General features: G+C 43.3%; 3 protein-coding genes and 2 long non-coding RNA genes across 26 annotated transcripts; 2 read left to right on the top strand and 3 right to left on the bottom strand.

The window, feature by feature from the left end:
- Positions 1-302: 302 nt before the first annotated feature.
- Positions 303-27,390, bottom strand: TRMT61A (tRNA methyltransferase 61A). Of its 6 annotated transcripts, none has more exons than XM_053945188.1 (5): positions 27,125-27,390; positions 24,009-24,078; positions 19,995-20,359; positions 9,995-10,261; positions 303-1,708 (listed from the first exon to the last, which is right to left on the bottom strand). In XM_053945188.1, the coding sequence occupies exons 3-5, from the start codon at positions 20,323-20,325 to the stop codon at positions 1,380-1,382; spliced, it is 927 nt and encodes a 308-aa protein (XP_053801163.1). In that variant the 5' UTR covers positions 20,326-20,359; positions 24,009-24,078; positions 27,125-27,390; the 3' UTR covers positions 303-1,379. The 6 variants fall into 6 exon arrangements, with proteins under 6 accessions (XP_053801163.1, XP_053801160.1, XP_053801162.1 ...); XM_053945185.1 differs by having other exon boundaries at positions 26,724-27,390; XM_053945187.1 differs by lacking the exon at positions 27,125-27,390 and having other exon boundaries at positions 24,009-24,485.
- Positions 22,414-25,852, top strand: LOC128789339 (uncharacterized). 2 transcript variants are annotated; one of them, XR_008431384.1, is made up of 4 exons: positions 22,414-22,817; positions 23,067-23,175; positions 23,843-24,021; positions 24,574-25,852. It is a non-coding gene; the product is annotated as an uncharacterized LOC128789339 (long non-coding RNA). The 2 variants fall into 2 exon arrangements; XR_008431383.1 differs by lacking the exon at positions 22,414-22,817 and having other exon boundaries at positions 23,088-23,175; positions 24,574-24,652; positions 25,535-25,852.
- A 97-nt stretch (positions 27,391-27,487) lies between the features above and the next one.
- Positions 27,488-36,978, top strand: CKB (creatine kinase B). Of its 2 annotated transcripts, none has more exons than XM_053945183.1 (8): positions 27,488-27,584; positions 28,446-28,658; positions 29,769-29,923; positions 30,835-30,967; positions 31,866-32,037; positions 33,482-33,605; positions 34,301-34,490; positions 35,005-36,978. In XM_053945183.1, exons 2-8 carry the CDS (start codon positions 28,466-28,468, stop codon positions 35,181-35,183), a joined length of 1,146 nt encoding a protein of 381 aa, XP_053801158.1. In that variant the 5' UTR covers positions 27,488-27,584; positions 28,446-28,465; the 3' UTR covers positions 35,184-36,978. The 2 variants fall into 2 exon arrangements, with proteins under 2 accessions (XP_053801158.1, XP_053801159.1); XM_053945184.1 differs by lacking the exon at positions 28,446-28,658 and adding an exon at positions 29,112-29,299 and having other exon boundaries at positions 27,506-27,584.
- A 15,747-nt stretch (positions 36,979-52,725) lies between these two features.
- On the bottom strand, positions 52,726-118,260 carry MARK3 (microtubule affinity regulating kinase 3). Of its 15 annotated transcripts, none has more exons than XM_053944477.1 (20): positions 117,661-118,260; positions 109,479-109,517; positions 104,969-105,160; positions 99,063-99,116; positions 92,110-92,158; positions 91,341-91,406; positions 88,782-88,852; positions 83,447-83,503; positions 82,306-82,542; positions 82,090-82,209; positions 81,288-81,387; positions 80,913-81,025; positions 80,018-80,171; positions 78,318-78,535; positions 72,966-73,069; positions 68,343-68,507; positions 67,356-67,529; positions 64,978-65,004; positions 60,305-60,349; positions 52,726-58,177 (listed from the first exon to the last, which is right to left on the bottom strand). In XM_053944477.1, exons 1-20 carry the CDS (start codon positions 117,709-117,711, stop codon positions 57,832-57,834), a joined length of 2,382 nt encoding a protein of 793 aa, XP_053800452.1. In that variant the 5' UTR covers positions 117,712-118,260; the 3' UTR covers positions 52,726-57,831. The 15 variants fall into 15 exon arrangements, with proteins under 15 accessions (XP_053800452.1, XP_053800446.1, XP_053800450.1 ...); XM_053944471.1 differs by having other exon boundaries at positions 67,356-67,613; XM_053944475.1 differs by lacking the exon at positions 60,305-60,349 and having other exon boundaries at positions 67,356-67,613.
- Positions 114,277-117,591, bottom strand: LOC128789038 (uncharacterized). The gene is made up of 2 exons (XR_008431288.1): positions 117,380-117,591; positions 114,277-115,063 (listed from the first exon to the last, which is right to left on the bottom strand). It is a non-coding gene; the product is annotated as an uncharacterized LOC128789038 (long non-coding RNA).
- Positions 118,261-144,179: the final 25,919 nt, after the last annotated feature.

The raw sequence follows: 144,179 nt of genomic DNA on the forward strand, positions 1-144,179 counted from the left end.
ACAGTTTATCTTTGCAGTCGTGATCGGTTGAGCTCTCTTTAAACCGTTATGGATTAGCGTTCTGCTGAAACACGTTAAAAGCTTAGCTTTGTTTATTTTTGTCCGGAATGGGGGAGGGATATCAGGTTAAATGTTCGGGCAGCAGTTTATGAATGGCTGTTTCTCTTGCACAGCAATCAATATGCTCAGGTACCAAATGCAAGGCACAGCTAAACGCTTTGAGTGGCAGCACTAGTTGCTGGAATAGGAATATTTGTGAATTTATTATTAAAAATAAAATAAGAAAAAAAGAGGGAACTTAATTAATTTGCATTATTATTTTAATCTATAAATACAAAATGTAATCCAGCATTCAAACAGTTCATCACACCCACCAGCTCTGTATGGAAGACCAAAGAGTAAATGATCTGAAAACTTAATTAATAAGGCTGGTTGAGGATTTTACTAAGTGTGCATTATTAATGTAATTTGGAGACAGAAATCCTGCCAAAAGCAATCTTTCTGTCATTCAGCTGCAGAAAAACAATACACCATAATGGAAATAAACCACCAAACAACTGGAACCTCATCCACACCACTTACAAAGAGGTGCTCAGATAATATTAGCCAGCTGTTCAGTTAATTTTCACAGTGGATTCATTAACTATGCAAGTGGTTGTTCTATTAGAACATGACTGTATGGATCTAGGTTCAAATTTCTACTACAAACTGATGAGGACAATATACCAATTTAAATTAAATCCAACAATTACTACACTTCTTTGACCTCTGTGTAGTCAAAATGATTTGCAGATGCCAGCCTGGAATGGAGTAAGAGGTTGTGTGTTGCCAATAATCCTCTGCAACACTATTCCATGGAAACACTGATTCTATGAACAGTTGTGCTGGCAACCCTATAATCTTGGAACTTTCTTATCTAAAATGGAGGAAGTAGGCACTTGCACATTCTTCAGAGCAACACAGACACTAGAGAAGTTAAAAAAATAGTGTCCAGTGGTGCTAGGAAAAAAAATAAAAACATAAACCTGGGAAAGTAATTCAGGAAAAAAGGAGGAAAAAATCCAACTTATTTGTAATTTGTCCATTGTTTGTTTTGCTTTCTTGTGAGAGATCTTAATTCTGTACATTCCAGTGAATGGCTATTCGCTATTCATTTATCTTCTTTCTGACAGCAAGTGGAGCACCATTCCAGAGTTCCAACATTCCCTTGATGCTGCTCTGCTTAATGCCTGTGTGCTATTTAAACAAAGCATATTCCAACCAAATCTAACTATATATGGAATTCCCTGACAAGTAAAACTTTGGATGCCATACAAAAAAGAGCCATGAAAACAGAATACACACAAACTCCACTCCAGACTGCACAAACTGGGCATGTACTACACCAGGCTCTTGGTGGCAAAGGTCAGGTACCCAGTGTGCCCAACCACCTCCCTCAGTGGCACACCACTCTTGAACTGCACAGTCCCTTGCTGCAGATTAGCACACAGGCTGTCTTGATGTGATGGGTTGCTGCTGTCAAAGCCAGTGCTAGAATTATCCTCAGCTGCTTTTCCAAGGTCAGGGATTTGCAAGCTAACTGTCCTTACATTGTACACTCGGAGCAGAATTTCCAAGGTGTTAATCTCTGTAAAACCATATTCTTCCATCGCTAGGCAGGTTCTTTGAACTTGTTCAATGCAGGGGGAGAAAGAGCAGATGCGGCCACCTGCAAAATAAGACAGGTAGTGGAAAAGAGGGCAAAAGCCAAAATGAAGCGCTTTTAATATTTTTTCAAATTCTCCCAGATTCCCACAGAATTACAATTATACAGACAAAGTGAAAACATTCTTCAAGAAAATCTTCACATGGTAACTTTGTTGGTTTAAAGTGTCAATACAGACATCTCCACAGGATGCTTCAGACCCTTTAAAAACGACAACAGCAACTTCGTTCATCTCCCACATCCAATGTTGCCCTCGACATTTGTTCACAGCAAAATTGTTAAAATTGATCCCTTCAGAGCAGCGACTCTTTTGGAATCACTCTCCACTGTTCTGGACTGAGGCACCAAACTGCAGCTGGCACGTACACAAAGCCAGAAGTCATTCTCCACACACTGCGCAGCGCTGGAGCCCCAGCGCGCGTGCACGCGCCCCTGACAAAAGCGGCTGTGTTTAGCTGAGGACGATGGTATGCGTGGACAGAATAAAGGGAGCTCTCCAGGCCATAGATGGAGTGCTGTTAAGGCTTTACCCTTTTAGTCAAGCTCACTAGTATGTCTCCTGAGCATTGAAGTTTACTGGATATCACATTGTGCAGGCTTACAGTAGATGTTGTAAAACTCTAGGACAGGACTTTTAGTTATAAACTAACACTTGTCTCCTTGTCTATGCACAGTTCTGATTTTTGATTTTTAATACAGACTATTAATAGGCCCCCTACACCTTTTTAAGTGCTACAATGTCACCTTAACAGCTGAGAATAGAATGATTCAGATTTACTCTGAAAAGCCACAGCCAAATCAGATCAAAGAATTATAAGGACACTGTCTACCATAAGGCCAGGGCATGTGCTTTCACCCAGGACACAGTGTCCCCCAAGGCAACTGTCCTTCCTGAAAAGCTTTTGTGCAGGAGGAAGGAACACTGGGCAATGCAGCTTCAGCTATTGTTTCATTTATAACAATTAGATGAAAATGCCTGCTGTCCTGATTTGCATTCCCCCCCAGTCCTCTCCTGGGCTCCAGTCAAACCTTCCAATACCAGTCATCTAAGTAGTTAAAGAACCTGTGTAAGCCAGAGCAAAGCATCCTGCTAAAAATAGAGGCAATGCTGGGACTACATGAAGCCTGCTTTATCTCAAACTCCCCTTTTTTTTTATCTTTTTCATTTCTAAAGTCAGATCTCTAAAAAAAGAAAGCATCAGGTCTGAAAGCGTCACTGTAGCACTCTAGTTACTGTGCAGCAATGATGTGCTGCGTACTGCCTGGGGAAGAACACTTTCCACAACCATTAATCCACCATACGCTAAGTAGGATTTAATTTTAGTTCTCAAACAGTGTCTCCACACCAAGGGGTTCTTATCATGAATCTTCAGAATAAAGTACCCTGGACAAATAATTCCCTGGAGTGACAATTAAAACCCAAATCTAATAATCACCTGCAAAACTAATGCCGGTATGTGTCTTTATGAACCAAGTCTGTTGATGCTGATTTAATTGCACGCCCAGTCCATTAACTCCCATGAAATTAGATTTTTATGTTCATTAAGATGGCCAGCACTACAAAATGTTCCTGAATCTGACAGCTAATCTTTTCTGCCCAAAGAACTTACACACTCTTCCATGGTTGCAGATGCAAAACAGAAAAGCTCAGGAAAAAAATTCTGTTACATAATAAGAAAGCTACTATGATGCACACATGTTACAAAGAAAGAATTTATATTCTTATTGTGTAGGGAACTGAACAAATGTCTGACTTAACTAAATGTCAGTTCACAATAACTCTTTGTCTGCAAAGCAAGAATCTGAGAGACCAGAGACTACTACTTCATTCAGGCTTTTTGGTTTTGAGGTTTTATATTGCAATAAAAAAAGCAAAATATATTTACATTTACAGTAAGCCTGTTCTTATTTATTCTGACTCTAAGGGCTTGAAGATACGTTTAGGCTTTTGAATTCACACGCTCTGGATTTACAGTCAGAAACTCAAAGCCTGCACACAGCTGTTGCCATACAAGCTGCAAAGCCACCTACGGTTCTTGTCAAGCCTTCAATTAAAGGCAGAGCACCCTTCCTCTTGCCTGGGGCTGGTCAGCTGAGCACAGCACGTCAACACCAAACTTGGTGAAGATTTATCAGACTGCCTCCTCACAACTGCTGGGGGAAGTAGGGTTACAGAAAACAGGCTTTCAAGCCGTTTGGTAAGAAAGAAAGCTCTTGCTTGCAGTAGCAAATATCCAGAAGGCAAGCACAAAAAATAATGTTACTTCCTGCACTGCTGGAAGTTTCTCAGGGTGTGACAGATAAGAAAACAGTGAACTGATGGTATTCCATCTACCTGAGACCATCCAATGGGTTTTAATAGTTCTGTCAATTTTGTTTTCCCCTTTCATGCCTATAGTTCTCCTTATTTTTATACATCCCTCCCAAATAAATATACCTACAAAGGGCTTAGAAGCAAATCCATCAAGCATCTGTCCTTACAGATCCCAACAAGTGGGAGAGGAGTCCCCTCTGCTTTTTCCTGTACCATCAGGCAGGCCAGATCTGACTTGCAGTTACAGGCTGGAATTACGTGATTAAGCAGATATTAGAAGCGAAGATTGGAAAGCTACAATTAGCAGAAGGCTGGAAGACAAAAACGAAATTGCGGTTCCAGACTGTGAGAGGCTGTCTAAAATAGAAATATTTGGGAAGTTTCAATTCCTATGATGTGTTTAGACCAGCAAAAAAGAAGTAGAAAACCAGCACTCAGAAGGACATGCTCATCTGTCCCAGGAGCAGAGACACTGTCATATTTAACAGAGCAGATGCTTCTGAATTCTGCACACTGTGGGCTGCCCTCTGTACCCGTCTGGATTACCAGCTAGGCAACACCCCTTGTCACAATCACCAAACAGATAGAAATCTAGATTTCAGCATTCACAGTTCTCAGACTCTTTGAGAGCCCTCTTGTCTTTTAGACACCAAGAGGCTTCTAGGGCTTCAAGGACTTGAATACGCATTGCTTTGTCTTGCAATGCCAAGTGAATGAAGACATGAATCCCTCCCTCTCCTCCCTGGGGCACATTGCTCTGTCTGTGGATCACAAAGGGATGGACTAGACTAGAGTGCAGTGAAAACATCTAAATGGAAACTTTTTTGTACTAATTGGGTTTGTATTCTTTCAGAGCTCTCCTTTTAGGAAAGCTACCGTTCCTAAATTTGGTTAATGAGATCTGTGTGTCATCATAAATTGATATAGTAATTAAGAGAGATTAATCCTGTTCACATTGGGAAGCTGTGTGAGCTTTTTGATCTCAAGACCTGTCTAAAAATGTGTTTATTCATGTATAATGCATTTGACAAGTGCTACAGTTGAGAAGAGAATAATGAGACTGTATGCAAGACTCAAGTTTTTTTCTACCTTCAGTTTTACAGGGAGTGAGTTAGTTTGAGGCATTAATGGAGAGGTTAAATGTCCAGAATCCATAGCCACTATGTGGAACAAGCCCACATAGTCCTGGCAGTCACTGTAACCAGCAACAGGGTCGAGAGGACATGAAAACAGAAGTACAATTCAGACTGGAATGATTAGAAAAGTGAGCTTAAGGGAAGAGGGAAGTAGATTTTCATCCACACAGTACTGTACATTTCAACAGACTGTATCTAATTGGTAATTGAGGGACCCACTGTTGCATCTCTACAAGAAGCCAGTACCTCAAAATTTGCCAGAATGTTCCTGTGCAACTCTAACAAACAATTTTGTTTGTGGTTTGTCTGAGCAAGGACTAACATCTCTACCAGTTCTGTTTAGATATTAAGAGCATTAGGTTTCAAGTGTGGAAAATCTCAGTGCTTCAATTGACAAGAACTCCAGTGGGTGCTTATGATACAGAAAACATATCCAGGAAATATGCTCTTTCTTTTGTAGGTTATTGTATGTGTTACAAGTGCTCTGACAGGTTCTTTCATCATTCCAGTATTATTCAGATGATGCACATGTAGTGCAGCACCATTAAGTTTTAGGGAAAAGGGCCAGTAATTTTAGAATAATTCTGTGACATAAAGAATACAGCACAACATTTTTACCTCTGGCAAAAGAACACAGCTTGGGTTTTGGGACTTCAATGCATTGTCCTAATTGGAAGATTACATTACAAAGATCTCAAGGAAGAAAAAAAAAAACACACATGCATTATCATTGTGTAGGGGTGAGGCAGGAGAGTCACTGAACAGCATAATTGTGGCATTTACTCTGTGCTAGTAGGACACTAAAAATATTGTCTCTGCAAAAGGGGACAGAATGTCCTTTAAGTGCGTGTGCTCGTGGGCGATTTGATGTAGCTTCCCTGACAAGTGAAATTAGAGGATTTGGCTGTTGCAAGAAATTAAAGGATGTTTCTTGATTCAGAAAAGAGAATTTTCTCCAAATCACTTGCCAGCTCATTAATAGAAGTTTGATGTGATTTTCTGCAAATGTGACCTTAACCTCTGCACTTGTAGGTGCATCATTCAAAAGGAATTTATTCCTGCTCATTATTATGGGCTGGTAACAAGGAAATCAAAGAATCAGTTGGTGCCATACTGGGGAAGAAAACCTAACAACTTTCCTTAGGGATCCTTTCATCCCAAACTATTTCCTTCAAACAGCGTAAAAGCCAGTAGCTTTGGTTGGCCTTCCACAGTGAGGATTTTGATGCAGGAATCCTTCTGCTTGACTCTCTACGTGTGAAAGAATCACTTGTACTTCAGGCAGGCCCACTGTGTGCACCTGACCTACCAAGCCCTGGCAGACCCAAGCTAGGGATGAATTAATAGTCCAAGTACTTCACATGGTGAGGGACAGAAGCTGCACCTCAAAGCCACACCTGGGCGGTTTAAAACTGGGACCATGAATAACCTCTGGAGCTGAAAAAAATAGTTAGTGAGGCTTCCTACATGGACATGGAAGTGCAGAGGCCCAAAGAGGGAGATGTTCAAAGTGAACTTTACCTGCAGAGTTTTGGGGGCGAATTGACAGCACCATGTTACCTGATTCAGTTGTTTCCAAGGATCACAATTTGATAACTCAAAATTTAGAGGTTTTACAATGCTCCAGAGGGAATGGAAAATCTGAATGTAAGAGTAAAATCTTTAAAGAAAGAAAGGAAATAAAAGAGAGCTGGTTTTAACAATTTTGTGACTCAGACTGTTAAACACCACAAGGAGCAACTTAAAATACAAGAGGCTAATCCACCCTAATACATGGCTGTAATTTTCCATCCCCCTACCTGAAAATTTTAAATCTGTATGAAAATTATTGTACCAGTGGGTTTCTCCCTCATCTTCCACAGCTTTGGAAGAAATAGACAGTATTTATGAGAGTAGAGTAGGTGGGTGCAGAATTATATTCAAAGCACTACAGTATTCAGCTGTGAAATGACTGTGAGTCAAAGTTTCAGGGCATTTAAGAACTGTAGAATATTGAGGATATTTTTGTTACCTCACAATCTTCTCATTTTCCTAATTTTTAGAAGTTTAGCCTTAAGGGGTTAATGTCAACTTTGCAAAAACCACCAAGGTCAAATATTGGGAACAGCAGCTATGACAATAGAAAAGCATTAATCAGCAGATGCTGCAGAAGAAAAACAGTGCAGGTCTGGAAATGAAAGGAAGTTCTGCAGTGCAGCAGTGCCTCAGAGATGCTACAAGCGGCTTTTCTGCTGGAAGTGTGACTGGTGACATCAGCACAAAAGGATGCAGCTGAGATGCAAACCTGAACGTCGGCAGAGAGCATCACCAGAGAACAAAAACCTTCTAGTCACAAATGTACTGTGCCATTTTCTTCATTCAGCTCTTCAGAGGCTGGCAGTGCTTTAAATGGGAGGTCAAACTGCTCTAAGTAGGGTATTTACAGCATCCTGCAAGGCATAACGTGAGTGATAATTGCACTCTGTAAAGAGGATCATTAACACTCAGCCTCGTAGGAAAGGCAACTATTCAGGACCTTGAGCTGAAGTGGAAGAGAAAACACTGATCTGATGTTTTGATCTGAGGTTTTGTTAGGGTTGAGAACTCTCCCATATTGTCTCAGCTGAACTCTCTATTGCGAGTATTGAGGTTTTAAGGAAGAGAGTAGCTAATGCTATATATTGAATTTGCTTAGTTCTCATTTAATTCAAAATACATTAAGACTTTAGGGACTAAATTACCAGTATCTGGCAGTACAGCTGTGATATTTGCATGGCACATCACAACAAAACCCACAGTGTGAATGGTTCAAATGTGACCCTGTCCAGATTTGAGAGAGAGGGCGTGGACAGAAAAGAGTGGAACTCATTTCCTGCAGTGATGCTTCATCACTACACAAACCCTGGAACGGGGTTCAGTAACAGCAGAATGTGCACAGGCTGTACTGCAGAAGAGGTTTAGCTCTTTGAAAACCAAACAAAGGAGCACTGCTAAATTATCTGCCTGTGGTAGGGAAAGGGAAGCAGTCACAGATAACCTTCTGCCATATTTTATATTTAACAGCAGTAGGAAAACCACAACAAAACTACCCGCACGAGTCAGGATAAAACAGGAAAGTGTGTAAGTTTTTACATATTACTACTACAATCAATTATATTTTATATGAAAACCGGTTTTTGTTTATATGCAAAATAGCAAAATTTTAAAAATGCACCCAGTTAGTCAGGTACAAAGTTGCCCAAAAGAGGAGCCTTAGACCAGTACCAGATCTCAGACATGGGAGACTGGTTGCAGCAAAAACTGCAGCAAGGATCAGCAACTTCCTCTTTTGAGTGGTTCATAAAGTGAATGATGCCACTTCAAAAACATAAAAATGTGGGATTTTGAAGTATTATTTATATTGCCTTAGCAGATGTAACCTTGTAGCATAGCACAGAAAAGCATAGCCAGATGGTATGGCCGGTTTGGGACTATATTACATTTTCTAGGATTTCAAATGCTGGAGTGAGACAAGGATTCAAAACTTGGAACTGTTCAAGCAGCCCTGCTTAGTATTCTAAGCATGCACCACTTAAATAATTCAAATTGGACTGCGCAATGCAGCGCCTTCTAAGCTGGGAAGTCAGCTGAGTGTTGTGCTCACTAGATTAGATAATTTGAGCATGGGAAGGGCATTGTACAGTGCAGTGATTTTCTTTCCCCCCAGGACACACTGGAAAGCTGCTACAAATTGAGCTGTAACCATTGCAGGTACAGAGTGATAACAAGGCTCACTCTATTTAGTCACTTTTTAAAGAAAGTGTGTTACGTGGGTATCACAAAGCTTTCTAGAAAATTTTCAGTAGTAGCTGAGGTAGCCTAACAGTGGGGCTGGTCCTGACTCAGCAAGGCAGTGCACATTCAGTGACCTTTAAGAACGAGCTTCAATCTTGTGATTTCAGGAAGACTTAGGAATTCACTTGAAGTCCAGCCTGTGATTACATATTTTAACAAAGAACTGGGCCTTGGCACATAATCAAGTTTTTTTAGACTCATGTCCCAGCATGGACACTGTTCAGCACTCCTTGCTCTCTTTATTAGAGAATTCACTTTTGTAGATGGAAGTAATTTGCCAAAAGTGAATTCAGATCCACAGAATTATGAAATTAATTAAAACTTATTCGAGGATAAAAGAATTATTTATTCAATTAAGCTTATTTTTTGATAGGGAAAAGAAGGATACTAAAGTGATGAAATCTGTGCAAAATCTCAAGATCAGTTCTCACTTGCTGTCACAATCCCAGAGTATCTGGCATAAGCTAGAACATCCTTTATGTTCCATTCCCACTGCATCCAATGGCAAACTTCTCACTAGCTCCAACCACAAAGATTTAGGACATAAACTGGCAAGCATATTTCAGTGTAACCACATTTCTTTTAACATTACCATTGGGGTGCTCTGTTAAATGGGTACAAATCTGCAATGATTGATGTGAACTGTGGCTGAACACCTTTTATACAAACACCTTTCCACTGAATTGCCAAAGAAATTTGCTTTCAGCATTTATTGTTACTTCTGCTTCCCACACACCTCATATCTTGCAAAATGCACTTGAGAATGGTTCAAAGGAGTTTTTATAAACTGCTCATGCTAATTGTAGCAGCTCTCACGGGCCTGCAGGAAAAAATTGTTCTTCTCCTTTCAAATCTTCCACTGTAAATTGAAGATGCCTTTTGAAGGTTTTATAGCCTTGGAAATGCCTGGAGACTGATATTTGAGAAGAGTGATCACACAAGGGAAGGGAGCAGATCTAGTGTATGGCTCAAAGGCAGAAATATGTGCACTGTGCTTTCTGAACAGAAAGAGAAAAATCCAGTTACCTTCAGCTTTTAATGCTGACTTGGCATGTCCTATGGCTTCCCATGGAGATGGAATATCTAGGAACACAGCATCTGCAATGTTTGAGACCCCAAAGCCATTTTTGCAGACATCCTGGTTGGTCACAGTGACCAGGTGCTCCACCCCGTGCTCCCGAAACTCCTCCCGCGCCTTCTCAGCCCTTTGCTGGTGGAACTCCACTGTGTACAGGTGCCCGGTGGGAGCCACTGTCCGGATGAGAGCATGGGAGAGGGACCCACTGCCTGTACCTAGGAAAGACAAACAAGTCATGAAATTGAGTTTGTCAGAGCCAAACATCAGAACCAAAGCCTTCTCCATTCATCTTCCTGCTTGGAACACTTGTTCAAAACTCAAATGAGCACAAACCACTGGCTCAGCTCCTGAAAGAGAAAAGTCCTTCCTTCACAAGGAGGGAGGGACTAGGTGTCCTAGGAAACAGTCTTCCGGGTCCTCAAAGCATTCATTAAAAAATCTGGCAAACCCAGGATCTGTCCTATCTCCCTGGAGTAGGAAACTAATGCCAAGGGTCAGCTATAGCTCTAACAACTGCCACTAGAGAACCTGAGGAAGTAAACGTAACAGGAAAAATTCAGCAAAATTAACTGAGGTTTTTTTCAAAGTGTCAGACTCTTCTAGGGTGAAAAGAGATTAAGGCAAATTTTAACGGATTTTCAAAACCTCACACTTCACTAAACAAAGAAAAGATGTTGGCATGGGTCCGTGCTTGAAAATCCTATTAATATCCATGCAAACAAATGGCCTTCAGGATACAGTTTGCTTTGCACAGATCTCTTAAGAGACATCCTCAACTCCCACTGGAATTATCCCTTGGCTCCTTGCAGCCACACTGATCAAACATCTGTTTTCACAGGTCACTTACACACATACACGCCTACACAAACTTAACTTAGTCTAACAAAATCTATCACAAAACTGTAGGTAACTACAATTACCACATACAAACAGGGACTGACAAGACAAAGATTTTTTTTCCCTTGTTTTAGTTTGATAATTTAGGAAACTTACTTTAAATGATCCATTGGCATATTAAATAGATGGATGACTAATAACAAAGATTTTCACTTAAGAAAACACCCATATACCAATTCCCATTGCAAATTAGTCACTCAAGTGGCATTTAATGGAGTAATCCCCCAAATTCAAAACCGCACAGCAACCCCAAATTCTCTGTGTTTATTGATTCATAATTCTGTGCTTGTAACACATTTCTCCTGTAGAAATAAAATCTATTTCTAGTTATTTTCAATGGCTGTTCAGCCTGAGGCAAGTTCTTTCAGCTAGCATAAATCTTAAAAAACTTATAAAGGACAGAATCTGAAGTACAGCAGCTCAGAAACAAGTAGAAAGGAAATTAATTAGGGGGCACAGGGGCTGGTACAGCCGCTTAATTGGTGCAGTACTTTCCATAATCATAGAGGAAGTCTGAGTTCACTGGCAGATCCCAGGTTCTTGCCCTCTAGTCACGTAAGGGGAGGAACACTGCTGTGGCACTGTATTTAATCCAACAGCTCTGAAAGGGGAGACATTCAGACTGTAAACAGAGCTCAGGGCCCATGTTTGCCACCGGATCAAGCGGCTGCACCGCGGAATCCGCACTGCTCCTCTGCTTCCCTCTGAGAGGGCTCTGACCCCAGCAGGCAGACTGGCACCCCGCCGCAGCTTCAGCAGGGCAGATTAGAGAGGGAGGGAGAGAGGCCCTACAGATTTTAGCAAAAACTGCCCTGTCACAGCACTTAAAGGATCTAAATGTCAAAGTGAACTTTTCCCTGGTCAAAGGAGTAACAGTAGCACAGCAGCCATGTGGTTGTGAAAACTGAATTATGTATGTACATAACAAAGAAATAATATTCCATTGATATGTTTTTAATGACAAAAGCAGGGAACTATTGCTCCCAGATGCTAAAGAATGAAATTCTGCCTTTGCATTTCATGCCAAAAGGGAGGATTACACAACTGAGAACTACTGTAAAACGAGGGAATTTTATTATTTTACCTCTCAAATGTGTAGTGCTGCACACTTTCTGCATCTCTCTCTGCTAATCTAAAGGAGTGAACAAGCCTGGGCTGTAAGCAGAAGAGCGAGGCAGCTTGTGCATGTATCCAGTTTCCTTGTTCATATTCTTTTACATTTTTAATCACTTTCCTTTTAAATCTGCTCTTAAAAACACCACAGAAGATACCATTTGTCTCCTCCATAGGAAAACCCATTAAGATTTTTTTGGCTTCTTTTCTAAAACTCTTCTTTTATTCACAAACACTCCAAGCCAAACCCTGAACTAAAACCAAGATGTTAGAAGTCACCACTTGCAGGTGTATTACAGACAGAGCTTTTGTTAAACAAGGTTGCCAGGAATTATTTATTGTTGACTGGCTACCACAAACATCAGAACAATACATATGTATCACATTTTAACATATCAAATTCTGTCACATTAATATTATTAATAAGAGTATTTCTGAAGATGCTGCCTGCCTTCTCTGTGACAACACTCTCAAAGCTGCAGGAAACAAGGAACAAGATGGTTATGAATCACCCACTGTTGTAAAATCTCTCCTAGAAAATATATTCTGAACCCAGACATGTGACATGATGATGACCCTTAACTCTCATGTGCCCAATAGATCAGCACATTTGATGTGATCCATTAATATGAGTCTGGCATGAGTCCATACCTGCCACAAGCCCTAAAGCCCAATCAGCACTGTCTGCACAAGGCAGGGGTTTAACCCTCTGTTTTTGTGATGTTGTAGAAGGGGCAATTAATGTTTATATTCACCTTTTTTCCTGCAAATCTGCAATATTCGACATTTTTGTCCTCCTGCAACCATCTCAATTTCTCTTTGTCCTTATTTCAAAATCACTTCTGATAAAGAGCAAAATATGACTCTAGGAGTCTTAGGCACCAGTTTGGAGCAAGTTCTAGTCAGATACAGGTTTCCTTGGGAAATGAAAGGTATCCTTAGCATGATACAGAATCAGTCAGGACAGCAGCAAAACCCAAGGAGTACTACTGCAGACATACTAGAATGCTACCAAACCAGAAATAACGTACCTGAATTACCTGTATACAAATGAACCAAAACCTGCATACTCAAAAATTAATATTTTATATCAGAAGAGGCAAGATCAGACCTGGAAGAATTTCAGTGGGTTTTCTTTCTCATAGAGGTGCAGTGAAATGTCTGTGTTCCTGATATGACCTAGAAAGCAGAAGGTAAGACAACTAGAACAACTAATTTATAATTTTTACAGCAGGATGCTCCCTTTCTGACAACCTGCACAATAAATAGCCTTAGAAACTGTTTGCTCTCTACCACAGGACAATGCCCACTTGACTACCATGTTTTAATGAATGGACTCTACAGAAGAGAAGTAAAACAACAATAATTCAAACTGTACTGAAGACAACCTTAACAGCACAGCTGCTGCTTTAGAGCTCACTTAGGTGAGCACTTATGTCATTGGTAATTTTCACTTGGAAAATGTGATGCTCTTTTACATTGACTGTTCTGTGATCTCAAACATCTTAGTCAAAAAGCAGACATCTGCATTGCAGGCATTTAATGAGACACCACAGGGACCCCAATATGCCACACTCAAAGCTCAACATCTGAGGAGGCAGCACTGTGCAGGGGATCAGCACAGTGTAACCCAGGAATGGGCTCCACTTCAGTCCAAAGGCAGGAATTAAGCTCCTGTGTTACACCCACGATTTAGGTGGCTAATGGCCTTGCACACTGATGCAGTATCCTTTCCTTCTTCTTGGGCTCAGGCACATGACATTCTCCTTCTCTGATATATATAAGCTCTTAGGGGAGTGTTTTTGCCCCTCTCCCAAAACAAGCAGAACACTGCAGTTTTAGGATTTCTGTCCTAACAAGCGGACATCTATATAAAACACTCTAGCTCAGCACCTACTGATATTTCCTTCTGATTTGCAGACAAGAAAGTATTTATCAGACAAACTTCTCAACTGCCCTGACCTCCAACAGATCTGTTCTTCTCACTCTCTGCTTATTCAAGTGATAGGTTTTCCACAGAGCCTCTACACACCTCAGCCATCTTGAAACAATGACCATGTTAAAATAAATTCTCACCTTCTCAAAAGTTGCAGTGGACAGTAACAGTGAGCTGTTAAAAAATAAAGCATGTTATTTCAGCACAGAATACTGCCAAGACTGAGTGTCACCACGGCATTGAGCACAGCGCTTAACTGATATAGGATACAAAGTACATTTTACACTGCTTTCTGTTAGTCTGGTTTCCTTATTGCAAAGGATATTTGTCTCATCTCCTGGAATCCTACCCAAGCCATAAATATAAGTGACCTGATTCTGTGTTCCACTACATTTTCTCTTTGCAGGCTATTGCTTGGCTTGTCTTCCCTAGAAGTTTCTCATCGTGGTGCTTCTTTTTAAAAAAGGAATTACAAATTGTCATTTAGGATTTATAGATGTGTACAGCTGTGTGTAAGCAAAAGCATTTTGGAATAAAGCTGAATAAGCTCTTAAGCGCATAAAAAGGTTCATATTGCATGGAAACAGGAATAAAAGAAAACTGTGTAAAGTGTTATTTAATACTGGGTCTCTAAAATATCTAGTAACATTTTAGGAGAACTTAAGCTTCTGATGCAAAATTTGGGTACCTAAGATATTCTGAAATGTGTAAATACAATAAAACAATGACAGTGTTGCTCTATTTGTCTCCTAGCTACACCACTTAGTCCTAACAAATAGTAAGATAGGTCATGAATCAGCCATGAGAACGGAAGGAGCCTTAAAATCAAGGGAAAATTAATCTTGAGACAGAGCTAACAACTCCACAGCTAAAATCTGTCAAGAAACACTGAACAGACAGACTGCTCACTCTACATGACAAGTTTGTGTAATGACTTGTATAATGAATACATGAAAAGATATTAAGCATTTGATGGAAATTAACTCAAATATCTTCCTGGGAAGATAGTCAAGGGTCCAAATCATGGTAACAGAGGTAAGACACAGGAGGAGCAGGACAGAGAGAAGGAAGAGAGGGAGGGACAGAATTTCAAGGAATTGGACAGATGGATGAAAGAGAAAACACCTAATCAAAAAAGTTCACTTTGCAGTCAAGAAGTTCCCATGACAGAAAATTAGCTTATCTGCCTATCTGTCATGGACACCATGCTGAAGCAGGCATTTTAATTTTAGGCAACAGGCTGGAGGTCAGAGAGGACCACTGCTCACTAACCAGACTGAGAAGCTGAGTGAAGGATAATAGGGAGGTTTTCAAGGCTGGCACTGCCTACAAAATAATATGAAGAATTAATTTTTCTTTAGAGATTCAAGTGAAGAAATACATTTTCCTTATAGATTCAAAGGTCTGAATTTTTTAGGAAGGAATCTTCTACAGAATGGACATAATATGGTTAACAACAGGGTTAGGTTCAGAGCTGCACGAGAAGTGTACTTGGTGGTCAGGTGAAATTACAAGATCAAAGTGAGTCCAGAAAGTCTGGAAACAAGTGCTTTAGGGTATGAACAGCATTCCTCATCAGCTCTGCGACAGCCACAAGTCTGAATACATTACAGTGATGCCTCACATGGTCAGAGGTTTGGTCCATAGAATCATCACAAACTCACAGAATGTTTTGGGCTTTAAGATGTTTAAAGATTCTTTAGTTCCAACACACCTGTCTGGGGCAGAGACACCTTTCCACCAGACCAGGTTGCTCAAAACCCATCCAGTCTGGGCTTCAACACCTCCAGGGATGGGGTATCCACAGCTTTTCTGGGCAGGGTGCCAGGGCTTCAGCACCTTCACAGTAACGGGTTTCCTCCTAACATATCTTTCAGTTTAAACCTATTACCCCTTGTCCTGTCACCCAATGCCCTTGTAAAATTCCCTCTCCCCAGCTCTCTTGCAGCTCCTTTAGGTAATGGAAGGTGCTATAAGATCTCACTGGAGCCTCCTCTTCTCCAGGCTGAACAAGTCCAGCTCCCTCAGCCTGTCTCCATAGGGAAAGTGCCCAGTCTCCTGCTCATCTTCATGGCCTCCTTTGGACTTGCTCCAATAGATCCACATCTTTTCTACTGCCCCTTTGTTGGGGGCCCAGCACCAGTTCAGTGCTTTGGTGTGGCAAGAGAACGTTGTGGTTTATGACATTTCTACTGATGAGGCCTTCCTAATACTTCAAGAGGTGCTATACAAAGATCAGGTTTTCTAATTCTTCTCTCACTCTAACCTGAACAGCAGCTAAGAGGCACATAAGGGAGACATTATAAAACACAGACATAATTAGTTTGGGCACATTCCAGAATCAAATTAACTTTGATCTGTACTTTACACTAAAAACAGAGGTGCAAACAATTTAGGTGTACTTTTAACACAAAAATAATAACGACATGAGCAGTGTTTGTCAAAAAGTCTACAAGCACTTCAGAAGAGTCATAAGCATAGAGGTGACTTGCTGGGACTCCACAATAAACTCTTAATCATTTATTAAGTATCCATTAATCATTAAGTCCTCATTAATGTTTTAGGTGTGTACTCTTTAACAAAATCTATGCCTAGGCTGTGAGTTTGAAAATTTCATAATTGTTTTTGAGAAGCTCTAGCATAAGGCTCGGTGGCAGCTCCTATTAGTCCCTCTCTGAGAAACCATGAGAACCCAGAACACTGCTCTCAGCCTTCAGAAATCCAGTCCCTCAGCTCAGAAACCCAGTGCTGTGTAGCAATGAATAGGGTTTAGCAATTTTTAATTTGGGATTTAGCTGAAGGGAAACAAAAAATCCAATTAATGTTTTTCTCACGAGCCTGATTTTGTGAATGCTGAAGGATCACTGGGATGGTGGTTAAAGTACTTTTGACTAAATTACATTTTGTCTAAATACTACGCTCCATCGAAGCCAAAATATTTCTGAGATTTATCAGATTAAATGAGATTTCACATGCTGTACTATCAAGACAGCCACTCATTTACATCTCACCATGGAGAGAGGACAGTAAAAAAAGCCTTCATGTGTGGAGACTGGAAAGAAGGGGATTTTGCTTGGAAAAAATATTTGAAAGGTTTCATATTGGTTCCAGTATAGTATTAAAAATAAATGTGAACCCTTCAAAATCAGTTGTCAAATGGAATTATCCTAGAGAGAGCCTCGCCTGGGAAGTTGACGATTTGGAGAGTGGGGTGAGACAAAAGAGAAAGATTTATCCTTTTCATTTATCTAGGCATTGCTGCACATGCAATAAACACAAATGGGATTCTTAGAGTTACCTGACAAGAATGAAACTTTCATACTATTGGGCCACTCACAGCAGATATTTAAACAGCTATTTTGAGTATCAAAATTTTGGAAAGATAGGGCTGTTAAAAACTGTATCCAAGTGCAGAATTTCTTAGAGTAGGGACCAATATTTTAAAAATATATTAGCTCTAGTAACAGTGCTAAGAGTTTTAAAACTCAACATACCTTTATAAATTAGAAATTAGCAGAAGACAGAAAAAGGATCATATTCCTACACCTCTGTCATGAAACATCAGGTAGATGCAGAGTCTCCTCATAGCCTCCTCAACAGAGTATGCCTGGGTCATTTTAATTATGCATGTGCTGCTGACAAGCTTGCTCTTTATGTGTTTATTAAAGATGATTAAACATAGTAAAAACTGTATTAATATGTTTGTTTGTATATTTTAGGACAAATCACAACTAATCAATTTAAACTATATAATTAAAGTGACATGAAATGAATCCCTCTGGTTATTCTACTCCATTTTTATAATCACATGCAGAAAATCATTTATATTCACAGCACTTCAACATGACACAGAGGGTATTTCCTCTTACTTTTTCAATCATTTCTTCTCACAGTTGAGGAGACCAATACAAAATTCTGCTAGCTTACAATGGCTAAATACAGGACACATTTCTACAGTTGAGTTAGTAAGACAAGAGGAAAAGAGCCCAGCATTTTTTACAGAGCCTGCTTTGCCAGTCCATACAGCAACTGTACATCTAAGTTCAAACAATAAAAAAGACAGACCTTTGTGCTAATTAATGTTTAAAATACACCTAAACTCGGCACCAGCAGGAAGCAGATTCAAGTTTTACTATACCAGATTTCCTGTCTTGTTTCTACTATCACCATTGGGCTGGCTCTGTCTAGCCCACACAAGGCTAATCTAGAGCTAATGATTTTGGATCACCAAACACATCGAATTTAGGATGGCACCAAAGCAGGCTACATCACCACACTGGAGGCTCCAGTTGTCAATACCTGTCAAGTTTTTAATTCAAAGTAAATCTGCACTAAAGTGTCTTGCTTCAAGGTTAGCCAGATGGATTTATCATAGTATTCTTTCTTCTTTCCTTTCTTTTTGAACAGTGAACCTTGCAAGCAATACAAGCATAACTATAGCTGTAAAACTGTTCACTTTGCCTGGAAAGCTGAAGTTGCAATATATTGTCAGTACAAGCATTAAAAGGAACCTGGGGACAATTTCCCCTTAGCAAAAAGGTTTGATTTGTGGCTATGACTTTTGACTCACAACATTTTTGGAAATCAAGTGTTTCCATTTCTTAGCTGTTTAGATAAGCAACAGATTAAACATTTTCATCCTCTCTAGGGACCTTTGACATTATTGAAAATATTTTATATAGAGCTCTGTACATTTCACTAGTCTGAATGAGACAGGACATGGAAGAATTCCAATCTCTTCCCCCTGCCCCCCAAATAATTTGTTGTTTATTTTTCCCATCCTGTCTAAACATAGCAGGGAGGGGAAGAGCTAATGAATACAGAAACTTCCCATGACAAAACTAAAAATGTCTGATCGTCCAACAAACCAAATGACAAACTCACAGGACCCTGCTATTTTCACAGTACCAGAGGCTTTAGCACAGGGCTTTGCCTGCTTCGAGTGCTGCTGTACAGCAACGAGCCAAACACACTGCCCGGTCCTTAACGGGTGGAACTGGGTGTAGAGATAAGTGCTGCCTCAGTTGTGTTGGAAAGTGGTCATTATGCCTGAAAAGCTGCCCAAAATTATGCATGAGTGGGAACAGGAAATGGTAAATGTAAGAAAGCACAGTGCATCACAGTCCTATCATGCTGATCCTTTGCCATATCTACGCTTGAGAGGGAGGTGTATGAAACTGCTTCAAAAAATGCTCACAGCCAGAAAGACAAGAGCAAACTACTTCAGTTGCTATCTCTCCAAACTACAGAGATTCACTCAAATCAAGCAAGCCTCATACTGCCTGTAGTAATAAAGTTATGAAGACATTATTATAAACTCTATGTAACCAAGAAAAGATTTATATCCATTTTCACTCCTTACTTCCAAATTAAGCAAAATCATGAAAGCTGTAATAAGTTAAACCAAGTTTAGAAATAAAACACAGCCCTGGTGATGAACACATCATCCATTGTATTTCATCAGTGATTTTGCATGAGGTTGTGGTGCTACAAGTAGATCACACCTGGGAAGAAGAATGAAATTTATGTACTTACATGGTACCATATATAAATACTGCCAATTTATTTCTCTTGTTAGTTCAACACCCTATCACCAGAGTCTCTTTCACCAGGTTATCTCAACTACATCCTCTGAAACTGCAAATTCAAAGCCTGAATCTTGATTTAAATCATGTATTTACAAACATTTTTAAGTACTTAACAACAGTTATAGAAAAGGGAAATGAAGATGTTTACATATTTGGCCTAAGAAGATGAATTAACCAAACACATGCTCGGAGGTATACCCACATAAATGAGTCTGCACACCAAGGCAGCACCAATTTTTGAAGAAACAGCAGTTGATAACATGCGCACAATACAGAATTCTTCAACATATGGGCAGAGAAAATTATATCATAGTGGAAAATGCAACTTTTTGCAAAATTTAAAGAAAACCCTGTTTTTTCATCAAAGTGTTGGAGTTAGTTGCTAACAAAGGATTTCAACATAGTAATTATTACCTGATTCACATACTATGGAGCCTGGCTTCAGTTCCAACATCATGGTGATTATGGAGATATCAGTGGAATACAGAATTTGCGTCCTGTGTGGGAGATTCATGGTCCACAGTTCTGGAGTTGGATGAAGAATGAACACCCATCCTCCTTTACTGCAGGTCACTTTGGAGCCATACTTCTTGCCTATGAGGTCTGTGGAATGCCTGATGACCCCATACTTAGTCTGTGTTACAGAGCCATGCTGCACTTTCACAGGAAACATGGACTCGTGGCCCAGGAACACAATAGCCGTGTCACCATCCTTTATCGTATCTCCATATTCAACAAAACTCATGGTGATAAGCTTGTAGTTGGCTGATGATTGTCACCTAGAGAAAAATAAATATGTCAGGAGAGTTTCACAGGACCACAGTGGAGCTGAACCTACAGATATAAAACCAAGTAATTTTATTTTCTCCAATACAGAACAAAACCACACTGTGCAAATAAGATGCTAGCAAGAGAGCTCCAGGAAGTTCAGGGAGCTGCTCTCCACTGTACTCTTGATCCAATTGCAATCAATGGAAGAATCCCACAGATTTGAAAATAACACATGTTTTTCTTTATGATACATTTTAAAGAAAAATCGGGAAATACATTATAATTTATTCAGCCTGCTCCAAAATGCTACTGCATTTGGAGTAGCATTTCCACACCCTGTTCAATTACAGTTCCTGAGCACTCAGAGCATGTTATTAACTTTTATTCCCATCTTCTTGCTTTTTTTTTGATGATTTATAACATAAAGACATTGTGCTACTTGCCTGGACCTCAATCACCAGCTATTAGGACCACTAACAAAAGTATACTTGAATGTTTTCCAAATGAACATTTAGAGATAGGCTAAGGGCATAAACTTGACTAACTACAAAAGAAAAGAATATTGTGGCCTTTAATTTGCCATTGGGGGTGCAAAGTAATTGTCTGGGAAGTGATCTCTGCTCTAGCTAAATGTAAACAACCACTTGCAAGCTAATGCCAACAGTCGAATCACTTCAGCCCCATGGTCTCAGAGCTGCTTTAGAGAATTACAATTAAATTTTGATGGCTTTGAGAAGACAATCTAGAAATCAGAAGGCGGCTTACAATAAAACCTGACATTGCCTTTCAAATAAAGCAGCTAACTGTCTAAGCTGCAGGTTGATCAGTTCATGCAAGAACTGTTTAATGAAATAAGAGGGATTCCAAACTTAGAAATTAAAGCCTATGACAGAAGGCTTTGAAAGTCAGATTTCTGGTACACCATCCCTGGCAGAATAAAAAGCAGTGTTACTTTTAGTTTCAGAATAATTACTGAATTCCAGCACTTTTGTGTTGAATGTTTAGGAGTTTGGTCCTGCTTCATCATTTCAATTAAAAACCTTCAGTTCTCAAAGTGTAGTCTGGTGTCCTTAGACTGGTTCCTGCCTGGAACTCCATGTAGCTCAATTTGCTGTTTAAACAGTTAGATTTATAATTTTTCCACTGCAGTCACTGAGGTTGATAAACAGATGTGCTTGTGGCTGAAACTTCCAAAGCTTACAACATGCTTATTGCATAAGGTGTTCAGATGCCAAGGCAGAAGAGGCTTGTCTGAACATCTGGTGAAATAGTAAGAAGGGCATCCCATGAATTCAGAAATGTATACATAAAGGACTTTGTGAGATAGAACAAATGTTGTCTTTTATAGCTTGCACCCTATGATTATGTCCATGTCTTAATCTTTCATAAATGACACTTAAGAGTTCTCATTCCAGATACTTTTAATGCAGTGCAGTTTTCAGCTCTCACAAGTGTCATCTGAAAGGACCTTGAATGGAATCAGTTTCTTTCACAGTATTTACTGCAGCAACACCCAAGAATCCTGTAGCAAGCCTGCAGGAACACTGAGCGAACTCCTCTCCCTTTGATTACACCAACTGGCTCCCAGCTTCCTTGCCTTCCTTCGAGCCACTACACTTACCACAGCTAATAGTCACAGCAGTGAATCAGAATCAAGGCTAGAAGGGATCTTTAAGATCATCAAGTCCAGCAAGTCCATTTGTATCAGTGCATGCTGACATCCCAAGCGACACATCTCCTAGGCTCAGACCTCACCTGCCACATTATATTCATACATTTGGGGTGGTAAAATTGGCATCTGTGAGGAATTTTGGAAGTTTCTTTGCCTCGCCCCCTTGTCAAGGAGCACAGTGAGCTACCACCACTTCCAGTATTCCCCCCTGCCTGGCAGTGCAGAGGCTCCCGCACTGTTACATTTCCCCCCGGGCAGCAGGCAGGGATTGCTGCAGCAGCGCTGTCACCACACGGTGTGGGGGGAATGGCGGTGGGGGGATGGCAGTGGCGGGAAACTGAGGCGGGGCCCCCTGACACGGGGTCAGGACTTATCTCTGGGTTTCCCATGACTGCAGCGACCTAAACCCAACGCCCCAGGCGATCCCTCGCAGCCTCACAAATAAAACCACTAACTACCATGATTCTGTGTTCCCTTCAATCATACCCCAGGCACACATCTCTCTTCCCTGACCAGCTCCCACAGGGACCTGGCAGGCTGCCCCTTCTCCCTCCTGAAGCCTGGCTGCTTGGCACGGTGGCAGGGGAACCTCCCGCAGACGAGGCAGGCACAGCCCCCTCCCCGCCCAGACACACGCAAGCTGGGGAGTCGCTCCGTGCCCCCGCTCAGAGGTGACCCCGGTGCCAGGGCTCCCCTCAGCCCCTTTCCGTAGCCCGAGGGCGGTAATGCGGCTCCTGCACCCCAGCAGCGCATCGGCCCGTGCCGGCGGACCCGGGAACCTCAACTGCGGGCAGGTGAGAAGCACGGACTGGAACGGGAAGGGCTGAGAGGCGGCATTCGCCTGCGGGAGAGCAGCGTTAACCCGTAACAGCCCCGGGCGGCCGCTCCGCGGGGGAAGAACGCCCTCACCCCAGCACCCCGCATTCCCGCGGGGATGGTTCTCCCCGTGCCCCAAGCCCTTTACCTCCCCAAGCCCGGCCCGGCCCGGCCCGGCTCTCCTCACACGCGGAGCCGCCCAGCGCCTCTTTCCGCCTCGGTCGCAGGCTGCTGACGCTCCCGCCGCCTCCGCCCACGCCAGCCCTGCCTGCAGCCGGGGAGTCGCCGCGGCTTGTGCCCGACGCGATGAGACCCAGCTCCTGCAGCCCTCCTGAGGTGCCCGTTTCTCTCAGCCCGTCATGCCTACACCTCCATCAAGGCTGCCGTTCCCCTGAGCCCGTCATGCCCACAGTCCCATCGAAGCATCCACCCCCCTGAGCACACCCATCCCCTCAGCCCCTTCGAGGCGCCTGTCCCCCGCAGTCCCCTGCTGACCGCCCCGGCCCCGTCTTCTCAGTGCTCCTTGCTGGGTCCTGAGGAGTGGGGACGGTCACTGACCACCCTCAGCAGCCCCCCAGGCACCCCGGCTGCCTCGGGCAGCTGCCCTGTTCTGTGAAGTTTGAAGCGTCCCAGTGGGTCACTAAAAAAGCTGCAATGGGGACTGATAGCCCCAGTGGGAACTCGGCGTTCATCACCTGTTGAACGTGTAGGGTGTCTCGAGGGCCACCGCCAGCAGGGCTGAAGCCCCTTCCCCAGGGAACGACTTTGCCATTGGCAGACCTCGGCCTTGCCTCCATGGCCCCCACGCACACAGTTTCCAGAAAATTCTGCATGCCCTTCCCCCAGGGCAGCCTCAGGGAAAGGCAGCTCCAGGCCAATCAGGCTCTTCACAGGGATTTCATAAGGCTGCAGGAGAAACCACACTGTGGGCTCAGAAGCAGCAGAATTGTTATCTAACCCCCTAACAGCATGGTACTAACTCCTACTTCTGTCTCGTGTTTAGGATTGAAGTGATGTGGAGAGCCCTGCCTGCCCTGGTGGTACGGGGGCTGTAGTCAGGAGGCAAGGTGGAGCAAAGGAGGAGAATATTTCCTCATCTTCTGCTCACAACAAGCCCAGGCCACCTGGCATGGGAGCGGTATGGGCATAGCAGGGAGCATGTGAATCACCTTGGACGTGCAGGTAGTGTTCCCAGCTAAATCAGATAACCCTCTGTACTGCGTGGCATTCACCAGTAACCTGTAATACACAATAATGGAGAAAAAGTCATCCTTTCACAATCATAAACCCAGTAACGGAGAGCTGTTTAGATGATGATCTGTGATTTTTTAAATTAATGTGGTTCCACCAAGAACAAGGGATTTTTTTCCCACTACCTTCGGTGAGAACATATTTTTGTTATGGTGTTGACCTGCCCATAACATAATTGCAGTAGTCTTTGTTAGTTATGAAACTCGTCTCCATCTAATCTAAACATAATGTATGCAGTTTCAGAGGTTTCTTAAACTGCAAACTCCTACTCAGCTGTTTTTCTGACTGGCAATCATGGCTCTAGTGTGCCTTTATATTTGCACCCACTTTGTTTAATTTTCTGTCATTTTTAGTGTCATTGGTTATATTTGTCATTGTTTATGTTCTCATGTCCTTTCTTTCCCATGATGGGCTGCTGTTTAGATCACTGTGGGGCTGACTGTGTGCAAGATTGAGACACTCAGCAACTCCTCATTTCCATAGGTACTCAGCTTACTGGAAACAATCAGTAATTTTCAACAGCCTACCTAAGCAGTGAGAAAAAATGCACCAAGGATAATAAGTAAGCAAATACATTTTAAGTGATAAATGGGAAGAGAAATTTCATTTGACAAGTTAAGCAGATGGAGCTACGGCCAATTTCTGCAATCTACTGGTACATGAGTGTTATGCTTAATTTTCAAGTGGTGTTTAGTTGTAGATTAGGAACTGGAAACAATTCAGTTGTTCACAGCAAACCACTTTCTCTTGCTGCTTCCTAATTTGGAATATTGTTCTGTGTTTCCAAGATGATATTTATCCCCTAATTCTTCAGGTTTGTATTATGTTCACACAAGTAATTTCAGAAGACACATTCACTAGCTAACACCCATCTCCTCTTGCACTTGCACACCACACAACATTTATAATTAAGCCTCTTAGGAAGTTAGCTGCATGGCCCTTGATTAACTTCCCTTAATTCTTCATTGTTAAAGCTCAGTGCAAAGATCTCTGGAGTAATCAGGCCACCTTTCCAACTGGAAATGTAGCATATAAATCAGTATTCACTAGGATACCATCCCAGCATGGAAAGTGAGTATTGGTGCCTTTATCACAGTCTAACAGGCTGTACAGGCTTATCCAAAGCCAGTGTTTCCCAGCAGATGAGGCAGATAAAGGGGGTGACCAGAGGCTGTTGACACAGGGCACAGCATCTGTAATTAAGTCACTAGGGAAGCTGGCACAGAATGCTGTGACAAAGATAGGATCCAATTTACACACAGCTTTCAGCAAATCTTAAAATGCTGTCTGAGTAAAACCCAGCCCCTCCTGACTTACTGCGTGCTAGAAATTTGTCAAATAGTGGTGAGAAGAGGGGCGTACAGGGTGCACTGTTTGTCAAACATGTAAATTGGATATATTTTAGTGATTTTATGTTCCTGACTCTCCTTCCATGTCACCCAAGTTCTGTGAAGAAGAGGTGTGTGTTTGTGTTGGAAGTGCTGTAATGTTTGGCACACTGGGACTTCTACCTGCTCACCATGACTGGTATTCCCTGGTCTGCAAGACTGGGAGAAAAAGAGCATATGCAATGAAACGGATCCTTGGATTTTGGATCTTGAGGTGACCTTGACTCCACAACTCTCCTGAACAATTAAACTACAGAACAGTTGATTGCTTCTTTGTTTGTGTGGCAGTAGATTATGGAATAAGATAAAAGGAGCCCTCAGAACCTACCCTGATTGGTTTTTTTTTCTTTTTGTAGAGAACACCACCACAAAAATATGCCATAATGTAAGAAAATGGTTTTAGTATATTTCTATTTCAAATTAAGAATAAAATATTAGTGTTTTACATAAAAAAAATCCACATCAGAATTATGTTTGCAGCTGAGGCAAGCCAGTAATATTACATTTATATTGTAATTTACTGAGGACTCTAGGTACAACTTTACACTTATTTAATACTTGTATAGCCATGCATTATTTGCAATTCACACTATTCTGAAGCATGAGCATTGTGTGAAACTATTAGTGTGTAGGGGAAGACTTTGTGAGGTTAAAAGTGCAGAGGAGACCAAGAGAGAGGATTTGTTCTTTGATCCGGAAGCTAAGAGACTGGACTTGCACAGATGCCGAGCCCTTGGCTTCTCCTGGAGATCTGTATACTCAGCATCTCAGTCTACCAGACCTGGAATAACTCGGAAATCTGGATGGCAGCCAAACATAGCACATTTTTATTTGAAGCAGTCTAGGCTTTTTATTTTGCAATGATTTCCTCTATATGTATGTTATTATTTTTAAGTCCTATGCAGTTCTGTAAGGTGCACGTGCTTCTTGTTGTTGGGGTGAGGGTACTGGTCATGGTGCTGAAAGGGCTGTGATGGGGAGAGAGTTTCAGGTGATGTCTCCTGACATTAACAGCTCATGTCAAGGAAAGCAACTTGAACTCAGATCTGCACTCTCATGGGTAAGTACACTTTCTTTGGACAGGAGGATAAACAGGGGTTCTGCTGTGAGAAACATGCCAGAGAAAGATAAAGATACTATTATGTAAAGGTGAAAGTCAAATCAAGATACTCATTCACATTGTTAAAATATTGTAATTTCTGCAAACAGCAGAATTCTCAGCTGCATCTTAGCTTTGGGACAAACCTGCTTATTCCTACAAAAAGACCAGTGGAAGTCACTATTTTCGTGAATTTCAGGTGAGCTTTAGATGGGTCAGATCCCAGAGTTCCTGTGCCTGTCTTTAGCAGGAAATCACCCTCTCTCCAATAAAAGCTGAAGATTTTTTTTTTTTTTTTTTTTTGGCACACGACAAGAGCAGAGGATTCACTGTGATTTACACAATCACCCTACTTCCTTTCAAAATGAACTGTAAAACGAGCCCACGGTTTCGCAGGTGCTGGAGGCGAGGTGCAGGTCCTCCCTCTGCAGAACCAGGCTGCCGGGGGCTGGGCGCCACATCCGCAGCCGCCTCAGGGCTTTCTGCCAGCTCGGGGCACTCGCCACTCGCCAGGCTCACAGCACGGCCAGCCCGCACACTACGTAACTCTCACTCTGGGATGATGCATTATCAGACCCGTGTTTGAACCCTCGACCAAGGTGTTGGCAAAGGTGTGAAGCCTGTAACCAGTGACATTGGTGTGCGGCGGCACGCCTTGGCCGGTGGCACACGAGATGGATTCCTGCCCTCACGCTCGCAGTAACGGGCGGCGCTGGGGCCGCCTCAGCGCCGCGGGAGCGGCCCGGGGGGTCCCGCCACCCCCAACCGACCTCCCCGACGCCGAGCAAAATGGCGGCGAGCGCGGGCCCGGCCGGCGGCGCAACGCCCGCCCCGCCCGCCGCTGCGCGGCCCAATGGAATGAATGGGCTATAAATAACGGCCAATGGGGCGCGGGCTTGCGCTCTATATAAAAGACGCGCGGCGGGGTCGCTGGAGCTTCACTTGGACTCGGGTGGTGCAGTAAGCGGGGCGGCGCGGAGGTTTTTGCTGTAGCTGCGAAGCCCGCGGTAAGTCCCAGGGCAGCCGAGCCGTTCTGCAGCCTTAAAACAAAGGATTTTAATTTTTTTTCTTTTCTTTTTTTTTTTTTTTTTGCTTCTTTTCTTTTTTTTTTTTTTTCCCCCTCTCCCGCCGTGTGGGGTGGAGCCGGTCCGGCTGAGGAGGGGCGGCACGGGGCAGGGGCGCAGCCGGGGCGGGGGGCGCGGGGAGCGGCGCAGGTGCTCGCCGGGCTGGTTGGGCTCTAAAACCAGATTAACCCGGTATTTAGCAGGGTAGTTACATACGCTCGCCCCGTCCAGGTCCCCTGAGGGACCTGTCTGTTGTGTAAGGGCTTGTTGGATGCTGCCCTCCCCTCCCCGGTCGGGGAGCAGCCGGTTGTCGGCGGACGCGGAGGGCGCCGTCGCTCCTCCGGCTCCCCTCGCCCTTCAGCGGCGAGAGGAGGCGCGGCCGCGCGCTGAGGGTGCCGCGGTGCCGCCCCGCTCACCTGCCGGCTCGCGGCGGGGCCGAGCACCCCCCGGCTCGCGGCGGCCCGGCCGCTCCCCCTGCCCCGGAGCCGCGCGCGGGGTCTGCCCGGTGCTGCAGCGGCTGCTCCGCGCGACCTTGGGCGCGTCCCCTCACCCGGGCGGTGCCCCGGGAGGCGGGAGGACCTCTGCCCCTGCCGCCGGGGCGGTGGGGACGGGACAAGGCTAGTGGAGGTGAAGAACTTTTTCTTTCCTCTTCCTTGGCGCTTGTGGAAGGCGATGTAGCGGCAGAGGTGTGAAAGGCGCGGGTGGAACGTGAGCCAAGGTGACCTTTTGGGTGCCTGGCGTTCCCCCGGGCGGTCCGGAGGTTGCCAAACGCCCAGTGATAGGCTTCCCGTCTTTCTCCCCTAGTGACTGCGGTAGGGTCAGCCATGCCCTTCTCAAACAGCCACAACCTCCTGAAGATGAAGTACAAGCCTGAGGAGGAGTACCCTGACCTGAAAGTTCACAACAATCACATGGCTAAGGTGCTGACCCCGGACCTGTACAAGAAATTGAGGGATAAACAGACTCCCAGTGGATTTACCCTGGATGATTGCATCCAGACTGGGGTTGACAACCCAGGTAATGGGATCGTTAGGTCTGCATAATGATCTGTTCTCCCTCCTGACTGGAAGTGCTTCTTGACAATGCTACCCAAAGTTCTCAAGCTACTGAGGGACAAATCTAAAGCACTGAGAGACTGCTCTAAAGGCATGGCTCTGTTGGGAGGCCATGTTTCCATCAAGCTGTGTTTCATGCTGTGATCTGACATATCAATTCCCAGACACTTCAATTATGTAACTGCTCTGCTAAATACTTTCAATCTGAAGAGGGGAAAAAAAAAAAAAAACAAAACCCAAATGCATTCTAATTATAACTCATCTGGTGTGGGGTGGGGAAAAAAAAAAGTCAGTTTACCTGGCTGTCTTGGTCTCTTCTTCCAGACTGGTTATGTGATGTTTTCTAGCACTTCTATGAAAAAGGGGGAGCAGATGTGCTTACATGTTAACATTACAGTATTTATTTTTACTCTAGCAATATCAAAATGGCCCAACTAAATAATCAGAGACTGCCTCCTGATGAGGAGTATCCGGACCTGAGCACCCACAACAACCACATGGCCAAAGTTCTAACCCTGGATTTATACAAGAAACTGAGAGACAGAGTCACGCCCAGTGGCTTCACCCTGGATGATGTCATTCAGACTGGGGTTGATAATCCTGGTAAAATGCATTGAGAATATTCCGTGTGAACCAGCTGAAGTAACTGGTGCTTTTGAATATGCTGACTTAAAACTAATCTTGTGGAGGTGGTATTTATGAACAGACTACAGAAATGTAGCAGAAGGAGCAAAAAGCAAAGCATGCTTGCAGCAAAGTGTGATTGTTTAGACGTAAAGTTCTATGCAGTGATCTAAATTAGCTAGTCAAATTAGATGTGCTGTGCAAATTTGTCCTAAACCAAGCTTGACAAATGAGCATGGTTTAATGACAATAGCTATGGGTTTCCATAGCACTGCATTTGACTAACTGGATGAAATGTAAAATGTAGGGTCTCTCCAAATGTTTCTCTGTAAGAATGAAGTTCTAAGTGACTACACTTGCCACTAAAGAACTTGCCTGGTTAGTGCTGCACTGGAGTACAGCCAAATATCACCCAAACTTAGCTCTTCTGACTTTATTACCACTCCAGGCCATCCCTTCATAATGACAGTAGGATGCGTGGCTGGTGATGAAGAATCCTATGAAGTCTTCAAGGAGCTCTTTGATCCAGTTATTGAAGACAGGCATGGTGGCTACAAACCAAGTGATCAGCACAAGACTGACCTGAATGCTGATAACCTGCAGGTATAAAGTTTTGATCAATTACAGATTATTGGTCTAAGGACTGTAAAGTTGTTGGCAGCTACCTAAACTGATTGCTCAGGCTCTGTCCCCTTGCTTCCACCAAGCATGGACACTTGGGCTGTGAGTCTGGTGCAATCAGCCTGAAGAGCTTGCTGCTGTGGGATGTCAGTGGCTGGGCAGTTTGTGTGCAGCAGGAGCTTTTTTCAGGTGCTGCTGCAGCGTGGGTTATACCAAACACCTTCAGTGTGTATTTCCTGGGCAGTGGGCTCTAGCAGTCAATCTAAACAACACTGTCCTGGATGTCACAGACTGTCATAAAATTTAAACTTTCTTCTGTCTGATCTTGGATCTTAATTAGCAGCTGATGGTGTCGTGCTGTTGAAGAAATATTTTTATGGCTATGAGTAAGGATTCTTAATCATTTTATGGATTTTAAATGTTACTGTAAACTAAACTCTGTGAGTTCCTAACTTCATATTGATTTGCTAGCCATAAATCATATTGAAAATAAGAGACTTGGGAGAATAGTAATGAATAATTTTCATATGCAAGAGTAAACATGTACCTAAAGAAAGTTTTGCCTCATGTTGATATCTCTAGATTGCAAATCTATAAGGGGTAACAGAAGCCCAGTCCACAGTCTGAAATGGACATGGAACTGATGTTCTGGTGATATCCCTGTATTCTAGGACTACTTAGTAGCTGTAGCCTTGACCTCAGAGCAAGATTTGTGTTACATAGATACTTTATGTGATGCAGAAGAAAGTAGCCCTGAAGTGAGGCACTGGCTTACAGGCCAGGGAGTCAATGCCTCAGGTGTAAAGTGCATTCTTAAGTGCATGGGGACTACATGTGTTTAGGGGAGGTATCTTGGTAACAAGGTTGTACTTGCTGATTTCCTAATCTTGTAGGGAGGTGATGACCTGGATCCCAATTACGTGCTGAGTTCCCGTGTCAGAACTGGCAGAAGCATCCGTGGATTCTGCCTTCCCCCACACTGCAGTCGAGGAGAGAGGCGGGCTATTGAGAAGCTCTCTGTTGAAGGTAAAGTGAGAACTGGGTGCCTCAGGGACACCATTCTGTCCTTTGCACAAGAGGTGTTCTTGGCAGTTTGAAAATGGAGGCACTTGGCAAAAGCCACCTCCCTGGAGACTTAGTCTGAACATGGAGCTTTCCCTGGAAAAGGCTCATTGCATTAGATCTGCCTCAGCATTGCAGCTTGTAGCTGAAAGCAAGAGCGCATGGCAGAGGGAAGTTGGACTGTATTAAAGTTGACCTCTGCTGATCTCAAAAGTTTGTGTCTCTGTGTGGGGAGAGAGGTTGGTTCATCAGGGCTCAAACCTGAAATGTAACAGGTATGTAGCAACTACAGGGCTTGAGTCATGGGGTGCAGTGTTTTGTGGCTGCATTTAATTGACTTTCATTAACGTTCAGCTTACTTAGAGATGTAGTCTTGTTCCAAATCTGCAGCTGACTAGAATAAGCCCTGGTTTTCAGTGAAGCTCTTCAGCTTTTTTTTTTTTTTTTTTTCTCCTGTTGCCTTCCAGTGCTCAAGGTGCAGTTCTGGAGGCTGAGAGTGTAGTTGTTTCAAAACCTCTCAAGGGCAGGGTAACAGTCCTTGACTAGAATAATACCAATTGTTACATCCATAACCTTGGTTCTCCTTGGAAGAAAAGCAGTCTCCATTTGTACAGTTCAGCAGCAGTAATGATTCTATACTGCATGTAAGGGAACAAAGGCTAGTTGTATAAGTCTAGAAGGTGCAGACAAATCATCTGATACTGCCTCAGGTTCTGCCAAAAGGGCATTGCCATTGCAGATGAAAGCAAGGGAGGAACCAGACCCAGCAGATCAAACATTGCCATACTTTGTGTGTGGTCTCCAAAGTGCTAGGAAAGTGTAGAACCTTTAGCCCCATTCTAAAAGAGTCTCTCTCTTTCAGCTCTGGGTAGCCTGGATGGTGATCTCAAGGGGAAGTACTATGCTCTGAGGAACATGACTGATGCAGAGCAGCAGCAGCTGATTGATGACCACTTCTTGTTTGACAAGCCAGTTTCTCCTCTTCTGTTAGCATCTGGGATGGCACGAGACTGGCCTGATGCCAGGGGTATCTGGTGAGTATGTCTGTGGGGAGGCAGTCATAGAAGTTAAAGTCTTGCTGTTTCAGTGGTGACTTGTACCATTGCGCAAAATAGTAACTTCTCACCTTGTATTACTGTATTTGATGAGAAACTTCTATGGAGAACTTGCAGTTAACCAGCGAAATTTGGACAAGTGCTCTTATGCTGGTAAGAACAAGCCAGCTTGGTCAATAGCCCAGAACCAGAGCCTGCATGGGTTAGTGAACTACCATGCAAAAACTGAATCAGCTTATGGAAGTATATCACTTGTAAAGGAGCAGATGTGCCACTGCAGTTGGCTCTTCCACCCAGAGTTGAGAGTAACTTGTGGTACAAACCGTAGCATTGTCTTAGCTCAGGGTTGATCTTGGATCATAGTTACTCCCCTGTAGTGTCTTCACTTCTGCTTGCAGAAACTCACTGGGGCTGACCTAGTATGGCTAGTGATGAGATCTTCCCCCTGTCCTCAGAGACTTGGTGACAGGAATTGACTGATGCAGAGGTGTGGAATAGAAGTGCTTGTTTTAAATGTAGGTCACCTACATAAAACTGCATCTCAGGAGCTTCTGCAGCATAATTAACTTGCTCCCTTGTAAGCTAAGGGCTAGGTTTTTATCAACAGAAATGCTCCAATCTTACTACTGCAGCTGTTTCGGTACAACCCAGAGGAAGCACACTTTGTTTCTGTAGGTCACCTTTAAGATTGCATCATCTACCTGCAGATTGCCAGCACCAGATAGCGCTGTCATCTGAGCATGACTAATCTACAGACTTGAAGTGTGTAATGTCTTAGTGTTGTCTGCATAAATAACTTTCCTCGGGTACTAGCTGATTCTTGATCCTAATCAAGTTCAGAAATTACTAGCAAGATAAACATGGATGATAGTACTTGCTGTCAGCTGCAAGCTGGGGCAGGAAGAGCCCATTGTTCAGAGGATTTTTATATAGCATCTCTGAAGAGCCCTGATCTAAAATTCATAGTGAAAGTAAGGTACAAAGTGCAGTTTGTCATAGTCTGACAAAATACTGCTAAAAAGGCTTGTTACACATGGTGTCATTATGAACATCATTGTACAGGATGCCCTCAAAGTCTACTGATCACCTTTCTGCAAATTGCTGAGCAGAAATACCTTAATTTGTGAAGTGGAGGCACAAGGGAGCTAGGGGGATGAGGGGGTTTTAGGTTTTGATACTGTAAGACTAGGTAATGCCTTGCTATTACTCACTCTGTAAAGGCCAATTCAAATTGCCTCTTGAAAAGGGCAGGGTAACAACTACCAGCTTAACTCAGGTGCTGCGTGGGCAAAAGAAAGAAGATCAATCTTGTTGAAGCAGCTAAGTGAGCATCTTGAACTAAAAACTGCAGTGATGAGCAATTTGGGGCCATCTTCAAAGTGTGAGGTGGGCAAGACAGCAAACTGATTGCTTTGTCTCCTAGGCACAATGATAACAAGACTTTCCTTGTTTGGATCAATGAGGAGGATCACCTTAGAGTTATTTCCATGCAGAAAGGTGGCAACATGAAGGAAGTATTTAACCGCTTCTGTACTGGACTAACAAAGGTAAATCGCTGTTGTTGGGGCTTCAGTTTCAAATGGCACAAGGTTCTCCGGTTAGATCTGAAAATGCAGTTTTCAAGCCCCCTCTGGAGTCCTCCATGGTTGTGCTTCATAGTCTGGATCTCTGGGAATACCCTGATGAGATCCAGGGCTGTGAGGGCTCCAAAACAGGTGTTTTGGCAAAAAGCCTTGTAGCTGTGTAATCTAGAATGTTTGCTTGATGTGGTGGCACCCTTATCCAAATATCTCAACTGTATTTTAAAGAAATTCTACATAGTTCTCTAAAGCTTTGAGACACCTTGGGGAGGAGGAGAAATTCCCTGAATGTGCATGGGCAATGCTGGACTCAAGTTCTCTACTTCTAGTCTTGATATGAGCTTGAACTTTACCAGCCCCTTTCCTGATCCTAGAGATGTGCTAGCTTGACATGTATTCAATCCAGCTTCCCAACAAATAGTGACATGAGAAGCCTAGCTTTTAGACTTAGCCACTCTCACTGCTAGGAGCAAGATGAAGGCCTTAAAAGCTCCTTGTTGGTGGCCATTTTTTCCATAGGGTGGGGGCTTATGTGGCTAAAATATCTGTTCTGAGTGTTGTGGCTGTTGCTGAGTGACTGAAGCTGCAAGTGAGCACTAATGGATGTCCTATAATCTTGAGGCAGAGAACAATCTCTAAACATTTATTCTTTCTATTTATAGATAGAAAGTCTCTTCAAGGCCAAAAACTATGAGTTCATGTGGAATCCACACTTGGGCTACATCCTGACCTGCCCATCCAACCTTGGAACTGGGCTTCGTGCTGGTGTGCACATCAAGATCCCACACCTTGGGAAACATGAGAAATTTGGAGAAGTCCTCAAGAGACTTCGGCTGCAGAAACGAGGCACAGGTGAGAACGGATAACACTGATGGGCTGCCCTAAGACACCAGCAAAAGCCTGGTTATGGCCAGAGCCATCTCTTGGTTCACACTGTCAGTGCCTGTCACTGGAGGAGTTGAGGATGGCAGTGGTCTACTTAGTAAGTACTTTGGCTGTCTAGTTCATGTCCTGGGTGTCATTTTGAGCACCAAATAAGGGGGACCTGGTGGCAGCTTTTCCTGTTCATAAGCAAGGGTGGGAATTGTGGGTTAAGCTATGGCTAGGAGATGGCTCCAGCGGGTACTTGTGACCTCAGGTTGGATTGCCCATGGGTCAGAGAAATAAAGAGCTGGCCTAATTGCATGTTCTGTGGTTCATGTTGGCAGTCACACATGGCTTTATCTTCCTGCATGTAGGATGAGGCACCAGTGGCAGCTTGTAGAGAATGGTCCTGCTGTGTCCCTGCCTCAAGCTAGCGAGGGAAGAAAGGCAGACTCACCTGCTCTGGCTGAGGTCAATGTTGTAACTGAATCTCTTGCTGCAGGTGGTGTGGACACAGCTGCTGTTGGCGGAGTGTTTGATGTCTCCAATGCTGATCGTCTGGGCTTCTCTGAGGTGGAGCTGGTGCAGATGGTGGTGGATGGAGTGAAGCTTCTCATTGAAATGGAGAAACGCCTTGAAAAAGGCCAGTCCATTGATGACCTCATGCCAGACCAGAAATAAAGCACTTTATTCTCATGCTTTCCTAACTTATTGGATGAATAATAAAATGTCACTCCAATTCAAACCCTTGGGGTCAGAGCCCACTTAGTTACACTGTAGAGAAGTCTTCCATCCATCTGTGTTAGAGTTTATTTTTTTGATGGTTGAGATGTTGCTGAAAATGAAATGAAATAAACTATTGTTTGGCCTGAGATGTCTTAGATATGTTAACTGAATGTCTTTGAGATTTAAGTGACTTGGTTTTCATAGTTATGCTAGGTGGTCTGGTTTTGTGTGCAAGCACATCTTCCTAGGTGTGCTGCTGCAGACCAGCTGAGTTGAAATGTTAAAGCAGTTTCAGAAGTTGAACCTCTTAACTTGATTGTAGTTGCTGTAAATTTGAGAACTAATGTTAAACATGAGTCACTGCAAACATGCCCTACCTCCAAGGCTTTGACTTGTGCATCTGCTCATGCCAACTGTAAACTGTCATTATCCTGAGTACTGCAAGCCAGGCTGGCTCCTGTAAGGGAGGGGAGACTGGGCTGGGTACAGAGGGCTGCTGCTCTTTGCAGAGCAGGGGTGCACCTCATGGCGTGCAGGGCAAGGCTCTGTGGTTAGACTGCAGCCCATGGTATTAGTGACCCTCAGCTGCTTTGTGGGGAGAAGCTTGTCTTCAACCTAGCTAGTGTAACAACCAGTTGCTCTTTTGAGGGTAAAGGGTAAGGTGAAATCTAGCTTAATTCAGCCCCTGCTTCTCAAGTAATTTCAGGTCAGCCAAGGCAGAGATGGGGGCTGGAAGCTGCCACTTACAGGAAAATACCAGCTTATGAGCTTTAGTCAGCTGACTCTTCTTGGCCCCTGCACCAGTTGCCCCCCATGAACCTAAACTTGCAGAATAGTCAAAACATGCTAAATAGTTTTTCTGAACTGGGCCTGGCTTGCAAGCTCAGGTAGTTCTCTGGATATGAGCTCAAGGGTGTATCAAGTAGGTCTGTTCTCCAGAATGGCTGTACATGTGTGCTTGCTGTGTGGAAGCATCACATTATTAATATACAGGAGCAGCATTTTCCACAAGTATTGCTAACTGGGAGCATCAGACCCTTGGGAAGAGCAGCCTTTGCAGCTCATGCAGATGCACCTGCTCAACAGCTCTACCCACTGCTAAAACACAGCTTTGATGGAGGGAGCGTGACGAGAGGTTGATGCAGACCTCCTTGGCGTGCAGCTTTATATAGGTTTGTGTAGATAACTGAAGCTTTCTTTTGTAAAGGCTGTGATATTTCTAAGGCTGTGATTGCAAGCTGTCACTTAACTGAAGAGATGATTCCAGCTGGGGTAAGCTAATTTAATTTTGGTGAGAAAAGGCTGAGTGAACGTTTCAGATAAGATTTTTTTTTTTTTTCTTTTAATACTGCTTTGTATGTGTTTCAGAGTTAATTGGGTGGGGGAGAGGAGATCATATGTAAGAGTTTTGTTCTGTACTGGCTGTTCCTGTATTTGAGTTAATCAGCACGGGAGTTTTCTGTACGAAGCTTGTGAGAGCAGGGAAGAGAAAATGGTGCAAGAGACAACCGGTTGGTTCTGTATATTCTTTAGATCCCCCATGCTGTGCTTCATGTCACTGTTCACAGACGCTTGGCAAATAGCTGGTTTTGCTTCTTGTAATCAGAGAGTGTTCATTTAGTGGTGCCTCTCCTCAACACAGCGTCGTTACTGCGCTCACAGCAATTACCTAATGGAAGGAGTTGCCTGAAAACTTGTCTATTTTTTTCTAGCTATATCAGCTGGACTAATAAAAACATTTCTCTCTCTATGCATCTTGTTTCTCCTATGTTCTTAACCCAACTGAGCTGTTATATTTGTCTGCTTTCAGCCCCTGAGTCTCTGCAGTCTGAGACAGCACCTGTAGCTGGCTAAACAATTGTGCTCAAAGCAGCAAGCCAGTCTTTAATGCCTGCATCCAACTAGAAAATACTTCTTTTTAATTGGTTTTCTTTCCCACGCACTACCTTTGCTGTGTTCCCTCGTGTTGCTGCCATGCGACCGTGCTTTTGTTTCAGCTTGTACAAAGCAATTGCAAATATTTCAGAGAAAGAATGTGTCCTGGCAAAAGGTGGATAGTGTGACCAACCCCAGGTGGGACTTTCTAAAAACCTCTGATGAAGAAAGAGATTAAAGCTCCTGCCCTCTCGCCTTAAAAGCTTTGGTTTGGTCTTTGGCATTACTGACCCTTGTTCCCTGGGTGCCCATCATGGATGGTATGGAGCAGCCACTTGCATGTGCTCTGGGCACTCAGAATGGTGCCAGGTGCTGGCAGTCTGCCCTGGGACAGGAGAGGAGAGGAAGGTTATTTATTGGTCAGTGCTGTGCTTTATCCAGGGAGCCTGCATTAACCACCTGTGTCCCACAGCTTTTGGAAAGGAGCTGTGTGGCTCCTGCTCTCATCACACCCATGGTGATGGCAGTGTCCTCACCAGGCCTGGAGCGGGGACTGCTCTGTTGGTCCCAGCAGTGCTGGGGGTGTGGGTTGGGGGAGGAGCGGGGCCAGGAGCCTTTTGGGCCATCTTTGGGCTTTCCTGTGACATTTCAGCTGAGCTTTTCTCCCCCATAGACTGGGGAGTAGGGATGGTTGCTGTCATCCCGCTGCTGTGAGGCAGCCCCTTGTGTTGTCCTGTTTCACTGTCCCTGCTCCTACAGGCTGGCATGTTGTCCCATGGATGCTGTGAGACATGCACCACTTTTATAATGTTCTAAAGAGAAATTTCTGTTTGTCATTACATTTTCCTCCTAACTGTTTCTGCTTCCCTCAGGGAGCAGCTGCCAGCCCTGGCTGGTGTGGTGCCAAGCCTTGCCTCTGGACACCCCAAGGTCCTTGCTCAAGAAACGAATCTGTTTGGGAAACCATTTGCCTCTCGTGTTACACTCACTGGCAGCATAAATGCTCCTTCTCCCACTTCTGTGCTATCTACTGGAAAATGATTCATGGTGTCTCACCCTGTTGTGGACTCAGCACCACAGCACCGGCCCTGGCGTGGGAGGCTCCCAGCCCTCAACGAAGCGGTCAAGCTCCCCGCACGCTCCCTTGTGCCTCTGGCCAGGCCAGGGGACAGCACGGCTGCTTCCCGAGCAGCTCCAGCTGCTCCAGGGAGGCTCCTGCTTCCTGGGACAAGGTGGCCAAATCGTGTGCCTCCTCTCTCACAAAATGAGGGATGGAGCAAGGAGGTTTTACCTGCTGGATGCCTGGTGAGTGCTCTGCCTGGGGCACAGGAGGCTCCTGCTCCAGTCCGGCTCTCCGCAGAGGATTCTTGCTCAGCTCCAACCACAGCCTAGGGCAGGGCAATGCTTTCTTCCAGCTTTCCATTTTGCTCAGCATCCATTGCTAGGCCAAGAAGGAAAAGGAAGGTGCTATTGCCTAATGTCTCCAGCACTCACCTGGGAAGGTTTAGGCTCCAGCCTGTCCTCAGATGAACATTACCATATTTTTACGCAACATGGAATAACTTCAGCAGAAGACTTTGAGTGATCTTTGTTCTTTTCTCCACCCACCCACCCACACACAAAAAATGTGGTAGTGTGGTAGGCAAGGCACTCTTCTGAGGATGGAGATGGCATCACAGGCTTTTCATCTCCTGTTTGCTTTGCTTTTCCCCTGGGGAAGCAGCAGGCCAGCAGGCTCCTTTGGCTGCTCCACATTCCTCTGGCTAGTCTGCCTTCCCTCCTCCTAAATAAAACATATTTACAAAGCTGGAAATAGCTTGGGTGGCATTTTCTCCAGCTCTCCCTGAGTGGGGCAGGACACTTCCCCACCATCATAGGGCTTTGCTGGGCTTTTTTTGTCTGCAGTGGATGGGAGCCCAGCCCAGCAATGGAGAACACCCCACAGCACAAGATGAGAAGCTAATCACAATGGGGCCTCTTGCATTGCTTGACCCTCTTCCCCTGGTTATAACACGTTAGATTTATTTTCTTACACAGAAATCACACAAACCCCAGACCAGCTGCTGTTCAAGGCCCATATGGGCCACCTGCCCTGGACTCCCAGCCCCCGAGCACCTCACTGGCCACGAGCCACTGGCAGAGGTGAGGGCTGCCCGAGGTGTCAGTACTGAACCACTGGGCTTTTGAAAACACCTTTTGAAACACCATGTGTGTGGGTGTTTTTGGTCCAAATGCTGCACAGAGCCAGGCTGAGTGTGCCAGGTGAGGAGTAGTACCTGCTACACCCACAGTGTGAGTCTAGTGTTCAAATTGGCAGCGTGAGCGCAGCCTGGGATTGACAATTAACATGGAAATTCTGCAGTATCAGACAGAGGTAAAAATAAACTCAGATGCATCCAAACCTACGAAAGATTTTTGTTTTTCTCCTTCAGCTGGTGAGTAAGATTCTGAGAAACCATTTTATATATATATGAATTAAACTTTTGAAAGGGCAAAATGCCTCATGCTCAACACCCAGGAAAATGGGTAGAAAAATGTTAATGTTGAAGTTTTTAATGAATGTGAAAAGTTCACCTAAAAATATACAAGAATGGGCAGCCCTGAGCTTTCTTCAATGCAATTTCAGAATAAAACTAAAACTGAAGTTTAATTTACCAAATACATGCAAGCTCCAGATCTTTGCAAAGATCTCAGCTTTTCCCTGTGTTTCGTGCAGGTGGGTTTGGCTGACAGCTGCAGTCTGGTTGCTTTTTCCACCTCCATTATTGATGACCAGCAAGTGAAACTAAGAATAACCTGGAAGACCTTGGAAGTGTCAGCTTATGTATTTGCACTGCCTTATTGTGATGGTGTTTGATGGTAGCGCTCAAGCACAGCAAAGCTTTCCTGGATTAACTGAGAAAGAGTGAGACTGGAAATTACTGAATTAACTCACCTGAAACCCCATGCCTGGTCCAGCAGAGCAGTGAGCACGTACACCAAGGACAGGTTTGCTGGGGTGTGAATAGTGTCTGTCTGCAGTTCAAATGCTGCTGCACATCCAAACTGCAGCAAAGCTGGAGGGTTCTGCTCTAGTGCCAGCTCTGGCCATGGGAGCTGATGGAGGTTGGGCACTGTCTTTGGCACAGAGGTGACTTCTCCTGCTGCGCTGTCCCAGCTGGCCAGGGATGGGCTGGAGGCAGTGAGGTGCAAACGAGGTGGCTTTGGGGCACGGCTGGTGAAGCCATTTCGGGCAGGGAGCCTGGTGTTTCACGGAGGCCTTGCAGTTTGCCCACAGAAACTGGCCAGTCTCCCTGCAGGCTGTGGTGAAATCCCCTGAATCATCACTAATCCCTGCTGGGGCTGCCAGCGTTCCCAGGCTGCCGGGCACAGGGTGCCTGCCATTACCGGGAGCTGGCACAGCCGTGCCGGGCTGGCACTGCCGATCCAGGGGCCGTGCTGGAGCCGGTGACTGAACATGTCCAGGTGGGCAGGAGAGGAGAGGTCTCCAGGGGGAATGGACACAGGAGGGCCCTGGAAGCACTCTGGGCTCAGCAGAGGACATGGAGATGGCTTTGTCTTGGATTGTTGCTGTAACAGCCTCCAAGCTGGAACTTGTCTGGGGAGAAATGGCTCCAGAAATACTTGTGGGAATATGCATGACAAGGGGATTGCAATGGATGGCCCCAGAGTTTCAGCTCCTTTCCATGGGAGAGTCATGGCTGGCTTTTTTTTTTTTTTTTTTTTTTTTTAAATAAGCCATTATTTTAAGGGAAAATGGCATTGAGCATCTTGAGGATGCTCTTTCCCTCGTGGTTGGAATGGGTACCTACCTCCTTCCTTCTGACTCTGGCATGTCCCCCCTTTGCCCCTGTCAGTGCCCTTTCCCCTCCTCCATCTGGTGGGTGGCACAGGGTGCTCCCTGTTCCCACCAAGGGATGGCTAGTGGGGCCCTCAAACTTTGCACTTGCCTAAAGGGTGGGAAGGGCCAGGAGAAATCAAACAGCTCAGTTGTTTCAAGCTGCTGAGAGCTTCAGGAGAGGCTTGAGGGTTTCTTACAGCTGTCCTGGAGGCTGAGGAGAGCTGAGGAGGGAATGCAAGGTCAGGTGTGCAGGGGCTGCAGTGTGCTCAGCTGCCCCAGTGCTCAGCCTCTGTGCCCACCAGGTGCTTGGGCACCTCCTAGATCTGCCCGTGGCTGATCCCCAGCCCACGGTAGTGCTCACAGCATCCCACAGTGTTCATGCTTCCCACTTCCCAACTCTTTTTGAAGCCCTATCCCAGCAGCAGGAGTTAAGTGCTGAGGATGGATACATCTCCCCACAGCCCCAAAAGTCCTGGCCAGAGCCCCCAGCCAGTGGTGACAGTACAGACTGTTTCTCACTGCAAGCCACCTCCTGCCTGCATTAAGTGGAAGAGAGCCAGGTGGATGATCATCAGCAGGGCTGCTCCAGCCAGCCCTGGGCAGGGCTGTGTGAGAGGCACCTAAAGCAGCAGCTGCTGGGAATCACACCTTGCTCACACCGAGCAGCATCCACCTTGGGCAGCAGCTGAGCTGCCCACTGCCCATTTACTGCTGCACTTGCTCCCCCGCATTCCCTGGGGTGCTGTGAAGGGGGGCAGGGATCACCTGGGCACAAGGCTGAATAAGCAAGCAGGGACTGGCCAGCCCAGAGCCCCAGGCTGTGTGTTTTCTGTTACTTGGTGGTTTGGCCTTCTTCTTGTTCTGTGTGGGTTTTTTTGGGTGTTTGGTTTTTTTTTTTTTTTTTTTTGTTTTTTTTTTTTTTTTTTTTTGCAATGAACCCTGTGCTTTGCACAGACTTGTCAGCAGGACAGAGACCTTGCAGCTTAGCGTGGGGGGAGCTGCCTGCCTCAGATTGCAGGCAGCAGCCTGGGTCACTGCTGAGTTGAAACAGGGTGCTGAGGACAACCTCAGCGTGGCATGGAGACAGTGCATCTCTGCCTGACCTGTCCCTTGCTGCAGCAGGGCAGCACCCCTGGCACATGGGGCTGATCCTGAGTGTGTCAGTGGGGAAGGGGCCCTGTGGCAGCACGGGACTCTGCCCTGGCTCATGTGCATCACTTCCTGGCAGTAACCTAAATTTTGGACAGAACCAGGCCCCAGTCCCACTGGGAATCATTGGTCTGGCTGCATCCATGGAGCATCCAGCCTCTCTCCCTGCTGGCAGTCACAGATGCTTGGCAGCATTTCATGCTAGTGGTCACTTGTGTCCTCACACAAGCAGCAGGACTGCATGTTTTGGGATGCAGCCCTCAGCTGCTACCCACTACTGTCAGAAAGAGATCGTGTTCCTCTCCTCTCCTGGGGGTACCAGGATGTTTGCAGGGGCAGAGCACCCCTCCCTGCAGCCCCCTCCTGCTCCCTGGAAATGCCTTGGACTCAGGTGGCCCTGCTGCTTGGGCATGACACCCCAGAACCTGTGTCTGGGAAGACCCTTGCATGTGGTGTAAGATGCAGCTTTAAAAGCAGATGGAAGCTGTATTTTGTTTTTCCTCACAAGGAATAAAGGATTGTCCCTGTAACAGTATTTATGAGAAATTGCACCAAGCAGTGGGTCAGCTAAGGAGGCAGATGGCCAGTGTATCTTTTCCAAATACTTTTATATGAATCAGTGTCAAACCCAGCAATGACATGTTTTTGTGGTTGGTATATGGTCTCCATCAGCCTGGACTTTCCTGGGGTATCTGTACAACTGACATGGCCACATGGAGATTATTTTCATACTACTTCAAGACTGAAGCCTCCACCAAGAGCAACTTCCCTGGAGAGCCATCATCTTCTACAGGAGTTGTTTGAGTGCTCACCTGACTTGTCTTTCAGCTCAGTTTATTCACTTCCAGTTAAAGCCAGCCCTGGGCAGGGACCACCAAAGCCAGAGATAAGATTACCTAAAAGGATTTGGAATAAATGCATCAAAAAGATACAGAAAACCAATGAAATGCATTTATAAACCCAAGAGCTATTTGAGGCTGAATTGGCATGGGGACATGTATTAAAAAGACTCAGAAAACTAGCAAGTGAGGTAAAACAATTTTAAAGGTACTAAGAAACATCTACCAGCAAGGGGGGAAACACTTTGTTGTTGGCCAGCACTTTTAGTCCCATGACACTTCCAAACACAAACCTCCACCATTAAACTTTATTAATCCTCCCTTCTGACTTCTGTGTGGGTCATTTAGAATTACTTAATACTGAGCTTAGGGGAAAACCTAATAAGCCAACCACTAATCTTTGAACTTGGCATAATTCTCTTGGCATAATTCTCTCCTCGCTATTTCTCAACATGTTCTGTCTTGTCCTGCCACCCCACTGAGAAAGCCCCAGAGTGCTGGCAGAGGTGGCCAGTCCAGGCTCACACAGGGCACAGTGGCCATGGCCAAGGGGCTCCAGTTTCCAAATGAACTGTTGTGGGAGAGGTTTTGGGACTTGGAAATGAACCTCTCAGAAAGGGTAACCTGTGGTGAGAGACTATTGACAAGACTGGGATCTTTGGCAAGTAACACAAGGAAATTAGAGATGTATATATTTGTTTAAAGTAATGGCACTATACTCTGCATGAAGCATGCTTTAGATGCAGATGAAAGCTTGACAGCATTTTCTCTCAAACTAGAAGAGCCTCCTGACACAGCCCCAGGTGCTGACCCAAGTGAAGGAAATCCCAAAGTCTGTTTTGGAAAACAAAACAAGATTGCTCCTTCAGCTTATGCCAGGCTTAGTGCTAACAGTACTTTGTGCTTCTGTAATGTTGCATTTAGCAAAGCATCATTCAGGCTTTTAACCAGCCCTTGGAGAGTGTCTTAGCCCCATCTCACAGCAGGAAGGAAGCTGCTTTGCTGAGGCTGGGGACAGGGTGACAAAGGTGGCTCTTGGACATGATCCTCTGCTTTGCTGAGGCTGGGGACAGGGTGACAAAGGTGGCTCTTGGATATGATCCTCTGCTGTGCTGCTCACCCTCTTCAGAGGTGAAGGTTAACCTGGTCACTCTTCTTCTTCTCCAGATGGAACATAGAGAAAAGATAAAAACTCCTGGTTTGACATGCAGAATCCTCCTTTAGTTGAGTGTCTCTCTCATGTACAAACTCACCCACAGTGCTGGGCAAGGATTTCAACCAAGTATTTTTGTCCCAACTAGCTGGATTTTGTTTATGCCCCTTTTGGTCTGTTCCTTCCTCAAGATTAAAATAAAAACAACAACGAAAGTAAAAATAAAGTACAAAGGTCTCGAGAGAGATCAACTTTTCCTCTCCCTGCTGCCTTTCCTGCAGAAATAGAAAATTCCTGCAGGATTTCTCTTGGGAATGGAAAAAACTGTAAAAAGCATGCTATCAAAGGTGAAAAGCTGTGTGGTCTACTCGCAGCTGGACACCTTGGTCCCTCCCTCATGCTCTCCTCCCACCAGCATGAGGAGAGCATCGAAGGGGGCCCCATCCTGCAACCCAGCTCAGGACAAATCCCTGTGCTAACCCAGGTGCTGGCAGCAGTATCGCCCTACTAGAGATGTGCCTGAACCCCAGATGTGTCTGCAGCCCCCAGCCTCGCTGGTTCAGACACTGGGCTTTATCCTCCAAGCTGTGCCCATTTTGGGGGTGGGACCCTTTGTGCTCCATACCTTGGGGTGCTGGTGGTGGCAGGATTGGACTTTGCTGCCCCAGGAGGGCTCAGAGGGCTTGGAGAGAGTGGGAGAGGTTGCAGAGAGCAGGGGCCACAGCAAGGGGGGGACCCCCAAGAAGGAAAGGGGGTAAAAGCAGGGAAAAGCTGGGGAGAAACCTTGCGGGCTGAGAGCGGGGTCAGAAGCCAAGGCCAGAGCTGAGCTGCCGGGGCAGGCTGTGCTCCCATGGAAACAGGAGCGATGCCCACCCGCTCGGCTGTTTTCTCCGGTTATTTTTAAAGGCAGCTCCCGTGTACGCAGAGGAGCGTTCGTCAGCCCCTTCCCGGGGAGGAGCAGGGCAGTGCCGGGCACAGGAGGGAGAGCATTATCTAATCGGGACGGTGGGGGAGCCCCATAAATGGCAGCACCGGCAAACCCCGGCCCCGCCGGCCGGGAGGCTCTGGCGGGGCAGGGGCGGCTCCTGGGTCTGCTCTAGGTCAAAGTCACAGCCGGCGGAGCCCAGGAGCAGAGCTGGTGTCTTTCGACTTCCCCTCTACACTGAGCAGGCCAAGCATCCTCTAAATAAAAAAAACCTCCCTTGGCCTCTGCGTAGGAAGCAGCCGCATTTCGAGCAGCTGGGTCGAGCAAGAGACTTCCAAATCAGGGCATCCCAGTCCGGCCGCGGCCCCGGCGCTGCTGCGGAGCGCTCCCCGCTCGCTGCGCTGGAAGCGGGAGCCTGCCTGTTCCTATTAAAGGACATTGTTTAATCTCCAGCTGGGCTGCTGCTCACGCAGGCTGGAAGCTGCAGCCCAGTAGAAATCCTTGGCAAGTGTCATTAGGACGTCAGGTCAAACAGGCCGGGTGCTGCTGCTACAGCCAAGGGTGCTGAGCCCCCTTCCCACTGCTTGTGCGGGGCAGCACCCCCTGCCCTGCTCTGGGACAGACCCACACTGGTGTGGGATTGCGAGACCTGCAGCTCTGAGGGATGATCTGTGAGCCTGGATGTCACTCTGCAGGCGACAAGACCACGTGTCAGGAGAGGGACATGGCCCCCTGAGGTCCGGCAGGACAAGCTCCACCATGGGTGTGACAGGTCGGGTGAGCACCCACAGACACAGTGTACATTGAGGGGTCACAGCACTGCACCAGGAGCCCCAGCACCTGGCTGGATTTGGGCTGGGCTCAGGGACACTGGGCTGTGCAGGGGAAAGCTGCCTGCACCACGGGCCGTGATCAAACAGTGCCAGCAGGAAGGGCACAGTCCTTCATTTGACCAGGGTTTCCTGACCTCCAATTTCGCTGCTTTCAGCCCAGGCTCACCCCACAGCAGCAGGCTGTGGACAGGATTCCGCTTGCCTTTGAAGTTCTATTTCCAGACGTTCACCTGCAGGCCACACACCTGAGGCCACCATGAGTTACTGCAATTTGTGACTGACCTGTTTTAAACTACAAATGGTCCCTACTGTCACCTCAGAGTCCACCAAGCTGAGTGGGGCCAAACCTGACACCATGTGTCCTGCAAAGCATTAGGATTTCTGCTGATGTTTCACCTCACTGAGGTGTAGTTTGGCTCAGAGGTTCACAAAAGCTATAGCTGATGCTTTCCAGGAGCAGTGAAAGGGGCAAAGAGCTCCCTTGCTTTTTCCTACTCACACACCAAGGCATCAAACTTTGCCTTTAGTTCAGGCACAGCCGGGTCTGGCCAGCAGCGCACTCAGCCACCTCCATCCCTCCTGCCTCCTCCTCCTGCCAGCTCCCCAAAGGCAGGGAGGGGTGCAGGCTCATCACAGGAGCAGATGACTTTTTCCACAGAAACAGATGCCTGCTTCAGCCAGCACATTGTCTTTGTGTTGAGCTCGATCCCACCTATTCTGATTGTCACTGTTGTTATTATTTCCATAACTGTTTTTCCTCCAGACTTCTGGCTCCAGGAACAAATTATTTCAGCCCTGCCCACTCCCAGGGCTGTGAGGCTTCAAAAGATGTCTGAAAGACCTGTCTTTCCTGGTGACAAGTGCTCCTTCCTTTGTATTCTCCAGGGACAATGTCTGCAGCATGTCACAGGTAGGGAGGAGCTGCCCAGGAGAGCAGGACCATGGCTGTGGCCATGGCAGGAGGGTCAGAGTTCTGGCAGCCAGTTCAGGAACAGCTCAGGATGGGGCAGGAGGGGAAGGAGTGATGCTCCTGGCTAGCACCAAACCAGAGGTGGCTTCTTTTCTTCTTTGCCAAAGGAGAAAGGTGCCTGTGCTAGAGATTTTTATGGATCACTGCAGGCTAAGAGATTCACAAAACAGTTTGCTGCTTCCTTCAGCAGTGGAAGTGAGGTAGTCAACAGTTATCCATCCAGGGAGACTTCAGCATGGGTCCCCCAGCTCCCTCCCTGGGACATGCACAGGATACCCCAGGTCCAGCTGACACAGGCAGCCACGCTTCAGCCACAGCCAGGGCTGTCCATGAGATGCACGGTCCTTTTCAGCAGCTTCAAACAGACACCAGCTCTGTACAGTGCAGATCTGAGGCACTTTCTGGCTCCCCAGAGACATCACTGGCTGACCCTTGGAGCTGACTGAATATTTATGACCTCCAGGAAGAACAGCAGCAGTTTGAACGCCGGACAAATAACCACAGGGCTGTGGTATTGTGCTTCCTCCTAGTTCTTTGCTGAGTCTTATGACTATAAAACAAACTTGAAGGTCCTCCTTGTGAATCCCTTCTCCAGGAGAGAAAATTTCAGGAAATTGTGAAGATGTATCATCTCACTTTGCCGAGAAGAAAATTTGGGACCTTCTCAAACTACTCCACTTACATCTACCAGCAGAATGCTTTTGTTGTCCTACACGTCAGCACGGAGGCCAGACAGAGATCTAACTTGAGCCTTGGGAAAGTCTGACTCCTACTCTTCCTGCCTTGTGACAGACACTTGTACAAGCTGCACCACTCCCTCTGTGTGAGAGAGCAGGACCTTCCCTTCCTCTTTCACACTTGCACCAGTCTTGGCATTGTGGAAGGGCAGCAGAAAAGCATCCAGCCAGCCAAAGAAGAAGTTGGTTTAACAACTAGACAAGAAACCAGAGCTCAGAAGTGTCCTGGCCTCAACCCAGTGTATATTCAGACCAGAACAGAGAAATGAAAGCAGCTGAGACAGGAAGACACTTCTTGCTATCATCAGGCAGAGTTTTGTCCTTCACCCTCCAGCTCGCCCCTGTCTGGGTCAGCTACCACCCCTTCCAGCCAGAGCTCTGTCATACACAGCAGCAGACCAGGGTGCTCTTCTGTGGAAAACCACACCTAGAGAGGGATGTGCCAGTGCCTTGTTTCTTGTGGTGCTCCCCAGGACTGCCAGGCTGGACCCCTGCTGCAGGAAGGAGTGACCACTGTGATCACACACTGGTAGTGGGTCCCTGTCATAAGCACTGGGAGGAGGAACAAGTGACTGTCCTAAAAACTGACCCCATCCTCCAGCAATGCCTGGGAGAAGTGTGCCAAGGGAAGGAGCTGCTGCTACTCCTTTTTCAAATCCATAGATCTATTCCACCTGCTTGAAAATAGAAGCCAAGATTAGATCACCCCAACCTTTCCTCCTCTAGATTTGCCTCCATTTCTGCTCAGTCTCCTCCATCAGGACATGGCCTATTTAGGGACCCCCATCACCCGCAAAGACAGATTTTAGTACCTTTCCCTAAATCTCAGCACACTCTAGGATTTTCCACATGGCAGCTGGTGAGTGGGATTGCTGGCAGCCCTTTTTGTCTCGGTGGCATCAAGGCTGAGCAGGGCTGTGTTCTAGCTCCTACTGGGTTTAACACCTCATTTCCTTTGCTGTCTGCCCCAGAAACATGAGGAAAGGAGGCTCTGTGCCCTTCAGGCTCAACAGCAAGTTGTACAGCACCCCACAAGCACCAGCAGCTATGGGCTGAAGAACTGGTCTGGGAGCCCAGGTTTGCTAGAGACTGCAGACTCTTTGCACATGCACTGATTTCTAAATGAGCACAAGCAGCTCATTGGGTCCTCCCAAGCTGCACAAATTGGGTCTACGAGCTGAAGAATCTGCTCACAGAGTCACAGAATGATTTGGGTTGGAAGGGACCTTAAAGACCATCTGGTTCCACCTCCCCTGCCATGGGCAGGGACACCTCCCATTAGACCAGGCTGCTCAAAGCCTCGTCCAACCTGGCCTTGAACTGTTCCAGAGACAGGGCATTCACAACTGGAGATGGCAACTTTTTCCATGGGCAACCTGTTTTTACACCTCTTGCACCAGAAGCCAGGCTAGAGGATACTGTGCAGCCAGGTGGGTGTTCAGTCCGCTTTGAGAAGAGAACTGAGGCTTAGTTCTCAGCTTGAATGCCATGCCAGCCTTGGTTAATCACCATCAGGACTGGGGGTGCCTCCTCTTCTGCATTGCACTTCCACACCTACAGCCTGGCTGTGCGGCATCCAGAAAATCCTCCAGCATAGCCAGTGTAACAGGTGCAATCAGCATAACCACAAATTTCAATGCAGCACCAGGCTGATCCAGAGCTTTACTTCCAGGCTTTTGGTTTTTCCTTTAGCAGCATGTCTATCTTTGGTTCAGTCCCAATTTAGGACTTGTTTTCATCCCCTGCCTTCCCTGAACTCTGCTGCTAGATCAATGAAACTCAGCTTTGCAATGAAATGTGGAATGCTACTGCTCCCAAGACAAAAAACTGGGAAAAGGCATCATCTGAGTGACAAAAAAAGGCAAGGATGAAACATTCTTTATTCTTATATGTTGTTGGAGGACAGAAGGGGAGGGTAAGGTAGAGGTAATAGTAAGTTAATGAGAAATGCTGGATGCTGGTTAAATAAACAGCATGTGTCTGTCCCTAAAAACCTTGGCTCTCATCCCTCTGCTTTATTTTTATCCTTGATGAATGCTTTTGTCACTGCCTTTACTTCTACTGCTTTGCAAAGGTGGTTCCACAATTCCCCACTTGTCCAGCAGAATTAGCCTCACATAAGACCATTTTTTTGCCTGACTATTTTGCATCATGCAACGCCCACCCTGGCAGACCCAGCTCATAATGTCAGCAGTAGACAGAAAATTGGAGAAGCATCTTTGATATTTTAAACTACCCAAGTTGTTTGGTGCACAAACCAGAGCTCAGCTCCCCTTTGCACCCAGCAGAATTCTCCCCTGTTCCATCAGGATTCACCCCAAGTGCAGCTCTGACCTAAAAAGTGACCTTTAAAAATGAGATGCTTCTTGGCCAGCAGCTCTGGTCCCTGCTGTGAACTGTCACAGTTTTTGGGCTGGTTTCCCAGAGAAACAAGCCTCATCTAACCACACACTGTGTGTGAGAGCTTGGGCTTCTGTATGCTCAGTCTGTGCCCCCTGGAGCTGTGGCACCTGCAAGTGAGCAAGGCAGAGGGGTTGGAGAGAAAACTCCCTGCTTGTGCCCTGAGCAGAGCTCAGAGCAGGAATGAGCCCCTCCATGCAGCTCCTGTGGGCTGCAGCTTCACTCCAAGAGCTGTTTGTTCCAACAGACTGTGAGACAGTATGGGAAACTGTGCACTGAGCTCCAGACTCAAATCCACACCAGCAAGGGGCCCTTTGAAGTGGTGCTCACTGAGCTCCTCTTCTGTCACTGGTAAGCTCCCATCATGTCTCCCTTTTCACCTTGCAGTTTTCATTTCCATGTCTAAGTGGAGCTGAAGGGCAACCAGGAAGAAAAATGGATGTGGTTTCCCACAGCAACATGGCCAGGACAAGCTTTTCCTCCTGCTTGTGGCAGCCTTGCAGCGAGAGCAGGCTGCTCCCTGACAGCCCCAACAGCAGGACAGCCCTGCCCTGTCCGTGAGCACCCAGAGGCCTCCCAGCCCTCACTGGGGTGTTCTGGTGATGTGCTCCTTGCCCATCTCTGCCCCATGCATTACAGAATACACCCAATAAGGAGCGTTCTGGTGAGGTGGTTGATTCCCCAGTGAGAAGACTGGGAAACACCCAGGAACTGAAGGCATCCAGAACTGATGAGTCTCTTTCCCCTATCCCAGGGACTGCTTTAAATTCTAGATTAATTACAGCCTTGACTTTAATTGAGCTAAGCCATCCTGCAGGTCTGGATTCACTTCAGTGACTGAACACTGAGGAGATCCCGTTGCTCTTGCCATGCTGTGCACCATGGACCAGCATGGAGATGCTTCAGGGACCCCAGAGCACTTGTACTCTTTCTCCAGCTGGAAAAGCACTCACAGATCTGGTCTGTAGAGACTGGTGGAGCTCTGGCACCACAGGAGACCTTAAAAAGGGACTGTCCCTTGAAGCAAGGCTTAGCTCAGAAGGGTTGAGCCAAGGCTTGTCTCTGGAGATAAGGAGTAAGCAGCAAGTTTTGAAAGCCAAGGATAAAGAGGTTCATCAAGGGGTCAGTTAGATAAAACCACTAAAATATATTTGACCTAACAAAGTTACTGTGGTGGCTGCTCCCAGATCAGTGATGAGGAACAGAACTTCCCAACAGCAGAACTCTGCTACACACAGCGGGGTGAACCCTGTGCAGACCTCTCACCACAACCAACACTCCAGGAATTGCCTTGGGAGGCTCACAAAAGGGCTCAGCAGCAGCCCATGGTTCTGGGACTGCAGGAAGGAGGGGATGAGACACAGGACTCCTTCACAGAACAAGCACCAAGGAGCCTGAAATAAATAGCTTCTCCATTCCCACCTCCCAAGTCCAAACACCCCAGTGATAAATATTAGTACCAGTCACTATTAATCCCACAACAACAAAACTTGGATTACAATATAAGTGAAAGCTGGAGCAAAATATGCAATTTGAAAAAAGCTCCTGAGCAAATAAGGAAGTTTCACTTCTTGCCTACTTGAAGCACATGTGACATGATTTGTTTGAAGAATAAAATAGACTGCAGGCATGGAAAATGCCAGGCATAAAGCTTTAGAGAGTTGCTAATACTGTGGAATATAAATGGCAAGCAATCCCAGATTATTTTAGAAAAGGCTGGCTGCAATTTACAGCCTTGATTAGACTGATTACTGAAGGATAAACAGCAAAATAACTTCAGTAATTAAATTTCCGAAGAGGAAACTGAAGGTTCTTACTCATAAAATGAGCAGCAAATGAATTTAAATATTCAATATGACTTTTACCCTTCTCAGGAGAAGAGCATGCTGCCTGACATGGTCATTTTCTAGGAAAGGAGACTGAACAAGGCTTAACAAAGAAGTGAAAAAGGGCTGTGTAGCCCTATAGGTTTTCCATGGGAAAGGTAAAGCCCATTGGAATTACACTTCAGCTCAGAAAGCAATACAACTTAATGGAAAAATAAACGTATCATTAGGGTGCATTTCAAGTTAAAAATACAGTTACCATCAATATCTTGTGGTCAGTTTTCCTCCGTAATTAAGTGAAAATTGTCCAAGCAGATGGCAACACCGATAACCAATGTGAAATCGCAAGGAGAGAGTGATCCATGGAGTTCTTTTCTAAAAAAATTCCAAGAGAACCCCAACCAGAGCTGTTTCTGCGTTTGGGAGACATCCTGTGGCTGCTGCAGACACTGCACCGGCCCTCTGCAGCTTGCCTTGCCGTGCAGAAGGGACCGAGCATCCATCCATCCATCCATCCATCCATCCATCCATCCATCCATCCCTCTATCCCTTCATCCCTCCATCCCTCCCTGCCAGGCACCCCTGACATTTCAGCAGGTACCCCCTGCCACCAGCCCCTGCTCCTCTGGGCACCACAGACACAGGACCATTGTAACAATGCCTCCAAGCTCCTATCACTGTGTTTCTCCATCCGTGTGAAAACACTTCATTTCGTGCCTTTTTACTGTGTGAGCCAGGGGAGGAAATTATTCCATGCTCAGAAACTTTGCTGTTTGTTGCTGTTTGCAGTGCTCCTGCTGAGGTCTTGGTAAGAGGCACCTCCAAGCAAACAGGATTTTACCTCAAGACAGGCAAATGACTGAAAACCATGTGATTGAAATGCCAGTAGAATTTTACTTTCTGATTTTGCATCCCCATATGTTTTAACAGAATTATTTTCGTGGTGAGCTATTTTGTTATCTGATTTTATTCACCTAATACATTCAATGTGATCAGCAACTACAAGGAAACACGAACTGTACAAATATTTTGGTTTTATGCTCTGAATTTTTTAAGGATGTTAAATGATAACATAAGTGTATAAATGGAATGAGAACTGCAACATATCTGTGCCTTGAAACTCCATGCTGTGGTTCCCACAGCAACCATAACCATGGCCACTTCTCAGGGATTTTACATCGAGTCTGACGCTGTTCCAAGAGCTCAACACACATAAGCAAAAACCAAGAAAAAGCATTTGTTTTCCCTGCAATAAACATCTTACCTGCTAAGTCACAACCACCACAAGGTGTTAATGGCACTCGTAGGTGAAGGTAAACTCCCAACAGCCGACAATTAATGCCCTGAGTGTGGCTTCTGTGCAGAGATACTTGCAGGATTCATAGTGTTGGTATTGACACCCTTCTGTTTTCTGTTATTGCTGGAACAAGAGCCTTGTACCAAAGGTTAAAGCATTCTTAGAAGGCTAAAAGAGAGCAGTTCTTTCAAATTCTTTTATTTCGAATACCAAACTACTTCAACTTCAGAAGCACTGAGTGGTCAAGAGACTGTTCCTCCATGGTTTTGCTCATTTTATCCAGCCCTTTTGCTTGTAGGCAGTACCTGGTAGTGCACTAAAAAGACACTGGCAGAAACAGGAACACAAAAACCATCAAGTTATCCAAATTTACCATTTGCCTTTTTCTGCTCTTAAGTTTGTCAAAAGTCAGGAGTATGCACAGAGGCAGCAATTCCTGCATCCCCTTGTTCTTGGTTTTCTTTAAGCATTTACTGCTGTTGCAGTGCAGGACTCTGATTGGCCTTGGGTATGAAAAAGTTGAACTTCCAACAAATTACTCATTTGTCTAGGTTTGGAGTTTTATCCAAAGCTCATGTCCCTTCCTGCTGGATAACAGTTTATTCTCTGAAGTGATAGAATAATTGTCAGTGGTGAAATCAATGAAATAATTCATGGCTACTGGAGGGGAAAAACTCCAGTCAAAGGTGGAATTTTCAAAACTCCACTTCATCAGAATGTCAAATCAGGGGTTTAATTGGCAGCACCAGTGCCCTGTAATAGCATGAGGCTGTCTTTACTGGAAATCTCCAGGGCTTTTCTATGAAAACTTACAGAAGTGAGATAGCATGGACAGTTACAAGCCTACATATTTAAAATTAAATGTTAATCCACAGTGGTACCAGCTTTCCAAAACTGTATTTATTCCTAAACATCTGCAGTGCAAATCAGAAACCAAAATGTTACATTAGTATGACCCCCCCACCCCCACCCCAGATGGCAGAAATACCATCAACTACTGAAATTCTCTAAATATTTAACTCTTTAGGTTACTAAAGAAAAGATGTGGTCTTGGATAGCACAGCAAGAAACACCCAACCAGTCCCCCCCTGAAATACAGAGAGTGACACTGGCTCAAGGGGCCTCTGCCCACCCCCAGGAGGCACCTGAGCCCCTGGGGACAGTGACCACTGTGAGCCAGCAGGTTCCAGCCCAGGGGGCTGGGCACACACTGCTGCTCCAGGGCTGCACAGGGAGAGCAGCTCTCTGGGCTGGCTGCAGGCCTAATTAAATTGCAATCCACAACATGGTCTGTGACACAGCAGCTGTGGGAAATACTGATTAAAAGCATCTACACAATAACCCAACGGGTCCATGTTTAGCTGAGGTTTTAACTGAATTGAAGAGAGCTCTTATTTAAATTCCAGATATGCCACAGTCTTTCCATATGACTGGGAGGACTACTGAACCCTGCACTTCATTTCTGCAACATAAACATGTAGATATTAATTCCATATTTTTAGAAATAATCTAAATTATCTTGAATTCTGTAATTTAAAAAAAATAGGATACAGTACCTTGCTATATTTGATCTTGAAGCCTCAGTGTAATGCAAGACAAAAAGCTAAACCTTGCCCAAATCTGTACTAGAAATCTTTAAATCCACAAAGATTGGACCAGATGCCGTAACTTGAACAGAAGCAGTGTGCAAAACACTTAGCCCAGCAGTACTAGCTGTTCCTCCAGCCTACCTCTCTCTCCTTCTTCTCAATATGGTCAAGGACCTCAGGTCTTGTAAAGAGGTGAAATAAACTGAAGTGTTTCAGAAATCCTAAGTACGGGGAAGGTTTGCATAAGAAAAAGTGGATCTGAATTTGTTCCTGCTCAGTGTTCATTGTTTTATGTATGCATCTTTAAATGCTTTTATTAATAAAGTGAAACCCTGCCACCCAAACTCTTAATACATTTTTCTCTGCCAGATCCAGCAATCCAAAGATGTCATCGGTGCTGGCTGACACAGGTTTCAGTGATGCAAACCTTCAGCCATGAGCCCATTACAATCAACCCCTAACACAGCACTTGGACCACATGTTCCAGGACACAGTCAAGCCATGAAATAAAAACGCTTCTCGGTCGCTCTTCATGTGTCTCAAAACACCGAGATCTGCTGCTGCCTCCTCACCACACACTGACCTCTGATTATTTTTAAAACTTGCCCCTTAAGGTGAGAAAAACCAGGTGAGGTTCTGCAGAGTCCCCTCAGCAGTGGTGCCTGCAAACCTACAGAGATTCCCAAGAAATAAGAACAGGTAAAAAGCCTGTGTTGTGAAAGCAGTTCATCTTTGGTTTGGAGAGCTGAAGAAAGGACTTTCCTTCCCAGGCAGTTCCCAGAGGCTTGAACACCAATCCTACAGGGTGCTAAATATTCTCACAACTCGGTAATTTTACAAGGCATTTGGGAAGGAAGCTGTTAAAAATAATTTTCTGATTATAATAAGTGAACTTTTTAATACCTCAAATAAAGATTTACTGAAAGAACCTTTTGAGAACACTTTAAGAAAAATACCAAAGTACAAACTTTAAATATCCAAAGTATGATACTGGTGCACTTTTTAGAAACACTTACATACTTAACAGGTGAAGTAGGAAGAGAGTATTTCAGAAAACATTTAATATGAAACCTTTTGGAACTTCCATCGAATACAGATTTACATAATTTATCAGAACACCTTTTCAGTTCAGACAACAAAGTGCACTGCCAGGTGAAAAAAATACATTTGGAGGAGTGCTTAAAACGTAGGGAGTGAAAGGATAGGTGACCATTCACCTGAGAAAGTACAACGACTGCCCTGAAATGTCTTATTGCTATTACAAAATGGAGTTTTCATGGAAAAAAACCCATACTGAGCAGCACAGGCATGGGCAGAGCACTGAAAGCCAACTGAACTCTGGTAGCACCCAGAGTTCTCAAGCCATGGCATGATACAGAATATACAGAGAATAAAATGCAAATTCAGGAATATTTACTACATTTAACAACTATGATTACCCTTTAAACTAGCATAATCAATATCAATGCTTAGGGGGAAAGAGAGGGGAAGTCTGCTGCCTTCACAGACTACAGATCACAAGAGCTAACTTGCAAAATATTAAGGACTTTGCATTTTCACCTCGGGTCAAATCTGAACTGTGTACTATGAGTAACTATTAGCTCACTGCAAATTTAAAATGCAAATTTAGGCTCCAGTTTAAAGCACATGTTAAGTACATGCGTAAGTGCTTCACTGAAATATAACCACAAAACATTAATACAAAAAGTCAAGTAGATAATGCAGGATATTATCTACACAAGTCCTCGATGAAATAAACCGAGTATCGGTAGGAAACAACGCGTGAAGAAACCTCCTCATTCTAGTTTCCAAAATCAAATCTGTTTCACCGCTGTGATGGTTAAAAAGTGGGGGCTATCCCAGAGCAGCTTCACATCCTACCGAAAGCTAGTTGGCCACCAGAGTTCATCGGGGCAGGTTGCACACTGCACAGGGACAGGGGACAGGGGACTCCCTCGGCAGCACGGCCAGACACGCGCTGGCACAGAGCCATCCAAAGCAGCACAGCCGGAGCCACGGGGAAGCACGCTGAAGAGAGCTGCAAGGAAAAGCTCCAACTGCTCCTGCCTGTGGCTGGAGTTCAGCAAGCTGGACGTTCGGCCAGAGATCAGTAGCCAGTCTGATTCCCACCTTTGGGTTTCAATGCTGAGGGTGCCCGGAAGGCGAGGGACAGCACGGCCCCATGTGCAGCAAGGCCTCGAACGCACGGAGGCAGGACTCGGACCTGGCCGAGAATGGCCATGGTTTGAGAGTCCCTTTGTGCTTTGTATCAGCCTGACCTAGTCTAACGTGGCAAACCTGCTCTGAAAGAAAACCACTACTCAGCAATCAGCACCTCCTTTTACACTGCCTCATTCCCGAGAGGAACAACAGAGAAATGTTCTTAGCTGCAATCAATACTCATAAGCCAAAAGGACAAAGATACAGTTTTAGTAGTTTAGCAGAAGCAGAAGAATGGAAGCGTTTACCCAAATATTAATGCACAAATTAACTACATTATTAAACTTTGATTCAGACTTAAATAATAAATAGGTGGGCAAAATATAATGCAAGACTTACTCAGTAGAAGTGAATTTTTAATCATCTCATGAGATCTACTTAGAAAACAGAACTAATAATGTTCACAACCATAAATCCAAACCCTTCACACATTTTTTTCTTAACACAGCAGTGAACTGTAAACCTGCGTTTACTGGTTATCGCTTCAGTAATTTTAAATATTAACTCAAGTGTTTCCTCCTTGGCCATTTCAATTTTTAGCACCAAAATCAGCCCAAAAAGAGGTACTGGTACAGCTTGATGTTGTAAATGAATTGTTTACATATAATACTTTATATATTATACACACATACTGTACATTCACACATCCACACAAACAGGAGGCATATTTAAAGGAATATATTCTGTGTTTCAATTTGTTGTCAAAGACTTAGGAGCAATGGAAATAAAGCAGAAGGGGTAATATTTTACATAGTAGGCAACTTTAATGCTGTAGTGCACTTATAAAAAAGTCCAACTCTCCCTCCCAGCTCAGCAGCTTTTTTTTTTAATATCACTATTCAGAAGGATGCAGAAGTTATTGCCTAAATGTTATTCTATACATTTCCATCGGAATTCTCAAAAACACTTTAAATTGCTAACTAATTTACAACTTAACTATTTTTTCTTGTTACAGCTTTAACTCATTGGCAATTTTGGAAGCAATGTTTTTGAAAGCTATGGATGTTCCCGATATCCGCTTAAAGCGAACTCCGTTCAGGGACAGTCTTGGCAGTTTACACACCTCCATCTCCCACTGTACAAGGTTTTCCGCGTGCCCATCTCCATGGACACAGAAAAGCAAGAAACGCTCTCTTTGTTCATAGTCACAGTTATTGGCATCCAGGACCTTTCGTATTTCCCTCATCATGTCATTGGGATCCATGGAGCTGGTGGTTTTCATGCTCCAGGTAAAACGCAGCGACCGAGGCTTGGCTTCCTTGTTCTCGTCCTTCTGATCCACAGCTACATTGCGGCTGAAAGACAGGAATTGCGGAGTGAGCAGGGCCAGCCCCCCCCCAGGGGCCACCTGAGCGAAGCCCCCACTCAACGCACCCCACCCGGATCAGGGCAGCGCTGGAGGCTCCGGCTGTGGCCAAGCCCCGCTCCCCCAGCTGCTGCACACACACACAGTCAGGGGAAAGCTGTAGCTGCTGGGGCTGGAACAAAGGAATGGCACGAGGTGGGACACAACTGGCACTCACTGGATTCAGGAGCATGGGGGCAATGACCTTCTGGAGGCAGAACTACATGCAGCACCTACAGCTTGATTTTCAGGCAGGTTCTGCTCAAAACTCTACTCTCGGACCACGTGGGCAGCTGAAACATCAGCTCTGTGCTAGAAGTTTCTGGAACATTGAAATAACAGCTCCCTGTGGCAGGAGGGTGCTCAGCCCAGGCCCTGGGAGGTGCCCACTTACACAGAATGGGGCACAAAGGTGGTGCTGGGTGTTCCTCTGCACCTCCTCCTGGGCAGCAGCTGGACACTGAGCCCTGGGAGTGCCCCTGGAGCCCCACAGCAGCTGGCTGCAAGCAGAAGGAAGGACAGCAGGATCAGGGTCACCCACCTGCTGCCCAGGGTCAACCTGAGCCCCCAGACCTGGGCTGGCTCAGTTACACTCTGGCCTTCCTGCACTGGGGCGTGTTTGAGATGATCCCTGGGGACACACCACGCTGCAAGCTCTGGGGGCTGCCTCAGACAGGAGATGCTTCCTCCTGAGTTGGTCAGTAATTCATTAAACACCAACCACTGACTGAGGTAAAGTGATGAAATCTTCTGCAGCTACAAGCTCTGCAGTTAAGTGCCTCTGAGGGGGATGTGCATAAAGAGAGCTGGAAGTCACTACTAGACACCTCTTCAACATAGCTTGTAAAGATGGTGAGAGGGTACCATTATTGTCACATTTTTAAGAGATGAAACACAAAATATTGAACACAAAATTTGTGTTTCCCAAATCTGCAACTTTTTTTTTTTTTTTTAATAAAAAAGCTTTTATTTTGGTATGGGTAAGAGAAGTTAAACAGGACAAAGGAAAGAAATGTTCCAGAAATTTCTAGTTTGCAATTATTCTTCTACTTAAATTAAAATCAGTAGTCATGCAGCTAAAGAATAAGGAACTACACTTGGACCTCCAGGGACAAAACACAGATTTGCTTTGTGAATATTTGTACACTGTCAGTCACCTTTTCAAATTTAATTAAATATATTGACTGTCATACTTAACTATTAGCTAACCTAACTGACCCCCAACCATGCAGTTTTGGTCTCACGTGGAGCCTCCATATTCAGCCAAGCTGCTCTTTGAAATAGATGGCAATGGTTACACCACATTTTATTTCTACTACCATTAAGCAGGCAATTATGAAAAAGTTAAATAAAAAGTGATAGCAAGGCCACAACTAAATAAATATATTTCTCAAATATAACCCATTTCATAATTCTCCTATTAAAAGATTTCTTGTGACTGTGAGAGTCATAAGACTATGCAATGTGATTTGCCAGATGCTATAAAATTCATCACACAAATTAAAGAGTATTTTGTTTTAAGGTTTTAATTTAATAAGGCTGTAAAGGGCCAGGAAAATTCCCAAGTTTTATTCAATGCTTATTTTATTTTTGGAAGCTTTTTCTACTTGAAAACAGTTGGCAAACCCAGGAGTTTGATAATTTCTATTTTTTTTTTGATATGCTGATTTTGTGAGAAGAGTATAACATGAAAAATATTTAACTACCTGTGATTTTGGAGATGAGAAATATCTTATCACCTTTCAGTGGTTATTCCACACATTTGCAGCCTCACTGGAGACCACTTATCTACACATCTACACAACAACAGCAAATTACAATGACTAAAATGCAAAAAAAAAAAAAAAAAAAAAAAGAAAAACCACACAAGGGAAAAGGCAACAGTAAAGATGAAAGTTTAGAACCAAGTCAGTCAGTGCTTTAACAGCTGTTTTGCAGACAGAAATGCTTCTTTGTTTAGTTCCAATGACTTACATGAAAAAAAAAGCTGCTGCCTGAAGCCACTATGCCACATAATCAAGGGAAGAAAGGTTCAAACTCACCTAAGCAACGTTTTAAACAAAAATTTTACCCTCACCTTGAGCCCTCAAATCTCCCGTTCCTCTCATATTCAGTCGGGAGCCTCAATGAAAAGAATGCAGAAGCAAAAGGAAGTGGGAAAGAGAAGACAAATCTTATACTACAATATATAATATCTGAGTAGTTGCTAAAAGACACTGCAATCATACCAAAGGTGTGTTAAAATACAAAACAACAAAGATGTAAAGAACTTGGGAGGTTAGGACAAACTCAGAAAGCAACATATTGTCAAACCAAATGGAAGTCTATAAATTATAGCTTTTAAACTGACCATAACTAATTTTAACAGTATATATTTGTGTATTAAATCTGTAGAACTCACAGAATAAATCTGAAGTTCTAAAAGCAGAAAATGTGAAACTAAAGTTACAAAGCATATTGAAGAGACTGTATTATTTACTAAGTACCTCCTAAAAGAGAAATAACTCCCAAATATTTTTAGCTAATGTTATTTAAAAGTTTTATCTGGAATAAAGTATATATTTGAAAAAATCCCCATAACTGTTTACAGACAAGTCTGATCACCTTGTGTATTTGCATGCTCATCAGATCTGTGTGTTCAAACAATATCAAAATACCTTAATGCAAAAGAAGAAGATGCATATATATTTTAATGGAACTTTAAGAGGTAAATCCAAGATTTCTCAAGCTGTGGTAACTCCATCCTAGTAATTCCACACTGATGCATCTTCCCCACCCAGGAACAAGCTTAAGCTTTCTCTCTTCTTGCAGTGCTTAAGGCTACATTGCTGGTCACTACCATGTATTGAAAGCCCAGGGTCAAGAAGAATTAATGGGAAAATTATCTTTCTCTACCTTCCCATTGTTGAAGGAGGATGGCTCAACATATCAGCATTAACTCTGCTCAGGGGGATGCTGCCTGTACACTGCTTTCATCCAGACTAAGGCAGTACATGGCTTCCCTGAGTAAACAAACACAGCAGTTTGGGTGGCAGGTGTCTAGGGACAGGAATGTAAGACAGTAACCTTATTTTCTGCTGCAGAGTGATATTTATATCAGGGTGTGTGGGGTGTTACAAGGCGTGATTTCCTCCTTTCCTTCCTTTTGAGAGCTCTGGTGAGGGATCAGCCTTGCAAGGTGACTCTTGGCAGTCTGTGTCACAGGGGACCAGGAGCTGTCCTGGAACTGTGAGGGGCAGGGGGGCAGCAGAACCAGCCCAAATTCAACTCAGGGGCTACTGCAAAGCAACACTGCACTTAACAGGAGGGCAAAGTTGCTCAGCTGAGAGCTGCTGGTCATGGCAGCATCCAAGGAGAACCCCGCTCTCTGAGGTACCACACAGCTCACGGTACAACAGGGACAATGTCACTGGCAAATGAACAGCTGTAAGCAAAAAAAGATACAGAAAAAACGAGAAGAAGACAATTGAAAGTCACAGTGCAAAGTAAGCAGTTACTGAATTTATTATGGTGGATATAAGAGAAGGTGGAAAAAGATTTTTCATGCCTGTATATACCAAGAGCATGAAGTCATCCCCTATGAGCTCTACAGGACCAAAAAAGGGGTAGGCAGGAACCACCACATCTGCCAACTGAACTGAATTGATCCTCCCCTTTCAGATGATTGTTTTACTGGGCAAAGCAACCAACAAGTTAGAAAACACTCCTCAACTGAAATATTAAGAGTACTTTAACTTCAAGGAGCCTTCTGTGCTTCTAGGAAGTGGAGGATGGCAGCTTTAAGAGCTGCAAACATTTACAGATTTTTGTTGGGTTTTTGGTGTTTTGTTTTGAAACTTGCCAAAGGTTGTAGAAAATGGGAGCACAACCAGTTTCCCCAACAATGAACAGCTTTACTGTTGCTGGAATTTGTCCAGAAAAGTCTGTAAAGAAAAATCTCTAGCGATGCTCTGACACACTTTTCAGTTTGAAATTAAGCCAAAGTGTTCAGTTTGTAAACCACTGTACTCTAAATCTAAGAAAGGTCATTATTTAGAATATACCTGCCACTTTGAAATAATAAACATTCTCATGGAAGCCTCTCAGAAAACCCTCACTTTGCTCAGTTTTTCCATGCATCAATGTTCCATTCATTGAGCAGGAGGAGCTGCATAAAGTGACACACAACCTCAAATGTGAGCCATCATGCCAAGCTTAGGAGAGCTGTGCCAGTCTCTCAAGGTGCTCTTTCCTTCATGACAGACATGGGGATGGTCCAGCTCTACAGCCCAGCACTGCTGCTCTGGGGACAGGCACTTACTGTACTGCCAGGATTGTTTTGGTTGGGGTTTGTGAGTCAGATGCAGCCCTGAGGCCTCCTCACTTGCTAATACAATCTTCACTTCTGTGCTAGTTTATGCTGCTCTAAATTTTCTGCTTTTACTTGTGTTTTCCATAAACTGATTTTATGGACCAAGATGCTTCTTGGTCTTGAGAATGGAACAAATATACAGACAAGTTCTGTTCTCATTTGTCATGCCATGCCTATACATTATCTACCTTATGGTTTATGAAGGGCTTTCACAAATCTGATTGTTTCCACACATAATCTGTCCCAGATTATGCTGTGTTTCCTGTTCTTTACATCTTTGTATGCTGTTTTAAATATCCAAGTAAACACAAAGAAAGCTGCCTAAATCAACTGCTGAAAATCAACAAAAAGTGCAAGATGATAAAATAAGATCAATTTATAGAAATGGAGAAATGATGCTGCAATAAAATCCAGAACATTGATTCATTTTTGCTGTCAGAAAAAAAAAAAAGAAGTTAAGACTTCCACAATATGCAGATTGGCAAACACAGTGCATAGTACAAGAGATATATATATATATATACTCACATATATATATATATATATATATATATTTGACACCTCTGTATACTGAGCACAATATTAAAACTCAGCAGTTTAACAAGCAGCGACTTTTATTCTTTCATTCAGCTCCCTAGAACTGATGCTGTGGCACTATGTATACATGCTACTGGGTTACTGTAGCTCTTTCAGAACTACAAAAACAGTGAGCTCAGGTAGGATTCATAGCAAATATAGCCAGGAGAAACTGCCAAAATCCCCAGTATTTTCAGTTTTTGTACCTACAGACAGATCAGGTATGGAGGGACATCACACATTCTTAAAACAGAATTTAAAAAGCACACCGCTCCTGTGCAGGTTGTGTAAGACTTTACAAATTTCTTATTCAAAAAGACACATTCATGGAAGCTGTAGCAGATATTTCCACCATGGTCTAAGACTCCTGGCCTCAAGTCAAAGGTAATTTTTAAAAAATTACTTAAAAATTACCTGAAGTCTCAAATTTAAACAGTAACTTTCTAGTTTAAAACTGTACTCATATTATCATTTCCCATCTTTCTTCTGAACAAATGTAGATGAATCCAGCTGTGGAGGGTTGCACAGATCACAGTCCTTTGTTTTAGAAGTGGTCTACACCCCACAGCTCATGATGCATGCTGGGTTAAAGCCACTGCCCCTGCTCAGTTCCAGCTGTATGCTGAGTTGCATGGTTTCTTTCCTTAACTAAGTTGTTGCATTTTCTCAAGTCAGCTGTGACAACGCCAGCCAAGGCAACCAACACCAGTTCCAAACATGGACATGTTTGGAAGAGCACTGATTATCATCACCATGGCATGGGATTTACTCAGTTAATCAGGTGGGGTACCTTTAGCCTTGCACTGTACATAATAAACCCACATTTAGGCAGCAATTTACATATGTCAGGACTCCCTAATCTAAGCATTTCCTTGAAATGGTCTAACTCCAAATTACAGTCACAAGCATAGCCTTGTATTCCGAAGGTTAAAACAGATGCCTGGTTTTTGGCCCCATGTCCCTGGTTTTGATCAGTAGTAGGAAACTGGAAGTACCACCCTTTCAGAAGTTCCAAGATGTGGTACAACTAAACAGGCTATTACAAAACTCTACTGGGAAATTTACCTGCACATCAAAATTGTGTAAGTGATTTTCATGAATCATAGTGGATTAATGAGAAATACAGCAGCTTGATTCATTCCCAAATTGCAAAACTAAATTCAGTCCTTTGGCTTGAAATGTGAATCAGACTTCTGAGCTTTTCCCTTTTGTTGATAAATTTGCATAAATGTTGTACTTTTTGTTTATAACTAAAGAGCTCTATTTGCACTTCAGCTGCAATTGACTTCAACAAATGCACCCCGTGTTAAAATAAATACACAGCTATTGAATCTTCATTCAATCTTTCACACAGAACTGTTCAACTCACAGCTGTGCTCAGCTGCCGGCAATGCTTCAAACCTTTTTTTCTCTTCAACATCATAAAACAGAGAGATAACATAAATTCAACAACACTTACCTTTATTTGCTTGCAACCTTATGTTTTGTTTATACTTTCATCATTGTTATCAAACACCTCATTCTTCAAACATAAGCATGCTAAGTGTATTAGTACAGAGAACAGAATTACTTTGGCACTACCAACTCTATCAAAGAAAGAAGAATTCACGAGGCATGCTTAGCATCTTGTTATACAACACAGATGGTGCCACAGATTCTTAGGTATCGTCATGAGTTAATGGATTTATTCTATGCTTTCCTCTGAAGAAAGAAAGTATTTAGTTCTCAGCAGGAAGTTTAGTTTTCAGAAAACCAAGGCTAGAAAAGCCAAATCTTTTGTTAATTGCAGGAGCCACTTTTTTTTAAATATAAAGAAATCCTACCTTTTGATAAACCTGAATGACATGTTTCTAAAAGAAATTAAGCCAAAATAATAATTAACAAAAAATTTTGTACAAAATAAATTGAAAAAGGCATTTAGAGTGAAACATGCAAAAAAGATCTCATTTTAAATGCACAATTAAATTACACTTCAATATATTCTCAGATTAGGCAGATGATTTAGGGGCTGAAGAGTCAAACTCCTGGCACTGTTACTTTCAATTTTTCTGGGAAATATGTAACCAGTATTTATTATGAATTAAAATATGTACTGGTGTCAAAACATTTTAAAACTCAAAATCTGCAAGGTCAGGTAAAAATATGCTTGTATTTTCTTCATATATTTACCAAAGAACGCAAAAATCAGTAACACTACCATAATTATATCCTGAATATCTTCAGAGTTAGGATTCTTCCTTTCTTCATAACATTAGGTCAGCCATGTTGTGCCAAAAACAGCCTTAAATATTTAGCTATTTTAGTGGCAGAAGCTGTAACAATTCCCTACACCAGAACATAAGTAGTTCATAACCAAAAGAATTCTGATTCCCCATAGAGAATGCTACAATAAATTAATGAGCAATAAGGCTTAAAAAAAATTATTTAACAGGAAGAAACATAACCATGTCCTTCAGTGGCACTATCCACCTCCTCAGTACAGCACTGAATATAACAGAGCCCCAACTGCAAAAGATCCTCCAAGAGCAAACTAATCATCTGTAACTGTGCTATTGTGTTGTAACTGCATGTTATTTAATCAAGTCCAGATGGAATTTAAACTACTGTCAAAAGTCGTGGGGAAAGACTTCTTCAAGAAAACCACACTGCACTGCAAAAGTTGAAACTGTGAGGCAATGATAGAAGTTTGAATGCTGCCTAAACAACTGAGTGAAAAGTTTGCATGTTCACAGTTTGAGCATCCACATTTGGAATGTCAAATGGAAAGTTAAGTAAGGATATTACAAACAAAAGTACAGAAAGAAAGATGTGCCAAAAGGATGTAGCTGATTAAGACTTCACTTGACATAAAGCAGATGGCTAACACTTAAAAAGTATTCAAATTAAATTTCTCTCTCTCTCAACATAAAAAGGAAGGGAAAAAACTCAAACCAAATTTCCTACAGCACAGTGTTTCCCAGAGAAGTGTTACCTGGCAGAGAACTGAGCAAATTAAAACATTTATCAAAGGCTAAACTGTCATGTTCTTGTATTGCCAAGAAGCAACTTCTACATTTTTAAAGAAATTCACTCTCTCAACTGAAATCACCCATTTGTGAAAAACTGGAGTGTGGCTCAGCATTATTTTGTAGGAATGGGAGATTGCAAATGGGATACTGAGGGAGGGAGGCATCCATAATCATAAAGTAGACAGGAAGGAAATGACTTGCTGCTGACGTGGTTTAAGCTTAAAACAAAAGCTAGCAGGCCAAGATCCGAATAATCTTGTCCAAAAAACTTCACCTGATAAGGAGTATACAAAACCTTGATGAATATCTTCATGCAAAGACAAACAAGCTCTCAATTCTGCAAATTCAGGTTGTGGAGATCAATGGTCTGAAGTATGTGGTATGGGAACTGACAGGTTTTAAATACAGAAGAAAAAAGTACAATTTTCAATTTCAGGGTTTGTAGTAACTAATCTAAATCATACATGGATTTGAAACTAGAAGTTCAGTTAGAATAAAAACTGTTAGTGCAGGAGCAAGACCTGCTGAAGCTTGGCTTTGGCTGGACCACACACCTAACACAGAATCTGCACATGAACTAAAGGCCAAAGCAGGAATAAATTTTTCAAGGTTTGACCAGATTCCTGCCTAGACTGAAACACTAATGCTGCCATTCTTTTAAGATGGCCTGTGACAGCACTACTGCCAACAGAAGCTTTTGTCTCCTGCCCCTACCCTTTCACCAGTGATATTTCTATTTCTGTGTTGCCAGCAAGGTTATGCTGGAAACACTGATGGACTAAGTGACTGGGAAACACAACCTGAGCTTCTAATGCTACATCAAATATCTAGACTGGGCTCCTAGTTTATGCCATTTACTCATGGACTACGCAGCCACTGAGCAGCTTTTCAGCTGAGCTGAAATGTTTCATCTCTGCAGCATTTGTACCTCAGACATGAGGCTGAAGAGCACAGAAGGAAAGCACAGACCAAACTGTCTCCCATTTAATCCCATTTGACTCAACTCCCAAAAACAAATGGCTTCTGTAACCAAAATTGACCTATGAAAAAATCATAAGCAACTGCATTTTAAGTTGCAGAACTTCAGCCATTTATCAGTGAACGTGGACAAAATCACCTAAGCAATGAGGTATTTCTAGTACAAAAAGGAAAAAAAGACAGACACAGTGCAGTAGCGTTTTTAAGAGGCTTACCTTCTCGTCAGTTTAGAAGTTAGTTTGCTGAAGAGGTTGGTGGAGCCGCGGGCGCGGGTCTGCGAGAGCGGCGTGGCCTCGTGGGACAGGCTGGGCGAGGCGGGCGGGCCGTTGTAGGTGGCGGTGCGGCGCTCGCGCAGCTGCCCGTGGAACGTGCTCCGGCTGGCCGTTCCTCTGGGGAAACGAATACGGTCAGGGGTGGTCGCACTGCTAATGCTGTGGGTTGAAGCAACGGGAGTTCTCTGATCGGGAATAGTGCTAGGGCAGAAAACAAACAAACAAAAAAACAATGCTAGAACGCCTTCACACGGGCACTGCGGCTCAGCAGGAAACACAAAACACTACGTTCTACAGTAAAGCATAAGCAGACACTTTTATATAGGCCAAGGTTGGGAATACCAACATTATTACAGCACTGTATGGAATCAAAACTTGCAAGAAGTTAGGATTAAGAGGCTGCCGAAACAGAAACCTACATAGGCAGAAAAGTGCAACAGGAGTATCCTGGAAAAGACCAGATAAACCAGGCCTACAGAGTTTCGCTGAGAAGACTGATAAAAGAATAGACCAGTAAAGTTTCCTCCCAGGAAAGAGAATAGGTAACTTTAATGTCTCTCCCTCCACATTCTGTACATACATCTTTGAAAGTCTTGCTAATTTGAAAGTATCCTACACAAAATTCTCTACAAGCGAACTGCTCCAAGTAGTGAAGTCCTTCGGGATATACAGTTAAAGTCTCCCACAAACTTTGACAATAGGGAATGTCCAATACTCCTAACAATAGGAAAAAATTAAGGTTCACTATTGCAGGATTATGTCACAGACAGCCTGACACACCACAAGACAAATGTAAACGAGACTAAAAAAATGAGGAAACACACATCTTGTGGGCAAAATATACTAGAACAATCTAGGACTAAAATTCCACAGCACAAAGTTAAGAAGCAGTGGGTATAAGTTAGTGTCACAACGATTTCTGGTTCTTACATAGGCCTGAAGTTATCTGCGCCATTGTCTATTGGAGGCAACATCATCTTCGTGTGCACAGAGGCTGACATGGACATCGACTTCTGATGTCGCAGCCGAACACTGGAGAAGGATGTGGTACAAACTGAAGCAGGGCTAGCTGCGTAAGCGAACATTTCTGTCAGGCTGCGAGGGGGTTTGGGTTCAGGCAGAGGCAGAAAGAAGAGCATGATGGACCAACAACAAACTACTGCATAGGAAAAAAAAAGCAAACTTTTCCTTCTATTAACTGGTTTATCAAAGAACACGAACTCTAACAGCCCTCCTCTTCTACGTAACAGCAGTAACTGCCCTACACTCCCCTTAAAGAGCATCCTTACATGGCACTGGACATCTGTAAGTGACCATGCTCTTACCATTAGCATTAGTCTGCAGTGATACCCTCCTTGATGTACAGAACCTGAATAACTCAGAATTCTATGCCAAAGCTCTACGATAAAGCACTGATGTAACTTGTATTGCTCTTAACAGTAAACAATGCATTAAAACCCCCACCAAATGCACTTTCCAAAAGACTCATGATAGCTCCAATACTACAGCAAAATCCTTTGTTTTCAGAATGTATCCATGTTAAAAGAAATTAGTGAAAGTTGGGCAAGCTGTCAAATCTACATGAGATAACTGAGATATTTCACAGGTACAATCAGAACCAAAAATACCATGATCCTTAACAACTCCAGAGAGGCCAAAAGAAAAAGGCTGCTAAGAATGAACCTGCATGTGTAGTAGGCACTGAACATGCTTGCTGTTCTCTAAAGAAAGAATGACAGTTGAAGAGCATCTTGTATTGCTTTGACCATGAACATTAAATTCTCCAAATTACCATTCAGGCTTTGAAGGAAAGTATAGAGCACTGTCTTAGCAGAATGGCCAGTAAGCTGCCAGCTGCATAGTATGTTCAAATAGGAGCATTAAATTTAGTTATTTATTTATTTAGGCCAAAATACTCTTTGCAGCCTTCACATTGTCTAGTAATGATAAGGGTAGGAGAAAAATGAGAAGCCACAAGATGTTTTGGGCCTTTCAGACTACAGCACCACATCATTCATCTGAAGTTTGCTCTAAAAGTAAGATAGCTATAATTCAGAAATTTTGCTCGAGGTTAAGAAATCAATAATTCTCAGTGACAGTTTCATGACACTGCATGTTCACTTCCAAATTACTACTTGGTTATACACAAAATCTCAAGTCCTGTTACCAAATTCGGGTACATCACACTCTGGAGAGAAGAATGCTAGTGCAGCTACAAGTGTCTGCTCCTCCACTTTTCAGGCTTGGCTGCCAAAGCACCAGTGCAAAACACCACACAGCTCAGACATCTGAACTGCTAGCTAAAATGCTTAGCAAAACATACTTGGTTTTGGTTTGTTTTTACCTTTGCGGGATCTGAAAAACTTCATTTGAGTCATGCATGCATCTCAACAATGCTTAATCCATCAGGATGACAGATACAAGTACTACTTACAATGAAGCCTTCAACACAGGCCCAGCATTTACATTACCCCAGGGTTTTAAGGAATTTTCAGAAAATGAACATTCATCTCAAAACTAATACCCTGAAGTCACAAAATTGGTCACTAGTATCTCAAGCTCTTCCAGCTCATTTCCTCTCTATTTACTACAAAAGATAAAGAATCTAGTTTTACAACACAGGACCCAAGTTTTTAGTCACCTGCCTCCAAAGATGTGACATCTAAAGGTGTCAATAAAGGACCTTCTCCTCCTCTGATGCTTTGCTAGAAATCAGCTTCTTTGGATTAATGGCCTGGGAACACAGTAACCGTGAACTAACATTCACCAATTACTGCCAAGGCTTATTAAAAATCTGAAGCTGTTGTAAATCATTTGTGTTACAAATGATTTAAAGCAATTGCCTATCATTATGAAGAGTGTTTCATGAGTCCCCAAGTGTGTTAATTAATGCTCAGGCTTTGGAGGAAAGCCAACAGAGTTGTCTCCAGCAGAATGCCTGTGTCAGCCACACAATGTGTTAAAGCAGAGATGAGAGACTCAGAATTCTTTGCTTCTACCAGTCTGGCATGGGTCTTCAAGATTACTCTCTTCAACATCAGACTTACTGACTGATTCTTTAAAGTCTCCATACTTTCAGAAATAGTGCCTTCTCAGAATTCAATGTGCAAGATAAAAGCAGAACAAGCAATGTTTTAACGCTTTCTCTACAGAAGAAAAATAGAGATTTTAAATGTGTGCATCTTGCCTTTTATGGCAAGTCTCCCAAGTTTTCACTGAGTCACAGTCAGTATCTGAGTAGCTATGGAAAATCTAAAATCTAATCTGTAATAAACCAATTACAGCAATTACTCTAGCCTGTAACATTTGCCACCAACAGACATTTCAAAAGCATAGAAGTAATTTTTAACTAATCCTTGGTTATGTACAAAGCCCAGGTTCAAGTTCAGATCTTGCTTTACAGAAGAAAAAAGAACAAGTTTCTAGAGTTACTTTCTGCCAAGCTGAGAGTACAGTAACATTAAAGATTAATTCTGAAGAGCCAGTCCCATCAGTCACCATGTTGATTTTTCCTGCATTAAAGGTCCCTGCATTTTATGTGACCAGTCAATGCTTTATCCAGTTACCGCAACAAAATACATTCAGATGTAAATTCTGAATTCTGTGCCAAATCACAGTAATCCTGAAACTGTGCCAAAATGAACATGCAGTTTAGTATTGAAGTATTTTTTACCTGTGCAAATATAAATTTTCAGACATTTCAAATGACCCAAATAAGGCTAGTTTGTAGAAAAAGCAAATTATGTTTAAATATCATATTGACAATAAAAGGCAAATTACACATGGGTACCAATTATGAATATAAACCACAACTAATATAGTTGTCAAGTGCTACTCAGTCTTAACTTTGAGTTTAAGGTCTATGTGTGACAAACCAGAAAAACATCAGTTTCTTGAGAAACTCAAAGCTGGGGAAATAAAATTACTTCAAAAGATAGTTCTTTATGAGTATTAACTTACTCCCAAATTAAGGGAACATTTAAATTCCTAGTAAACAGTATCTAGTAGCTTTTAAAAATGTAATAAAGAAATTGTAGGCAAGATATTAGTTTAAGGATGAACAAAAATTGTATTAAACCAAGTTATGCAGTAATAAAAAATTATCAAAACTATTATGGACAGAAAGATTCCATTTTTTCAAAGAGCGTTTGGAAAGAAAAAAAGCTATTAACATATCAAATCTGAGAAAGGATGGTGAGCTTTAACCTAAACAACTTGGTAACATTAACAAGGAGTAACCAGTGAAGGCTGAGACAGACACACTAAGGGACAGTACCAAAGAGCTGTGCTGTACTTCACAAGACAGGTGACTGCAGGCCCAGCTGGCCAACTACACTTCTGGCAGTCTTCAAACTTATATTTGACTCTTTCCTTAATCACTTTCCATTTGCAGAAAGCTAGGAGGAAGAGACAGGGTCAAAATCATGTTCTTTATCCCTAGGTTCCAGGAATCAAACAGGGAATAGACAGGCTTTCCATTCTATATCACAATTCCTCATCAGCTGCCAAAAGGAGGGAAAAAAATTTGTGCAAAAACACAAGTTAGAAAATAGGTATTTTCTTCCCACCCTTTACAAAATAGCATAATATTAGGAAGGGGTGGAGAAAATTGGGAAGCATAGTAGAGGGGTACACATTATTTAAGTACCAGCTATCTGAGTGTTCTGCTGGCAAGGGTTAACTACTTAATTGTTACCATCTTTTGACAGCAGTAAAATTCTGACAAGAAGGGCTGGAAATTGAAATACCTCAGCCAGCCAGGAAATTTGGTGATTTTCTTCTCAACTGCTACTCTGTACCTGATATCTATGTTCACTGTAATATTATTTCTGACAGCCCTCCTGAGTCTACACAGGATGGCAGTAGATGTGACCACAGTGCCAACACATACAGTTGTTAGCTCCAGTTCCACTGCATGCTCTACTCAAGCTTTCATTCAGTAAATTAAAAAGAAATTTGTTATTTCTCTGACTGTTTTCACTCAGAATATGGAGGGAAGCAGCTGAGTTCTGTAAATCCTGGGAAACAATTAGACTGCCACAGTATTATCAGCAAGGAACACTCTTAGTCCACTGTTACTAATGGTGGATCACCATTTCATCTTTGCTCAGAAAAAATTACCTTCTCCCTGAGACTTTATAGCAAAAATGGTATTTCAACTAATCCCAGTGAAGCAGAGTTAGAGTGAAATATAAAAAGAGAATGGCTCAAGAGGGATGGACTTTGTAGTCTGACACTGAACAAGGTTCTTCTGCAAGCATATGCTGATTGGTCACAGGAGTTCACAACAGATTTAAGATGAAGGCTGCTACAAATATTTCATGTATTTAACCAGAAATCAGAAACTTCCTTTTAAATTCTAGGTTTAAAGATTATAAAATTAAATATAGGAAAAAACCCCAAGCCCCAGCATACTTACAGGCACTCCATAACCAAGGATCTGTACTCACCTTTCATTATGAATTTCATTAGAATATCACTTATTTTTAAATTAGACATTAGAATTGTTTTGGAAGACAAGTGACATACACCATAGGAAGACATTTCATATACCTGTTCTCCTTGCCATTTTGTATCACTGAATGCCTATCAGCAGTGGTTCTTTCACTACAAACATATGTGTTGCGCCGCGTCATTGCTCCAGGGGTAGTATTATTCTACAATTAAAAAACATAGGTTTGTTATTCCCCACAGAAGGCTTTTCTGAGGTAAGTCTGCATATAATTGAAGGCTTTTTACTTACTGCTAGTTCTACACAGCTCTAAAACTTACAATAATGAAATAACTTAATATACAAACTCCATCTAGTATTTGTAAAGAACACTGCAATCAGAAAAAATAATTCTAACAAGTTGTTCTTGTATTTCAAATTGATGCCTCAAAATTAATATTCCTTAAAGTTTTTAATTACAAATGTTCTGAATTACAAATTCTGAGTATATACAACATTCTTCTACATTGGCATAGCCTGTGTCTTTATAGCCTATTTTTGAAATACTTTACCACTTGTAGCTTGGAGAATTTTCCTTTAAGTTAAAATCATACCCTTAAACAAGATAGGAAAAGCAAAGACTTAACAAACAAATGTGGTAAAATTCAATGGGAAGGTAAACATGGACTTTTAAATATTAAGATACTATGAAACAGTAGACAGGTTTTGAAAACAGGGAAGAATAAGAGACAAATTGCAGAGAATTTTAGTAAGACATTTTTTAAAATACACATTTCAATACAAGCATAATACATTGAGGACAAGAGAACCAGGGGGACTTAAACTACAGACCTTACTTTAGAGGGGAGAAAAGAAATAGAATTACTTTGCCTCTGTCTTTACAGAGAAAGAGGGTGGAGATATGCCCAAGTTGGCGGTCAATTTTCCAGGAACGACTGAGAAGCTATAGGTAATTCACAGATAACAGAATTATAGAAAGTTAGATACAATTACTGTAGGAAAAGCAGGGTGGTCCAGACAAACATGCACCCCCAGGTCGTAGAGGAAGTAAAAGCTGGCAAGCCTTTGTATTTTTCTCTCCCCACCCCAAGAACAAAACACAGGAAACTGCAAATGGTTGAAAAAGTAGAAAAAAAAACCTTAAAAAGTTTTCTTTAAAGAAAAGGATCACGGGGAAAAGCAGGAAGCAAAAAAGGCTATCAACTTCAAACACCACTGCTGGGGAAAGTCTTGGAGGTCAGCTTAAGGGAATGACTGGTCAGCACCTGGATAAGCACATGTTGAGTAAGGAGGGCCACTAAGAATCAGGCAGGGGACTTCATGCTCAACTAACCTTTTGGAGTTCTTTGAAGAATTATGCTATGACGGACAAGGGAAACTCAGTGGATTTTAAAAATAGCATTAAGAAAAGGTTTCGCATAAACGGTCACAGGAGAGAATCATGGCAAGAAGGATTAAAAAAAAAGAAAGGAAAAACTAGTTCAAGCACAAAAGCAGAGTAGCCAAACCTTTTTTGTTTCCAAACCTGAAATAAAACTGTTAAAGTGGAGTATTCTCAATACCAAAAGATCCTCCAGCGCCTTAAGGCAAAATATCTGCTATCTAGGGAGTCTCAAGCAATACATTCCCTGAGCTATTTAACCTTGAAGCCATCTTGTCTAAGAGACTGCTGACCTGTTTGTTACACATCTTTTTACACAAATGTACAAATTAAAATTCAACAGTGAAGTGCACAACCTCCTGGTGTTAAAAAGTACAAAGACAAAGGATATGTTAGATGGACAGAACAATTAATTAAATTGTAAGATGCATGCAGCTGTCTGCAGGGTTCTCAAGTATTCTTCACTAGATATTCCTTAGGGATAAGCATGTGCCAAGCATCAGCAGAAGCCTTCCTGGCCCTTTCCTTGTACTTTATTCCTTATACATCCCTTGACTTCATATACATTTATTTATTTAAAAAAAACCCACCACCAATTCTTCCACTTTGACATTTATCACTGTATAAACTGCTCTCTCTTTCTAAGCATGCCAGCAGTGAAAGCTGTGCACCTACAGTGAGTTTTTGTTTATCTGCTCTTGGGAGGTCACACTGTGCAGGACACTTTATGGAGGCTTCACAAACCAGTGAAATATTGCTTATTAGTGTTTGCAGGTCATTTTGTTCTGTGTTCTGAACATACTAGAGGATGAAGCTCCTAAAATATCCAACACTGGTCTTCTGGTAGGAAATAAGCACAATAATCAGTGGCTTCCTTTCCACCTGCTCCCTTTGAACATGCAATATTGGTTTCCCTTGAGAAAACAACACATAACATTACAATGTATTGTCATGTGGCACATCTGGAAAGACAAGACTGCAATCTCTGTGCTGGACCAGACTTTTAAGACTATGCATTTTCGTGTTTGGGAGCAGACAAGTTTTGGTATTCATATCTGAAATGAGAGGACTGCAAGGACACACTCTCCCAACTCATTCTGAAATGCAAAGATGGAAGCATCAGTATACATTTTTTTCCTGTTTGACTCAGATTTCAGAGGTCAGAGGAAGAGATTAAGTACTTCAAGGTTTCAAATTTCAGTTTCAGCAAGAATAGTCTTGGTATTGGGGCCTTTACACTTTCTAGTGTATGACCTTTCACAATTCATCAAGGAAGCTCTTCAGCTGTGACTTTTTGTTCAGCCAATCTACAGACTGTTAATCTCTGGACATGACTAAATAGCACAGGTGCACAGTACTGGAAACTGGTGTGAGCAGCACCCCATTCCCTGATGGAACAGCTCCCAGGGTCAGGGTTAGCTGCCTAAGTTCATCTTCATGGCAGTTCATCCTCTGCAGGAGGAGCTGACACAGCACAGCACATGTTGAGACTTGTGAGCACATGCACAAGGTCCAATCACAGCGCAAAGGATGAATTTGTGGTACAGAGTCATCCTCTTTTCCTAGAGAGAGTCTTGTGTGCACTGCTCAGGCAGGCTAGTTCCCATTAGGAGACACCAAGGCAAGGACTGATGAAAAACTTTCATAAAAAACTTCTGACTTAAAACACTGAGCCAATCTATTTAGTTAAGAGCACTACTGTGGTATTTGGTCCTGGATGACTGTTCAAATGTACCACCTAGTCCAGTTTTCTCAAAGCTATTGTAAGGGTTCTGGGACAGCTTTATTACAGCATTGAGGAAAAAATCCACAGCTCTAAGAACCAAACAAGCTCTAAGAAACAAACAAGGAATTATTAAAACACAGATATACCAGCTCCTGCTAACTTTCCCATGTCTGTAGCAGGTTTTCATTATGAATTTGGTATTTGCCCAAATAGCTTGCAGATTTTTGATGTGTACTTGTTCAGCTTGCAGAACAATTTTGTTTACAAGAATTTAAACGCTCTGTCAACTTTAGAAGTACAGCTTGGAGCCCCTCACTCCAGTCCCAGACTCAGCTATCTGCTCTCCAAGCACAACTCTTATCCTTAAGTGCAGGCTTTTTACTCTTTGTTACTCAATAACAGTAGCACACATCTGACTAAGGGTCTCCAGCAAGGACTGGCTCTACTGCTTTTGCTGTTCTGTCAAAATATTAATTGTTTTTATAGGGTATTTTTCCATCTCTTCAGTGCTTTTTCATCATATTACAGATTTCAGGACTTCAGTGCTCAGTAAAACAGAAACTTTCTTCACCTCAAACTTTTTTCAACCTCAGGACAATATGGTAACTCCTATTTTTTTTTTTTCCTTCTAGATGCATGCCAACACTGTAAGAAACAGAAATGCTGCAGAAAATGAATAGAAACTCAATGCTTCCCTTCATTCCCAACAACCAGAAAGCCAAAGTTTCATCTTTGCAGTCTTTTGCAGGGGAGAGAAAAAGGAAAGAACAAAAAAAGAGTTTGAACTGTCTGGTGTGAAGAGCTGTAAAGAGAGACAATTTTAAACACTAATTATTGAGTAACAAGAAAAATCTGATTTCCTGTTCACCACCTGGTATCACTGCTAGTAAAAGATCTGCTGGACCAGTTGCACACTGAGTCAGGGAAGCATCATATGGTTATGAGCTGAAATTTTATTTCAGGTACAGTAGTAAGAAATTTGAAATAAGCTACTGGAATAAATCCCCAGTATTTGGAAGTGGCACAGAACAGCAGATGAAAAGATACTGAATGCAAAGTATGTTGTAACTGTGACACAAATCTTTGGAATAAGGCACCATACAATACCAAGTGAAGTCCAATGTAGGACAAAACTGATTTGATTATCCTACCATTTTGAGATTCAATAGCTAAGAACTTTCTTTTAAGAAAAAACCAAATCTGAATGGTTTCTGGACTGATCAAGAACAAAGGGAAACTGTGGAGGACCACAAAAATAAAAAAAGAGTCCCCCAAAATCTTGAGTTCTTGTTCACATTTATGAATAACAGCTGCTATAGTAGAAGATGTGTTTTTCCAAGGAAACTCTTGGGCTGATATCCTCAAGCCAAGTCACTACTAGCCACTGACAATACAGGGCCAATAAATTAAAACAAGTTTCATTTCACTTCTTTTGCTCCAGACTGTCCTGCAGCTCAGGAAGTAATGTTCTCATTTGTTGTAAGTAATGGTGCTAATTATTTATATGACCAAAGAACTATGACAGCCTTGTGGGATGAGTTAAGTTTAAAAAAAAAAAAAAAAGTTCTGTTGCAAGTTGAACAAATTGAACAAAAAGACTGAGAATTTTTTTCTTCTGAAAAGAAGGAAGTTTTAGAAATGTTACATGACTGAAGCATTATGTGAAAACAGATTCTTTGAGGGAGGAACCACAGAGAACACAGGTTAAAGCCAAAGTGAACAAAGGATTTTCTTTCTTTTGGCACAATGCCTGTTGCTAAACCATGAACATTCACTACTTTTGCTCCTTTAAATATTCTTTTTTTGTTGTTGTTGTGGTTTAGAGGCAGGTGGAGGAAGCCCACAAGGACAAAAGCCAGGCACACTCCTTTTGAATACAGGCTGAAATACATATTTGAAGGGTTTTTAGAAGTACATTTCTTTGATAATCTTAACAACATAATTATGACTTAAAATTGTAATGTTTGAGGACAAAGATTAGGTGGCTCCTTATACACATGAAACTATAAAACAGGATAACAAAAATAGAGATTTCATTCTTATGTACAGAGGCCACAGAGGAGTGGTTGGTGATATCAGGAGTAACATAACTAGCTTTTTATGGTTTTACTTTTTTTTAATATCCAAATCATGTCTGTTTACCAAGAGCTACTAATGCTAATTATGAATACTGACTACTTCAAGACTATTAAGAGGTAATGTGAATAGTTGACACTGCAAGGGAAAAAATGCCTACATTTACTCTTGATAAATGAAAAGAAAAATCAGCACCACCGAAATCACAAGTTTAACATTTTTTTTGCCTCAAAAAATTAATGGTTTTGATAAATAAACATTTCTACTTACACTAGGGACAGCTGAACTTTTCTTACGTTCAGGAATATCAGCCTTATTGGGATTGCTGGCATTTCCAAGCATTGGGCTAGCTGGTGCAATTCCTCTTCCTGCAACAGCACTACTGCTGGATTTTCTTGACTGAATTCCTTCCTCTTTGAGGTCACTGTCTGTAGTACTAGTCTGGCTTCTTTTAGGATATGCCACTACTGAGGGGATGGATGGTCCAGCTTAACAAACAAAAGAAACAGGAAAAGGATTTTTCTTCTCGGAAGTTCAGTAACTATTTTTTATCACAATGGAAATATATTCACACATGAGAACCAACATAGTTAACACTGGGAACCAGAGCTGCAAAAACATAATTAAATTATCGATATAGATGTATTTCAGGCAACAGTGGAATATTGTGAAAAACAAAAACCTTGTAAGGTGAAGGTATAACTTGATTTCCATTAAAGTTCCAGGAATTTCATTAAGGTTTCTCATTTGGCTTGCTAGAAAAACGCTTTAGAGACATCTTAAAGACACTTAACAAGTAACTGACTCATTCAAACCAGACCATCCCTCATTAGCACAGTGCTGCCACGAGCTGTTCAAGCCAATTTCCTGAGACAGGCAGGTGGTGACACAGCTCTGGGGCACCAGCAGCACTGATGGCACAGGCACTGGTTCAGCACCAGCCTCCCCACGCGGGCCAGGAACAGACAACTGCTCTGACACCTGAGAATCAGGAAGCCCCTTCAACAGTGCCAAGCTCCCTGTTGCTGTAACAGCCTCCTGGACACTGGGCAAAGCCTGTGGGGTGGGTCAGGATGGTGTTTTCTGACATCTCACACCTCTGAAGAGGATACATCAAATTACATCAACTTCTTAGTTAAATGTTTTAATTAAGAATTAATCAAAAAGTGTATGTATGTGTATACCCACATATAAAGAATACATAAACATATAAATACATAAATGAAATACATAAACATATAAATATATAATATGTAGCTAAAACATATTTTACAATTATCAAAACCCCCATAATTGGCATCCCCAAGACTCCCCAAGGAAAGCAACTTCTGAATACAGAGAATGTAGGCCTAAACTGGGATTCCTTTCATGAGTTAAGTGTCTGAGCAGGAGTAATTTTAAGACATTTAGAAAATTCTAATCTACTATATTGCACTCTCATTAAGCAGAAGAGTTTTAAGTTTGTCAGAGTCATTGTTCTTTAGAAATTGAATTCCTGAGGGACAACCAAGTGACACTACCCTCAGGAAACAGGAAACCAGAAATATTGGCAAACTGACATTTCTTCAAGTTTTAGACACAAGCTGACCTACTAGTGTCAAAAGAAAACAAAAGCTGAACAGACATACAAGAGCATGGGGGAGGAGTGCTGTGCTTTTCATGAAAAAGGGGGTTGCAACATTCTCTTCAATTTGTGTAACAAGACTTTGCCAGCACAGTCAGGAATATAAGGGACAACACAAGGCAGAACAAGAGAATTAAGTTGGTGTATTCAGTGTTCCTCTAAAAGCTCTTTTGAAGGCTTTTTAACAAAACCGATTTTAAAAACCAGTTATTCACTAAAATATTTAACCATGCTGTGAACTATGCTGTTGTCATGCTCCTTACACTTGGGGGATGGAGGCAAATCCAGAAACAGAGCAGAACTGAAGTCACTGTACTCTGCAAGACTGAAAATGAGAAATGCTCACCGTGATCACTGTACCGCCGCTGCTTCTGGCTAGAAGATATGCTTCTCTGAACTTTGTGATGAGGAGATTGTCCAGTGCTATTGTTAAGATCACTACTTGGCCTAACTTTGGCAAGTGAAAGATTGCTGCTGGAGCTTGAATCACTTGCATCCAACTACAATACAAACGAGAGTATTAAAACAAAAAGTTCAGACAAAACAAATTAAAACATGCACCACATTCTGGGAGCAGGAACAGGGAGGTGGAAGATGGCTCTGCTACATGGGAAATTACTGATGGCATGGGCACTTGCTTAGAGGTCCCACCTTCTTTAGGGCTGTTGTACAACTGTCATAAGTAAAACTCAGTGGAATTTGCAGCTCCTCAAAGGATAATCAGTAAAGAAAACCCATTTGTCCTTTCAGAACTCCCCCTTTAGAGTTCTCCAAGATTTTAACAGGAAGAGAGGATACACTTTGTAGAGGCCACCAAACCAACTCCTCCAGCAGAGGAACCAAGAGCAGCTTACTGATGCTGAGCCCTCTCAGCATTGTATGGAAAGGTAATCTACAATGCAAGAACTTTTTCAGGTTGGTCAGTCCTGCTGCTCCTTGGTTCTCTTAAAATAGTTACAGCTGGCACATTCACCTGAGCTCCTAGACTAGCCAGGACAGAAACTGCTGAGCAAACAGAGCAGTTCTGGAGAGCCTAAAGGCAAGAGTTCACTGGCTCAAAATCAGGTGAGAACAAATCTGCTTAATTTGGACTGCTGATGAGTAGAACAACATGACTTTTAAGTGCAATGGATTTTTGTGCAGGAATGCAGTGCCTACAGTAACTGACTTAATTTCTGCTTCTAACTTTGCTAAGGACACTTTCTGATTTGCTTCTTTGCAATTTTAAGAATGATACTTACCTCTGATGACTTCCTTCCTAGGAGTAAGTATGTAGCTGTGATTTCATCATACTTCATTTTACTAAGGGATTCTTGAATTTCTTCTTGAGAATATCCCATTCCTACCATAATATCTAAAACCAAGCAGACATTCTGTAAGTAACTGAAACTCTCATGTTCAGGCTGGCTGAGTGTTCAAGAGAAAGGATAGAACATTTAAAGAATTAAACCAGAATTATTAATTTTGAGAACATAAACCTGATCAAGTATCAGTTTTAAAGGATTAGTTACTTTTTCCTAATGTCAAACAAATACAGAGTGGTGGTGGAGGAAAAAAACCAAAAACACTTCCACATCATGCAAACAGTATTGTGGTCCTGGAAAGTACTCAATTACCTATTCTTTTCTGGTCCGAGATGTCTAGTTCTGGTTCAACAAAAGGTTTAAGTTCATCCTCCTCATGCCCTGCATTTATCCACCTGTCCTTCATAATTTGCTATGAAAAAAAAAAAAAGGTTTGTTAGTACAGTACGGTTAGCAGCAGAGAAAACAAGCTGTGAGAAGAACAACTTCTTTATGCAACAAACACTAAGGTCTTTCCTAGTTTTTATTTTCCAGAACATTTCCAACACCTATTGCTTTGCTCCAGTGAGGAGAATCAGCTGTGCACATCAAGCCAAGCTTCTGCCCAGTCAGCTGTACTCCAGCTCACAGCTGAGAGCCAAAAGCCTGCAATACAGACCAGGAGCAGTGTGACAACTTTGACATGGCTTGGAATTCCAAGCTCCACCAACAGAAGTCCAGGGGAGCCCTGTTTTGGTCTTTACTCCTCCATGAGGGTATAAAAGGCAGGTAAAAGTCAACTACAACAGCCAGTACCTCCAGTTCACAACTGAAAATGTGGAAAACAATGTGGTGGATCATCCATTAATGCAGAAATCCACAAGCTCACCACCAAGAAAAGTTATATGACATAGAAAGCATAGGGACACATTGATTTTGAAAGTAGATGGAGTCAGGTATATTACAAGTCCAGTAAACAATATCTTTGAAGAGTCATGTGCTTTCATCAACAATCCCACCTCCAAAACCCACCCCAAATATGCACAGGAACAGTATGGAAATAATAAGTTACAGCTCAAAAATGCAGTTTGCAAAATATGTTGAGCCTTCTGATGGACCTCATTTGTGCAATTACCTCTAGAGTGCCTCTTTTTGTTGGGTTTAGCACCAGGAAACGTTTGAGGAGGTTTTCACAGTCTGTGGACATGTAGAAGGGAATCCTGTATTTTCCCCTTAGCACTCTTTCTCTAAGTTCCTTGGTAACAGAACAAGAACAGACAGTAAGTTGTAAGCAGCAAGTCACTTAAAATATTAGATAAAATATTAGCTAAACATATCCAACATAGTCTACCTTTAAGTTCTGTCCATCGAAGGGAAGAGATCCACTCACAAGAGTATAAAGAATAACACCTAAACTCCAAACATCTACTTCAGGTCCATCATATTTCTTCCCTTGAAAGAGCTCTGGAGCAGCATATGGTGGGCTGCCACAAAAGGTGTCCAGTTTATTTCCAACTGTAAACTCATTGCTAAAACCAAAGTCAGCTATTTTAATGTTCATATCTGCATCTAGCAATAGATTTTCAGCCTGGAAGAGAAAGAATGGTTTGTAGATGAATAAAACACTTGATTTAGAATGCTATTGGTTGCTTTTATTCATTCTTAAAGGCAAGAAGCTGAAATAGCCATTAACATTCCCTTCCTTGCAAGATCTTTAGGTGTGCTTTAGTCAATCATTAGCATATCCTGTTTTAAAAATCTCTGTACAATGGCTTCAAGCTATGGGAGCTGTTTCACTGCCTTGTTACCATCTGTTTTTCTCCACAGAAATGTATCTTACATTTTGATCTATTCAGATGAAAATAAGATATAGCCTCACTATTCATACTTGATAGCATGTGGTATTCTTGCAATAGTTTGGTAATAAACATAATCTTTAAAGTGTTTTCAAGTGTTCTTTTTTTTAGTGGTGGTATTGTTTTTTGCTTTTTTTAAGTTACAAAGCTAGACAAGTTGAACAACCTATGTAGCAGTACTATTAATATAAAAGGCACAGTTTAAAGAAGAGATATGCTGTTTCATGCCAAGCTACAAAGAAGCCATACTTCAGTTTCATTATCACTACTGGTAAATCATTCTGTTCAACAGCAATTCTTGTTATATCTCTATCAAACTACCACTTCAAAAAAAAAAAAACAAAAAAAAGATTACTCAGCTAACACTGACCTGCATCAGATCTGAATGTGACCGCTGGGGGAGAGGTTATCTTTCAGCAGCCCTTAAATGTTTGCATTTAAAAGCCTTATAAATCCTCTTCCTTTTATTTAAAATGGTTCTAAGCTGCAAATATGTCTCAAGACTCGCTATAACATAGGTAAATAAATAAATAAATCAGAAAGCTCAGTATAAACTGTATTTTATAAACAATAAAGGTCACACCCACAGGTACAGAAGCTGACACACATACACTGCACACACTTTTTCCTACTCACCTTGAGATCTCTATGAACAATATGCTTTTGATGGCAATACTGCACTGCAGATACTATCTGGATAGAAAACAAGCCAAATTATGTAAGTGACATCTCAAAAAAGCAGGAGCTTTTATCAAAGATTTCAACATTTACTACTGAAGTTGACATGAAGTTATCCTGTCAGAGCTACATAACCAATTCCTACAGTGACCAGTATATCTGGGAAAAAGCTGCTGAATAACTTCAATGTTATTTGATCTATTTGCTTTCTCCTATACTTGAACGAGGATTTTGTTTTTCCTGTGGGGCTAATTATAGACCAGTAGAAGCAATGACTTTCAGAAAGGTTACTGAAGTATTTCCATTCCAATACTGTATACAGCTATAAAAGCTTTCCCCCCTGACTGAGGTTTTCCAGGCCATCTCCAAAGGTGATTTTTCATGTCATGCCAGAGAGAAAAGGGTAAGAAATGGGCTTTGGTTACTTGAGAAACTACTGGGAAACAGCTTGTTTGTCAAAATTTATGCCATGAGAAGCAACTATGCATCTGATAGAGATGTGCATATGGTTTAGTATATTTTGTATACCATAGCAAGCTCAATGGAAAAACTCTCTTATGTCTCTCAAGCATAATGGAATAATTTCTTCCATGATAATTTCCAAATATCATAAAGTTTTGCCTGCTTTATTTAGCAAAGCATATAAGCTGTTTACAGAGTGCAGTGTCATAGTACATTGCTTCTTAGAGCATTAGCACATTGCTTCATAAGCATTGCTTCAGAACTTCACATGTATGGAAAAGCCGGATAAAGTATTATTCTTACACGACCACAAATGCAGTCAAATGCATTTTGTCATGCATGCATGGTCAGAATTGAGGCAGGTGCTATGACTTCTTAAAATAAGTGGAAATACTTCTTAAAATACATAAAAATAGTAACTACATTTAAATAAATATATTTTCAGTCTTCATTCAAGAGTAAGAAGGCCTCCCCAGCAGAAAGATGAGGTAGCATTACTGTTACGAGAAAATAACTCCTGATCAGATCACCAGTTTAGTGTAAGGATCCCCTGTACTGGTAAAGGAGCAAGGGTTCTCTCCCTCAGCATTTAGAGCACATGAAAGGTGTTGGTAGGATCTTGGTAGGTCAAATAACTGATGCACCAGTAAGTTTTGTATTTGAAACTTAAGCACCAAAGTGATCTTTGTGCCCTGTAATATTGAATCACTCACACGCAGAATGTCACCTTAAAAAGCAGACGGTGGCAAGTTGAAATACTATTTCCATTCCCTACACCTTCCTTCTGGTTTTGCTTTTTCCTTCATGTACTGGCTCCCTCTTTCAGACTCCAAGTTCAGCCTTTTTCAGTTACTGAAACTGCCAAAGTGCTTCCATGCCAACACTTGTCCCATTCTTTTGGTTTCCCTTCCTTTTCTCTCTGCTACCATTATCTCAGTGCCAGTCACAAGCTCACCCTGCAGGGGCTTCCAGTGCTGACAGCATGACAAACACCTCAGGCTTTATTCAGGATTGCAGAGACACAGCACCATCACCACTCACTCCTGAACTGCTTTATTCTGCCTGCCTAAGAGCAGAAGGCTGAGCAGATGATCAATCAGTAGCTTCCTTTGGAGATGCTTTTGAACTCCTCTGCATTGCAACAGGATGGCACAGAGACTGCAGAAGTGAGTCCAATCCACGTGAAGTGAAATAATGAAATGTGTAGGACATTAATAATTGAAGAACATAACTGAATGAAAAATAGCACAAAGCATGGCTGCTCCAGACTGAAACCCTTGTCCTCCACTTTCCATCACTGTTTCCATTGACAGCTCCCTCACTTCTTAACCTTCTTGTGTGAGGAATTTTCTGACACTTGGCAGGTGAAGAGGGGAAAAAGCATCTGAGCTTTTTGCTGGAAGTAACTACTGGAACATTGAAAAACTTTTCTAAAGAGTGATTTTAAAAATCTGTATAAATATAGGTTTTGAAGGAGAAGTTCTCTCTAGGCAGAAGAACCATTCTCTAAAAGGATTAAATGACAAAAGGATGAATGACCTCTCAAGGCCCCTTCCACACTGCTAAGAGCATTCTGTTGCTTTACTGGAACACACCAATAAGATGTATTTTGTGGATTTTATAATTTTCTAAGATCTGTCCTAACATCTACTGGCATTAAGAACTCTAAATTGCTTCAGTAGGGAAACAGTGAGAAGACTGAAGAAGGCCAGATCTTATTGCTTGAAGAAAAGAGAGGGTATTAATACACACAAATGTATGGGGATTTGCTGCTCTGCATCAGATTTTTCTGTGGAAAAAGGATGAAACTGAACCAGAACTGCCTGGAAATCTGTAATGGAAAAGAAGAATTAGGGTGACATTAAGAATGCTAAACATTCTCAATCTGAATTTCTCACACATGGCTACACAAAAGGAGTTTGAAATGGAGAACTGTATAGCACAGTTGTATTCTTAGACTTTGTAACTTCTCCTGTGTTTCTTGTCAAGTGCAACTGAAATAATATGATTACTGTCTTTTACATTCTATTTTCCTGCTAAAAACCTTATATATGTTTAACAAAATGGACTAAAAAATAGTTCCTTTTTATCTTTAACAAGCAAAGAAGGAAGAATTATCAAATTCTTCTCTTTGCCTGCTAGAGAGGAAGTGTCTCCTCAGACAAAACACAAGTGTTTGATCCAGAAGTCACATCTACTGAAAGAAGAAACATGATCTGAAAACAAGATACAATACAACCTATTGTAAGAACTAATCTCAATACCATGGCACAACTGTTTCTTCAGTTCAGAAAGAGCCACTGTCTGCTAAAACAGTTAACAAATTTTAAAAAAAAAAGAAGACTATTATGTCATAAGTCTCTATCTAACAGAGAACAGCTGCACTGCATCAGATAAAAGGTCTGCAGAGTGCATTCTTCTTCCAACAATGCCCAAAAGCAATACAAAGCTACTCCAGGACTACAGTAAGGTGAAATGAATAGTTTCATGATCTGTGAACCCAGCAAGATCTAGTTTCCTTGTTTCCTCTGACACTGTCCCTCAGCCTGAGCTTTAGCATCTAACAAAATGCCAAGCTCTGATCAAAGTTACCTGACTTTCATCCAGCATGAATGGTTTTCTCTCTAGCTAAGCCCAATCAGCTTGTGCTACAGTTTCTCTCCTCTGCTTATTTCTAGGCTTCTCTCATTTTTCCCAGGAACTGACGCTTTTGAAGTTTTCAAGAACCTCCCTTCTTTGAGATCAAGGTCCTCTAAAACTGGTTGAGCTCAGCAGCCAGGAAATCGGCTGTTGGGGGAGGACAGAGCACAGCAGTCTTCACCAGCAGACTTGCATGAAAAAACTGAAAATGTATTCCAGTGCATACAAGTGAAGCCATCTATATATCTTTATAAACAGCCTTTATTCTACTGAAATATAAAAAAAAAAACCACCAAAAAACAAAAAAAAAAAAAACCCAAAAAAAACCAAAAAACAAAAAAAACAAAAAAAAAACAACCAAAAAAAAAACAACCCACCAAAAAAAACCCAACAAACCAACTCAAAAAATCATCAGGCTGAGAGTACATAAACCAAATTCTTTATAGGTCAAATACCCAGCTCAGCAGGTAACTCCCTTTTAAATTCTTTTCCTCCACACTTCTTTTTGAAAATGAAGCTACATATATCCTGTACAACCCACATTATCCCATACAATTAAGCACTAAGTGTACTTGTAAAGCATGTTTGACCTGTTTCTGTAAATTTTTACTTAAAGGGGAGTGAAATTGTTAGAGAAAAATAGGTATTTGTTGAAGAAACATGTAATTTTAATGTAATTACTGCAAGATCTTTTTCCACTATCTCCTGACGAAAGAAATTGAGGACTGAGAGCAAATATCAGAAGTTTCCAATATTCACATCTGAGAGAGAACAGTCAATCCTCTCAAGTTACTCTGAAGCTCTTCAAGTGACATTACAAAGGCAACAGCCAGGAATTTAGAAGAGATGGCTGAATGGGAATGACTGTTTCACATCCCACCACTTCTACTCCCAACACAGCACAGAAGCATAAACCAAAAACCTTCAATCACAAAGGAAAACTCTCTACCTACCAGAATATGAAAGTGAAGGCAGCAGCTTTAAAAAGACATGTAAGACTTTGCTGAAGAATAAAAAAAGTTTTCCCTACTGTCAAGCTGTATAACTCCAGTAATCACAAATGACTTCTGGGGAGATGAAGTCTACAGCTGATTTTGGGATGTTTTGTTTGTTTGGTGGTGGTGGTTTTGGTGTGGGTTTTTTCCCCTCAAAAGACTAAAAAGGGTAAATACAAGATTTAATAAGATGAGAGAAAACAAAGCAAAATCATTAATTTAGTTCCTGGAAGTGTCATATCTTACATCAAATTTCTGTCATGTGTGACCCTGCTTTAAAAGTGAAACCATCAGAGCCTCCCCTTCCAACACAGAAACTGACACATCACTGCCATGATCCAGCAGTTCAAAACCCCTACATATCATTCAAAAAAACACTCTTGTCTCTACTCATTATTTTCAAGTGCCATTAAGCTGGAGCAGAATTTCGACATTTATTATTTTTTACAACATTACTGAGGCTATCCAAGTGACCAAAGGGAATAGGCATTTACAAATTTCAGCACAAGAGCAGAAAACAAGTGTATAAGACTGGTCAGATCTGAAACTCCAGATGCTACAAGAGCAGACATTTGGATTTAAATTACTTATGCAAAAGTATCTGGTTATGTTCAGTACTGCTTGACTGTAGAATGGAAAAGCTTTTTACAGATCAATGAAATTCCAACATCTTGGCAGGGCTAGCTTATTCATCATAAAGAAAGCTAAACTAACAAGTCTAGACATTACTTTTCTGTGACTTTTTAGAACTATTAAACAGTATCTTCTCATGTAAGCAGATGAATGTGAATGGATCCCTACTACATGCACCGTCTGCATTTTGAAACTGGCCTGTTAGTAGCCTGCTACATTTGAACAACTTCCAAAATGTTACAGACCTGCTGAGCTAAGGACATATGAAATCAGCCCAGAGGAAATGTATTTTGGAAGGGAATACACTTCCAAACCAAGCAGTCTCTGTGCTCTGGCACTCCTGGACACCCTGGCACTCAGCACTAAGGAAACCAGCACCACTGAACAGATTACTGACTCCTTCAAAGTACTGCTGTGACATAAGGTTTTTCTTACTCAGAGCTACAAGCCCACAACATGCTGAACACTGCTGTAAGTCAAATGCAAAGGACAGCTGTTTTACTCATTTCAGCATTAAAAACAGGGGTGAGGGGAAAGCTGACATCCAGGAATGTTATACATACCTGTCTAAATTTAGCTCTAGCCTCCTTTTCCTTCATTCTTCCATGTGCAACCAGATAGTCAAACACCTCCCCTACAATTCAATAACAAGATACATTAATGCCAATTCCAGAATGTAGAGATTCTTCTCCAGCAGTTGCCCACAGCAGCTTCACTGGAATTACTGTACTTCAAGTTTATGATTACAGGAGAGCTCAAGAGAACAAGGCACAACTGCTGTGCAATTTACTACACCATCATCTCTTTTACAAGAAAATAATGAGTGACTGGATATACACAAAGGAAACCATTTCCTTCCAATTACTTAGGATAGAAACTGAGCAGCATACTTCTGTTTTGTAAACAAAGATGATATCTACCCCTTCACAGACTTTCTCACAAGAGTTTCTTTTGCTTCAGAAAAAAAAAAAGCTTCATATATGAGAATAGCTGATGACATTTGTAAATGCTATCATACCGACACTAGAATTTTATTTTGTGCATGTGTATAAAATGGTTCTAATCAAAAACCTTAGCTTTAACCTAGGCTTTAACCTCCTTGTGACCCCACAAGGAGGGTCACAAAAATGAGCACAGCAGGACACACTGATATAACCCCTCACACAACCATCATACCTGTAAAGTACACTGAACAAGGCCACTGTTGCACAGCTGTGGATGACTAAAGATTACTGAGGATCTACTGTGTTTCAGTTTTCCCCCTCTTTAATCAATGCAGTCATTTTAGAGCATGTCAATACAGACTACAATGTTTGAGCTTTAGGTGCAAGCCACTGGCCAATGAAGCACTGACATGTTTGTGAAAGCATGGGAGATTTTCTTTACTAGAAACCAACAGTCATTTACATAAGAACTACTAACAGTTTTAAAAAATGCTCAGTAGTATACAAAAACCATAAAAACTTCAGAAGTGGTTTCAAATATTTAAACATTCCCTACTGAGCAAGGAAACATGGTTTTGTAGACAGCCACCTCACATGGGAAGAGCTGAGTAATATCTTTTTTTTTTTTTTAAAGATGCAACTCCACCAGATTGTAATAAAAAAGGAGTCACACTGCAGGGAAGGTAACCACTGAGCTATCTGAGGGAATGTCAGCACTTCCCATAAAATAGTCTTCCCTTTGCAGTGTATTCTTTAATACTCAACTCAGATAACTCTCCCAGCTGTATTTCACAGCTGTTTCTTAAAAAACCTTGAAGCAGCAAACCTGAACATTTCTTCATAATTCAGGGAAAAAGACACCAGGGAAAGAATTATCCCAAATTTATGTGAAGAGTTGCAGCTGTAGCAATAATGTCTTTCATCCTGCAGCCAGAGTTCATGTGCATCAGGATGACCTCTACCTTGATAAAGAGAAAATAAGGAATCTGATGCCTGCCACTGTGATTACCAGCCACTCCAGTCTTGCACAGCATGGCACATCAAAAGGTACTGCTCTTGGCCTTTTAGACCAGTACAGTGCTTACCTCTGCCTTATCACCCTAGGAAAGGTCCTCACTCCTCTAGAGAACCACTGGCCTTTCTACCTCGTAGAAGCCAATCACTAGATGGCAATAAGACTTCACTTTTAAGTCTAGTGCTATCAAAGAACACAGAGATGTCTCCCCAAACACCTGTACTAGTCAATATTTTAATGGTATAATACCCACTCTGTTCCTGTTTAAGCAAAACTTGGCTGAGCATTTAGGAAGCTGCTGGAAGAAAACACAGGTGGGTAGAGAATCTTGCTTTATTTGTAGCAATTGATTAAACTTCACATAATCTAATGCAAGAGTCTGAATTCAATGCTGATTTTCTCTGAAAAAAAGCCTACATCCTTCTTAAACCTAAAGAAAAGCCTCAACTGTTTGAGATTCCCAGATGCTGGTGCTCAAGGGTCACACTGACAAGCTGAATGATATTAAGTTCTAGCCAGCAAGGAGTAACTTAAGCCTGAATACCTTAATTCTGGCTCTGGTGAAAATATCTGACACTGCACAATGTGCATTTTTCCATCCCCTCTAGAATCAGGAAGAGCATTTAAGCTCTTTCTAAAATGGCATAAGGCTAAGCCTAACAATTCGTGACAGTAGAAGGCCTGTGATTAAGATATGTAAGATGTCATCAACATCTAAAAACAGAAGTTGCAGTGCTCATGCTTTTGAAAGCAATAATTAAAGAAACACAGAAATGTTTCATCTGAACATGATTTTACCAAATATCTTATACAAAATAGGACACCAGAGGTAGGGAACTGAATACAGTAAATTGAGAACATTAGTATTTGTTATGGGCAGGAACAATCAGTGGCCAAGATAAGATTCCAAATTAATTTGAGTTGTGAAAATAAAAGCAAATGTTACTAAGTTGTAGTCAATTTAGAAGCTGGTTTTACAAGTTACATTTATTATTTATGTTGACCAAACAAGTCCCAGTGCATATTAAAGATTTTGCTTAATATTTTACACTACCTTGACATAAATATTTGCTGAAAAAGAAAGCAAAACTTTCAAGAAAACAAGTGCTTTCTCTCACTTGGCAATTTGCTTATGTGTGTCACTGCAGCAAAAAGGTACTTACCCCCACTTGCATATTCCATTATTAAATAGAGAGTTTTTTCAGTTTCAATGACTTCAAATAGCTTCACTAGAAAAGAAAGACATTTAGTCACCAGTTAACTAGCTGCAGAAGCATTATGTTAACACCCCACAGAATTCTGTGAGGGAAAAATACCCAAACTGTTTGCCTGCCACTATCAGACTATTTACTCTAAAGAAGCTTTCTGTCCAATGTTCTTAAATAGAAAATACTGTAACACATTTGGTCAACTCATACAGAACAACATGTTCTCAAGAAACAATACTTTGCTTCTTTATGTTCAGGAAAATAACTAAACTAAGCAGAACATGCACAGATTTGAGCATCAGCAACAGCCACGCATGTGCACTGAACTGACACACGTGGTGACAAATCAGTTACCAGTCTGCTGACAGTCCCATAGGAGTACCACATCATTTAAATGTACAAACTTGAAAAAACTCTTGACCACTTCTTGGTTTTGGTGTATATGCTAATTTTTAATGAGAGCCTGAATTCAGTCAGAAATCAATACTATACTCAAAAGGAGCAAATTTATCAGTTAGCTATGCAAATAACAGTTCTGTGCAAAGGGATCACAATGTTTGTTTTATTTTTTTAAACACACAGTTCTGAAATACCATTTATTACTGCTATCTTAAATTCACACTCCAGTGCAAAATAATCTTTTAACCTCATGCCACAACAATCTTAACAGTGAAAAAGCTGAAACTTCTCCAAAAATGGAAATTATGTGAAAGAAACAAGATACCTATATTTGGATGATTTAAGATCTTCATTATTCTTACTTCTCTAAAGAGCTGAAATGAACATAAAACGTGAAATAAGTTAATGAAATCACTAATAAACAACTGTTCTCCTTAAAGACTGATGACTTTGATATAGTCATTTAAACACAAAGGGCAAACATTATTAAACATTATCAATGAAGTTCATGAAATAAGCAATTATTGAAGGGAAGAGTTAAATGCCTGCTTAACACCCCTCCCAGACAAATCAACCCTCAAAAACCTGAAAACACCCAGGAAGAACTCTAGACAGCTCAGGAAAGAAGTGACCTTAGCCCCTGTGGTTTGCAGACTTTAGGGGTCAGAAGAGCATTGAGGGCCCATGCAGCTTCCTGCTGACCAGTACATCTCACACATCTTTCACTCCCTTCACAAGAAGTACAGCTCCAAATTTTTGTGAATCCCCACCAGAACACCTTTAAAAGACCACTGCAGTATATTGCTGGTATGAATTCAGCATTCTTCAGTACATTGTCAAAGCCCAAGAATTACTGTGCTACAACAGCAGCTCACAGGTGAAAAGTCAGCTATTTATATTGTGCAAAAACCATGTTATCCAACATCACCAGCAAGGAGCAAGTTCTAAGGAGAGAAGGGAAGACAAGGCCACCCCTCAGCCCTTCAGAAGTATTGCTGCAAGGCAACTGAGGCACAGCAGTCCTGGGTCTGCCAGCACAGCTGCCCTGCCTGAATCCCAGACACAGCCTGAGCCTGCCCGGACAGGGCAACGCGCTGAACGCTCTCGCCAAAGTTAACAGGACAGAACACAAACAGTGTTTTCCTGACCCCATCGTGCTGCTTCCCTTTATGCAAGCACTGGTGTTAACCCTGACTGACACACAAGGTGCAGGAATTATTTAACAGAAAAATCACGGAAAACACACAACTTCCCCATATAAAAGCACTCCATCTCTAGCCCACCCCAGCAGGATGGTGGTGAGGGACAACTGCCCGTTTCAAGCTGCAGGATGACATTATATCCCCTGCCCTAAATCCAGAGATAGTGTACTGATTGTAAAGGTACTGTCATGTTTCATGTCCTGTCTGTCCCTCCCCCACTGCCAGTACTCGTGTGAAGAGGGCTTTGCTTGAGTAACTATTTCTGAAGATTTCAACTTTGTCTGTCACACAGATCACACTCTGTCCTTCTGCAACTTAATGAAAATATGGAGTGACATTCAACAAATAGAAATGAAAGCAAAGTCATGACTGAACAGTTTAAATTATTATCACCTCTCAAAACGCTTCTGCAAAAGACTATTGTAAGATATACATAAATTCATAACCGTAATACTAAAAATGCCACAGGTAATGTTTCTGCACTATAAAACATTGCTTTGAACAAAGCTGGTAAATAGCAGATTAATTAAAAGCAGTTCCAAGATAAAATATTATTACAAAAAAACTTGAAGCCCAAATATTCTTGTATACAGAAAACCAAAGAATTCTCTTTTTATGCACTACACTACATGGCAGTCAAGTGTGTAGCTGCTCTCCCTTGCAGCTCACCCATGCCAGCCCAAGACTCCAGAGGGCTGATGTTCTTCAGTGCCAATTATTTTCTAACAGCATGCTTCAAAAAGTGGGAGTAATCATGAGGTTTTATTAGAAAATGAACACAAATTTCTACAGGAATATTAGTAACCTAACATCATCTTGAGCTTCATGTAAAGAGACTGAAGCAGAATAGAAGTCCACAGCTCCAAGTGAATGCAGACATAGGAAAAAAAAACAAGAGTTTTGTAAATACAGAATAGGGATAACAGCATTGTTAATTACATCAAGAAAAAAAGTGGTGCTGGAAGATTTGGCTTAGGTCAGATTTCAGATAAAGTGAAGAAATTTGGTATGTCTACACATATTAGTAACAACTCAAAAACTTGTGGGTGTATTTACTCAATAAAAGTAAAGAAAAGGTGAAACTTTGTAATTAAAGAAAAAAAAAAGGTGAAACATTAGAAACAAACAGAAAACAACCAAAGAGTCAACAAAACAAAATCCTTGTGCCTTTGTGATTTTTAATAAAAGAAAATGCAAGAGGTGGGTTTTAAACTAATCAATAGGACAAATTCACAAGTTGGAGACCAGCTGTTCTAACCATTCTCTGCTTTCTGATATTTCAGAATCACAGAATTTCTGCAAATGCCAGCATCTGGGGAGCAATCCTCACTGCACTGACCAGGAGACCTTCTCCCTGCTACAGCACCAGCTGGGATTGGCACACTACCTGAACAGAGAAAAAACAGTTTTCCAAATGCTTTTAATTATCTTGTTATCCAGGTCTGTGCCTGACACTTTGCTAGATGACAAGCTGCTTAAATGAAATCACGATTGATTGATCAAGTAAATTATTGGCCATGCAAAATAGTTTCAAAACCTCTGTGGACACGTTTTCTTTATCTTCTAGAGAGGTAAAATTGCCTTATTTTCTTTTTTAAACTATGTTATTTCTGGAGCTTTTTCATATGTAATCAGAGAGGGTAGACTACATCATCTCTCTCTTGATCATCAGGAATTTAAAAGCAGTGAATCTATAGCTATTTTTTCTTGCTTTTCATTCATTTCAGCTAAACTGGTGTATAACATATTCGGAATACTCCATTAATATTTTTAATCACAGCTTATATAACTGAAAGTCTCTTACCAGTTTTTATGGTTTTGAAGAGAGTTTGCTTAATTCACTCTCAATTGGTATCTGATATTTTCCACCCCCAATACCCAGATAAAGCCTGCTGGGTCAGACTCTCACCAAAACACTCCGCTTTTGTAGTCCACAAAATGACTACTCTGCTTTACTAACCTGAATGAATCATGTCAAAAAGCAGCTTCTACTTCATGAGCCATTTGTTCAAGTGGGTGACTAGGAACAAGCTCTTTTAAAAAACAGACTATTTCTGCCTCAGAGGAAATTAAAAATAAAAATACTTGAGAACAGGATACAATACCACCACCAAACTGTAATTTTAGTTAGAAAAATGCACTTTAGATTGTGCACCCTTAGTCAATTTATCTGTTATATGTTGCATATTGACACAGATGAGGATATCTGCAAATTCCTGACACTGTACTATGTATTACAGTCTATTTCTGATAGAGGGATAAATGTACATCGTACAACTTTCCCAAAGTATGCTGGATAAAGGTTTTACAGATTTCATTCCCCCAAAATATTATGTGCATCAGCTTCTAGGAAATAATGTAGTAACTATAATCACACAATAAAATCCATTGCAAACAGCCAGGTGTGATAAAACCTGACATCTCTGAGGTTCCCTGCCCACAGGAACACAGAACAAGGCGTAATATCAGGAAATGTAACACAAAGGTTCTCAATACAGAAAATTATTTTCTTAGTATTAGAAAATTACTTGTCATAATGAAACTAGAAAGGCAGACAAACAACTGAAAACAGTTCTCATCAGTTTAATTTCTAATACCGAGATCCAAAGCTACTCCCAGCTTGTTGAACAGCTCATTTTCCGTCAACAGGAGCTCTACAAACGTTTCCAGGCAAAGACAAACATCCTTAGTCTGCCAAACAAATGGCTTTCAGCTTTGTTGTGGTCTGGTCCTTTGAGTGTAAGCCATGTCAGATACAGGAAAAGAATGCCATTTAATTAATGCTGTGAGCCAAAGTACTGAATAAAAAAACCCCAATGCACCAGCAATGGAAGCTGGTTCTTTTAGGCTAACTCTCTTTGAACACAGCAAAAGACAGACTAGAAGTGCTCCCACAGTAGCTATCACAAGACTGTAACAAATATTTTAAAAATGCTGAAAAAGTTTGCTAAAAAGTGAGTCAGTGCCAGCTGCAGAGCACCAACTTCTCCTGGTCACCTTCTCCCTTAAAGGAGGAGGCTTTTCACAGGATGTTGTCCCAAGCCAGCTCAAGCCTGACCTGTGTATTAGGCTTCTCCTGGTAACTGCTCACTGAAATATGTCCTACATCTAATAAAGAGCCTCAAGCAAAAAGCCTTTACACAATACAAGTTTGCCTCAAACTAAGCATAACTTGCAAACAGAAAGAAAGACTCACTGCAAACAGAAAAGCCTGAGCATTTAAAATTCTTATCCTTTTCTTGCAATTCTTAACACACTGATTGACCCATGGTCAGAAAGGACATGAACCATGTTAAAATTGTTGTTTAAGAACACTTAAGCACTTTAACAATAAGTATTGCCCAAGTAAGTGGCAAAACATCTGCACATAATGAATAAAAATATTTGGCTGAGGAGCCGAGTTCTAAAACAGGAAAATGAGAAATGATTTAGTGCTACTACATGAGCTTGCAAAAAAACCCCTTGCATATAATGGCATTGGTAACTCAAAAGAAAAAAAAATCAAACTATTTTATTTTTTGTCTAGGAGGAAGTGAACTTTGTAGCATCAGCACTTGTTTGCAGTGAGACCAATATCCACTGGAATTGCATACACAAGTCCATTTGTGGAGAACAGTGATTATGACTAACACCACCAACATGGGAAAAAACTTCTAAGAATTCCCTTTTCTTTCAAAGCAGGGAAGTACCAGTTACAGCTTCCTCCTCACTAAGCAAGAGCAGCAGAGCAGTAATTAGGTCCTAAAACAACAGTGAAGAGTAGCTGCATGTGGCTGCCACAGAACTTCCTCAGCAGCAGACAAGAAACCCGACCCTTCAGAGCTGTGCTGCTGAGTATCAGTATGGAGCTGTCAGGGCTGCAGTGAGGGCATACCAAGAATTACTGCTCCGGAAAGCAAAGCAAGTCCTTAACAAGGTTAACTTCTTCCTGGCAGCTGAAGTATCGATGTGCAAGATGGAACACAAAGAAATCAGAACTGGCAGCCTTTAATCACCATTTGTTTCCCCACCTAAGGATGACTCGGGCATGCAGCTACACCGCAGCTGAGACGCTGTACACCACACCCTCTTCTGGGCACAGCCCTTCCCTCCCCACCATACCTCAAATATTTTATCTCTCTCTCCAGAAGTGCAAGATCAGAAGCACTTCCATCTTAGCCTCCCCCGCATCCACGGGTCGCGCGTGCAGTTGGCTCCAAAGGCACCGAGGCTGCGGCACTGCCGGCAGTGCTGGGGGGAAGGGGGCAAAGGCTTGCAAAATAAAAAGCCTTGGTCAGGCAAAGCTGGCAAGTTGTATGTTGTCCATTCACTCTGCTTCCTATGGCAAGCAGGCATTTAATTTTAATAAAACTGCTTTCAGTTTTTGAATTGAAAACTGATACACCTTACGAAAATCTTTTTGTGCTCGTATAACAAATGAGCTTAGAGATGAGAGCACATTAGCAATTTCACTCCACAAATTTGATCTGATATCTGCCCTGCTATTTTGGTACTATTCTTCCAGACTCCCAGTTAAGAAATCCAGTGGTACACAAGACCACACTACAAATCACACTTCCTAATCTAATTTTATAAATTTTAAGTAAAAATTAAATTACAACAGAGATGGAGCCATGACCCAGCTGAAACCCAGTAATCAAAGGCCCATCATGCACACTCTGTGGCTTTTCCAACTGAACATCTGTGACTTGTAAAAGGTTTATATTGTACCTCAATATGAGCTCAAACTGGCATTACAGCCCAATCTCAAGTAATACCATTTGAAGGACTATGATTTTACATTTTTAACTGAAAACATGGCCTCTTTAGCTCTCACTGACCATTCTTCCCACGCCCTGATATTTCCCCTTTTAATCACACAGTTTTTGTTTCACTTTTTCAAGTATTTCAAGCATTCAACCATTTTTATTTAGGTATTCCAAGTTGCAATCTGCCACAGAAATCAACTTTTTCTAATCCATCACATTAACTAATTTGCACTTTATTTTCACCTTGCTTACTCAGAAACCACCAATAACCTCAGGGACTAAACTGAGAAAAATTCTGAGAAAAATGGAACCAGATTATCTACTTTTACCCTGTCTACAGAGTCATACAAAGCTGCCACCTGCTCGGATGACGGAGCCTTTCTTCTACAGGTTATTCTTTGCCTCTCAACTAAACCATAAAATGTAAGAACTTGTGCGTTTTTCCAATTTACTTTTGCACCATTATTCTTGATAAAAAATCTAGTCACATGATCTTTTTAGTATTTCCATAAAATACAAATGTGTATATTCTCCAGTTTACTCTAGTTACTCTCTTTCATTTTGTTTGCAGGTAAATCCTGTGTATTCTCTTGTTCAAACAGAAATATTTCAAGGGGTTTTATCAAAGTACTCAAAAGTAAACAAAAAGCCTTTGACTGCAGAACTTAAAAGGACAGAGTTAGAGAAGTCCCAAGTAAAAGTAACATTTAAATGCACTTCCTGCACGGACTCCCAAACAGACTGGGTTGCTTAATGAAAGAGCAGGGTTTATCACTCTGTACTAAAAAGATAAGGTGATACAACTGTAACAGCACATTAAACATTCAGAGCTAGAAGGAAGAAACCAGAATAGCCATGGCCCAATTTGTTTCATACAACTGCATCACTGCTCCTGCTGCAAGCTACATGAAAGGCACAGATACTGCCTGGCCTTCAGTCCACAGGCAGTATTTTCAAGGACAGTTTAAGAGGGCAGAACATAAGTTTTGCATTTCTAAGTTCAAGAAAGCAACTGGCACAAAGGAGACATGGGGGCATGACACCAAACCACAGACGTCCTCTCTACAGAGTCAGCTCTGCTTGGAAGACAAAGGAAGTGGCAAATACCACTGTTTTCTCAGTTTACAGTTCTGTATGAGTTCAGCTTGAACAACTGCAGGGTTGTCAGAAGTATCTGTTACAAAACCAGTTATTAAATACAGTGGTCAGACGTGTGCAAAGGTATGCAATGCTTCAGATTCTCCAGCATAGGCATTCAGGGTTAATGGAAGGAGGTGAGGAAGCGAACAAGTCATAATACAGTTGAAAGATTAAAGGTAAAAACATACCTTTTGTAGACTAGTTGGGTTCAGCTGTGTTTTGTCAATTATTTTTATGGCAACCTAAAGGAAGAGTTCATGATCAGTATTTTCCATAGGAACAATACCACGTTATTACAACATGCTCAAATCCAGTAACAGACATGGAAAACATGAAAATTACACAAAAAACTCTTAAGTTCCTTCTGCAAATTATATTATTGTATTTAAACTAGAAGCAGGAATGGAAAAAAAACTGGTATTTTAAGGATATTAAGATGAGAAGCTTGCTGAGTCTTTGACTTGACATTAAGACCTCATGACAGTGGAAGCTCCAACAGCAGACAGTGCCCCGATAGAGAGCAGTGCGCCTACAGATAATATTTACACAGTAAAATTACACAACAGATTACACAGTAGTGACTGGGCATTGGCAGTTTCTAAAAGCAGAGATTTCAGAGCATATTGAAAGCATTTCCACACAAATTTGGCAAGAAGTAAATTCATCTTTGGAAATTCACTAAATATTTGTGTCAATTTCCTCCCTGATGGGTATTAAAAAAGTATCACTTGGAAATCAACAAAAACACGTTGGCCGTAGTACAACACTTTGGGTAAGTACATTACTTTACTTGTTCTCTTCTTTTAAGTAAATGCTGCACAGAAATATTAAAGAACAAAATAAAAATTTCACATAATAAGCAGAAGAGAAATTCCATACCATGCTAACTACTCAGACCCTGAAGATTTGAAGCAATGAATAGGCAACAGAAACTTCAGTGCAATGCAGTTTGGATACTGGACGAAGTAGAACAAGAAATGAGAATCTTCCTAGAATTACACACCAATTGGTATTTTTCCTTTCTAAATTAGAGACTAAACATACCAGAATAAGCTCTACAGAAGGAGATGGTGCCTCTTAAAGAGGCAAGGTGCTGCAACTCAGCTGATTATAATACCTCCCTGGTGCAAAGCAAAGGCTTTCAACTCCACTTCAATTTTTGGCTCAAACAGTAGATGCTGCTCCTTCCCATGCCACAGCTCCCATTTCTCTGCATCACTTTGAGCTATCTTTGTCACCTCATTAACTTGGGGTTGGTGACATATGGAATAAAGAATATCTTATATCAAAGCCAATTTATATCCCTACATTCAAGTGCAAAAACACAGGGATGGATTGTCACGATGGAGAGGGTAAGAGGGGAACAGTGTTCAACGCTTGGGTGCATCACAGAATTATATAATGGATATGGTGTTTTCTGAAACTGATATTCAAGATTTATTTTGAGCTCTTCTAGCTGCAAGATACGATGAGACATGACTGAGAAGCCATCTAAGAATGCTTTTACTCTGGGGAGTGTTTTCTTCTAAGGCAAGCTACTGAAATTATAGATCACTATTTCCTGAGGCAAAATTCCATTGCAAAACCTTGAGAAATCACTTCAAAATACAAACAAGAGAGAAAGACATTAAGCAACAGGTATTTTTATATTAGCAGCTGTGTACGAAACCAAGAAAGATTTTTATCTCTACCTTTTTGCCTGTTGTTAACTTTGTGACAATAGTTCAAAGTTACTCGCTTCCTGTAATCTCTTGTACTTCTGGATTATAATGCTGGACTCTTATAATGCTGGATGTAGCGAGCACTGCCTTTGTCAACAGAAGATAAAGTTATTTGAAAGTGACCTGGTGCCCCAAGACTACCCATAGCTGTTCACTTAGTAAGCACATTCCACGCAGAAAAGTTTGCATTTTTGTTCTGGACTGTACCATTCTGGTCAATCTTTAAAAGATGTAAACTTTTTTCAACCCATCAAGCCTTAAGGTGCCATGTTACTGCAAAACCAGCTCACCTCAGCGTGCACTTGGTGCCAGATCACCAGAAAGGTCTCTGACACTGTCAAACAAATTCAGCCCTGGAGATGCAGGGAAGGTACAGATCTCAGTTTTCCAAAAGACAGACTCTCAGGCCTGTTCAGTGCACTAATTATAGCCCTAAAGGCAGGATGAATTTAGAGAATTCCTATCCACATGAACACTGAGAGTACAATGTGTTAACACGGGTTGGGTTGTGAGAGCTTGAACCCATCATCAGAACAGGGAACAACTTCAGGTGCCTTGATAAGGTCTCCAAATCACAGCCAAAGGCAGCCTGCCCTCAAGAACAGTTCTGACAAGCCTGAGAAAGTTAAATGGAGAATTTTCTAAGTACAGTTAACAAAACATTAAATTGCCTTTCAAAGCAGAACCTTTGCTCTCTTTACATAAAGTGCATTTGGAATGGTTTCATGTACTGTGAGCTAGGGCCAGTGCTGGAAAAATGCAAGTCCACCTACACTATTACACCACTGCCATGATATTCTGTGTGAAATAGTTAATAGAATTAAAACTGAGTTTGCTTCCACCATTCACAATAATGTGACTTAAAACATTTCCCCTACATGATTTGAAATAAGGGAGTTAAAGAAATCAGAGTTTGGGACACTGAGCAAATTGTCCAAACTGCTACTATTCAGAATGCTTTCTCCCTCTTAAATTTCACTTTTTCCAAGAGAAGAACAGAAAGAAGATGACAATAGATTCCTTGGAGTCAGACATGGGTTCTGAAAGAATTCAGCCTCACTGGGAAACTTCGGCTCCCTGCCTATTAACGGAAGACATCTTTAAAAAAACAGAAGGGTCCATAATAATTTTGGCTACCTCAATAATAGCAGAAGGTAGTTTTATATTTTAGATTCATTTTGGCAGGTACAGAAAACTTGTCAGAGGAAACACCTTTTGATAAAACTACAACAGAAAATACATGGATTGCAGTAAAGAATTAAGAAAAGCAGATTGACAGTGAAGACTTGTGGTTTCAAAAGGGCAGACAGCCTACAAATAACACTCTCCTAGGCAGAGGACCAAGAAGGATGGTGTGTCCAAGCACCAGCCCTAATGCAGTGATGCTGATCTCTGGCCACACGCTCCTTGCAAGACAATTCAACCCCCCCAAATTAGGCTGATGTTCTGATCATCCCCTGAAGGGCTAAACATTTCTTCCTTTCAGTAATTTGAAGATGGGCACTCATTATGCATCCTGCAGACACACTAAAAATGGAAATGAAAAAGAGTCCTAGAATTTCCAACTTCCAGTTGGAAATATGAAATCTTCATCTCAAGCAACAGGAAAATTCCCAGGGAAGGACTCCAGATGCAAGGAGATGAGCAACTACTCTAAAAGAATGCTTAAACAAACATATCCTCCTCCCAGGAAGTGACAGAAAAGTGCTGATCTGCTTCAGGATTTGGAAGCTACTCAGCACAGAGATATAAAGAAGGAATTGCCAAAAAGTGAACCTGACATGGTCACTTAAAAGGACATTCAGAACAGAGACACAGATAACAAGGAAAAGATAAGTGTGGTTCAAATACAGCAAGAACATTGCTGCAGAGATGAAAACTCATTTAGCAGAGCTGAAAACTCATTTAAGTGTAACTCCCAAACTAAGCATTTAGTTTAGGTTTTGGTACATAAGATGGAAAAAAGAACAGAAGCAAAGACAGAACAGGCTGCAGGAGAAAGTGTGTAAAGCAGGAAATCACAAATTCAGAAAGCTAAGTGCCATCTGGCTGAGGCCAGGCTGAGAATATGACCCTGGAACTCTTACAAGAGGCAGGTTTTCAAAGGAGAAAGAAAAAAAAGCATTCTTGCAGCACAGGTTCCTAGCATCTACCAAGAACAGAACAGCACAGCAGGGTTTAGAAATGAGCAGACATTTTTTTTCCAATTCATCATAAAATTCCTGATCTCAAAACTGGCAGGGAAAAAACAAGGAAAGAGAAGGTTTAAATTCAACATATTTTCCTACAGTTAACTGTACCCTATGGAAACACACAAGATATGACTACCTGGACTAATGAAAAGCCTCATCTAAGAGGATGAATGGAAATTTTTCACCTAGATAAGCTGAAAAGTGCACAGAGTTGTTTTTGTTTGTTTGTTTGTTTCCTAAAAAAAGAGGCTAAAGAGATATTAGGTTGGAAATAAATGAGTAAGAGTTTTTCAAGGACAAAATTTTGGGACCAGTCTTGTTTAATATCTGTATCAGTGGCCTTGGCACAGGATGTCAAAGCATAATGTTTAAGACTGTTGAAGGAGTTAAGAGGCACCATCAAATACAAATTGGAAAACCAATTTAAACAACCTTGGAGATGAGTTAGCAATGAAACTGAGATTCAACATACAAGGTTGGTGCTGCTGCTGATCACAAGCAAAACACATCAATTTAACAGCCACGAGAAAGGCTAGCACAATCTGAAGATTGATCAGATAAATACTTCTCTAAGGGCAAGGGTGAAGTAATGACATTGGGGAAATTGCTATCCAAAATATTGGAAATAATTCTGGTCACAGACATCTAAAATTATCAATGTTGTACAGTTTATCTAGCAAGAAGAGAAATTTTACTCTTCTCCCTCCTAAAAAAAAAAAAATTAAATATCTTGAAGATATTCCTATAAAATTAGTTTAATTGTTCCCTTCTAAGGAATAACTCTCATTCCAATGGTCACAACCCAGAAAGTATTTATGCTCTGAATTGATCGAACTACATAAATTCTGTGAGAGTGGAAGAAACTTAATATTCAAACCTTTCCAAATTTAGCTAAAAATTTTACACTGTTCCCTTTATTTGTTGAAATTTCAAACAAAAATGATGAACCAGGGGTCAACACAGTTATCTGCAAGTAAAGAAAAATGTACTTCACTTTTTTCAAAGTGTGACACATATCTATCTCCAAGTTCTAAACCTATAACAATAGCAAAGAAATATTAACCAAGTGCTTGCATATCCCATCTTAAGTATCAGTAAAAAAAAGGAGGGAACTTAAGTGGAAAGGAATTAACCAAAAACTTTGTCTACAAATGAGAACTAACTTTAACATCAGAAAACAATGGGAACTGTTAGTCAAAAAAAAAAAAAAAAAATCTATCTCAACAGCTCTTGCAAAACAATGTCTCCCCTCTTTTTCCCTCTGTTCCTGCTACTAAACCCTGTATTAGCTCAGAAGAGAAATTCCCTTAAAGCACTGCAGTCAGCAACACAGCTTCTGTAAAAGTCCTTGCTGGTATCAGCAAACATTTACTTCATCAGACAGGTTTGGCAAGAAAAGGTTAGCAAGGTGCTTCTCCCTCTTTCAGTACTTCAAAGTTGCTTTTAATAAAACAGCACTAAGAAACACGTTCTTTTAACAAGCAGACAGGACTATAGCTCACCAAATCAGAACCACCATTAAGAGCAAGTGATTAATTACATTGCAGTGGCATGCAGAAACTGAATACGGAGCTGAGTTCGACTCCAAGAAGAGATGCAAAAGAAAGCTGGTCTATACTGCACACATTGAGCAAACTGTCACTGACACAGACTATCCCTGAACAAACTGAAGCATCCTCCCAAAGCCACCCAGCACTGCAGACACCATGGGATGATCCACCCTAGGATTCCTGGGAGATACATGGCTCTGGCAAGAAAATACTGCATTTGGGCTACTTGGAACATAATTAAGACAGCATTTAGTTCTCATGCCCGACTTCGCCTCCAATAACTGCAGTATAGAGACACTAAGAGGCAGTCTTTCCAACAAGCTTATTTAATTGCTGTATATTGATCTGGTTTTTAAAAATGGAGGATTTATCCAATAATATTAGTAGCAAACTTTAACATACTTCAGCTGGACAGAGACTTGCCAAAAATACAAGTTTATTAAACCATTTCCAAGAGAAATTGTTTTGTAATCGTTACTAAAAAAATAGTTTTCAATTTCTGCTTTTTTCTACATCAGTGGCAATCTCTCTAGTAAAATGTGCTCTATGTTCACCGACTTAGATGATGCTATTCCAAGAACACCCTCACACCTAGAGCAACTCACTGCTGTTTACACCCATACCACTTTACCTCTCTGCCAGTTAGGATGTGCCTTGCCAGTTTCACTTTTGCAAAATTCCCCTTTCCAATAGTTTTAAGGAGTCTGTAATTTCCAATATGCGGCTGCTCATCAGCACAGGAGGCTATGGAGTTCCTGCAGCGAGCTCCAGAGCGCCCAGTTCGAGAGGAAACTTCCTGCCGTCCGTCTCCATGGGACGTGTGCTGCAACAAAAACATACACGGTAAGGCTGAGGAATAAAGACAAAACACATTAGTGATGAGAAGCATACAACATTCAAAAACATCAGCAATGCCTTTGAAGAAACCTTCAAAGGACCCAACTGAAACTTCACACTCACACTGGACTTTGTTCTGATGGGGGCAATAAAGTGGTGCCCAGTTCACATGACACAACGTTCACCTCATCACCTGGTCAAGACAGTGGAACATCATGTGCACTGCAGCAACAACTGAGCATTTCTAAGTAACTTACATAGACTGCCAGATCAGGTACAAAATATGGAGCTGTTTAATATTATCTCCCATTTGCATTACTGTGCATAACTAGTGCAGAAAGCCTTTGGAAAGGAAACACAAATACAGATTTTCTAAGATCACAAATCGTTAACCCTTATTGGCAACTTATACTAATTTTAAAAAAGGTTTTTTTTTCTTTTCTGTGGTACTAAACTTGTGTTCCTACAGACCCACATGACTGAAAACACCCAGGATGACCTGGAGAACAAGGGAAGAAATCTTACCTAATGTACTGAAACCTTGAATATTGATAACCTGAAAGCCAGTTACAGAGATTTGAGACACTGCAATCTTTCAAGTTTCTTTCACTCTCATTTCCCTGAACAGCTACTGATTGCAAAAAGGAATGGTCATATATTATCTATAACAGTCTTTACTCATTAGATCACATGGTTAAGATTTAAGTATTTTTTCACTTCCTGATAGCCTGTTTATGAAAGAGCAGGTGCCCTCTTACATTCTTAAATCATGGTCGAGGTCCATACACCAACCACACTCATTAAAGTATTAGTTAGAAATGTTTAGGGGCCTCCAAACGTGGAACAAATAGCTGGCTCCACCAAAGATGACACATTAAATTCATAGTCATCCCAGAAACCCCAGATCTTGCTCTTCTACTACTACTCCTCTTGCTGAAACCCATTTGGGACAACCAGGAAACTGGCATACAGCAACATTCAGTCTGCAAATCACTGTAGTGTGAGGATGAGATCATACCTCAAGAGCTAACAACCATGGTACAGGCACAAATGAACAAATCCGTGCTTGCATGACACTTGGCAAGTTTCACTTGCCTGACATAACCATATGACCATATACTCTCACATCTTAGCTTCTTTGATTTGTTAGTTTGAATGCAACAATTGTGATGAAATTATTTTTAAAAATACTTTCATTTAAGAAATGCTACTGATAGGAGTCTATGGCAACTCCTAGAAAATTGCTTCAATAGTTACTATTTTAAAAACCATACAATGTTTTAGTATCAATCTGGCTTTAGCTTCTCCTTACTGCCTGGCTACTGAATTGCCACAAGATTTGCACTTCCTATAGAGGTACTTAATTTCTAGGATCACAATACCTTTTCACTTCAGTGATATGTATATTGAGCACCCTAAACAGGCTGGTGTAGGAATGATTAAAGACAAGGAAACACTTCCTGTACTTCTGTTGAGAACCCTCCTCTATTTTTCCAACATCTTTTTGTGGGGCTCATGGTAGGCATGGATCTACCATACCAGGAGTAGGTGCAGCAGGACTAAACACAGAGGCTGCATCTTCTGTTCAACACCCCACTGATTTCACAGGGGCAGAACTAATCCTCTTTGCAGAAGACCATCTGTACCTGACCACCCAACACCAACCCTGATTTACTGCTTCTCATTCCTGGATCCTTACATGCATGATCACATTTGGCTGAAGTGAAATGCAAAGTTTCTTTTCATGCAGAATATCAAGTGTTCCTAATGAGAGGCCCATCCTGCCCTATTTCATAGTCTAGCAATTTTATTACAGTTTTCAGGAGCAAGAGTACACGTTTTTTCCAAACCACTAATAACTGGCACAAGAACAAGAAGCAATCCGTAACAACATCCAGTAAAAATTCAAGGCTTGATAATAATTCAGTGTTCTCAATAATATCTTGAGACCTGCAACAATTGGGTGTTTATCAATCAGTAATTCTCAAGGAAAGGAATGATGAGCAGTCAACAACTGAAGGACCTACTAAAGTCTGGGAAATCCTATATTAACAATTTCAGTATTTTGCATGTCCTTAATGTCAGGCTGGTGCTGATTGTTCAGGCCACCTTAGTCACCCCTGTGTGTACTAGCACAGTAATGCCAATCCTCTGTATTTCCCTAAACTTTGACTTCTAACAAACCTTGCAACACACAACATAGAGAACTTCTCTGTCAGCTCCTTTCATACCTTTCAGTGTCAAATTATTCAGACCAGCTAGAAAAAAGCAGCAACTGCTGATTCTAGATGCTAACATCCTCCTAACATTGCTACCCCTGGTGATCAGGGACCAGGATGTTCTGTACAGGGCCATAAGGATATTTCTTGGAAATACATAGGAAGGTTCATTTCAGTTCAAGTACAGCATCCCAGGAATACTGTAGTACTTACATTGCACTTCAGTGAGTTGATAACTTTCCTCAGAAAAAGAAGTGTATCAGAACTATTTAAACTACCGCCCTTCCACACCTGGGCACTCAGCACAAGCTGGCTTCAGCAGGAACCAGACTGCCTCCCAGCAGGGCTTGTTAGCTTAGGCTCTCCAGCAGACAGATTCAACAACTTGAATTCAACAGCTTTTGAACCACACAGCTGACTGATATCACAGTAGTTGTGCTGCCTTGTGCTTGAACTAAAACACTGTTAGTCCCGAGCTAGCCTAAGAAGCAGCTGAGATGTGGGCATCAGGCATGACATAGCTGCAAGCCAGAGAACAGGTTAGCCAAAATTGATCTCATACCCTACTTCACATAAGGACTATCAGGAAAATGAAAGATTCTGTTATACTAACAAACTCTATTCCACCCAGTAATTGTGTCTTGAGAGCTTCACTGTCCTCTTGTTGAGAAATTACTTGTGTCCTACAATTTTTTCATGCTTCCTAGCTTTGCATTTGAAGGGCAGCATTAAAAGCTGTGAACTCATTTGGACTAGGGTTGATAAACTGAACACAATCTCCTTGTATGGAGGTTTGCATTTCCACCCCAACCCAGATCATTTCTTTTCAAGAATATGACCTTTTTCAGCTGTGGGTTTTAAGTATCAAGCTGTGTGTTCCTAAGCAGTTCAGTTCTCTCCAACTGATTTGCTCAAAGCCATGTTTCACTCTGTACAAATCCAGCCATTTGCAACCATATCTAATTTGGACTATATTCCACTTTACATAAATAAATCTATCAGCAAGTCCTTCCTCTGTCAGTTACATTATTATAAGGAACAGACAACAAGCTTTCTAAAAACCACAGAAAACAGATTGTCCATTTCAACATGGATTTTCTTTTGCATATGGAAATGAAGAGCATAAACTCAAAACTGAGTGAAAGTGTTTCTCCCAACCTAGTCATTTTCAAGAAGCCATGATAGGCAGATGGAAAGTTAAATGGTGTAGGCAAAAAGCAAAATATAGGTGGTCCAATAAAAGCTCAAATCATGCATTGGCTTGTACAGCATCTGGCTGTGCTCAAGTACTTCCCAGGACAGTTTCCTCAGCAAACAGGTTAACAGTGCCAATCTCAGCCCAGAGAAATGGCAATAGCATCCTCTGCTTTCCAAACTGAGATGCATGTCATTTGTCTTTTCCCTCAACTCTACAGATTTTGCCTTCCTCACTACACTGACCCCTCAAAACTCTGTTCAATTTCAAGCTTCTTTTCCAGGTCCGCATTTATATGGTTTCAAGAAGACACGGGCTTTGTCTTAAAAACATAAAATCAGCATGTGTTTATTTGTAATAAGTTTCCATACATTGTGGTAGGTGAGTTCTATTTCCTGGAGGTGTTTTCTGTGTAAGAATAACACTTGCAAATGAACTCACCAGGGCTGAGTGATTCCCAAAATATCTGTCCTCATGTTAAGTAAGACCATTACACTGTAGAGGGAAACTGAGGCAAGGAAATTGGGTACTTTGTGCAACTTCAGGTTTGCCAGTTACCACCTCTTTTAAAAGAAGTTTCCTGAAATCCACTCCTGACAATAAAGCACTTTCTTCCATATCTTGGCATGCGTCAGGTTGCACTTAAGAATCTTTTAAATACTTGAAATGTTTGTTCTTTTTTTGCACCATCCATTTTCAAGCTAACAGGACAACCTTCGTCATTAAAAAAACCCCAAAACAAAGCATTTTCCTCCTCCCCTCAGCCCCACCCTATTATTACTCAACCCAGAAGGAAATTAAGTAAAACATCTCCATTTGTGAGAGACCTTACTGCAACTGAGGGACTGAACCCAAGACCAACTACATTTGGAACACAACACAAAACCCACCTTTTCGCAAAAGCCTTCCCCCAATGATGAGCCGACATCCTTTCATAGCCAGATAATGATTAGCATGAAGAGAAAGAAAAAAGAAAAGGAAAAAAAGTAAAAAGCAAATGAAGTATGAGGGTGTCAACAACTGAAATTCTTTTTGGTAGATGTTAGTTTTATCCATTATCTGTATGGTTTCAGATATCTTAACATTCAGAGAATTAGAAACACACAGGGCAGAGGATGACTAGTATCAAAGTACTTGATCTGCTTAAGAAGGTGCCAAAAGTTGAGGAAAAACCTGAAAGAAACAGAATCTGATATCCATTCAAGAGCTGAAAAATGGTAAGAAATCAGAATGTCCAAGACCTGCAAAAATCCATGTTTAATTACAGTAAATAGGAAACTCTTTCTGAAATGTGGGGGACAAATGGCATCAACTTTTTAAAAGTGTTTATTTAATCAAATAGTGAGAACTAGCTTATCATCAGCAAAAATGAACTAATAAAATTTAGTCTTACTGAAGTCTCCAGGAATGTTTATTACCTTAGCTGTTACCTAACCTCTGCATGAAATACTACAAAGTGATATTATAGAATTTCTTGGAAAGCTGTGATACCAGTAACAGTCATGACAGTCTCATTTCATTCAGTTTTTTTAATTGTAATAAGAAAAAACTGTACTTAAAGCCTATACCTTATAATATTAATAATTTAAGCATTCCATGACATGAACATTTGAGACACTAAATTGCTTCACTGCCTTAACCTGGGCACACAATATATAAATAAATGGTAATTTCTGGCTGTGCACTTCCCACTAGCACTCTCATTTACAGAAAAACTTAACAGGAAACATACCATAGTTTGTTTTTTTAAAAAAACTCAGAAATATATTAAATCAAACATGCAAATACAAAACATCACTGCAGCCCTTCCCAACAATGTGTTGCATTTTATTTCCCATTGTCATTAACATCTTTAAGAACACACAGACTGCTGAGTACTACTCAGTGTAAGAGCAAAAAGGTAGCCCTAAGGATATGCACAGAGGTAGCATCTTACTGAGCACAGATATCCCTGAAACAGCACAGCAGGGCATCCTGCAACTGCTGACGAAGGAATTCTACTGGAAAGTCAAAACAGAGACTTACGTTTCTGGCAGCCACCAAAGGGTGTCACAGCAAACACTCAACCACAATTGTTTATAGTGCAGTTACTGCTCTGGGATTCCCTAAATCATCATGTATTATATATTATATGATTTTCCTAGATTACAAAACAGGAACGCATCAGGTGAAGATGTCCTGTACTCGTCCTGATTTTACTTCCCTCCTACCAGTGACCAAGGCACAAATCAGGATATGGAGCGAGGTAGGTTTTGTCAGACCCAGTATGCATATGTTGATGTTTGCATAACCAATTACTTGGTTCCAACACATACAATTAAAAGGCAGTTTTTAGACTAGCTTGCTCCATAATCAATCTTAAGGATAAACAGTCATGGCTTCCATTTCACAAAATTTTAAAGGGTCTCCAATGAAGAAAAATGCTATCCACCTAAAGTGGCACTGAAGTTATCAACCCATGAGGGCAGATTTATTCACTGATATGGGCTACAGTCCAACCATTATGGATGTTGCAATCGAGTGGAACAACTGAAAGGGTCAGAATTCATCAAGGGAGACAAGCAGACCTTCTAGAAATATAATATAGATGTTAAGGGAAAGAAAACACTAATTGGGATGCTTCCATTGTCAAAAGGGGAAGATTTCACTGCGCAGTTCTCAGCCTGTCATAGTGTTCATTCATGTAATTGGTATGACATTCATGAAAACGAGTGGCTCTTTTAATTAGGTCAGATCTGTCAAACCACCAGATTAAAGGGGGAACCTGAAGAGTAAACAGCCTTTAGCACATGGAAGCTATACCTCTGACACACATTCCTAGTTTCTCCACACCTCAGTGGGGAAGGCAAAATAAAAGAAAAAAACAGGAGTGACACTCAGGACACAGCAGACCCAGCTCAAAATGAGCACAGCAATGGAACCCCCTACACTAGGCAGCCTAATGGAGGTGGACAGCAGGGACACAGAACACCTTCACCTGGCACAGGGAACACTGCTACCCAAAGCAACACTTGCACACTCCTAATTCTGGCTACTGACCAGCAGTGGGAATTGCAGTGGGAATTACTAGTGACAAGTGCAGCAGTGCCCTGAAGACCAGAGTGGGCAAGTGCTGACAGCAAAGCACTAACAGTCTTCAGCAAAGGCAGGATCTGTCTCAAGAGTCCTCCCATGAAAATCACTACAGCCTCTGCAATGTGTTTGGCAGTATTTGGTTCATGGTCTATACAGCATATGAAAGAGAGTGAATCTGTAATTCCATGATTAGCACTGAATAACACAACAGTGAAGAAATCCTGCTTATATAATCAAAAAGATAAGTCTGGTGCCGGTTAGAAAAGCTCTTTAAAAGCTCTTTTGTTGCTTCACATTATCAAGATCTGACATTCATCATATCTTTCCAGCCAAAGTTCCTTTACTGCTGATTAAAATGGATATTTATTGACATCAGCCTGGGGAATAATAGCTAAAGAGCCAACCATATTCTATTCTTCATCAACAATACTGCCAACTAAGTTGTTTCCAGAATCATCACTGTCAGTAATTACATGCTAAACAAAAAAGAAAAAAACCCAACCACCTCACAGTTGGTTTTCAAAAACCACATTGAGCTTGTAGATAGAAAGCTTTGCTTTGGCTTTAACCCTGCAGGAGCAAATTTTATTTTAAAATCAATTTCTATTTATATGTATATATATACATATTGAGCTCAGCAACTTGCTGCTTTATGGGGCAAGAATTCCTCCTAACACAAGGGTTTCTTCCTCATCACAGGTGTGCTCAGTATCTTTCAGGTTTATGTTTTAAGAGCAGTACACACTTATTTATCGTTATGTTCTAAAACATTTTAGCAGCAGATGATCTCCACGCTAAGCAGAGCCAACCTTGATATGCCATGAGCCTAAAAAAAAAAGTGACCTCCATTTTTGATCTGGCTGACACCCATGAGGCAGCATTACTTGACTGAGGAGAAGAGGAAGTTGCAGACACATGCTACTTATATGTCATATGAAATGGAGATTGGGAGAGACAAATGCCTCCACTCTTTGAATTCCTTTGACTTGAGTCACCTGAGATATGCTGTCAACAGGAACTGTCCGCTTACATCAACATGAATATATCTTTTGGCTAGAACTAAAATGGAGAGTCGAGCAGGTAAGGATACCAGGTGAGTGGGTAACAAGAGCTAGGAAGAAGACTGTGACGTTCAGTGTACTAAATACTGTATTTACTCTCATTTATTTTCTTTCAGCAATTCCTGTAGCTATGTTCTGTTTTTCAGACTGCTACTTCTAAGACTACAACATAATTCACCTTTGGTGGTGCTAACGAATAAAGTCTAACTATGTAACATTTTCTAGAGTAAGGTCCTGCAATCTAGTTTTTCTGAGTTATTGAAACAATGTAAGAAAGGGGGGAGAAAAGTTTATTTCCAGGAATAAACTATCCCAAATTACACTGTTGTAAATATGTATCTGTTTGTAGTTGTGGCACAACTCAAGTTACCCTAGCCGTAGGGTACTGTGCTACAACTGGCTTAATTCAAACCAAAAACACTAGGAAGCATTTCTACCCTTCCCCATTTGAACTGGACATTCTGTTTACAGCCACAGAATGGGGATAACTCCACTTTTCTTAAGGGTTTATACCAGTTGGATCAGAACTGACCAGACTCATCTCACAGCCCCACGATAATTAGTGCTGGCACAAACCGCGGGTGGGAAGGGGCACCCGAGGCTGATGCCCCCAGCAGCCTCCCATCAGTGCAAGCTGACTGAAACCAACTGATTAAACAGCACAGCACAGGCTGCTCAGCACAGCTGAGAATTCAATGTCTCACTGTAAAAATGTGAAAATACTAGCAGCTGATGACTCGCAATGTCATGCAGCCTCACCAGGTACTTTTGAGGACACAGTACCAGGCCTATTGGGCGTCGGGGTTTTTTTTCTGCTCTGGGGAATTTTGGCACTAAAAAATACATGCCAGGTGAATTCCTAAAATATTTTTTATTTCTAGTTATTTTGCCATCTTCGCCCACTTTAATTCAAACCAGAATATTTATTACAACTGGTGAAAAATATGGAATAGTGTAGATGGTCCTGTAGAAGAAAATCTGTCAGAACTCTTGGCCACAGGAACACTTCCCTCCTCAGTTCCCTTCTTTAAAAGAACCCACAGGATTTCATGCTACGGAAGAAAGCATTCAAATTACAGATCTATCTGTAATAGGAGAAGACTGATAAATAATATATAGAACAATGCAAGCTTGCATATTGTCTGCAAATGCTCTAATGCATTTCATAGTTAATTGGTAATAAACCAAGACATACTGCACTAACTTTCCCAGTATCTTAAAATACATTTTTGTATTTTAACCCTAAACCTAACTAGGTTAGGTTTGTATTTTAAACCTAACCCTGCCTTTACTAAATCTTTTTAAAAGAAAAGAAAAAAAAAAAAAAAAAGGTGGTACTTCTGCTGCACAAAATCCTTTTGTGCAAGCACAGTTGCCATCATGCTGGTATTTTTCAATAGCAAATTTTTCACATTAGGCACAGTCATGGAGATAAGAGTATATTTTAGTCTTGCTTTTCCTCAAATTACTTAAATTTTTAATTCAGATTTGCCTGCAGAACCAACACATTCAAAACAGTTACCCTTTTTCCCCCAAAAAAACCACAGCTGTGCAGTGAACAGAGGTTTTAATTAAACTCTTTAATCCAAGATTTTTCTTTTCTATTTCATGCTGTTAAAAAAAGTAATCTTCCAACCTCCATACCACCTGTATTTCCTTGTTTCCATCTATAGTTTGCTATCATCTTCCCACTCTTTGAATATTTTTTAATGAATAGTTGTCCTACTCCTCACAATCTTGTTCCTTCTGCTCCTATTTCTTTGTCACTGGTTGTCCTCCATCCTGCCATATGCACATTCCTCTGTGACTCCTCTCATCTTTTGTCTTCCACTGTGTTTCCACACTATTCTCCTCCATCTTCTCTCCCTTCCTTCTCATCACTAGTAAAACAGGCTTACTCATTCTTCTGTCATCTAAAGTCCTTCTTCTGTGTCTATCCTGTCTCCCAGATTTACATGAAGGAGGTCTCTGCTGTCTCTGTTGCTTTCTTTCTCACGTGCAGGACATATTTTGAAAAAAGACAGAAGATCTGATCCTGTCCTACACTTCTGTCCCCTAAGCAGCTGGCAGCCACTGCTGCACAAGACATGGCCAGAGAGGAGCTGCTCTGCCTCTGTGGTGAGGAGCCAGCTCATTGCAGGCCAACAGCCAGCTTCCAACTGTCCAAGTGTGAAGTTCCTATGATCACAGGTCATCTGGGATGCCTTTCCTCTCAAAACCAGGTGACTCGGAGCCAAATTCTTTAATCTCAAAGGCACTAAAGGCTTGGTAGCTCTGAGTAGCTTTTGGGGAAAATCACTGTGACAGTATTTCCACTTCAGCATGTCTTGATAAGAAGCCTTAGGAAAAAAAAATAAAAATCAAGTACTGGCAATTACACTTTTTTATTCAACAGGACCTGCCAACTGCTGAACGTGGTTAACTGCAAGCACAGACAATGGTAATTTACACTCACTGTCATTCTGGAGGCTAACTTCATTTTCAAAACTGCAAGTATAGGCATGGATAAGCTATGATCAGCACACTTCCACCAGATTCAACACCAGCCAAGCCTTTGTCAGCAGTGGTAACCTTCCAAGCTGAGAAAAGGCATTAATGGGGTCCACAACCATGGCCCAAAGTCTAGCTGAATACCTTAGCACCTCCTAAGCCTCTTCAAACAGTCCTCTGAATATTAAATAATTAGACTTCTCTTATGTGAAAGAGAATGAACCAAGGCTCAATTTACCTGCCAACATAACACATCCAGATTTGGGGTAAAGAACAGTTAGCTGAAGTATCAAAATTATTGCATTTGGTATTGCACAGCTGTAGGGGTAATTCAGACAGACTAAATGTCAGATTTAAATTTAGTTTTTAAGGCATAACAAAATAGTTTGGTAAATTTCTAGATAGCTGATGGCCAAAACATCAGAGAGCTTCCTGAGGAATATGGTATTGTACTGGGTGGGGGGCTTGGCTCACTGGATCTGGCAAGTACTTGGATTAATCACTCCCTGTCAATATCACTACCTACAGCTATTTCTGTGGACACTGGCACAGAATACAGCAGTTGAAAAATATGCCTTATTCTAAACCTAAGGCAATTTATCTGCAAGCAAGACAATCCATGTATGTCAAATTATGAAGATAACTAAACAGAAGTGTTAGACCAATATTTTGACGTGAGAACAAGGCACCTTAAGTGGAAGACATGTAAAAACCTAACTTCAAGTGCTAGAACACACAGCTTATGAATAATTATGTTTCCTTGAGCACATTATTAGGTCTTTCCACTGTTAAGTTATCCACAGTAAAGTTTGAATTAATTGGGGAATCTGATCTGAACACTTTCTAAAATGATTTACTATGTGGCCTCCATACATTCACATGGAGCTTGAAAACCCCAGGTGGGTTTGGTATAGACTAAAACAATCATCCAAATAAACTCTGCACAGTATTTTGTAGAGTATGTTTCAACTTCAACTCTCCCCATGGCATAGGAAGGGCTGCATAATATTTTAATTATTTTCTTCCACAAGACAGGAAGCTCATTGAGATTTTACAACCAAATATGCTTAGTTGGCTTTTTGCTCAATACAGCCCTTAGCCTGCAGGTTGCATGTAGTGCTAAAGCAAATAAAGATCACAGAAGTTAGAAGTGCCTATTATGTCAATAAAATCTAAATCCCTAGTAATGCAGTAATTGTTCCATGCAGCATGTTTTCTAACGCTTTGTCTGGTCTTGTTTTAAACAATGGGGCTACCATCACTTTTCTCGGACTATTTATGGTCTGGAACAATCCAACAGCTTTTCCTGATCTTTAACCAAAGTTTCCACCTTTTATGCCTGTCCAAAACATAAGAAGCCCTCGCAAAAAAAAAAAAAAAACCAAAAAAAAAAACAAAAAAAAAAAAAAAAAACAAAAAACAAAACAAACAAAAAAACCAAAAAAACCCGCCTCCTCCATCAAGCTTAGCATCTGTCTTGTAAAGAATATCAGATAGCCTTTACAAAAAGCTGAATACAAAGTTCACCGATCAACTCATTTTAGACTACAGTGAGTGACAACTCCCTTCTGTTTATCATTTGGAGACATGTCAGAACCTATGCAGAAAAATGGTTAGACAGGATACACCAGGATCAAGTAAGTTTTAACTTAGGAGAAACACAGTTTCTATCTGCAGAAAGGGAGTCTCCTACAGAGCTTCGTTTGTTGCTATACGCTCATGTGGTAGGACTAGTTTTTTTTTTTTTGTTCTTTCTTCCTCTAGCATTCGACCTTTGTGACTGACTTAATTTTGTAAATAAAATGTCAATTCCTAAACCTTGGCTTTGTCAAGGTAAAAGAAAAAAGGGGGGGGGGGGGCATTCGGTGTGAAGGGAACAGGCTCCCTTGCGCAAAGGGTAATTCCAATAAAGAAACCCTTTTAATGTCATCTGAACAGGTGACTAGCCTAACAGCGTCATTACCATCCAGAACCCTGCAAATTAAGCAGGGAAGAGGCCTATTATCTAGGTCACCTAGCCCACCCCTAGCCAAGCTGAATTATTCCCATCTGTTTACTAGAGGTTTATTGGGGTGCTTTAGCAGTAACTTTGCATATCAGGAGAAGGCAGCACCCCCCCAGCACTCCCCTCCCCACCGTGGATCCCCGTTAGCGACATAACCAACCCGATCCTCGCAGCCTGCGACACTCAAATAATACAGAGGGAATTAAAGAGAGGACACCGGGTTTGGGAGGGGGAGGGATGCCCGCAAACGCCACGGAGCCGGCGAACCGTGCTGTGGAGGGGTTAAAAAAATAATCAATTCAGAATAAATCGGCAATTTGGGCAGCGTACAGGCGGCGGGCGGTTGCTGACAGCGCCCCGCGGGGCGATGCCCGCGCGGCGGGACCGGGCGGCGCGGGGCCGGGCGCGGTGCGGCGGGTCCCCCGCGGCCGCGGTACTCACATTCTCGGTGTCGCGCTCGTTCACCGTGGGCAATGGAGTCCGAGTGGACATTTTCCCTCACTCGGGCGGCCGCGGCGGCGGCGCGCACAGACACACACACGGGCCCCGGGCTGCGCGTCTGCTCCGAGATGGTGGTCGCAGGGAGCCACCATGAAGGACGAGGTGCCTGGCGGGGGGCGGCGTCGCGTCGGTGCCCCCCCACTAGATCCTCCTCAGGGAGCGGAGCGGCCTCGCCCCCTCCGAGTCCTTCGGGCTCATCCTACAGCCGGGGTCCGCAGGGGTCAGCAGCGGGCAGGGGGCCGCCTCATCCAGCGGGGAGGGGATGGAGCCGAGGGAAGGGATGGAGCCGGGGAAAGGGAGGCGGCGAGGGAGCGGCTCCGGGGGGGAGGGGGTGAGCGCAGGGCGGGCGGGAGGAGGCGGCAGCGGGGCGCCGCGCAGCCCGGCTTCTCTCCGCTGCCGCCGGGGCACGGCTAGCGCAGGCCCGCCGCCCGGGGGGCTGCCCTCTCCTTCCCCCGCCGCGGCCCCGCTTCACCGCGCCGCCGCTCGCATCGCGGCCCGCCCCAGGCTCCGAGAAGGCCGGCGCCCCACGGGCTGCGGACGCTCGGTGGGTACCCGCCCGCCGCTCCCTCCCTCCCTGCCTGCCCCCCGCCCGCCCGCCCCGCCGCTGCTCCCGGACGAGGCAAGATGGCCGCGCTGCTCCTCCGCGCCAGCCCAGCGCCGACATGAACCGGAAGGTCCCGCCCCCCGCCCGGCGTGTGCGGGGGCCTCGGGGCCGGGACCGGCCCTGCCCTCCGTGCCGGCCCCGCTGTCCTCGGGGGATCGGCCCCTGCCCTCCCGGGGACCGGCCCTGCCCTCCGTGCCGGCCCCGCTGTCCTCGGGGGATCGGCCCCTGCCCTCCCGGGGACCGGCCCTGCCCTCCGTGCCGGCCCCGCTGTCCTCGGGGGATCGGCCCCTGCCCTCCCGGGGACCGGCCCTGCCCTCCGTGCCGGCCCCGCTGTCCTCGGGGGATCGGCCCCTGCCCTCCCGGGGACCGGCCCTGCCCTCCGTGCCGGCCCCGCTGTACTCCGGGGATCGGAGCGGCCCCGGGGCGGCACAGCTTGGAGCAGGGTTCGCTTTTGTGAGACCCCGCCTGGAGCACTGCATCCAGTTCTGGTGTCCCCAACACAAGGAGGACCTGGAACTGTTGGAGCAAGTCCAGAGGGGACCTTGAAGTTGATAAGAGGACTGGAGCATTTCCGCAACACAGATCGAGAAAGTTGGGGCTGTTCAGCCTGGAGAAGAGAAGGTGGTGTGGGGACCTCAGCAACCTTCCAGTATCTGAGAGGGGCTACAGGGAAGCTAGAGAGGGACGCTCCATGATGAGCTGTAGTGATAGGACAAACAGTAATGGGTACAGACTGAAAGAGGGGAAAATTGGATTAGATATTAGCAAGATTTTTTTTTTACCGTGAGGGTGGTTAGGCACAAGAACAGGTTACTCAGAGAAACTATGGATGCCCCATCCCTGCAAGTGTTGAAGCCCAGCCTGGATAGGGCTTTGAGCAACCTGGTCTAGTGGGAGATGTCCCTGCCCATGGCAGGGGGTTGGCACTGTGTTCTTTCAACCCCTTAAAAGTCTCTGATTTTGATTCTATAAAGAGTCCCTCAGGGAGCTGTGGCCCCCCTGGCGTGGCAGGAGATGTGGTGTGGTGGGGAGCTCAGGTTTTGTGGAGCGCCGTGGTGCAGAGGGGATGGTGCTGCAGAGTGGCTGGAGAAAGGGCAGATCTCCCTGCAGAACCAGCCCTTAGCTGGGGAAAGGGACAGACCCCACTGCCCACTCACAGCCAGGGGAAGGGACACAGGCCAGCGTAGTCCAGCAATGGGCATCCATGTTCAGGGTTCTGTCCTTGGGCCATCTGCCAAAGCATGTCGTTCCTTTTCTTGGGCTTCCTCAGCCCAGAGGATGGTGTGTGTTACAGAAGGAAGCTCACACCTGGCAGGGGTCTGAGGCTGCTGCTGGCAGATCTCACCTGGTGCCATCAGACACCCATACAGTGTTACAGCACTGTATTTTCATACCAGCTTGATGCTTGGCTCATTTGTTGATGAAGGGTGGAAGCCTGGGCTATCAAAACATTCTTTGTGTATCCAGTAGTTACTCTGCATAATCCCTTTTAAGTTTATAAAGAAGATCTTGGTGTAGTCATGAGTAGATCTAATTATGAATGAAAAACAAGAAATTACTTCTGTATATTCAGTATGTAGGTGGTTTAAAACCAAACCTATTTCTGTTGTTTTTTTTTTTTTTTTTTGTGTGTTTTTTTTTTTTTAACAGAAAAAATGCGAACCTCTGTAGAAAAAAAGTTGGGTCTGGTGGGATTTGTAGAAACTTGGCATATCTGTGGATCTGGCAGCCTAGCAGTAACATTTTGTCTTTCTAAAGTGGAAAGACTAAACTAGACTTCTAAACTTTATGGCTCTCATAAATATTTGCCAGCTCAGCCCCGAAATCCATCCTATAATGTAGGTGATATTTTCCTTGCTTTTAGAGACATGAGCAAGGAAAGAGGGCCTTTGAATGCCACCCAATAACGTGTATGTCTGTTACTTCATCATCAGGACTACAAAATGCTCTACAACATCTGACCTGCAGATTTTCCTTCCAAACTCTCATTAAGCTGATGTCTTGCTCTGTGTCAATGACAGGAATTTTGGATTTCAGGACTCACCTCTTGTGCAAGTGTTTGTATTTCTGTGTGTACATGCACATCCATGTGTGTCTTTGCTCGGACCATACATAGTCATAGCAGAGCCACTCTCCCTGGGAAGCAGGCAGGACCCTTTGCACAGAGCAGGGAGTGGGTTTTGTCTATATCCAATTTGTCAAGGTCAGTCACGAAGCCTAAAGCAAAGCCAGAAAAAGTATCCAGATCTCCTGACTCTGCTTTTGCCACAGGGCTGCTGCTTCATCTTTTTCTTTTTGGTTGCCAGTAGAATATGTTCTTTACAATGTGTTTGTAAAAAATTGTAATTGAGTTATGGCAGAGTCAGAAAAAGGGTAACAATTGGGCAGAGGTTTCTTTGGGTTGTTACCAGCCTAGAGCTCTCACTCCAGCCAGCATGGGAAGGCTGAGCTGCCCACGTTGGAGCGATTGGCAGAGTGTGAGAAGTACACGTAATGCTGTTTGCACCTAGGAGTGTGCCTGTCCTGATCTGTGGAAGTTCTGTGCACGGGCATGAAGAGGCATTAAACTTAGCATTGTGTTTTACATACTTGCATTTCTGCTCTGTGGAAGCAGTAGTCACTCTGATAAAATCTGAACTGTACAATGGTGGATAGATGGAATTCCAGGGCCTGTTGATACAGTAGGAGTTCCACTATTGCCCTTGATAAAGCCTACATTTAATACTTGCAGTCCATTTGAAGGGGCTGGGGAAAGGGCACAGGGAGCAAGGGAGCTGTAGGGGGGATGGCTGTATCTTTCAGAGTCATGTTTTTGATTGGCAAAGGGATTTTGAAGTAAGAACTTCTGAAGAAGTGCTTAAGACCACAAAAATAACAGTAGCTGATTTTGCTATTTTATTGCCATTAAATGACAACATTGATTAGAGCTGGTTTTACTGTGTAACAAAACTTGCACAGGGAATGATAAACTGCGTAGCAGGTGCTTTCTTCTACATTTCATTGTTGCTATATTCTACTTCTCCCATTTAAACAGATAAGTTAATTTCAAAATGTATTCATGTTCTTCTTAGAAATTGGGCCATAGAAAAAAGCTGAATGTATGGGTTTCATCTTTCTTTGTTGTCCATAAATATTCTGTATTGTCAGGTATTATTTAAGCCACATTCGCAAATCAAAAGGTGATTTCTTTTCCTATGTAAAGGTTTTGAAAACTCAGAAAGCAGTCTGATAATCCTGTCATGCTTTCTGGTTCTTGTACTATCACTAGTAATAATGGCAGAGATTTTGTAAGGGGGACTTTGATGATAATGTTTGTATCTTACCAGAATAGTCTGCAATTTGTGTTTTGAGCTGTACTGTCTACATTGCTAGCAGTTATAAAAACTTGGTTTTGGCAATAGGGCTGGAGAATATGACTCAAAACCATACAGGAAGCAGATTCTGCTAGTTAAGGTGCCTTTTTTATGTCACTCATTTGGCTGCCACCTCACAGAGAAAACAATAAGATACAGAACAGCATCACTGTGGTGAAGAATTTAGAATTTTTTTTCTTCTGGACATTAAAAGCCACACTAAGAACCTCTTAACACTGCACTGCACAGAGTAGACTCCAACAGCATTTGCAGTCAGAGCAAAAAATGTTGGACTTGATTACAACTGCTGGGCAAAACATAAGGATTAAGTTTAATGTATTCATATGCACAGGTTTTGAGCCTTAATTCTGGAAGAAGGATTACAAATGCAGAACTGACTGAGGAATTTGTATTCCACTCACTGCTCTTTAAAGGCTGGGGACTGAAAGACATCCATTGGTAGAGACAAGTAGAGAATCAGCTAATGTAATTGTTATAGGTGCTCTGTTGTGCTCTGCAGCTATGACAGTGCTTACTAGCTGGAAACCTGCCCAGGTATTAAATCATTTCAGTTTATACAGAAATTCCAGTTTAGATTGATCGTCGTTAACCCTGATGAAACTTTTTGGGTTTTTCCTTAAGCCTTTGAAAAACACATTTTAAAATATGTTACATCCATTGGAATATAGCTAATATTATTAATTCTTATTCCAATGCCTTTTTTCTTGTAGACATTCTAAGGTAATTCCATGCAATGAAAGATTTCCAGGATTGTTTTATCATTAGTGCTGTCTTTAGAACTGAAGTCACTCCTTGCATTTGAAATCAATATTTGTATTTGGTTTTAAAATCTTAACTTCCAGACAATACATAATCTTAAAAAGGTTTTATGGTAGGAAGAAGCATGTGATTTTTTAAATGTCAATGACAAAGCTATTGATAGAAAAGGACTGATTACAGTCTGCAACCTGAATCAATAGTCCATGCTCAGTTATGATGAGGCCCAAGTGCAACCCCCTGCAAGGCCAGAGCAAAATGTGGTGTTGGCAGCAGAGAAAACCTTGGATAGGGAAAAGATCTTCCTTCTCAGCTTCATGTCAAGCAGAGACTGAGATCTGAGAGGTGGGAGAAGATTTTGTGTGTGTTAACTTCTCCCTTTGGTCCATACAAGTGCCTAGGGACAGCAGAGTGGCTGTGGCGCTGTGACGCGTTGCTCAGGTGAGGAGAGGTTCAGGCGTTGGGCTGCAGCCGAGGGCAAACAGGAGCAAACACTGGTCATTCCTGACCTGCATGCCTCAGTTACTTCCCTTCCCGTAGGCGGGGCATGCTGTGCTTTGCCTGCAGAGCCATGTAGAGTGGTGCATGACACATGAACCTTCATGGTGGCATCGCTATCAAGTGCCTGAACTGCACTAATTCCAGTGCCATTTGACGTAAATGCCTGTATGGATCATAGCTCCAGGACAGAATCACAGTGCTGCGGGGAGCCGGTGAGAGCATTGCTCTCATGGTTTGGCACAAGGTCACTGTTTAGAGAAGCAGAGGATTGAAAATACCTCCTTGGCTTTCCATGACCCTCATGCCATGTGGGTTACGAAGGCAATGCAAAGGACAAGTAGCCAGTTGGTGGTGATGCTAGCTCTGAATTTAACTCTGTATGTTTGAAGCTAAAATATGTGTTTTATAGCAAGCCTCTTCCATTCTTTGCACATGACCCCACCAAAGCAATATCCTAGACGCTTTGCCATCTAAGTCAGGCATGTTACTGTGCCTCCTATGCCATTTCCTGTGTGGTTGATACTGAATCAATGACTCTATTCACAATGAGGGGAAAAGAATAGATGACTCCTGAACATGTCATATTTTCAAGTGCTGGTTAAGAATTGGTGTGCCCAAGCAATAGTGGGAAGTAATTGTTTTGTAGCAGTAAGAAAAATTCCAGGGCTTTTGGGTACAGGGTACCCTAAAAATTGGTATAGCTCACAGTTGTTAAATCCACTTTGTTCATACAAGATTGTGTGTTGAGGTCCAGACATAGGCTGAGCTTCGGTATTTTCTGAAGGCACTTCAGGTGAAGACTCAGGTTGTTGCTCATATAGTCTTCAAATTTTTAGCAGAACCAAGCCCTGAAGTCCCTCTGTGTATTTCCCTGAAGTAAGTTGTGTTTGATTTGGATTGCATCTTTTATTTAAATATTACCAGAGGCAAGGAATCAGTGAGTGATTTAGGACGACTGCCCATGTGATTGTTCCTCCTTGCTTTTAGAAACCTTTGCTTCTGTTCTGGATATGCCTACTAATGACATCTTCCAGCTATGGGAACCTTCCCACACTGGTTTTGTGTCATGGATGATCAGACTTTTACTCCAAATCGGGACCCAGCTCAGCCCACATCCATCTCTTCAAGAGACTAAAGAGATTGAAGTCTTGGGGTCTGTTATCAAAAGGCATCCTATCCAAATTTGTAAGCAGTAGCATGCATGTTTCATCTGATTCATTTCTACCTTATCCATTGGTTTGTGCTGTGGATACCAGATGTGAACATGGTTTTTCATCTGTAATAATGTGAAACCCAAATGCAGACATGATGTAGGTTATTTAGCTGATGCCACAGCCAAAGAACCCATTTAGCCCTCTCAGATACTGTAACTGAACTCTGGAAAGTCACATTCAGCTGTGTCTCATGTGCCCTTTTCAGTATCTCTGACCTTTCCCTTCCATATGGTATCTCCTATATTGAAACTGCCCTTTATTATTATTATTCCTACAGGTGTGATTTTTACCTTTGGTCATACTCAAATATGTATTGTTCATCTGAATGTAATTTTGTAAACTGGTCTGCTTGTACTGGTGACACATCCTTTATTTTTTACCTTTTTTCTCTGTCTTGGTGTCATCCACAAACCTTATCAGCAATGTACAGTTCTTGGTAAAATATCAGCTGCTGAAGATGAAGAACCAATTGTGCAGGGTTATGGGACCATATTGCATTTTTCTGATGTTAAAGAATTGTCGGTAAGTAATTGCTACCTTGAAAATTCACACAATGCGCAAGCCATCCAGGGTGGGAAAGGAAAAAAATAAACAACTCTGAGAAAACACAGCTGATTAGTGAGGTCTTCCAGCAAGCAAAGAGAAGGGGTGCAAGGACTGAGGACTGAATAAATGGTTAGGGTGGGACACTGAGCTGAGGGTCCCAGGGTGGCACCCAGGGAGCAATGCCTGCTGCTCACAATGCCCTGAGCACCCTTCCAGGAACCTCGTGGTGGTGTCTCAGGGATGATTAGTTAGACAATCAATTTGTATGTGTCACGTTGGCTTTGGATTGTTCCGGTTTCTTAATCACCTTGTCTTGCTGCAACAAGTTGAAGGCCTTAAAGAAATCCAAGTGTTTTACATCAGCTTTGTTACATTTATCACTCAACCTTACAATCTCCTTGGTGAAAGATAATAAGTCAGTTTGAAAGGGTCTCTTTCCATAAACTCCTGCTGATTGGCATTAATGATATTTTCGTCCTTTGATTCTTTGTTAATCTGGATCCATATGAGTCATTCCATTATATTGCTGGGACTCGTGTCAGGAGACAGGCCTATAATTACTTAGATCCTTCTCTCTACCTTTTCCAAAGCCTTTTCCAACATCTGCTTTCCTTTGGAGCTTTCCCACTGCCCAAAAAGTTACTGGATATCGCAGGCATCTCTATTGCTGTGCTTCTGTGTTGAAGGCATCCTTGATAATTACCCAGACAAAGTCAGCAACATTATATGTGCTACTGAAACAAGGGGGGGGGGGTTGAACTATGAATTAACTCTATAATCATAAACAACAAAAAATTTCTTCTTTGCAAAAGCAAAGAAGAAATACTTTATTTGCATGTTTATCCTGAATTTCTTTATCACAACCTAGTGTTATGGCTACAAAGGGTAGAAGGTCAATAGCTTCAAACCGAATTGGAAAAATATCACATTAATGTTATTGCCTCAATCTTGATTATAATTCACATCACACAGGAACATAAAAACACTTTTGGAGGGAGAGGGGATGTTTTATCATCTAAGCACAGGACAGTTTTCAAGATGCATAGAAAAGCAAAATGAATTAGAAGGAACGCTTTATTATTATCAAAATGAAAAGCAAGAATCAAGACTATTATAATTTCAAACACACACAAAAAATAAACTCAAGTCCTTTATTCATCTGCATCTGTATTTATCTGAACAGGCATCTGAAGTTGCTGTAGAGGGCCAGGTTCCCCCTGGCTGCCCCTGCAGCCAGCCTGGCTGGTGCTTCCCAGTGGGAAAGACGTACTCTCAGCTCAGGCTTTGGAGGAACAGGACGTCTTTGTCCCAAAATAGTCAGGGCACCAGCTCTGCTTCTTCCTGGCCAAGAGTGCCTGTCACAGCTTAGCCTTTTTTCACTGATGACAATAAACATTCTGGGATTAGGTCTGTGGTCTGTATGAATCACAGAGCTTTGTAGGACTTGTTTCAAGTGCCTGGCACTATATAACCATAATAAATGAATAGTCCCTGTTGGCAGTGAAGTCCATGCATGCTGCAGGTATTCTGAGCAGAGAAAATCAAGCCTGTGGTGTACAGCTGAAGAGTTTTCTCCATATGTGATGGAGTTTCCCCTTGAATAACTTGCTTCAATTTTCTTTTAATGTTACATACCATCACATGATTTATAGGCAAACATCTACCTACAACTACATAGCATTAATCACCTTTCACTGCTTTTATTCTCTTTTGCCCTTCTCTCTCTTAGCCCAGTACTTCTGTGACTGGTTGGGCCAAAGTCTCCTTTCACCATTCATAAAAATACCATCAGAGCGGCCACAGCTGTGAGCTGCTCTGAGCAGGGCAGGACGGGAGCCCTGGGAACCCCCTTGCCTGGGGAATGCTGCTTTTCTGGGGGCTCTGCACCCCTCCCTTGCCCTCAGTGAATGCCCACTTTGCCACCTACCTTCTCCTTGGCCCCTTAGCTAGTCTGTCAACAGAGCGATAATTCTTGCTGGCTGGATTTACCCTTGCAAATATAGGATCCCGTTGAGCTAATAAATACTTCCTGTCATTGCCTAGGGTTGCCAACAGTAACATTCCCTTCCCCTTTTATAGGAGATGCTGAATCTGGCATTGGTACTATTAACACCTTTAATGTTTCTCCCATTAACATTTTCTGCCTGTAAAAGGATTTTCATATTTTCTGTTGCTTCTGGTTTTACTTTCTTTGGTGGCTACTGAATCCTGGACCACCTGAACTTCAAGGAATCAGACCTTTACATTTTTTTAAAAACTTTTACAATAATTGTAGATTTTTCAGTCTGACTTTGAAAAGCAAGATAATATTGGAGAGAAATGTGGGTGTATGACTCCAAATGCTTTAGGAACCTTTTATATTTACCCTTTTTTTCAGCAGCAATATGGAATCAAATAGCCATAAAAAAGAGACATCAATAATTATTAATACAAGACTTTTCTGTAGAAAAACAGGGAAATAAAAGAGGGAAGATTGAAAAAAGGGAAAATAACAGAATGGAGAGGATTTTGCAGGTTTCTAAAGGTTCAATAAATGCTTGCTCATGTTTTTCAAACAGCATTTGCTGAAAGCACTTCTACATTAGCAGATGAGATGGTTTTAACCCCAGTAAGCAGGGACATGGGAGCAGTGCTGGTTCCTGCTGCCTTGCCCCAGGAGGGGAAATGAAGGACGGCGTTGGAGGAGCTGGGTGGGCTGTGGGAGGCTTCCCAATGGGAGAGGAGAAAGGGAACACACATGTGGACATAAATGAAGAACTGACAGACTGAAGAGGCACATGGATCTGAGGGATAGGGAGAGAGAGCTAGCAGCTGGAAAAACATGCAGACACTAACCCTGGGAGTAAATCTTGCTCTTCTTGCAAAGAGGAATGAACTCAGAGGCTACATTAGGTCCCACGCTGGGTGTGATCCTGGGTGGTTTGAGTTCTTGTTTCCTCATCCTACTGGGCTTCAGTGAATATTGCAATTGGTTATTATGGGGCTGAGCCTCTAGGACACCCTTTAAGAGGAGGAATACCGTTTTGCCTTCTTATATGAGGGAGAGGACCTGTGAAGGCACTTGTCTCCAGGGGACACTGCTGAAGGTCAGAAGCATCACCTTTAGTCACCTGAGACCGAGCCTGGGCTCACCTGGGGCCAAGTTCTGACTGCAGTGAGTTGAGCAAGGATGTTTGGAAGGCATTGAAGGGCTCCTTTAGTGGGGCTCTCCATTAGAGAAAAATGTGTTTTTTCCACTGGGCTACATTTGCCATTCAGTGCCATGTCCTGCAGGCCTCTCCATGGCGTTGTGCCATAGATTTCAGGACCTCTGGGCTTCTCTGGGAAGACCCAGAACAGACTGGGAGAGGACTCAGGAAATGCACTCTGTCCTCAAGAGACAGCAGTGTAGGGCGGGCACAACCAATGCTCCTTGGCAATGCTGACAAATGCTGTGTAAGCATGCATACACACACACACACACCACACACACACACATTTATATTCCTCTGTGTCTGCATACATATAGCACGAAATCTTTTGCTCCCCCTCATAACTGACCCTCGTGGTTTCTCTAACCACGACACACACTCCCCTTAGGAGTCCATGGAGGCTGTAATGTCTAACAGGGTAGGATTTATCTCCTTCTCTAACACCTAGGGGAAAGATTAATACTATTTTCTAAAGTGCTGCATTGTTTTTTGGGTTCATCTATATTGCTTTTAATATTTTATGTATGTGAATGTGATGTACTGCAATGAAAACACCCTTATATCTTTTTCTAGTAAATGCATCTTTCAGAACTAGAAATGATGTCAAATGATGGAGAGGAGCTCTGGGTCTGGAAGGCACAAGGAAATGCATAAAAGATGAAGGCCTATTTATGTTTCTCACATGCACAAAAAACCCTCCAACCAAAAAAACAACCCACCTACATTAAAGGAACGCTATTCAAGCTACAAAGAAAGCCAGCCAGCATGTGGTCTCTCAGTACTTGCACATTAGGACCCAGGCTTTAATTACACGAGTTCATGCTGCCTTCCCAGAGGCCCCTGCACACTCTCCCTGCACTGGGAGCAGAGCTGTGTGTAGGAGAGGAATCCCCTTTGCTGGGTTAGCTGGGTTACAGCGAGTACCTCTACCAGGAACAATATAAATGCAATATTAGTACAACAGAATGGGCTGATTTCCTCTATGCTCAGCAGTTACACTGCTTTAGGGCTCACACAGAGCTGCTTCAGGTATCTTTCCAAGCAGGATTGTGGCTCTGGTGTTGTTCTGCTGGTAGGAACCATCCATGTTGTGCATGGAGATGAGCCTGGGTGGGGAGCTTTGAGGAAACAGTGAAATGGGAAACCTGCAGAGGCAGCTTTGCTCAGTTTTTTGTGTCCCTGGAGTGGCCAGCTGTGTGACCTCAGCTCTCTGAAGGTCACTTGCACACATGCTCACATCTGTGGGGCTGCTCCTGGGTTCCAGCAGAGCACATGGGAGTCCCCAGCAGGCCCACCTGGGGGGTGACAGGGCCGGCAGCACAGCTGGAGTACATAGGCCAGCAGGGAGAAGTGTGATGGGATCTAGCAGTGTGTTTGTCCCAGTGAAAGGCTGCTGTCCACAAAGTGTCAGCCAATGAGAGACATGGGACCAGAAGGTTCCAGCTAATGATGGAGGAGAAACACAGGTGGGAGTATGTGATTCTTCCCAGACACTGCTGAGGACACATCCTAATGGGGAGAAGGGACTCCTCTTTCCTGCTGCCCCATGTCCTCTGAGGTCCACTCCTTCCTTTCCCCTAGCTCCTTATCCCAACTTGTCCCTCCTCAGCCATCCCACCCCATCTCAGATGTTCCCCCTCTGTTCCCAGGATGCCCACATCTCTTCTCTTTACCTCTTCATCCCAGAGCTATGCCAAAAGGTCAGGGACAAAATATGTCTTCTCCCAGCCTCACCCTTGCCAAACTACCTTGACTGAGATCTCCTGGTGTGGCAGCCAGCTGACATACCTAGGGCCAGCCCTGGTGGTTAGAGCCTGACAAAATATGTCTGAAACAGGTTTTACAGAAAGAACCCCGTGCCATGGTGACAGCAGGCAGTGCTGCCAGTCAGCAGAGACATCCTGTGCCTGAGCAGCCTGCAAGGCTGGCAAAGGCAGGGCATGTTCCTGCAGGCTTGGTTCCATGTGGTTGTAGCTGTTTAGAGCACGACTTGAGGATCATTCTGCCTTATTAATCGGAGAAAATAATTGGCTTGCTTCTCATGAATATCCTTCAATTCCACCAGTGCTGGGCTTCATGGTGAGCTGGTTCTGGAAACCACTTCTGCAGTTAGGAACAGACATTCCTGCTGAAGTCAGTGGCTTCTACTTTCCATCAGGCAAGGTTCTAGCTCTGAAATTCTTTGCAGTTGCCCTCTTTCCTGAGGAAGCTGAGTCTGTGCATGGTTTTGTGGGCTTGTGAGCATTTCATAACTTAATAATAGGTCACATTAATTCATTTTTTGGTCTGCCTTACTCTTTAGAAAGATGGAAGTTATTTTTTAAAAATAAAGCATTGCATATGCTGTATGTGGGAAGTGGTGATTTCTAGCTACGGACTGAGGGGGCAAAATAGTATAATTTATAACTGTATAAAAAATAATGAGTCTGATGCCTGTGTTACTGTGATTTTATACAAGTCTAAGAGTGGAGTCCTGAAGCCAAGACTCAGCCCTAATATGTTATCACTCCATTGCAGAGCTACAATACAGTGGAAAACAGATCCTTAGTTAAACAAGAAGAGTTTCTTTAACTTTATTTATTTAACTTTAACTTTATTCAGTTCAGCTTATGAGCCAGGCAATAAATCCATTGCATGATTCAAACCTATCACTTCTGCACTAGAAGATAGGCTGGGGTAGGTGTGGAGTCCTGGACAGGAATCAAGGACTGGCAAGATGTCAGGAAAATACCTGCTCATCTGGACTGCCTCAGGGCAGCTCCTCTCACTTGTCCCAGCTGATGAGCTGGCCCTGAAGTCACAAGGCAGCACCAAACCTGCAGCATGCTGCTCTTTGCCTCTCATTTCTTTGACAAGTGCAAGGCAGGATGAAGTCTGAACTTTCTCAGCACTGTGAGTTCAGAGAAGCAGAGGTTGCTGCTGACTTGCCAGTTCTCAGCCTTCCTCAAACATACCCACAATACTGTAACTCTGCTGCCTTGAGGGGCTGAGATGGTTGAGCTGGATTCATAGCACATGCATTCAAACACAGAATATGGGCAGGGTGAAAATCCAAACCAAACAACAGCCACAGAAAATGCCAAGGTACAGCTGTCCAGGTGATATACAGCAAGTGTATACTCCAGCAACTGCAGAGTCTGAATAGGAGGGAAGCTGAGGCCCTCTGCTCTGTGCTGCTGGGGATGCTGTCCCAGGAGATGGCAACACATGGCAGACTGGACCTGTGTGCAAGGAGCCCTGGGCAGACTGCTCCTCAGTATACAGGCACAGTCCCCCTCCTTCCCAGCCTCTCACACTGAGACAGAGACACATGTGATTTGTCCCCATGGGCTTATCCACCCTGACACCCTTGGCTGTTCTGTCCCCACCCCACTGCTGGGAAGATTGTCCCCACTTCCAATGCAGCTCCCCCTGGGTGCTTGCACCCCTCACTGCCTCTTGCTGTGCCCACAGGTTCCAAGAGCTCCTCAAAGGCCTGATCCTCCTTTTGTCCCAGGGGGACAGTCAGTATCTCCACTGCTGGCTGCAAAGTCTATCCTGATGTTTCCATGCTTAAACAAGAGAAAGCTCAGTCTCCTTCACTGTAGGAAGAAGGCTCCCTGGACAAGGGAAGAAGATATCCCTATTCTTATTCTCCTACCAGTGAACCCTTTAATTACAAGCAGACCTTTCACTACAGCACACAACAGGGAAAACCATAGGTTTGAATGCCAACTAGAAATTTTCTAGTCTCACAAATCTCACACTTTTCATCTCCCTGACCATCCCTCCAGTTGCAGGATCAACACTGCAGCAGGACTCCTTCATCTCCATGTGTGAGAGGGATGGGATGGTCCTTCAGTGGGTTTGCCTTTCCCTGGGAAGGGAGATCTTTAGGGCCATGGCTCCCCATCCCTGCAGCAGCTCTCCATCCCTGCGGCTGGCCGCTGCGTGCTTTCCCAGTGAGGTTACACAACGGCTGTGGGGAACGGCGTGTTAGGACAAGGCATGTGAGTCACCAAAGGTACCAGAGTCTTACATAACCTCAGCGTACATTTTTGGAGTACACTTCATCTGAAGGGGTTGTCAGGAGCCCTGACTAAAGTGACAGCCTGGGAGGAGCAGGGCAGAAGAAATCTAATACTTCTGTTCCTTTTCCTCCACTCCTTATATTTGATCCTCCTGGCAAGACCTTCTTTAAATCCAGGAGGCCTTGGTCACTCAGAGGACCAGGGCAGTCTCAGTGTGTCCCACAGTGTGTGACAGCATCTTCCCCAGGATGGGCTTCACTGTGGTGTTTTGGACAACCAAACCACTGATGAACTTCAGGTCTACATAAACAGAATTAATTTACTTCTAAACCCTCTGTCTTCTGATTCTGACTTTGCCTTCTTTTCTCTCAGCTGAGCCTGCACCACCCCATTCTCCCCTCTCTGCTCCTCTCTGAGCTGGTATCATGAGCCTTTCCTTGGATTTCTGCCATCCCATCTGTACAAGATCTGGGTCTACTGGAGTACAGCAATAGCAGGGATGATAAGATATGTCTGAACCCCCTTGTACAGGACCTACGTTGGGATCTCAGCAGAGTTTACTGGGCAGAAGGACTTTGCTTAGCTCACAATCCATTCTGCTCATTGGCAGAGGGACACAACCCAGCTTCCAGCCTGGGAGTGTGGCACACTCAGAGATATAGTTTGGGAGAGTGTAGGCGGGGATCAGAAGAGTTTCCAAGTGATGGGGTTAATTTCTGATTGCTTTAACTGTGAACTGAATACATCTTCCAGTTCCCACATCAAGTCTCATGGTGCAGCCAATATTTCATGTTTCAGGTTCAACTAGAGTTTCATCAGACAGCTCTTCTGGCTCCAGGATAGACTCTTTAGGCAAATCCAGGACCAGAGGAGTGTGAAGGGTTATGGCATTAGCTTCTTGCGTAGGGGAGAAAGTGTCAAATGAAGGAATCTCTCGTTATGGTTTGGATAATTTCTGCATAAACAAACCTTTAAGAAAGTCTTGGCTCCCTCCCAGCATGGAAGGGGAATGCTGCCTGCAGCCTCTATATTATGGGCTCCCCCGATGGCTGAGGTTTCCTGCAGAGCAGCAGAGCATGGCAGCTGTGGAGGCACCAGCAGGGCCAGGGGCTGACTCACCAGCAGCCAGGAATGATGACACATGGACTGGGGAAAAGCAGGCACAGCTTGGAGCTGGACTTTGCACAGCAGTGTCCCCCGCGCACACCAGCATGGGCTGGCATCTTTGTAGGGAAGCAGGGACTGGCCCCTGGCACAGCTCCCTCTTACCTTGCTGGGGTTTTCTCTCCATGGAAAAGTGTTTCAGGGTTAAGTTTGGAGGCTGCATGTATCATGTAATGAATGGAGCATGTTCCCAGATGCCTTTTCCAGACCCGTCCTAGCTCATTCTAGGGCACTCTTTGTAGCACCTTTCCCCCACAATGTTCAAAGGCAGTGAGGAGACTGAGAGCTGCCTTTTCACAGGTGAAAAGCCCCTCTGCTTCCAGTCAAAAGGACCTAAAGGTCTCCCACACACTTGAATGCCATGAACTCAAGTTCCATACCTGCATATCTCCATATTTCACAAACACAGGCCAGCCCTGCAGTCATTACTCATTCCGGTGAGCCTGGAGGGGTCGGAGGGGTCGTGTGAAAGAGCCATCAGCTCCCACAGCTGGAGGGAAATGATGCACTTGGCAGCACACCCCGCAGATGCAGAATGAAACGTGAGTGCACACACCAGCACTGAGCATCCCTGCTTCCCTGGCAGCCTGGGCTTGGGAAGAAGCAGGGCTGAGAACTGATAACCTCCTCACTGTGATGGGGCTGCCTGGCCAGAGCCTGAGGCTGCCTGGGGATCAGATGGCAAAGTGCCACCACACCATATGGGGCTGGTTTGCTGTGGCTCTTGCCCCACTGGGCCAAGAGCAAACCCTGGGCTTCTGGGCCAAGCAAACCCATCAGGGGAGTTGGCCATTTGGGGTTTTGCAAATTTTGACAGCCCAAGGTGTGTCCCAAAGCAGGACAGCCAGGTGCCCCTGCTACAGAGCAGGGAGGGATGGCTCCAGAGTCAGGGCTCCCCTTCCCTGTGAAGCAGCTAATCTTAACTGGGTACATGAGTGTCAACAGGTGCCATGGAGAGAAGAGGGATGAGGGGATATTGGTGCAGCTGGAGGAAGTATTTATAGCTGCTTTTTAAAAACCCTGTATAGATCACATCTCTGTTAACGTATGTAACACAATCGGGAACCTGAGCTTTTCATGATCCCATGGCTGCAGGATTTCCTGTGGAATCCTCTATGGGCCACAAAAACAAGCTAAAAATAAGTGCATTAAAAAGAGACACATACTGAAACATGTGCGTGCCTGTGCCTCCTCTCCGGCCAATGAATTGGATCGTGGCAAGAAGAGTAGAGAAGGGGACAGTCCCTGGAAAACCCCCTGTAGTGACTCCTCTGGTGAGACACAGACCTCAAAGGGTTCCAGGCATGCAAAGGTGAGAGCACACACTGTTGGCTGGGGTTTCAGGAGTCCCAAACACAAGCAGGAGTTATGGACAAGTTGTCCATCAGAAGAGAGCAGAAACACGTAGGGATTCCCCCAGCTGGAAGGCAAACCTGGAGAGCCTGTGTCTCTCCTGTGCAGGCTGGTCCTCAGCTCCTTCCAGCAGCCACACAGCAGAGCCAACAGTTACACAACCCTGGGCTCTGGAGAAGCAGACCTGCACATTTGGCACTGCCATGTATTTTAGGAAAAGATGCAGAAGTTATATTTTCTTGTGCACTGAGAGATGGAAAAGGCCACCAGTTCATCCTTCACAGCTACTCAGCTCCTGTCAGGCTGGCCAGCAAAAGGCAAGAGGAGGGTTTTGGCACTGTTGTGATGCTCATGGTCCCCCAGAGATAGCCCCATCACTGCTCTGCAGTATCTCCCAAGCCCCCATTGGCACAATAGCTTGTCACTGCCACATCCCCACAGCCAGGCCCTGGGCACCAGCTCCATTCAAAATCATGGCTGAGATAGGATGCAGTTGAGCTCAGGAGGGAGCAGTGGGGAGCAAACAGAACCTGGAGATGGTGACAGCATCACCTGGCAGCTCAGATTCTCACCCTCCCTTGGGCTCCCCAGGGTACCAGGACACCTCCTCCCCTCCGAGGATGCAAAACCATCACCTTGCTGCTGCTGCCTGAACCACGCATTCCTGACACCTGCATTCACTGTGCAGGATCAGCCATTAACAGGATACGTCGTTAAGAGCTTGTCGAGCTACAAAAGGTGTTTGGAAGGGGGGTAGTGAGATTCCCTGCAGCTAAGCAAGATTCCTTGAGCTGAGCCCAAGATTCATGCCCTCTAATTGCCCCAGGCTGTCCTTTCAGCAAATGCCCTGCAGGCAGCAATGATGGAAGGCGGTTCTTCCTGCAGATCTATTCAGGCTCTGCCTTTCTTCCAGCACTGTCGTGCTGCACAGCAGCTGCCTACCCCGCACACTCCCGGAGGGACTTGTGTCAGGAACATGTGCTCCTGGCTGCATCCAGCCTGTGCTTTTTGTGGTATCGCTCCACACAGAGGTGTTCCCTGTCCCATCATGGAGCTGCCTCCTGCAACCCACACAGAGGCAAAAGCATCCCTTACAGCATGGAGAGAGGGAAGATATTCCTGTACCTCCCTGGCCATATATCAAGCCCTCTCTCTTGCTAGGGGGGCAGGTAATGGGATTAGTAAGAAGGCACTTTAGCTGAGCTGCTTTGGCATATGTTCCCTTCCCCCAGCACTCTGCTATTAGCTGCCAGAGATGAAAAGCTGCAATGTGCAGAAAGACAGCTGGAGGTGTCAAAGATGTCACCTGCAAGCTGCTCTTTGTGGGGATCGGGATTGGATGGAGATGGCAATGGAGATGGGTGAGAACAACCAGCTGGAAGAACCAGAGCAGCCTCATACCACAGGGGAATGTGGTCAGAGTTGGGGCTGCTCAGCCTTCTCCCACCCTGCATCCCCACCTCTGGCCCCACTTGTGCCTGCATCCCCACCACTGCGGGGGGATGAGCCTCTAGCACTGTGGGAGTGCCTCCATGCGCAGGAGCAGTGGGAGGGAAAGGGGCTGCTGCAGCACAGCTGCTGGGGGGCTCTAAAAGGATTTCCTGCCATCACCAGTAAAACTCCCTTCCCAATGGGGTGTCTTGTGCAGAACAAGCTACAGATGTAAGGACTGACCTGTCTTTATTATTTTTTGGGTGATTTTAAAGCAGCACCCAGGGAAAGGAGACAACCCATTGAGAGAGAAATAGTTTTAACCATTCTGTGCTGGGGGAAAGAAGGTCCACCGGGATAAAGGCTGTTGGTGTACCTCTGTTCACAGTGTTTAGAAGTCAGACCCTGTCTGCTTGGTTATTTTTGGATATACATAGAGAAGAATAGGAGAAGGTCCTTCATGTCTAGGCCAGCATCATCTCTCATCTTACATGCTTTAACCTCTCTGGCTCTGATGCATCCCCTGTCACAGCATGTGCAGCCATTCAAAGCACTTCTGCAAAGCTGCTTTTCCTGGCTTGGTGCGTTGACAGGTTTTCTTTGTATCGCTTCCCTGGCTCTTCTTTCTTCCTTGCATTCAGGAAAAAGTGATCTGCCTTTTACAGGAAGGCCCTTTATAACATTTTCACAACAAACCTGAACTGCCAGCCAGAGACCGAGTGTTCCTTTGTATCCCAACAAACAATCTTCTTCCTGCAGAGGTATTTCTTCCTCACAAAAAGGTTCTTCCAAATACCTCATCTTCTTTTCAGGCCTTCTTAAACAACCTTACATTAAACATTAAGCAAACTTAGACACGTGCAAAGTCCCACTATCTGCTGCAGCTGTGACCCTCCAGTAGGTCTGAACCACCCCTCAGCCCCATACATGGCTGCCCCACACAAGGCATGGCCTTTTTTGGGTTTTCCTCTCCTGCAGCACTTCTGTTAGTCTTGAGTAGCCTCAGGAGCTCCTTGAACCCACTTTGAAACCAAACCAGCCCAGCCTCTGCCATCATCCTTGTTGAACGTCCTGCTTTCTCAGCAACAAAATTGAGGTGAATCAGCCCCAAAACACCCTCCCACCCAGGGCTGATATGCTCAGAATAGCACTCAAAAAAGCACTGTGCTATTAATACAGAAGGGAAGGGGAAGGGATTGTTTTTCAGAGATGGATTTGGGGTTGTTTGAATAAGAAAGACTTAGAGTCAGTGTATGGCATCATGGCTGCTCTGGAGGCAGACTCATCAGTTAGACCTCTCCCTGTCCAGCTGGATGGACTAGGCAGAATCCAGTCCTCACAGGACTGCAAGGCTGGGGTTATTTTTCTGTAGAATTAGAATTCTGTAGAATTAACCATTAAAGCCTGCAGCTTCTCTCTGTCCCCCAATAAAACCAAATTCCTATGAAGCTGGAAAGCTTGATTAGCAGCCAGCTAGGAGAAACAAATCCCTGGGGTTTTACTGTATGTCCAGAAGACACTACTCCAGGGTAAATCTATGCTTCATTTTGCTCTGCAAGAGAGAAAGAACTGAGCTGTCTTCAAGGAAGCCTACAGATTCACAGGAAAAACTAGGAAAAAAAAAAAAAGGTAGTTTCTTTGGAAGTCATTTTCTCTTAAGAAGTTCTGTCTGCATTTTTTATTAATGATACAACACCCTGGATGTGTCAAAAAAATATGAGAATACATTTCCTGGTGGGGAGCTCCAACCTTGCAGAGTCAGGCAGTGCAGCTGGGCTGTCATTTGCTTCTTGGAATTTCATTTCCTAATCAACACATCCATGAAATGACTGTATTTTCAAAGCTTAGTTTCCAGAGCTGCTGTGATCAAAGACTGGGGAGGTGGGGGGAAAGCAGGGAGGGGGAACCTGCCATCCCCATCAGCACCCCAGCACAGAGAAGTTACCTGCCTGAGAAAGCCTAAACAAAGGATGGTTTAAGGCCCTGACCAGGCTTTAATGTTTCAGAGCCAAACAAGAAAATTGGGATGCAGAGACCCAACTTTCATCATATTCCTGCTTTGGTGGAAAAAAAAAAAAAAAAATCTACTTCTTAGAAATGTGGGGACCACCTTGAGATTTACAGGATCTGGCTGTCCCCTTCTGGGGTGAGACTGTGATGGAGAGCCCTGGAGCAGAGGGGAGGGGCCTGCAGGGACCCTCCTGAGCCACCCTGTGCTGTTGAGGGTGACACCAGTCCCTGTCTTCACCCTGTCCCTGCAAGCAGCATCCATCACCCAGGTGCAGGATCATACCTCACCTGCCTTTTTGCCTTTGGTGTCCAGCTGGTCCCATGGACAGACTTGTGGCCACCCAGCCTTTCTGTGAGCATCTGACATTACAATTGTCAAGCAAGAGGAGCTCAAACACACTAAAATTGCCCCAGTCTGACCCAGGTAATCAGATTTTTGCTTCTCGGACACCTGCAGGGCCATAAATTCACTTGTCTGGCAGTCACCTTAAAGCCCTCCCACAAGCAGGCTATGCTTGTCTTTGAAGAATTTAGGAAGACTGGGAAAAATAGTTCTGTAAAAACACACAGACCCCTCTGGCGTCTTCATTTATCAGGAAAAGTGGATGTGCACTCACTGATGATTTACAGATAATTTTTAGATAGTAGCTTTGTCTGTCCTTTCACCCTGTCTGGCAGAGCTACATGGGTGCAGCCAGATGCCAATGGATTTTGGACAGCTCAGCCTCCACCAACCCATCCCACCACCCTGCACCACCTCCCTCACTGCCCAAGCAAAGCCAAGATGCTGAACCCTGCTTCCCAGGACCAGCTTGAGGCAGGATCATGTGGGGAGCTCTCTCTTCCTGCACTTCTGATACTCTTGGCTGTTGTACTTTTCATTTCAGTTTTGCTGTGAGCAACACGATCACAGAAAAATAACATAAGAGCAAAATGAAGAAAAAGAAATGGATTCTCAGATTCCCCCCATTGGACTGCTGAGCAGGAGATGGATGGTGTTGCCATCAGTTTTATTTTCTCTGTGGCTCCCTGCAGCTCTGGGTATGTCCATGCTAACACAGCTCTTCAGAGGTGTTTAATTACAGCGTCCTGGGTACCAGAAATGCAGGTGGAGGGGAGGCCATGGAGCTGCACGGCGCTGCATGGTGAGTCACTGTTGTGTGAGAGAGGGCATCAGCTTCTTCCCAACACACATCCCGTGCTGGAGGAGGAAACCTGAGCTCCTAAGATCAGCAGGACAGGGCAGGCATCCATGCAGGCAAAGCAGCAACTGGCTGTGTGTGCAGGACCTCCTCACGTGACATTTGGGTGAGTGCAGCTGGCAAAATGGCTCATTACAAGACATGTTACTGGGAATGAGTCAGGTTACACACAGATGTGGAGATGAGGTAGTTTGTTCCTGCAGGTAAAAGTGCTGCTGAGGGTCAGCAGGCTGCAAGTGACCTGAATATTTCCTCCAGTGATTCCAAAGGCATCACTTTGCCCTCAAAGCATGTGCACTGAGATTACATGGACCAGGGCTTTAAGAACATTCTGATGACACAGGTTGGACAATATAAAAAAGCAAGTTCTCCCTGAGTGTGACATGGATGTACCCATGGACTGCGTGTGATGGACAGACAGCTGCAGCTCTCCCTCTGTCTCTCTCTTTCAAGTATTTTCTTGACGGTACTTTCAACAAAGCATTGTTTTCACTGCCTTCATGCCCTTCCATATCACACTGCTCTCCACTGTTTCCTTCCAGAGAGGCATCTCCCTCACTGCAATGACCAAGCCACCCTAGGGCAGAGGGTGACAAGGCAGGTGCCACCTCCCTGTGCCAAGGCTCCGCACACCTCTTGGGGCTCTGCAGCAGATGTGACCCCAGCAGGGGCAGGTGTGAGGCCGGGAACCACCTTTCCATCCAAAGACAGTTTTGCATTTATTCCACAAAGATGTGCATCAGGCAGCCTGAGCTCCGTGGTGTTGGGAGGGAGAAGTACAACCCTGGCAGATCTGGAGCCAGACAATATTCAGTTGGGTGAAAATTGGAAGGAGGACGGTATTTTGGGTGGTTTTCCTTTTTTTTTAATTCGTGCTATTTTAATTTTTTTTCCTTGTTTTTATTTTCTGGGCTTTTTTGTTTGTTTGTTTGGTTGGTTGGTTGGTTGGTTTGTTTTGTTTTTTCTTTAGTTTGTATTTTTAATCTTTTTTCTCCCTTTCGTTCCCCCCCCGGGTCCGTCACCGCCTCGGGGCCGCTTTGGGCCGGGGCGGCGCCGCCGGCGCGCGGGCGCCCCCTGGCGGCCACGTCGCTTCGGGCGGCGCGGGGCGGGGCCAGGGCCGCGCCTCACCGGCACCCCGCAATACCGGCACCCCGCAGCACCGGCACCCCGCAATACCGGCACCCCGCAGCACCGGCACCCCGCAATACCGGCACCCCGCAATACCGGCACCCCGCAGCACCGGCACCCCGCAATACCGGCACCCGCAGCACCGGCACCCCGCAGCACCGGCACCCCGCAATACCGGCACCCCGCAATACCGGCACCACGCAGCACCGGCACCCCGCAATACCGGCACCCCGCAGCACCGGCACCCCGCAGCACCGGCACCCGCAGCACCGGCACCCCGCAGCACCGGCACCCCGCAATACCGGCACCACGCAGCACCGGCACCCCGCAGCACCGGCACCCGCAGCACCGGCACCCCGCAGCACCGGCACCCCGCAATACCGGCACCACGCAGCACCGGCACCCCGCAGCACCGGCACCCGCAGCACCGGCACCCCGCAGCACCGGCACCCCGCAATACCGGCACCCCGCAATACCGGCACCCCGCAGCACCGGCACCCCGCAGCACCGGCACCCCGCAATACCGGCACCCCGCAATACCGGCACCCCGCAGCACCGGCACCCCGCAATACCGGCACCCCGCAATACCGGCACCCCGCAGCACCGGCACCCCGCAGCACCGGCACCCCGCAATACCGGCACCCCGCAGCACCGGCACCCCGCAATACCGGCACCCCGCAGCACCGGCACCCCGCAGCACCGGCACCCCGCAATACCGGCACCCCGCAGCACCGGCACCCCGCAGCACCGGCACCCCGCAGCACCGGCACCCCGCACTCCCGGGATCCCGCACTCCCGGCACTCAGCACTCCCAGGATCCCGCACTCCCGGCACTCAGCACTCCCAGGATCCCGCACTCCTGGCACCCCGCACTCCCGGGATCCCGCACTCCAGGCACCCCGCAATACCGGCGCTCCGCATCCCTGGCACCCCGCATTGCCTCGCTGCAGGCGCGCTAGTGCCCGGCCCCAGCCCGGCCCCGGCCCCAGCTCCCCCAGCCTCATCCCGCAGTCCCAGCCACGATCTCGGCCACGATCCGCGATCTAGGATGGTCCCTGTGCCCCACTCAGCCCTGCCCCGGCGAGAGTGGCGGATGCTCGGGGTCACAGGTGGCACCCATGCCTTGTGGCAAGTCAAAATGTGTCCCTGTGCCCTCCCCATCCTGCCTGCCCGCCTGGGCTGTGCTCCCGCACGGCGCTGGGGGGCCGTGCATGTGTTACGGTGATGGGGGGAGCAAGGTCAGCCCCGGCTGGGATCCCTCCTGCAGCCTGGGGACGTTCCTGGGAACGTTCCTGGGGAATGGGTCTCTGCCACTGTCACAAAACAGAATTTTGGGAGGAAAAGTAGGTCACAGAAAATTCCCAGCACTGGTAGCTTCTGTGACACCTAAGTGCCTCCTCAGGACACAGCCCATGATGTCAGCCCTCTGACAGCTACAGACATCTCCCTTATAAACTCCAAATCCACCACTGCTGACCAGCCCAGACCAAGGCACGCACAGGCTGTTTGACACCACAGCAGAGCAAGTCCCATGGAGCAGGAAAGGCAGGAGATCTTCCTTCCAGTTGCTCCTTGAGGGTTATCAGGTCATGCCCTGAACAGTACCTGGTCTCTTTGACCAGAGCTGAAAAGGGTTCATGGGAAAGGGGAAAGACAGGAAGGAGCCTGTCATCCCCCATCACCCTCTGGCCTTCTGTGCGCAGGGCAGGCTGGGTCATGAGTCCTTCCCCATCCTGCACACATCTGCAGGTTTTCCTGCAGAACAGGTTTTCTGGTATTAGCGATACCGCTGCTTCTTTCTGTCTCCCTTCTTCCCACCCCACAGTGCTGAGGTGAAAAAAAGAAAAAAGGCAGAGACGGTATCATAAAAGAGAGTAAAAATAAAAAGAAGAAACTGCAGCAGTCAGTGCCTCGCATTAGTGAAGCTCCGCAGCTCCTAAGTGCACATCCCTGAACGCCTCCAGAAAGGCTCTCACAACAGACAGGTACCTGCTCTCCTACTTTTCCTCCCACCAGGAACACTCAGTTCCCCTTCAGTGATTCAGATAAAACCACCCCCTTGCCCAGGAAAAGCCTCTTGGTGTTATAAACAGGAAGGCCTCACCGATCACCTCTCAATCCTCACCACCCACACACCACAGCCATCTTCACTTCCTGGCTTCCCTCTCAGGGACCCGGAGCAGGATGCAGCCAGCCATGCCTGTGCTGCTGAGCCTGGCTTCCCTGTGTCTCTCTCCCAGCCCACATTCTCCTGTCCTCTCCCAGGAACAGATCTGGAGCAGATGTTTCACCCAGGCACACAAACCTGGCCATGCAAAGCTGGGAGCACGCCCAGGTCCCCACAGGTGAGGAGGTTCACAGAGGCTGGTTACCCACCTGCACAGCTCTGGGGACTCCAGGAACACCTCTTGCTTCCTACAGCATTTTTTTGCCCAAGTCAAATGCACTGCTCCTGTCTTCTGGTATGAGGATTGACCAGATGCTGATTAGGAGGACTCATCACCCCTCCATCTCCTTGATTTTTAGTCAGCATGAGGAGTGCATTGTTGATTATTTCTCTCTATATGTTACTGCTTTTTATGGGGGGCTTTTTTTCATCCCTGGACTCACCTTCAGCAAGTTGTGCTACTTGATAAAACTTTGGCTCCTTCATTGACTGCAAGGTGAAGGTGTTGCTCTTCAGTGACCTCTGTTGGGTAGGCTCCAACCCACTTTCCTCACGGAGAGGTTTTCCCCTCCCTGTTTCTGTACTGCTCCACCTAAGCAGGGGTTTTGCTCTTTGGAGGTGGTGTGTTCCTGACAGCAGCCCGAGTGGCTGCAGCTACCACATCGTTCATCTTGTCTAAATTGTTTCTTGGGATTTTGATGAAGTCCACCAATAGTCAAGGGGTTTTATTTAATTTCATTAGAATTTCCTCTTCAGCATTCTGGATCTTTTATAAGCATCTTTCAGCAGAATAAAAACTAAAATCTAGCCAATCCTGTTCATGGAGAAGGCATAGAGAATGCAAACTCCTGTATTAAATGTCAGCAGATAAATAAGATTCTAAAATATATTGTTTAAAATCCCATTAATTTTTCTACACAGAACAGTGTTTTTCTGTCATTGGAGCTGTGCTCGTGTTTGCAATTTTCCCTGAGTGTGCTTGCCCACCATCCACAATCACCCCAAATTCCACAGCACATCCAGCTGCAACCATCAGCTCCTCTGGCTTGTGATACAGAATGTGAGCACAGGCTAAAGGAACAAAGGAGGCAGAGATGGTAGCTTTTAAATCCAGTTTTCCTAACCCCAGAGACCACCCTTAGTCTTTTCATTTAGTATTTCACTTCTTTATTTAGTCTTTTCCTATGCAAACTGCTCTGTTCACGATTTGCATACCTGTGACTTTGTCCGTAAGAGTGATAATTGATTAATAAATAATTTATTAACAATTCCCTGACAAGAAAGAGATAGGATTCTCCTGGGGAAGTATACTTTCCTCATGTTTCTTTTAAAGATGTCAGATGTCTACCTTAATTGCACAGAATCAAAGCCAAACTCCATTGACGTCAATGCAGTTACTTGGGTTTTATTAATATCAGATAAATATAAAAAACAGTATCAAGCACAAATTCACAGAGAATAATAAAACACCCACACAAATCTCCAGTTGAGTTGCTCCTGGTGCTGATACTTCCCTCATTTGGAATGTATGGCTGTAGTGCCTGCGACTCTGTGCTCAGACCAGAGCACTCCTTTGAATCATCTCTTTTCCCCTTGAGAAAATAATGTGCAGAAAATGCCCCTAATACCATGGTAATGGGGTGAGATTAGCACCAGAAAGAAAACAGCTCAAAACTCAGAAAATATCAGGGACCTGGGAGCAGGAGTAGGCTCTGCAACCCTTTCCCCTCCTTGCAGGTGCAGGACTGCCTGCGTTCAGGCTCCAGTGTGGTGCAGCTGAGTAACCTTGGAGCTGAGTGACGTGGAAG

Source organism: Vidua chalybeata, chromosome 6 (assembly GCF_026979565.1).
Source record: "Vidua chalybeata isolate OUT-0048 chromosome 6, bVidCha1 merged haplotype, whole genome shotgun sequence".
NCBI lineage: Eukaryota > Metazoa > Chordata > Aves > Passeriformes > Viduidae > Vidua > Vidua chalybeata.

Excerpts from the sequence above, each read along its gene's own strand:
- TRMT61A (XM_053945188.1), bottom strand. The coding sequence starts at position 20,325 with ATGAGTTTTGTTGAATATGGAGATACGATAAAGGATGGTGACACGGCT. Across the intron at positions 10,262-19,994 it reads CTCCATAGTATGTGAATCAG|GTACAGGCAGTGGGTCCCTC; the intron begins GTAATAATTACT and ends TGTCTTTCCTAG. Across the intron at positions 1,709-9,994 it reads GTCAGCATTAAAAGCTGAAG|GTGGCCGCATCTGCTCTTTC; the intron begins GTAACTGGATTT and ends CTTATTTTGCAG.
- CKB (XM_053945183.1), top strand. The coding sequence starts at position 28,466 with ATGCCCTTCTCAAACAGCCACAACCTCCTGAAGATGAAGTACAAGCCT. Across the intron at positions 29,924-30,834 it reads TGAATGCTGATAACCTGCAG|GGAGGTGATGACCTGGATCC; the intron begins GTATAAAGTTTT and ends CTAATCTTGTAG. Across the intron at positions 34,491-35,004 it reads GCTGCAGAAACGAGGCACAG|GTGGTGTGGACACAGCTGCT; the intron begins GTGAGAACGGAT and ends CTCTTGCTGCAG.
- MARK3 (XM_053944471.1), bottom strand. The coding sequence starts at position 117,711 with ATGTCCACTCGGACTCCATTGCCCACGGTGAACGAGCGCGACACCGAG. Across the intron at positions 81,026-81,287 it reads CTCGGACCAGAAAAGAATAG|ATATTATGGTAGGAATGGGA; the intron begins GTAATTGAGTAC and ends GCTTGGTTTTAG. Across the intron at positions 68,508-72,965 it reads CAAAATGGCAAGGAGAACAG|CCTGACAGAAATGTTCGCTT; the intron begins GTATATGAAATG and ends ACCCCCTCGCAG.